This window comes from Rhopalosiphum maidis, chromosome 2 (assembly GCF_003676215.2).
Source record: "Rhopalosiphum maidis isolate BTI-1 chromosome 2, ASM367621v3, whole genome shotgun sequence".
NCBI classification, from domain to species: Eukaryota; Metazoa; Arthropoda; class Insecta; order Hemiptera; family Aphididae; genus Rhopalosiphum; species Rhopalosiphum maidis.
In genome coordinates, this window is record NC_040878.1 from 9,097,052 (window position 1) to 9,241,230 (window position 144,179).

The 144,179-nt window shown below is 26.5% G+C and overlaps 4 protein-coding genes across 8 annotated transcripts; all 4 read right to left on the reverse strand.

Moving 5' to 3' along the window:
• Nucleotides 1-737: 737 nt before the first annotated feature.
• On the reverse strand, nucleotides 738-71,810 carry LOC113551765 (protein phosphatase PP2A 55 kDa regulatory subunit). Of its 5 annotated transcripts, none has more exons than XM_026954230.1 (11): nucleotides 13,223-13,415; nucleotides 4,258-4,323; nucleotides 4,096-4,193; nucleotides 3,225-3,390; nucleotides 3,044-3,156; nucleotides 2,688-2,865; nucleotides 2,436-2,600; nucleotides 2,198-2,367; nucleotides 1,921-2,136; nucleotides 1,662-1,849; nucleotides 738-1,603 (listed from the first exon to the last, which is right to left on the reverse strand). In XM_026954230.1, exons 1-10 carry the CDS (start codon nucleotides 13,413-13,415, stop codon nucleotides 1,697-1,699), a joined length of 1,518 nt encoding a protein of 505 aa, XP_026810031.1. In that variant the 3' UTR covers nucleotides 738-1,603; nucleotides 1,662-1,696. The 5 variants fall into 5 exon arrangements, with proteins under 5 accessions (XP_026810031.1, XP_026810035.1, XP_026810032.1 ...); XM_026954231.1 differs by lacking the exon at nucleotides 738-1,603 and adding an exon at nucleotides 71,315-71,810 and having other exon boundaries at nucleotides 1,697-1,849; nucleotides 13,223-13,443; XM_026954233.1 differs by lacking the exons at nucleotides 738-1,603; nucleotides 13,223-13,415 and adding an exon at nucleotides 5,577-5,840 and having other exon boundaries at nucleotides 1,697-1,849.
• A 29,245-nt stretch (nucleotides 71,811-101,055) lies between these two features.
• On the reverse strand, nucleotides 101,056-104,298 carry LOC113553829 (post-GPI attachment to proteins factor 3). Its single transcript, XM_026957372.1, has 6 exons — nucleotides 103,960-104,298; nucleotides 103,740-103,888; nucleotides 103,524-103,676; nucleotides 102,496-102,757; nucleotides 102,220-102,424; nucleotides 101,056-101,696 (listed from the first exon to the last, which is right to left on the reverse strand). The coding sequence occupies exons 1-6, from the start codon at nucleotides 104,087-104,089 to the stop codon at nucleotides 101,648-101,650; spliced, it is 948 nt and encodes a 315-aa protein (XP_026813173.1). The 5' UTR covers nucleotides 104,090-104,298; the 3' UTR covers nucleotides 101,056-101,647.
• Nucleotides 104,299-104,922: 624 nt separating this feature from the next.
• LOC113553492 (ATP-dependent RNA helicase abstrakt) lies at nucleotides 104,923-107,987 on the reverse strand. The gene is made up of 14 exons (XM_026956848.1): nucleotides 107,845-107,987; nucleotides 107,644-107,754; nucleotides 107,429-107,564; nucleotides 107,220-107,355; nucleotides 106,929-107,138; nucleotides 106,704-106,837; nucleotides 106,481-106,637; nucleotides 106,312-106,392; nucleotides 106,159-106,240; nucleotides 105,942-106,073; nucleotides 105,710-105,878; nucleotides 105,499-105,648; nucleotides 105,245-105,427; nucleotides 104,923-105,181 (listed from the first exon to the last, which is right to left on the reverse strand). The coding sequence occupies exons 1-14, from the start codon at nucleotides 107,869-107,871 to the stop codon at nucleotides 105,045-105,047; spliced, it is 1,845 nt and encodes a 614-aa protein (XP_026812649.1). The 5' UTR covers nucleotides 107,872-107,987; the 3' UTR covers nucleotides 104,923-105,044.
• Nucleotides 107,988-125,843: 17,856 nt separating this feature from the next.
• LOC113553419 (angiomotin-like) lies at nucleotides 125,844-131,488 on the reverse strand. Its single transcript, XM_026956742.1, has 2 exons — nucleotides 131,333-131,488; nucleotides 125,844-127,138 (listed from the first exon to the last, which is right to left on the reverse strand). The coding sequence occupies exons 1-2, from the start codon at nucleotides 131,348-131,350 to the stop codon at nucleotides 125,906-125,908; spliced, it is 1,251 nt and encodes a 416-aa protein (XP_026812543.1). The 5' UTR covers nucleotides 131,351-131,488; the 3' UTR covers nucleotides 125,844-125,905.
• Nucleotides 131,489-144,179: the final 12,691 nt, after the last annotated feature.

Genomic DNA, 144,179 nt, shown 5'->3' on the forward strand with positions numbered 1-144,179 from the left:
AAGTGGCAGGTTACTAGGAGAGAACATGAGTAATTACGATTTACGACTATAGTTATGCGATGGTAATGGTTTTTACACAATCGCTTGTTTAGGTAAATAAAGCCAAACCTGTAATAGGTACTTATCGTTCATTGTTTTATCAATTAAAAATTCAAAACGTAGTTCAGTAAAGTTGTTTTTTCAACATTCAACACATGTGAAGCCTCACCCGCAATCAGGAAATTAAGTCTTTAACTTTGGCCTTGAACAAATTAATAATTACCAATTTGTTTTAGTAAACGCCAATAAGGTCAATTAAAACAGTTTTTAAATTATATACTTATTTTTTTTTTAAATACACTCAATTTTCTATACCACGAGTGCATTATATTGCCTAGTAGACAAGTTTTTATATTTTATTACAGTGAACTATAAAGATGACAAATCTTTTGTAACCATTGTTGATTTTGAAGTAAAATGAAGATCAACAATGAAAATTGAATTTATCTTTATCTTCAGCAGATTGTATTTAAATTATAAATTAAATGTTTTTCATGTAACTGAATTGATGAAAAAACAGTAACTTTACCTTATTAGTTATTAATAAACCACAAAGTTGTTCATTACAATTAAATATTGTTCAAATTTAATATAGATCTCAGGTATGAAGATATTGAATGTGCACACATATTCAAATAATATTAATATCAATAATAATAATAATATATATCAGAATGTGAATAATAAATATAATAATCTAATTCGAGTCAATTAATACTTATTATTATTATTATCAATAAATAGGTACAGAAAATAAAATTCACGGGCGTAAAAATAAATTTAGCATTTGTAAAAATAAAAAGAGAAAACAACAATAGCCGTTATCATCACCCATCAAAAACAGATGCGAGGCTTCTTTTTATCATCTTTTTAAGTTATTGTACACATTTTTTTTTTAATAATTAGTTTACGTGTATTAAATTTAATTTGATTTTCAACAAAATTATATCCGTCCATCAATGGTGCTTGGCGAAGTCCAAACAAGAAACAAAATAATAGAAAATATATTTTCTTTGTTTTTTCATTAGTGTTTGACCTTTACTCTTCACGAGTTTTTGTAACCTTACACATTAACTATTATCATAAAAAACATTGGTATGTACATAAAAATAAATAAATATATAAATGATCGCATAATCTACGCATCACTGGTACAATTTTTTTTTATATATATAATTAAATTGAATGTTTGGGCTCGCCACTAAACATAATTAAATATTTTTTTGTAGAAAAGTTATACAGAAGTAATTTTTACTCTAAAAAAAATTTTATGTTAATTTATAATTAATAAATATATATAAAATGAAGGCAATTCCTCATTAGAGAACTGTAAACTAATAGAAATAAATTTTGGGAAGGGGGAATTAAAAAAAAAAAAGATGTATAAAACGAGCCGAGCAGTATTATCCAAAAAGGGGATTCCGAGGAGACATTATATTTTGTACAATATTGTTGAATAACATAAGATACCAGAATCTTATCCTCTGCTATTGAAGCTCAACACTGTGTATATTTTCTTATACATTTTGTTAATCCGCAATCAGAATCCCATCTTGTTAAGACACTGAAATTAAATAATATAAATAAGTATATGATGTATTTACAATGGTAAATTAATATACTTTAAAGACAATGAAAGCGGTAGTCAGAGCTAAGGCTACAATTTATCTTGGAACAAATACAAGTTATTGGTGGCCGCAACAGCAACAATATTTTCATTCGGATGCCACGCAGTGTGAAGAATTTTCTTATTAAAGTCTAAACAATCGACACTAATCTCGTCTTTTTTACGTTTATTCCCTATACACACCTAATTTAGAAATAAAAATTAAATTAGAACACATTAAGTAGTATTAATTGTTTGATAACAAAGATAAATACTTTTCTAGGTTTCAATACTGTCTTAGGCTTAGCAATTTCTTTAGAAGCTTCTAATGTGACATCTCGTTTAGCTGCTCGATCAAACATTCGGAAGAAATTATTGTAAGCACCAGTCATAATATATTGATCAGTGCCTGACCAGCAGCATTCAAATTTATCAAAAATACAATCATTTTCATACAATGAACATAGTTTAGGTCGCAAGTACTCGTGCACCTAAAAATTATTTTTTATAATAAAATGTTAGAATTCATAAAATAATAAAATGTATACATACGGGATATGTTTCAATTGGTTTAGTTTCCATATGTAAATCCCAAACCTTAATAGTCATATAATCTCTAGACATCATGTAACGACCAGAATTGGAAATTTTCACGTCGGATATACTAGATATGATTTCAGAAAAGAAACTTCTCGTAGTTGGATCATCTTGTTCTTCAAACACTACAAAAATAATAATATTATTGTTTTAAGTTCTTACATATCAATAATCTGTTATTTTGAACACTAACATTTAGCATGCTTATCACACAATGCTGAAGATCGCATATCACATAGACGAATTGTACCCTTGCTGCTACTGTATACAAATAAGTTGCATTCCAGCGGATGAAATTCAGCTGCTGTTATGACTTCGGTGAGCTCTTCCATGTTAGTTGGCTTAATATCAACAATATCTATTAGTATTTTACACTAAGGAAAAATACTTGTACTTCATATTTAAAAATTATAGAATTAAATAGCAAATAAATGTAAAAGGATACTGAAACTTTGATCAGTGATTTCTAAATTCCATAAATTTATTCTTAGGTCATCAGCTGACAGATAGGTTTCTTGATCAGAATTAACACTGATTGAGTTAATATGGTAAGTATGAGCATTGGCGAATACTCTTCTTGGAGAAGCTTCAACCATTAATTCCATTGACTTTAACACTGGTACCTACAAATTATTTTTTTATTTAAAAAAATACATATTTAATATTATACTATTATAATAATTATGATAACAGAAACTGACAAAAAAATTATAGGTAAATGGATACAATTGAAAAGAAACAACCCAATGGTAACACCTCAGTTTAAATAGTTAATTAAATTATAATAATACTAAAACATACCCTCAAGGAAGTAATATTCATTGGATCCCTCATAATACCACTGTCTTCTTTAGTATTATATCCTTCAATTTTCTTATCTTTTTCAGACACTTTCCACAATTTAATGGTTTTGTCTATATTAAAACACCAACACAAATTAATATAAATAAAATAACTATGAATATTGTTTTTATAATATTACCATTAGTAGACAATAGAAAATGAGCTTGATTTTTACGTCTGAGCCACCTAATTTTATTAATTTTTTCTTCTATTTCTAAACTCTTAAGATAATCAAATTCAGGTTCATGACTCTGGAACGTACTATATACAGTATAGTCCCCTCGTCTTGGAATACATGTTTTACTCTGTAATGTTAAATATATGATTAGAATAACTAAATAATAAATAAAATATTACAACCTTGAAAAAAGTCAAACTTTTATTTGTTATTACTAAAAATCATTTTAATTCCTTACCATCAAATACAGGATATTTAAGTGCAACACTTCTTTATTATTATTTATTTTAATTAAGTATGGATTTAGATTTTGTTTACTTTGATTAATTTTGTAATTATACAAAAATAAATATGAAGTAAAATCACTCATGTTTTAACTATTTTTCTAATATTGGTATTTTATGCAACAAATATTACATTTGTAAATTTATACCTAATCAAAGAATAATAAAAAATAATTAATTAGTCTGAACATTTTTTTTTTTTTTTTTTTTAAAATATATTTCAATTTTAAATCCGTTTTCATCTATTTCACATATAAAATTAGATTAATACCTGGTTTCATATTGTACTATAAATTTTAATCAATCATAGTTGTACAGCAGATTTAAATAGAGAATATTTATGGCAGCTTCTTTAGATCCAAATTCTAAAAGGAACTTCTGAAAGTTTATTGCACAAAAGTAATCAAGTTATGATAACAGAATCAATGGAATAAGATAAAAACTTTTTAAACATGGCAAAGGTATTTCAAATTATGGGTGAAAGGTAATAGTTTTAATAAATACTGATTGAATAGATATTTAAACCAAAATTTAATTTATTTACTTACCATAGGATCCCGTTGAAATATTACTACTCGACCGCCTTTGTCACCAGTCGCCAATAATTCTCCATCATGGTTAAACTCCACACAGGAAATTAAATCAGCTGTTCAGAAAAATAATTATGAAAAACTATAATTGAGGAACAATTAAACATTTTATACATTTACCTTCTGTAACATCGTCTTCCAACGTGCCTTTAACTTGTGAGAAACACCATTGAATCTCACCGTTTCCTGCAAAAATAAATTTATAATGATTTAGAGATTGGCAGATTAATAGTAAAATTTTTGTAAAATAATATACAAGCAGCATCTGTTTTAATTATTTACAAATTTAATACAGATGCCAATAAACTTCATCAAAACATTAAAAATAAATATTTGATTATGAAATTGTTATATTTTTAGGTTAAAGAATATGTTACAAACAATGTAAAAGTAGACAGAATGAAAAATGCGTTTCTGATAAAATCAAGTTAAAACATTGTACAATTATTTAAATTGCTTTGTTTTACAATATAGATATTTGTTAAAGTTAAAGATGAATTCACTTCAAACTTCAAGGTATTACATTAGTGATAAGAGTATTCAAACTTCACTACCATTTCAAATTGTATTATTCAAAAAAGGCAAGCTATTGTGAACTTCAACGAAATGAAACATATCATTGACTTATTGCAAAATGCATTCGAATAGAAGGTTATATTATACTGAAGCCAGACTAAACTTAGTGGACGGCGGATATGTCTAACAGATATTTGATGTGTTTAATCCATGTGAATGGTAAATAGGTAGGTAGGTAGTGTTGAATGCTTTCAGATGATCTTGGCCATACATGAAGGTACAGTTTTCTAGGACCTACGTACAGACATGGGAGAAAGTGAGATTGAAGCGCGACCGGTAGAGTTGAGAAACGTTACAGGCACACGGTATCGAAGACAATGGGTCAGCTGACGTCGTGCTAGGTATCGAACACCAAGACGGTAACGCCGGACGACTACATCGCGGTGGCACCGTTGGACGGAGGGACAACGATAGGATATTTTACGGTGCCATCTTACCGTTCTCTGCGTCGTCAGTCATTGTGGTCGGCACCGGAGCAGCGGATAGTCTCATGTGCGCGAGCGAACGTGTGACCTAGAAACGTTGGCGCGCAGAAGTGTCGACGGCGGCGGAAAAACGTGACAAGCACAGAATGCGGGTATCGGCCTTGTCTCGTCCGTCACGTTGGCGAACGACGACACACACGTACGATGCGGCGGTGGTTGCGTAGTCGCAACGGCGATGCGATGACGGCGCGGTCGGGCGAAAAACGCGGCGACGACGACGACGGCGGTGGTGCTTGTATCGCGCTAGGCGGAAAAGCGTGCGATAACGTCGCGGAGGTGCCGCCCGGGGTAGTTGTCGACGGCGACGAAAAGAAGTAAACGGCGTACGCGGCGGTGGCGGCGAGGCGAGAGAGAGGAAACGTTACGAAAACCACTTACCGGCCATTGCGGCGTCGATATCGCTGTTGCAGCGCCTTTTTTTGATTAGATTATCCACCGTAATTACGTTCGATGAACCATTGGAGTGAAAAAAATTTAAAATTTAAAAAAAAAAATCGAGAATAAATAAAAATAATAATAACAATCAAAACAAAACCCGACCACGGAACGCGAACGGTGTCGGTGTCGGTGGCGGCAACGGCGGCGGCGGATAAGAGAGAATCGCGACGGTGGTGGACGGACGGCGGCGGCGGCGGCGGCGGCGGCGGCGTGATGTGATTTTTCGATTGGGAAAAAGTATACGGCGGTGCGTCGTCGACGCGGGGGGGGGGGTGGCGACGATGGAGCGGGGCATGAAGGGCTTAAAGCGCTCGCGCGCGGTGGGGGAAGGTGCTTCTGGCCGAGCGCGCGAATATCGTCTGTTGCAGTGTTGTGGTGAGAGTGAGTGTGACCGTGTACGTGAGCTTGTGTGCGTGCGTGTACGTACGTCTCATGTATAATAATAGTAATAATATGTGTAATAACAATATTTCCGTGCCGATATAATATTGTATTTAGGTACACGGAGGAAATAATAGGTAGGTAAGTGTGTTCCGCCGCGGCCAGAGATAATAGCGCGCGCGATGGATGGCGAGCGCCGTAGATTAGTGTACATGTGCGCGATCTAGCGACGTACTGGCCGTCCGACGGTCGCGCGGGTGGCAGCACCTGAAGCGCGGCCACCCCAGTGCCGGCAACTTGACCGCACGGCCGTCAGTGCGGGTGCGCGCGGTTCGCGTCCCGCGCAAAAACCGTACGCAACGTCGTGGGTTCACAGAGCACAGCAACGATTCGAAGCGTAACAATGCTATTATTAAACCACGCGATTCTGCACCGTCTACTCACGTGGCGGAAATCGTGGTGCGGGGGCGGTGCCTATCGCCGGGTTCGAGCCTCCTTCGAATGGTTATCGACAACCCTTTTCCCGCCGAATCCGTTTCACGTTTAATACGAACAGATGACGATTATACAATATACGATAGATTACATAATAGGTAGGACTACGTTAATTACAAGCACGTATATAAAAAAAATTTAGCAATACAAATTGTGCCGCAACATAATAAAACAACTTTTTCCTCGTTACTAGAAATTATTTCTGGGGGGGTTGTATCCCCAAAATTTCCCCCCCCCCCCCCGTATACGTGCCTGGTTTATTATCGTATCCCCGTAGTCGATGGACTTATAATAGGTACACACTAAATAATAATAATACGATTATTGATGGGGTAACAGTATTATGTGATTCTAGACGATTTTTTTGTTATATTTTGGCCGTCGACCTTTTCGTTTAAAACACTAGGGTATCTCGCATATATTATGTACGAGACTTCTGCTTATTTTAATTGTTTATCGAACGTGTTTTTTCATTATCCACCTACGTTTATAAAAATTAAAACGCATTAAATTTACAAAGTGAACCTCATCGAGAAGCCTTGCCGCCGTCGAAACGCAAATCGTCCATTTAGTTTAACGAACCGACTATAATATTTGGTCGACTATTACTTACAGTATTATCTAATCAATTACGCGTTTATATAACCAATTAACTTATAAATAGGTAATAAATAAATTCTATTATGTTATTAATTCAAATGATTAAATAGAGTGTTTAGAATTAGATACCTATTTACTTCAACCATGATGTATTATATATTACCTAGCTATTTTGGATTAATTGTTGGGAATATATTATATTAGAATACAACGAGAAACCACAGCACAGTAAAAAACTTTCCCTATAGTACCTACACAACTGTTGAATAAACTGTTGTCAAACCTACTTTACATTTGTTACACCAAAAAGTATTTTATATAAATATATATATATATAGGTATACATAGAATATATTTTTCAATAGGAAAAGTCCAAAATATACTTTCCAAACAGTATAAACTATTAAGAAATTACCATTTTACATTTTAATTTATTTAATATTACTTAAGGTTATGTATACGAATGTGAAATATAACCTATTTTTAGAGATTACTTTATTATTAAAATTCTGAAAATCAAAATTATTTGGTTAATTATACTTAAGAAATTCTAATTTTATGAACTGTATTACTGGATTATATAATATTATATTCCATTATACCAATCTTAATAATTTTACTTCTAACGAGAAAACGAACAATAAAAATGCGTGTACCTATAGCTGTAAAATATTAATTGATTTATTTTTTTGAATTCAAAGAGCACGATTTATGTTTTTATGGATTCTGTGAAACTAAAATAGAAATTGAAACAATCAATACTCAAACGTTTTAGGAATTTTTTCTAGTATTTTTTCTTAAACTATGTATAGCAGATTTCACACTTTGTGATTATTGTACGGGGGTTTTTATGTTTTATTTTAACCTACCAATATGAATACGAGTGCTGCATAAAAGTGTCAAACAATATCATTAAGTGTTTACTGATCGTGTTTGTGTTTTTTTAAAGGACAGCCGACAGTGCCAATTATTTAAGTAAAGAATACCTACCGAAAGATGGACATTGAACACGTAAAATGAAACAATGAAAATAGGTTAGGCTTAGGTACCAAAAATGTATATGGTTTAGTGTTTATATACCAAATATTTTTGCTATATCTTATATTTTAGATATGTATTTATGGTATAATGTATAAATAAGTAGGTATATAAAAAGTAAGTATTTATCTTGTTTATTACCAACGTGAATTCTAGATATTATGTACAATTATAATTGGAACTTACCTAAGTTTCTGTAGAAATATATAATAATATTCACTAAGAAAAAAATGATGTTTTAATTAATTTTCTCTCGATATTTAAATTTATTCTATTACAACTTACATTTTTAATAATATTTATTATTTATATGAATTAAGAATAATACACATTTATGTTTAAGTACCTATGCTAGTTTTAAACTTTTAATTTGAATCGTAAAAAAAAATAGTTAAGACGCTTAAATAGTTATAGTTAAACAGCAAAAATATTTGTGATCAAAATTCAAATTTTTTGAATCTCGTTATTGGTTTATACTTAATATTATAGAGCTTTTGAAATGTAACCTTTATAGTCTTTTACAGGTACTATTATGTTTTTCTTTAAGCGTTTAAGCCATCTTTTCTAAAAATATTTTCATGCATATAATATTCTGGGTGTTTATTATTCGATGTAAGTGCGCTGCAGCTATTTTGTTCTAAGAACAGTTTATTTTTCTAAGAAATTTTACTTTGACGCCAGTAAATTATTTTCTTTTTCGTTTTACATATGAATAAGGGCATCATGAAAATATAATACCTAACATATTATACTTGCAAATGTATTTAATTTGTTTACATGTGTAATATATATTATTTACCTATTATAATACTATCTGTTCTTAAACTTTTTGTTATTTTTTAAAATTGTAATTTTGTATGGATGTATTGTTTGTAAAATATCTGTAGGTATATATAACCTCATATAACCAAATAATTCCCCTTCAAATGTGTGACGAACGTCATTTTACCGTTATAGGCATAATTTAATATAATATGTCAGATATACCTTACTAAATGTTCAATAAAATATAAGTACAAATATAAAATTATTATAAATTATTTATATATTTTATTTTTATATTCTAGTTGTTAATGTGAAGAAACAAAAACCTTATTGGAGTGAGAAATTACGAATATGATAATATTATACAGAGATATTGTACCACGATGCATGAATAACAAACTTTAATACTTCAACATTGAACTTTCAATAGACAATATAATATGTAGGTACATCAAGAGTAGAGTAATAGTTAACAGGAAACTTCAAGAAAAACGCCAAGAGGCAAATCTAAAAATTATCGTCGTGGCAAAATAAAGAAGGATTTGTAGGAAATGGCAAATGGGAACAATTGATAATAATATAATACTTTAATTAATATTTATAAATTAGAATATGCTATGGCTTCACGAGTTTATTTTTAACAAGACATAGGATGCATAGGATTTTTCTATGCACTTATATACGCTAAGCGTCTATACTGAATATGTCATTCAAAAAACTACTGCAGTTATACTCGGTCGCCGCGAGTTATACCGTATATGAAAAAACGACGTGGACGGCGGTCTTTTCGATTGAGTTTAAGTTGGTTTCCCGAATACGGAGTCACGGACTGCAGATTTATAGAAGAACCACAATATCTAGGTACACTATAATTCATGGGCTGCAGATGATGCGCTTAGAACGTTTGTAACCGAAACATTTATTAGGATTTTTTTAAGATTCTTAAAAATGTGGTACTAATATATTATTCGGTACGAATTCAAGGCCGTAACTGGAAATTAATTTTGGGAGGGTTTTAAGCTAAAAATTGTGTTCTAATTTTATTATAATATTATATAGGGGTTGAACCCCTCCTCAGACACGGCCTTGGATACGATGTTATTATTGTATTTGATCCTGGGTCTCTCCATGAGAACATTAAAACATTTATAACGTTTTGCTGTTTTTTTATTATATTAAATAGTATATAATATACAAGATAAAAAAAGGTTACCGAAATGAGTGAAATGCCCAATGATGCGGTCTCAATGTGAATCGACTGACTTATTCACCAATTCAAATGACACGGTCACTAAAGTGATCTACTATCGGACCAAATGAGGAATATAAGCTAACTGACACGAGATCATCAGTGAAATCAAGTGAAATTTGGTTTGAATTTAGAAGTATAATATAACTGCGATATAGTGTAATATATTATGTCCAGTGTAGCGATGTATTATTCGGTATTTTATTAGTTTGCGACATGTCGAAGGTTGTTTGCGTTTGATTGTAATTTGTAAGTGTACTTGTATCTGTCGCACAGACACGCGTTTCAAATAACCACTGCAGCACTACGTCATTGATGATTTATCAATAATTAATTACAATATATGTGTGTTTGTGAGTATAAGTAATAAGTATAATACTACCTACTTATAAATAGCTAAAATGTACACACATGACACATAACTATATTCATTAAAATTATATAATATAGGTATTTAGTACATAAAATAATCTAAAAATACAAAATATGATTTAGGGTTATAACTATAACTTTTTTGTAATCAATTAGAAGTTCTCATGACTTGCATATATTATTATATGTTCAAGCCATAAAATGTTATTCGCTGATGGTTCAAAGTATTTTAATAAAAAAAAAAAATATATGTGCTTACTAATTATCGATTATAACAACCAACAACTAATTCAAATATTACGTTATGTTATTTAAAATAGATTGTATTTTTTTTTAGTTAGTGCAAATTAATCCTGCCCAAATTACGAGATTTGGTCACGGGTGAGGTATTTTAATTGATTAACGTATTTTCAGCAATGTTTCTAACGATTTATAGATACTGTATCATATGAAAAAATCTAGCTTGCAAGTTGCAAGTTTGAATTTGAATAATATATTTATTTCGAGAAAGATTGATTATACAGTCCTTATATTGTAAACGTGTATTACTTTGACTGGAACCTAAATTGGGGCTTCGTCAGGGTAAGACCTAAGTAGTTTATTATATAAGATTAATTTCTAGTAAAGAACGCAATAAATTATTAAAAAATTTGTTTTTGTTTATTTTTGGTAAGTACTACGTCCTCCTCCCAGATGCTAGTTCCTTATCTAATGTATTATATAACGATTAACTAAATTAATTTAAGTTAGGTTGAGGTCAAAGAGATGTCATAGTTCTTCATCAAAGTCATATGCATAACCAAAATGAAAATTTAAAAAAAAAAAATGTAATTTAATCTATTCTGTTAAAAAATGCACTTTTATTTATCAAGTATGTATAGGTATTTTAATTATAATGTTCTTGTAATCAATACTTGTAATATAGTAAAAAGGCACTCACTAGTAATAATATTATGTACTTCCTATTATACTTGTATTTAGTATAATTTGTAATTCTTATCTACCGATAATGACATTTTTAATGTCTCATTATTCTGAACTATTTAACATGTTCATTCGTTTATAAAAAAAAACAATTGCATTACATTTAATCTTGCCGTAAACTGGATTAAGACGAGCAATGGTGATGAGAATAACGTTATCGGTAAGTATGAATAAATACATAGGTATATTCAAGCAAGTTATGCCTCTAATATTATGTATACAAAGGTAGGTATCTATGTCCTATATGTATTAAGCAGCGATCATTAACGATGTCAATTGGCTTAATTTAATATTTAAATTGAAATATTGTGTATGTTTTTGAGAGTTTGAGTATTTGTTTTGATAGATAAACATAGATTAGTTATTTTATTATAAAGAATTATTGCTGTATGTTTATTGAAAGAATTGAGTAGTTATGGTTATTGCATACTTATATCCTTTTAGGTATTATTAATGTTTGAAATTTAAAACATGCTTCGAAACGATATGTATTTGACTTTGAATAATTTGTAACAATTTATCAATCAATTATCTATACATGCGTATATCGTTGATAATTTAGCATGTCACAATGTCACATTGTCACGTAATAATAATGTAGGTAATTTAACCCTTTTGAATAATACAGCATTTTATTGGTATAGAATGCATCACTTACCTACTACTTATAATATACGTGCCAAAAGTAAATCACTGTATTTACTTTTTATTTTTTATTGTCTTAAGTAAAACAAAATTCATTAAAAAAATATTGTATAATAAACGTTTACATATATTATTTCATTTAAACTTTATATAGACTATTTTATTTGATAATTTACTTTTTAACAGTATTATAATAGTAATGCGTATCATATTTTATAACCCTTAATACACAAATATTTATTTAAATTATTATTCAAATCATGAATAAAATGTTTTTTTAACCCTACATATGAAAGTATAGTATAAGTATTCAGAACCATTTATTATACCAGTTTTAATGTTAGGATGAACGTGGCTTTATGACGTATACAAAAGCATATTATGTATTATGCGTGCATATAGTATTGAGTGTAATTATTATAATATTTGGGCGTATTACCCATATACAAAATAATAGCCAACCCTAATGGGCATAAATTGTTCTTTTTTATTTTAAAACAGAAAGCTCACGAATATTTTTCTTCGAATATTCCTTTAAAAATGACATTATAGGCTATCGTAACGTGATATCGTTTTTATTGGCAAGTACTAAAATCATTCTTTTTTTTCTGATTTTTTCAAATTATTTCGATAGCTGTGTACGGCGATGAACGCAAATACATTTCTCAACATTTATTTCATATTAAATCTTCTGCGAAACTTGTATGATATTTTTCAAAAATCTGACCCTAGGATACTTATGTAGAAAACTAGAAAATGAGTATTATTCTCAATGTTTTTTTTTATAAAATTCAGATGATTTAAATTAACTCAATACAATTTATTGCTTTTATTATTTGATTAAATATAAATAATTGACAATTGACAGGAATTGATCAACTATGTTTTTATACGTCATGTATTCATTAGTTTATTATGCTCAAAATTATATACTATTTATAGTGGTTATAATAGGTATTATTATTATTATTATTATTATTATTATTTTTTGGTAGATATTATTTATTGAGGGTAGAGCGGATATTATATGAAATAGCCAATAGGTAATTTTTGTCACCAGTATTGTTCTTCTTGTTGACGATGAATCTAGTGAGACTCGACTGGCGGATCATGGCCGTGGACTTGATGACAAATTTGTGGGCGTGTGACGTGTGCGACGCCCCTTGGTCGGTGGCTCGGGATACACGAGTCTTTCCTCCCGGCGGCGGATCCGTTGGCCGCCATAAACCTACAACTTCAGTGTGACGCATCTTGTGTTCGTCACGTGGTCTCAGCAACCTGTAAACATGTGCACGGTTATAAATTATAATAATAGTTGCATAATGTGGTACGAGCTAAAAATAAAGATATATAGGTATATTTATAACGCTGTATGAATTGTGGTTACCTCGAACTTTCGTAAACCTATTTTGTAGAGAAGGTACCAATTATAAGAAATATCAGATAGGTGGTATGTTTTAAACAAATAAATTTTGATTAATACCTATATACTAAGGCATTGACGATACTGACAACCACGTGTCTATGTCCTTAATATGAATGGCGAAGAAAAAAATTCTCGCACGGAAATTTACTAAAAGATTATATTTATTATTAGCTAAGGAGCTGAACGCAGTGAAAAAAATAATAAATAACTGTGGTACCTAACCTAATTGACCTGTCTATTTTTTTTTTATTCGCATAAGTCGCAGGCAGTTTATTTCAATTAGTCTGGCCGAACAGCTGGGGAAAATAAATATAGTCGACAATGCGCGGTGTACGATTTGTATTTGTAAACAAATAATCGTTGCCTTCCTAATACTCTTACATAATAAATTATACATTTTAAATATGTACAAGATGCCAGAGTACAATAGCGCTTAATATTTTTTAACAATAAATAACTATATTACTCTACTATTTTAGTAGGTAGTATATTGTTAAAAAATTAATAATAGTTATTATATTACAATTATTTGTTATTATTAAGATATTGATTATCATTAAAATTGTTAGTGTGTCTATTTTGATTTTATCCATCAGAACTAATATGTATTTATTAAATGGTAAATACGACATATATAGACGGAGACTTTGTTTATAACATTTGGAATTTGATGGGTACGTTAAATAAATATGACTGACCTATAATAAACTTTGATTGTATTTGAAAAGACATTTTTTTTTTCTTTTCTCTATTTTCCTTTATGAATTGTAGAGGGAGTTGGCTGTAGAAACACCAGTTTATTTGTTGTAAAAGCTATTAGTCCCTTTATTTATTTAAATAAACGCCCTAGTATCTGTTTACATGCATTATTATTTAACACTTGTATTAACAGATGTTTTAAAAGTTAAAAAAAATATATAGTACAAAATATATTATTTATTTTACCATCGTCACAATATTTATTTGTTTAGCTATAGCTTATCAACATAAATGAAGAATGACACATAATTTATCACGTTGAAGTATAATATCTAACAATAAAATACTGTAAATCATGATTTAGGTATGCAACATAATTATTATACTTGATACTACAAATTGCGATAAATACCCTAGAATTGGACATACATGAGGTCGACTTGAAATGCATTCCAGCTGACTAGGTATTATGAACTGTACTTATACAAGCTACGTAGAGGAAGGTTCTATGTGTTATTATTTAAAGGTGTGTTTACGAGTGTGACCTACATGTCCAATGTGACAAATGTAATGACAAAATATAGAACTATTAGATCGTAAATAAGATGTGATAAAACATGCTTTCTACGAATAGGGTTAGGCAAGGTCACCAATAGGTGTCAAGGGAAATTAATCAATGCTTTCTCTATTGGTTTACTCCTTGGAACGCTACTGCTTCTCTTAATTATTTATTAATTTGAAGTAAATATTTGATTAATTAAAAAAATAAGTGCGTTTAGTATTAAAATACAAGTACTTGAGAAATTACAATTTTATTGATCTCAAATTCAATTTATCGACAATTAAATTAATTGTATTGATATTCCATTTTCATTTATTTTCTTAATGAGATAGATGCATTGTCCGAGTACTTAGTAATTCTTTAAGGTTTATCGTATTTCTAAACGATATTCGACATTCACACTTGAACACATAAATGTTTTCTAAATTGCCTACCGTTTACGCCTAAATTTACGAAGTTTTATTCAATAGTCAATAATTATTGATATCAATCATTGAGTATATTCATAAGTATGCGTAGTCTCGGACCAGGCGTAATCTTACAGTAAACATTTTTATATAACTTTAATATAATAATATGATAATTAATATTAAATTCGTAGTTCATATTTCATCCCCATTAAAATCAATAATAAATAAATAATGAAGAGTACTTATAACACAATAACTATATATTGTATTCTTTATTTCCAATTAAATGATTAGTCTGACATTAAACAGGTATCCCATATTGGGATAAGCACTTAATTACAAATTGATCCCGAATTAATTTGTAGCGGTAAGAGCGCATCCTGATGTCCTTATTCGCTTGCCTATGAGTATTGAGTATGTATGTAGTATGTATATAATATAATATATATTATAATATTTATAAATAATATTAATGCGTTAACGAGTAAATAAGGTTCATAAATTCATAATAACTATAAAATAGATTTATTCTTCGAGTAACGCCAATTAGTCGTATATTTAGATATAATGTATAAAATGTCTAACATTTTATATAATATGTGTTTATATTGAAATAAAATTATGCTAAGTACATTTTTTTAATGCAACTTTACTCAAATCATCTTCTATAATTATCGTACAGAATATTTTAATTGTTTGTATATAAGTACCTATATTAAAAAGAATGACCAATGATGTAATGATTCGAATCAATCACTTATAAACGTTATGAGAAATTAATAGATTATAATATACGCCTATACACAGGCATCTACTAATTTATAAGTATAATAAAATATATTAACTAAGATTCATTTTTAGTCATCTTTATAGACTATACTACTATAGTACTATACAACAAGATCTATAATACTACAATTGGTCCTTGTGTGAACTTGTTCAGTGACACTCGTTATATTCTTAAAAAACAGACAATTGATACATACAATTGTATATAGGTAAGTGTAGGTTACCTTTTGTGTAAAATTAAAAATGAATATAAATGGTTATTTTAAAATAATTAACACACTATAAATTATAATTGTATTATCCAGTGGTTCTTAATCTTTTTAGGACCATGATCCAAGTTTTCTCCTAAAAATCTATCGCGACCCACACGGTTTCACTTTTACACCATCGAAAAGTAGTCCTAAAAATCAAAATTTGTTTATTACTTTTATTACTTTATTCTAAAAAGTTTATAGGTTCATAGGTTGTGTTTGTTGAATATAATTTAAAAAATGTATTTTTAATAATAAGGCGTATGTGGTATGCTTAGTGTGTTCTTCTTCCCTGTTATGCTAGATTACAGCAAATTATAGTTTATATAGTTCGTATTTATACAGTATAAAACAACATAAATATCTTTGAATCTATAAAATTAAAAAAAAATTCTCACTTTGCAACCCACGGTTTGAGAAACGCTGGACTATTATAGTCCAATGATAAATGCAATTATTATTATTAGGTATACAATTTTTTGCTATATATATTATTTCATTTTTAAGTTTTTATTGATCATTTTCTATCAGCTAGAATATATATTAAGTAATACCATTGCGGTTTCTTAACTCATATAGTAATATAGTTGGTTATGTTTGTTAGATTCTGGTATATGTATATAATTGCATAAACGGACGTTTGTAAGCTGTTGTAACCGTTGTAGATTCATTGACCTCAACAAAACTCGAATAGCCAATTTGAGAATATCATTCTATATATTATTTTTAAAGCCATACAATTTTAAAACCATTTCAAACTAATAAAAAGTTAGGATGCAAAATTGTACACGATTAATGCGAATTGTGTGTTTCGATTCATATACTATGTCGTCAACTTCTATCTCCAAATGTGTTACATTTAGATTAAAAAAAGACATTTTAAAATTTAAAATACACTAAGTGTAGTACACATTTACCACATGATATATATTATAATGATAGCATAGTATTACTGTTAAACTTTTTCTTATACATTTTACCATGAAAATAATATAATATAATATTCTTATTTAAAACAAGGGAAAATATTTTGGACTTATTAAATAAATTATGTTTTTCAACATAATATAGCATAATAATTTTTCATTATGCAAATGAAATATATATGTATTCTGTATACTGTCTACCGCAGTTACATATATTTTATTTATCGTTTGTTGTATTTTTAAATACCTATTATTTATATTTTATGAACCTATAAAAATTAAATATTTAGAATGCTTTTGAGCTGTGTTAATAGGGTTAAAATTTGAACTCAATATTATGTTTTACTATAGTTAAATAAATATGAACAACTATGTGAGCGGACTAATGTTTTTGTTATTGGTATAAAATAAATGTATTTTTTTTTATTTTAATATAGTAAAATGTATATACAATAAAAAGTTAATAACAATATCGTGTTATTTCAAGAAAAAATGAAAAATACTATAGTAAAATACGACATTATGATTTATTCCTTATCATTGTTAATACAAGTATATAATAGTTACCTATTACTTGCATAACATGCATTCGATTCTATTATTTTTTTGTAATCCAATAATGTATAGAATATCCAAATCTACATTGTAGGAAATTGTTATGGCTTTAATTTTGCAATGTATCTTTATAATGTAAAACTCAAAGTATTTTACTGTCAGTTCAGATACAGTTCTAGTCAAAATTAATAAGTATATAAATATAAAATGTATCAAAAATAATGAAAATCACTTTATTGATTGCCAATTGTTATTTTATATCCAATATAAAGCTATAAAATAATGTATATAATATGAAGTATAATGTATATATTATGCATAATGTAATTATAGTATTATACTATATATTATATTTCTGTCTTATTATCATAATAACTGATTTAGTTGTTTTATTAAAAAAATATAGCTTCCATACAGTTTTATTAGATTTAAATAGATTTCAAATTTTCGACCACGGTTATTTTCTAAACGATTAATACACTTATGCTGGGTATAGTAACATGAAGTTTATTTTATAGCTGTTATAAATGAATACTAAAAATGTTATCAAAATTTTATAAAAAGAACATGTATACTTATTTATCTTAATGGTTATTCGTTCAGTCTTCGCTATTTTATCGAAAATGATTATGGAATTGAAAACAATAAAGTTTCTAGTACAATTCAAGTTGTTTGATGCATTCGCTAAGAGGAGGTAGTGTATAATGTATTGCGATTAATATTTTGTCGAAATTGCTGTTTCATAATAATAAGAAATCAAAACGATATTTTAAAACTTTGATACTGCCATGGAGTAATTGGATGAGGTATTCAGGTACCTATATTATACTCAATAGGGGTGAACGGTATCCAATCTACTTTGCTTGTAGTGAATCATAAATAATACATAATACGTGTATTGTGTAATTGGTTTTATGAATTTTATGTTTAAATTTGATGAAACCTAATGTTATTAAAATGATTTATTGCGTATACTTTATATTTATATATAATTAATATAGGTAATTAATACACTTATTAATTTAAATTAATATTAATATTTATTCTTTAAAATATCATATAATACTAGCAAGTTAGTTATTCACTAATATGTTCATTTCATAGTATGCAAATTGCAAGTATTCATCATCATAATATATACGAATATATACCTATTATTTTATGTAGGTAGCACATTTTTATGGTAAAATAAAAGTATTTTGTCTTACATTAATTTTGTAGATTATAAATTATATGGGTAATTATTGATTCGGATTTAAGTTACCGACCTTCAAATTGTTAATTTTGGAATTAAAATAATTTAATTGTATACAACATTAAGTGGATAATTATTACAGATACAATTTTATAACATTTCCATGATCGAATGATGTGACTTAATTGGTATAGTAGCTTAAACTAAGTTATACAGAGAGTCATAATGACGTTAGATTATGCAATACATAATAAATGGAAAATTATTCAGACACAAATTAAAAAATGTAGGTGATATTAGCTGAACAATAGAGTAAAGTATTATCATCGTAAAATATTAGCTGGCTTCAAATGCTTTATTGAGATTAAAAAAATTAAGGAAACCAATTTGTTTACCCCCATCCATCAGTCAATTTGTATCTATAATATGAAGTTAAAAAAGCAAGTTCTTAAATATTAATGCTCTTTCAATAGTAAATTATGATTCAAAAACCATAAAAATAAATTTGTTTCTATATTTTGCTTAGACAGCTGAATGGATCCTATTATAATTTGTAACAGTTCATGAATATAAACATTTTTTAGTTGATACATTAATGATTTTGCTTTGATACAATATTCAGTATACTCATTGCAAAAAAATATGTTCTTGAAAGACACTCGTCATTTAAAAAAGTGGCTTAGCACAGATATGCCGTATAAGAGAAACGTGAAATAACGTTTATATATAAATATAAGGATATTTTGCGTTTTGCTATTCATTTATATAAATTTATATAGGTAGATTATCGATAAACTTGTTAATATTATCTCCATAAATAAAGTGTCAACTTCGATAAAAAAAATTCTAACGCGCCCATTATGGCTTGTTATGCAATAATAACAAACAAATACAGTTCAACAAAATTGTTATAAAGATAAATTATAATGATAATGAATAATATTTATTTCACAAAAACATAAACAATATTATTAATTATTTGAATGGTGTTAAGTTTTATATGGCATATAGGGAATTTGGACACAGTTTATGTTTATGAAAACAAAATAAATATGCTGCCAAAACCTGTCAATTATTACATGGAATGACTGAAGTGTATCATAAATTAGGTGCATTTATGCAATAATTTACCGATACCATATTTTAGATAATCAGCGGAGATTTTACAACGAAGTTTTTTTTGTGTTTGTCATCAGTCATCACCCTTTAAAACAGTAAAAATGTTTTAATTTTCAACTTCAATATATTTTCTATAGCAATTATTAATTAGGAAAATTCGGATTTTTTTACGCAAAATCAATTTTATCAAAAATTGATTTTATTTTTGTTTTGATTAAAAATGAATAGTCGCACATACTTGAAATGTTTAATAAATATTTATAATAGCATTTTATACACATTGTATAGTTTAAAAATATTTTATTTCTCTTTGAGCTTTTGAAATATTATTTTAGTTTCTCTTTTCCTAAAATTTCGATAACTTTAAGATTAGGTGGTATTGCCGAGTGCTTATTATCATAAATGCAAATATTTTTTGGTATGTTATAATATTATGTGTCATTAAAATTAATTTATAATTATTATACAATGTTTTATTTCAATGAATAGATTGTAAATAAATTATTTTTAAATAATTATAAAACAATGTTGGTACAAATTTTTTCCCTCTATCAAAAAAATTGAAAATGTAATCCAAGGCTCTACATTATTTAACCATGTCATTTATACTGTAATTAAAAAAAAAAAAAAAAATTGAGTGTCATTACACAAATATTTTGTAAGAACGTATCAAGTTTAAATTTCAACGTAGTCGGATATTTACGTGTAAAATTACCATCTCTCATCACATGATTTTAGTTTTTTAAATATGTAATTCAATAATTGAATTAAACATTTAAGTAATATTTATTTGCGTGAAATAAATATTATTTTATGACATAATTTTTACTATACAATATATATTTAAATACATAGCCATATTATAGCCCATATAGGCAAATAATTACCTAAGGGTTTATTCAATTTGAAACAATATGATAAATTATAATTTATGCGAATCAATATTATTTTAATAAACTACAGATATAGTATAATTACTGTAAATTATCTGTATTTTTTTGGTCTTACAAGTTACAAGATTTACCTTATTGTGTTTAACATAATATAATATGTGTAATTAGATATTTACTATTAATGTACAAATATTTTCCTACCTAGAAAGGTTAATTAAACAACGATATACGTGTTCAAATTTCCCTTTATTTAATAATTATTTACAGATGGCTGATGTTTGAATACTTAATGGGATTATTAATTTGATTATTTATATACATATGTCATACTATGGAAATAATAATTACTCAATTATTATCAATTTATATTTATAAAAATAAATCGCATTAATGGGTCGATACTTAATAATAATAAATTAATGTATTGTCATGTTGTACCTACCTATTGTCAATAAAATTGATAGTTATTATGTAATCGAATTAATATTGTTGCATGAATAAACATTTATTTTTAGTATAATCTAAATACTATTATGTATCTATTATCATGATGTTTACTTCCATTGAATATTTTGTTTAAGGTATTGACAAACAGTTAATTAGGGTCACAGACTTATAGAATATATATTAAAATTTGTACATTATTTGGTTTAATAAGTAATTCTTAAACACATTCATATTAAAAAAGTTATAAAAATAGTAAACAAACTATATTATTATTATTTTGCATATGAGTGACTACAGATTTAATTAATATTTTGTAGTTAGAATTGAATATTTACAATAGTTGTAAAAAACATAATAGTTTAATATTATTTAAAATATTGAAATATAAATAAAAGTAGGGAAGTAATAAAAAAAAAATGTATTTTTTTGAATGTAAATAATATAATCTTTGGAACGACTAACACGGTATTTACTTAAACATTCAGTAATAATTGTTTTGAGTTGAATTTAAGCAGCCTTATTTTATATATTTTTTAAAATATTTATTTTCAACGTTCAACATTTTCTTCAAAAGCAACACTAAATCATTAATTTATTTAATTATGTACAACAGCACATCATCGACAAGTGATCTAGGTACCGGAATGGCGGATTAGTGGTCATTGCTTTTTTAACCGTTGTTGTTAATATCAATTAAAATGTCAATTTCATACATTGTATATATAAGCTATCTATTGGAAATGTGCAAAATAAATATTTCAAATAATGTATTTTTGTATGTTATTAGTGATAAGTAATAACAAGGCGTAGAGACATCGGTATAAGAAAAAAAAAGGAGTACCTACGGTAAACAAAAATTTTAATGGTCCACGATATAAGTTTTTTTTTATGTAGTAGGTAGTAAATTTCTAACTTGTTCAGATAAGTATTACCTTGTTGAAAACGAAAAAAGTATCAATTTTTTAAATTATAAAATAAAAATTAAATGTTTGAGATAATGTTGATAATTTTAAAAGTGCACGTTATTGTGGTTCAATTTTAATCGCAATTATCCTTACCTATATGAAATATGAACTATGACTGAATTTGAAAGTTTAATATATGAATATATATTACATAATTTATGCATTATTTAACTATATTTCATTACTTATAGTAATATTTTGTATTGCTAAAAAAATATGTAAGTAGGTTTTTAAATTTTAGAATAATAAGAATAACTTACATTTTAATCCAATTGGTTGAAGAATTAATACGTTCAATATAAAGTCGTGTATATATAACTTCTAAATGAAAGGATAGGGATCGGTAGAAAAAAAACTAACTGATGTACCAGAAATAGACTGCATATTAAGATATTTATGTAATATCATAAAAAAGTGAATTAAAATGCTCTAAAAACAAGAAAAGTGCATTAAAAATAAATAGTATAAATGCACTAATAAGCAATAACGTTTTTTTTTTGTTCATAATATAAAAAAATATACAAAAAAAAAATAACTCGTACAAATTTGAATTCAGATATATGCATAAATATTTTCAAAAAAAATCATCGGATTAACAATTTTTAGAAAAAACAAGTGAGTAATGCACTTATGCATTATACCCCTTCAGATTATATGAAAAAATATAAAAATTCTGTTTAAACAATTTATCAAATACTATAAATAAATGTATACAAGTAACTACAAAGAGCATAAAATATCTAGTTAAATAATTTGATACTATATTTTTTTTATATTCATAAAAATGAAGCAATGAATCATCGTATTTTAAAATTTATTCTGGCCTAAGTTAACATTTTAAAAGAAATAATTTATTATTTATTATTTTGAAAAAATTTTTGGAAAACGGAGGCATTTTTTATATAATTAAAATAAATTGTGGCTAATTTTTCATGTATAAATAGAAAAATAAAAATAAGTAGGTACAACTGTTACAATTTATACATATTAATCGGGAAATGTAAATGTACACACACACACACACACACACATATACTTAAATTTATTAAACAACAGTCATTATTTTCCAAATGTATTAACGTTTTGCAATTTTTATTGTTAATTAATTTCTAATCGAAAAAAGCAACATTTAAAAACATAATTTATTTTTTAATATTTTTATCTTTATCAGTTTTTAAGTTATTTTACTTTTTTGAATTAGAACATACATTTTTAATTTCATATTCTTAAGTAGATTATTTTTTGGATTATTTCGATAAATAAAAATCGAAATTCGGACGAGTAGTTTATGAGTTATCATTTTATAAGTATTTAAATTCTATGATAAGCGGAGTAGTAGAATACAAATTTGAAATGTATCCCCGTACCTTACCATCTCATTTACCTAAATTAAAAAAAATTATAACTTATTAACTACCCGAATTTCAATTTTTATGTATCGAAAACCTCAAAAAGTATTTTGTTTCAAATTATGAAATTAAAAACATATGTTGTCATTCAAAAAATTAAAAACTTTAAAAGTTATAACTATAAAAAATATTAAAATTATTATTTTATGTCGACTAAAAATTATGTTAGAAAGTATTTTCAAAAAGATTAATGAACTTTGAAATAATGAGTTATTCGATAAAAGAATTGCCCTATTTATAAATAGATATAACCAATTAAACAAGTCACTAAAAGTGACTTGAAATACTTTTATACCTATTAGTTTATGTATAAATGGTTGTTGATCGATTTGAATCGTGACTTCCCACGTTGCCGATACCCAATTTGCCGAATCCCAATTCACCGACACCCCAGTTCGCCGACTATTTATTTACATGTTCCCAATTTGTCGATTTATTAAAAAATAAAAGTAAATACAAATTTGTCGTGCATAAAATAAATGGTTATCAATGCATTGTCAGTAAATATATTATATCATTTGAATAAATAGCATTCTGTTGATAATGACTTATCAAAAGTGTCAATAGTTTCTTGCATAGACAAAAATGCAAGAGGATATCATTATCATTATAATTTTTCCATTTTTAAATTAATTGAATGCTGCAAATTAAGATAAAATAAGTATTTTCCATAAAATAGTAATATATTGTTATAAATGCTATTGTTATTTTATTTTGTTCAAGGATAAATTTAAAGAATAATGACGAAGTAAAAACTTTGATTTTTTCGAGAATAGTATTATTTTATAGTTTGGATTGATTGATATATTTTACATTGTTGATTTGTGATCAATAATACAAAATATAAACAGTAAAACTTTCATGTAACAAAGTTTCGTCGGAAAAATAAAATTTATAGTATAGAGAAATTCGTTAAATAGAATTAAATAAATTTGGTTCCAATTTGGTTTAGTTCTCAAATATATTTTTTTAAATAGTAATTATAATACATGATAAATCTTAATTATGAACTATATATATAGAACTTACTAATTACCCTATATATTTCAGTCCGAATTATATTTTAAAACCAAAATAATAATTGTACTCATTTTGATGTGATATATGACAAATCATTTTTTTAAACGAGATTTTTATTTTTGGCACTAACATTTGGTATCTTAATATAATTGACAAAGAAATTAGTTCAGTCATTTTCACGTCAAAACTAAGGTCGTTTCATTGAAAAATAGTAAATATTATTTTAAAATATTTAATTTGGTACAATTACAAGTTACACTTTACACTTATAAAATATATTAGCTGTATTAAATGTTTTGGGTAATTTCACATTCATATGAATTGGTATTGAGCTTTAAATTTGAATGGGCATTTTTAAGAAAATTATTATTAATATTTATTATTTTAAATTAATTTTTTACTTAAATTTGTATTTCTAATCTATTACATATTTTTGAACAATAAATAGATTTTCGGTTTTTGTATCGTTAGGTATTGGTGGATTGAAGAATTATTCTTGAACGAAGTTGAATATTATGGATTTAAAATTTAAATATTGATTAACATTGAATAATAATGTATATATTAAAATCATTATTTTAGCTTCAAAATATAATTATATTACTTATTCATCTTATAAATAATTTATAGTTGAACGAGACTCAGTATTTATTTAAAAAGTCTTTATTTTGTCTAATGTAAATATTTTCTAATTAAAATACTTTTTCAAGAACATAAAGTAAAATTCCAGACCAGGTAAATATTTAAATTTAAATAATAGAACAAAATTCACTTTTTAAGCTAACAAGACGAACATGGTAGTCAATTAAATAATTGTGAAAATAAATAAATTATATAATTAAAATTTATTTTATGTTTTAAAAATGGCTTACAGTATATTATACATATGATTCTACACGTGGTTAACTCTAAAATTGGCGAATCTCCGTAAAAACCATAGAATGAAAAAACAACAGTTAGACGGCCAGTAATTAATCACAACACTTAATAATATTTTGTTTGTTATAAAACAGTATACTATTATTCAGTGACGCATATTGCTAAAATAACATAATGTACAGATCTTCGTGTTATTGCATTATATATGGTATATCCATATATTAAGACGTTGTGTTAAATATAAAAAATAAAACGTAATAGCTCCATTTACATGCATAATGTGCATACGTATAATATAATACTATACCAATATAATATATTTATATTTTTATTACCTACACTCGTAAAATACTTGTTATTATTATTATTGTTGTTATTACTCGGATCGAGTAACGATTAAAATAAAATAAAGTACCTACCTAAATATTTATCCCATAGACTTATAATGTTACATTACACGTCTATGATTTATCCGACTCATTATGTTTTATGTTGTGTTTACGAGACAACACGAATTATGAACTGCGGTCTTCGTGTGAAGTCGCGATTTTTGCGTCTCATCACAATAATATATAAGTACGTACGTAGGTATATTCCGTGTAAGCGTATCATGGATCACAGACAAAATAAAAAAAAAATAATCATAATATATACGTACGTATAATATATTTACCCTGTTTTTATTACGCGTTGTCGTATTTTCAACGCAATAAGAAGCGCCAATGATACTCATTTCGTATAAGTGTTATTACAAGACGCTATATATTATATTACCTGTATTTCGTGTAGCTATATGCATAATATTATACAGTATACGTTTTTAATGCTCAACGCGTTCGGACTTCCGTTCGCCGGCCGTAAAAATTTTATTTATTATTATATCATTTCGATTATTCTGACATGTCACCACGAAGGCTCAACGGAGTATACATTTTATTACAATGATATTACATATTATATTATATTGTTAGGATTTTCGAGGTCTGCCGAGGATTCTACATAATAATAAATGTATATAGACGACTACAGCAGCTACTGTGAATTGTTTATAGATACACGAAGCACTAAGGTTAGTTATTGCTCAGCAGTAATGGTCACCAATCTATCGTCTATACAGTATACATAAATGTATAGGGTGATTCATTTAAACGTCTACATTAGTTATTTTAAAAAGTTATAACTTTTTTGCAAATATTTTATTGTTTCATTTTTTTTTTTGAGTTTTTACTTTTTGAATGGTAACATACACTCTTAATTTTAAATTCTAAGCCGACTATTTGTCTATTTACAAAATTGGATTTCAAACGAGTAGTTATTTAGTAATAAGTAATAACTAATGAGTATTTAAAGTCTTGATGGGTGGAGTTAATCGCGGTGTAGAGGTAGGTACCCCGCAAAATTATGCTCCACTCATCTACATATTATATAAAAACTATAAATGAAATTAAAAATAAATGGCATCATTCAAAAAACACAAAACTTAGATAATCATAAAAAAACTGTAAAAAATATAATTTTTTATATAGAAATTGATAAATGTTGTTTTAAAATTATATTAAATTACCTATTTAAAAAAAAATATTTACAGGTACTTTTTGAAATAATAAGTGTAGAGCATTAAATTGATTATTCTGTATATTTGTACGCCACGCAATGTCATTCAAGAAATTGGAAACTGAAGAAAAAACTACATATACATATTTTATGATTAAATCATTACCCATAAAAAGAAACTGAATATAAAAACTATTAAAAACTCTAAAATACCCGTAAATGTCAAACACCGTTAAATAAATCTAAAAAAAAATATTTTACCACCTGAAGTCAATTTATATAACACTGACATTGTATAAAATATATAATATGTTATTTAACGTTGACATAATTTCGACTTATGTTATTTATACTTATCGTTATTTCAAGCATATTATTTTTTTTTAACTCGTGTTAAATGCTTATATTTTATATTTTGGTGACCTACACGTAATCGGAATTTCTTTTAAGTCCTAAAACAGTTAATTCGGTAAAGTTCTAAGTAGATATAGAACAACTTACGCCATATATATGGATGATTTAATTAGTGAGTATATTTTGTTCTTGACATTTTAAAATAGAGACCGGTATAATAAATTAATAATGTACTACATAGAATAGATAAGTGCGATGTTTTATGCGATTTTCCATTATGAAAACAATTTTAAATGTGCTATTTATGCGTCGTTGAACTACCACTTTGAACAGAAACTTGGGAATTTTTGAAAAGTTTAGCCTATTTGAAATACTTTAATAATTGTATACAAAGTTAAAATATGCAAAAGAGCTATATAATTATTGATTACATTATGTTCTTAAAAACTATTATTATTGTTTATATGATATTTAAATAACTTTATTAAAAGAAAAGCGAGCCGTCTAGACGTTGTCAGAATAAAAATTGTATAAATACACAAGAATATAAGATAAATGTATTTTATACATATTACCTATCTGCATTATACATAATACAATTAGTTTAAGTTAGTATTAATTATATTTTGAAATAAATAAGTAAGTTGGTAATAATACAAAATAAATATATTATACACTTGATTAAATGTATAATATAATGGATATTTTTGTTGATTATTAAGTCATTAAGTCATAAAATATAAAATGTATGTGCTTATAATATTTTGAATTTTAAATTCTATATATTTATACTTAACATTATAATGGATAGCTTCCATACTCATGTTTTCAAGTCATTATTATCATGTTAACCCATTTGTTTATTGTATTTTTTTTATGTACAGATTATAAATTCTATTTTTATAAAATATATAAATAAAAAAAACCACTATATTTTTTATTTATACATAACTCATATTAGTACAGTAACAGTATTGTAAACAAATACACAATATATCGATATTGTTATTTAATAGCTATTTCAAGTGATAATTTTATTGTGATTTAAATAAATTGTTCTCTTGTATCATATTTTTTATTATCTACATTTGATTAAATTCGATCTTAGTTGTTAAAGATTTCACTATTTTATCGAAGTAATTTTTCCCGTTTGAAACATTCTTGTCGAATCAATTCAGTAAATCATATAAAGTATGTACGTTTTATTTGAAATTCTAAACCTTGGAAAACACAACCGTCCTTCAGATGAACTCGAGCGATCATAAATTCCATTATATTTTTAAAAAAACAATTGTAAATTCCATCATAGTTATAACGAAATAATTTTGGAAATGAGTGGAAATGTGTAAATTTATCTTTATAAGAGAGCGTTGTAATGATTTTTGGCGTAAGGAATACTCGTATATGGTTTCCACCCACTTCTGCTATTTAATTATGAAAAAAAAACTATAGATTTTTTACCACGCCCATATTATCATAGAATTATACAATTTTTTAACAATTTATACGTTAAGTCGTTAACTAATGAAATAATTAAAGTTGCATGTTAAATATATATTCCTACGGGGAAGGCATTAATTAACATTAATTATATTATTTACTTGGGAATTGTTATTTGCAGATAGGATAGATACTCTCACTACCACTCATCCCTTAAAATAAAATTAGTGCGGATCTTCTACAGCTATACATTGGTGGTGCCGGTGGTTATTCTTAGACAGTGAGTATAAGGACAATGAAGTTCAGTGTTAGGTCGTCAAATAGAAAGGGGAAAATGCCGAGATTGTCCACTGGAAACACATATCTGGACAAGTACGTACACGAATAATATTGTATAAATGACATTGATCCGTTGCTGCCGCTTGTACCTGTCTACTCCATAGATAGAACGCTTGAGCAAGAATAGTTTTCTATAGGATTAAGTTTAACACGCGTATAAAATATAGTGTTAGTCCAGATTTTTTTTCACAAGTTAATCATTCTAAGCGCACGTTCAAATTATTCTCACGAGTATTAACATGAATGAAAATTTAGCTTCTTGTCCATACATAGACATCCGCGGTATTATATTAATATGATCATCTGTGTAGTTTTGTATTCGTATATTATAGTAGTCGTTCTGATTTTTTAACTCAATATATTGCGTTAAATGTTATATATTCTTTATTTCTTTAGCTGCTGGCTAAAATGCGTGAGTTCATTGTGTATCATGATGATTCGATAAATCGTCAATAAATTGCAACATATGTAGTACCCTTAATAGTTAATGTTACTTAGAAAATCATTTGATATGATTTTAGAAAAATAATTCAAACCAATTAAAATATGTATACAAATTCATAAAATCTAAAATCGGAAACAAACACATAATTTCATAGTTCCGGTTTACTCTTATATTTAAATATATGTATTTATTTAAACTACGCTGTAATAAATGTTGAATTGGGTAGCTTGGATTTGTGTATATTTAAAACTGAAATCATCTTCATACATATTTTATTTTTGTGTACCTACAACATATTATTTTGCTAAATTCAAAAATTTGTTTAGTTTATATAAAAAAGTAATATTATTAATAATTATTAATTGATAATATAATTTTAGTTTTACAAATATGTGATATTTATATTTTAAATAGGAACTAAATATTTTCTTCCCAAAGTTGAAATTACTTTCGAACTATTTTGAATCATCAACAATATGTTAGGATATGTCATTTTTCAATTAACTACATTGAACTTTATTATGCTAAGTTAACTGACAGCATTGCAACTTATTTAAAACTTTATAAACAATAGCAAACACAGTACAATGATTATAATAAAATTAATATTAAATTAAAATTTCAGGCATGATTTTATTGAAAAGTTATTTTAAAATGGTACGTTAAGTTCAAAACAAGTTAATTCTATAGTTTAGAAACGACAAAATTATTAGGTTCAATTGACTAAGTTACAGCTTCCATTAATGTATTACGATGGCCATAGAAAGATGTTTTTATTTATTGAATAAATAAAAATTTTAATTTAAACAATAAAATTGTATTTATGTGGAGTGAAGTTAGATACACAATTAATGTATTAATAATATTTTGCTTAAAATATTACAACTTTATACACGCAAATGTTACAAACTAAACATATAAAAAAAAAACCATAAAATAAAAATTATAAAGCCACTTTACAAGGACGATGACTATAATAATTAGTGTACCTAGAACTAATCATGACGTGTTTAATGAACGAGGAAAATTGTATGATATTATTGTTCGACTTGTATGGTTATTGATACTTAAATTTTAAAAGTAGCATAGGGTTTATGGTACTCATTTCATTTAAAATAATCTTTTTGTTTAAAATTTACTTAAATTAATATGACAAAAAGTAAAGACGTAATCGCACGACAGGCAATAATTGATAGCCTAATTAGTATATAGTGTATACCTACGCAATAAGAAAATATGCGTCGAAAAACTCTTTGTAAAAAGTTAGAAACAATAAAGATATCATGTAATAGAGGTTCTAACTATAAGCAGATTTAACAAAAGAAGTAAAATAACGTTTTAGTTGAAAAAATTAAAAGTTTTTAGCAATATGTTCTAAGAAAGTTTTGTACATAATAATATATTAAGCGTCAGAATAGTTCTTATATTTTTTGAACCTTTAACTATTAATATAATTTTGTAAAATAAATTTATTATTTAAAATTATAAATTGTATTCTTTGAGTTATTGAGTTATTAATAAGAGAGTGTAATAAATTTTGTGTATGGTATTACGCATATTATCTATATGTGATATTAGAACTCATATTTGAAGAATTAGAAATTCATAAAAATGATGTAATAGTATACAGTTTTAAAAACTCTTTCTTTTATTATTTTTATTGATGTTTTATATGTTTTTATTGAGATATGTATGTATAGTACTAATAATTATTAAGAACATTAATCTTGGAGAATATGAATGAAAATATTTTAAACTTTAAATTTAGTTTTTTTTTTTTTGTATACAATAAACAGGGGAATATTAAAAACATGCAATATTTTAAAATTAATTTTATTTCCTGAAAACTTATTTAAAAAGGTTTTAAAGTTGAATTATATTTGGTCAAATAAATTCATATTTTTTTTGACAGGGAAGTATTACAATATTTATGAGAGTCTAAAACAATGCGTATTTTAAATATAAATATCAATAATATATCCATCAGTAAAAAAAGAGACAGCTTTAGTTGTTTTAGCGCTTATAGTAGGCAATAGGTTGTAAAAAGCGACATTTATGAGGAAACAGTTGACGGAAACCAACCGACAGGATTATAATCATTTAAAATAACGAGTTTGACCTAATTAAAAAAAAACCCTGCATTATTTTTTTTATCAAACATTTATAGACGAGAAAAATAAATACTTTTTTAAGCATAAAAACAACTTTACACCGGATGTGATCACAAATAATACGATATTTATGGGGAGAACACAGATGAAATCCTGCTAATAAGAATGAATGTAAGCTAAAATAATAATTTAATTATATTAATGGATCTATTTCGTCTTCTATGATTAGTTATATAAATAAAAATATATATATTAATAATATTAATATTAATATTTTTATATATTTAATATATTAGTTATATATATTATATAGATTGTAAAATATATATATTTTATAACTAATACCATGTAATATGTAACTTATAATATTAAAAATCATAAAAAAAAAGATGAATCGCAAAATGTTTTACTAATAATAAATATTACATAAATAAAAAGTGTTTACGTTTTATTTCTGTGGTTCATTTTGATCTGATAGTAGGTATAATCATTTTTAATTTTAAAACGTTATCATTTATGTTGATTACATGTCTTAATTAAAATAAACGTAACAGATGATTTAAGATTCTAAAATTGTTTATTTCGAGTAAAACACGCCAGATGTTGCTTATGAGCTAAATCTGATACGGGGCAACCGTTTTTCTAGGTCACCGTTGCCCGTTTTGGATATATATAAAAAGTGTAAACACAATAATAAAAAGAAATATCGTACACACGATCACTGCGTAATAATAACTAATAAGTATGGTCAAAACGTTGGCGGTTGATTGGTTACATTTAAATTAGACGTCATTAAAATGATTTGGATCTATATCAATGAAAACAGTTGTTTTGTAAACTAAAAGCGTATTTTTTCTGGTTTAAATGGAGAAAAATATTTTATATTTTCATATTAATCTATTCATTTGAAATATTCGCATTTTGTTATACAATAATACGTCATACTGCGCAGAGCGCACAGTTATTTGCTTTTTAATGAACTAGCACACTATCGGAGCCATCAGATCTCGAAACACGAATAATTTCTAAAATGAATTAATATTTTGCAAGTCGTAACGAAATTAATTTATAATTAAAGACTTTAGATAAAATGTTTAAGAATACAGGCATACAGTAACCGCATAATATATTGATGTTAAAAACTATGTTAATTATCACGTTAACAATATTATCTAGTTCGAGCTTAAGGAATGTTTAGGAAGGTTAACTATATACTTTGAAACATAATTTCTCTATAATTCACGTTTATATTCAATAAACATCATTGGGATAAGTAAAGAAACATTACCTAATTTATTATACACGTCCTTGCAGATTATTATTCTTAAAATAAATTATTTAGTGGTACTTAGTTTAGAGTAATGCGCGTTACGAGTTTAAAATCGTATATACTTGGTTTGCCTTAATTTATTATGCACCTATGTTAATCGCTGATCTCTAATATGTTTTTAATAATTATGTGGCATCAAAGAGCATCAACAAATTTTCAAGAGAAGCCACCGAGTGAATAAAGGCTTTGTATTTAAAAATTTAAATCGACTTATATTTGTATTCTTATTATTTTTATTAAGATTTTATTTATACAATTTATGAATACATATTATTGTATTATTGTTGTAATGTTTTAATACGAATAATAATAATAATAATAATAATAAATATATTTTGTTTTTTTTTTTTTTGCTAGAAAATGTATACATGATCTGTATTCATATACACATACATGATTTAAGAGTACGAATACTAGGACGTAGTATCAAGAGAGCAAGGATTGCTCACTGTAATAAATTATTTTAAAGATCATAATATACCTATTAACTGGAACATTTAACTATCAATTCGTAGAAATGTATGCATTGTGTCCGTTTTATTTCTAAAAACATAAATATTTTATTAAAAACTAGTATTGTTTTACTCAAAGTAGTTTTATTAATGTTTTCAAAAAATACTTGGAAATTTTAAAAATTAATTACATCGTTACTTATAATTACTTTTATTATATTATCATTCGTGCACTATCTGTCTTTAAATTTCAAACAATAGAGACGCTACACGAAACTTATTAAGATTTTTCATAATAAGAAAAAGTGTTAACAGAAAATATATTCGCGCGAGAAATAAAATACATTTTTAACCTCCTTTGTAGAATCATCTATATAACATACTAAATAACTGCAATAGTTATCTTCTTTAGTCTTAAGAACATCGATAGGTACTGTATTTAGTAAAAGCTGCACTACATTTTTCCATATTGCTTATTTAATACTTATAAAGTTAAATGCAAACATGTGATTATTATTATATGCAATACTAACATGTGCAACTTAAGATTATTATTTTTTATAAATTTCAAAACAAGATTTAAAAAAATTTTAAAATCAAGATCTACATGATATTTTGGGAAAGTGTATACAGAAAGTCATTATCAATTCATTATTAAAGAAATAAAAAAAAATTGACAAATTACTGTATTCGTTATTAAATATTAATATTGTATATTATTAAAAAAAATTGTCCAAAATACTTTGATGCGATAAATAATAAAATGTAATAAATGTATATTATATAATAGCTCAGTTTCTACGTGACAGATTAATTGTGGTATCTAAATTAGTGTTACCGTCTCTGTGAATTACATTTTGTCAGCGGTACATTATTTATAATTTTATAAACATGTACCAAACATTCATCTCTAGAATTTATTTCTTTTAGACACGATTTTTTTTTGTCCTACGTATAAACAATATATTTTTCAAGAGAAAAAAGATTGTATGAAGGAATATTTGAGAACTTTTGGGATAAATCATAAATATTATGAAAAATTAACAAGATTCATAACGGAATCAATTAAATATAAATATTTGTATTCCTCTGAAAATTTAGTTTTTTTTGCATGTATACTCCATTGTTCACCTATGGAGTAATTCGTCCAATTATCCTCTAAGGTGTAAAAATTATATATGTATAATGTATATTATTATACGCAAATCGGAAAAACCAATAAATTATTGTCCATCGAGGTTCTTAAGCGTCGGAAAAGATAAGTTGTGAGTAGACCTGAACTATAGTAGACATCAATTGAAAATGTTAGTATAGCTACATATAAAGAATTCTTATAATCAGTATTCTGTCACTCGTGTTTTACTGGTTAGTGACCTTCTAAATCGATTGATAAAATTGTGAAAAATACAAATAATAATAATAACAATAACGATAGTTTAGAGCATTATTAGGTAATATTATATAAAAATCTATAAAAAAAAAAAAAATAATCAAATATTGTTTAGGATAGATACTCAATAGAATGCATTCAACCTAACATGAAATGATGCTTAAAAATATACACCCTGTTTTTAGGTACTTTTGTATACAATTTATAAGTACATATTTTAGATTTACATAAAATGTAATAAGTGTTGTTAATTTAAATAAATTATTTTCATTTCCAAGTCCTATTGTAAAAAATAGCAAAAACCTTGATTTACAATAATTTATATTTATAACTATTTGTACTAAAACTCCTCTACCAGAAATTAAATCACAAAACTGTCAAATTGTAGGTATAATATTAACTCATATTAATATGTGGATAGCTATTTTCGAAAATGTAAAATACCTACACACTGGTGTTATTGATTTAAACAACAAGCCTGTCTTTCGTCAGCTCAAGCGAGCACAAATGAGAGGGGCCTTTATGTTTTCATCTAATAAACAAAAACGAAGGTTTGTTTGTTTGTTCGTTCTCTATAGAGTCGAGAACTATTGGACCGTTTTAAATAAAAGTTTACTATAGGGTAATTCACACATGAATTTTGTTTCGACTCATGAAAATCGAATATTTTCTTATTTATATAATATTTAGGGTCACTAATGGTTACAGGTAATAGAATAGTTATTATGATTGAATATCATTTTCTGTATTGTATTATATCGAGTCATTCACTCACTCTATCGTTGCACTACGTATTACTGTGAGATTTCGCTGTCTCGCAAGTCATGACTATTTCGCGTTTCGAATACACAACATTACGTACTACGTCGTTTATTTGTATTTAGATTTTAAACTGTGTGTTTAATTATCTATTTTCTATTAATATATTAATAAGAATACAAATGAACAGTAAGAGTTGAAGCAGATCGATTAAAAGTTATTTGATCACGACCTAATGTTAAAAACTGTACTTATTTTATAATGTTGAATATCACAAAGCTTAAATGGCTAAGTCAGGAAACTTAAAAAAAACCACTATTTAGATGGAGGATAGTATTGCTAATTAATACGTTGATTATTATATTTTACTATCCATATGTAATAGGGATAAATATAGGTATTCCTAGTAATTCGAGGTATTAATAATATTGTGAAAATATAATAAATAAGAGTCGTTGAAAATAATTAAAAAATATAATTTCGTCGTTTCTATCAGTTTAATACATTTTTTAACATTGATAATTTATTATGAAAGTGAATATATCTAGACGATCTGCAGTCAAACAGTAGTCGTGATTACGTACGTGAAAAAAACAATTTTTTGGCTTAATGTCTGTTCGTCCTTATAAAGCGGTCCAAAAATAAATACATCACACACACACACACACACACACACACACACACACACATATATATAATATAATATATCAACGAAAAGTGTTGACCAAATATATATTGTTCATCTCAGCTACGATCGTGGTTATGAACGACGTGGTGTGAGGCCCGCTAGACGGACGTGACCCAATTTCCCAAACAAACAACAGTGGTAGTCGACCGCCGACTAGTTACATCTCTCCTCTTTCGATCAGCGCCGCGGTATATGCCGCGTATACTATATATACTGTATCTAATAAAGTTGCGACAATCTGTGATGCAAAACGCTGTTTATATAATAGCGATATGTAAACAGTAGTGATAATAATGCAAAAGATACACAATATATATATATAATATATATGTACATGTATTATATAAATATATTGGTATGTCTATATAACATAGGTACGCGTATTATAATAAGCATGTTTTCTCTGTAGTATATTGAGACGGTATTACTATATATACACGCCATATAATTCGTACCGAAATATACACACTATTATTAATCGTATTTATTATTATATCTATAGCTTTATTATATATGTATATATTATCTTCGCGTTATAGTGAGAAAAGAACTGGGAAAATCGAGGGCTGTAAAAAGTACACGACGACGCGTTTCGCCCAACCGATGCGCACGTTAATTTTTAACTTTCCATGCATTTTTTTTTTGATTGTTTTTTTTTATTCTAAAGTTTTGATTAAAGCGACAAAAAAAAAATAACTTCTCACTTGATATTTTTTTCGTCAATTCTTTTATAATTTGTATACGGGTTAAAATTTTAAACCATCGTCTTAACTCGTTTATAATTAAACATTTAACATTGTTTAACACAATAGTGCAATACACATGATTGAATTAAGCTATTATACGTATGCTGTGCTATTATAATTAACTTAATTCGTAAAGGTATAAGTGTAGAATGTATTTAAAGTATAGATATCTACTTGTACACTTGATTGAAGTATTATTGGTTTTGAACGTTTGAAGTATTTACCTGAAAAAAAAAATCAGAATTAATCTCTGTGCGATACTTTAAAGATTATGTAAGTATAAATTGTTGAAATGAAAATCAAAAGATCTCGAATTACTGATCAATTGTTCACAAAAATAAATAACTAAACGTTCTAAAATGATTTAGACCGACACGAAATATATTGGTTTTACGATGATAAATAGTATACATATTTTTTATTTGTGTTATATCATTTTCTGTAAACACTATTTAGTTATAAAGAGTGCTTAAAAAGTTTCACGTAGCTGCTTTTAATATTTATTTTTATTAATATTAAAGTTATCTCTACTCGTTTGTCGAATGCGATTGTTTATAGTACTTTAAATTAATTATCTAGTATTATAATTTACAACATACCACTATGCTTTGTTGAGGTAAGTGAAATAAAATGAGTGAATCACACCCGATCTCCGTATCCTGTCCTGCCCCTTTTTTTCAACCACACAAGATCCAAACTCAAAAACGGAAGTGCCAAGTTATATGGGATTATATTAGGTGTATACATGATATATATTTATATATATAATATGTATACGTATACATACGTCATTTTTTTTTTATATAACAATATTAACAACTGTATTCATATTATTAACCCAGGCAATATTTTTAAATTCAATTTATTTTTAAACCAAAAAGGCTATAGTTCATTAAACATTTATAACTAATTTGTTTTAATGTAAGGACTATATCGCTTAGTGTATAAAATATAAATAATAAAGTGTATATCAGATAATTTAGTAACTACTCCACAGTCTATTATGTAAAGTGTTATTGATTGTGTATATTATTATTACTCTTCTTATTATATTAAAATGATTTTCTATATAGATTACTGATAGGATATGTTTAAAACTAAGTGTTTTTATTCAATATCGAATAAAATCGAATAAATTATGGTAGATACTTATTATTCCGAGTTTTAAAATTATTGTTCTGCTTGTATATTTTTTGTCGGATATAAATCTAAAATATTGTTAAAAAAATAAACGACAGATTGTTTTCATTCAAACATTAGTAAGTATATTTATTTTAACAATTATCTCAAAATTATAAAAAAAAAATTTGACTATATTTATACTTGAATTTTAAAATATAGAATGGTTTTGCAAGTGTATAATTTATTCAGCTATTTCGTATTCTTCTAAATAATATATTATATATTTTTGTTCGTAAAATGTTACATTTTGATTGGTAACTGATGTAAAAATATATATTAGAAACCATTGGGTTATAAGAGGAAAAAATATTCATGAAAACAGCACGTGACTGTAATGGTCAAACTACTGATAGGTACTTAAAGATACAAACTCTTCGAAAAGCTACCTAAAAGCTAAAATACTTTTTTACGGCATATTTATTTAGCTATTATAATATGATATTGTGAATTTTTTGAAAAATCTAAGAGTAAAAAATATGCATTACAAATCTACTACATTATAGTTTAATCAAATGATATAAACATTGAACATATATTTATGATTTATGAATTTTTCATTTTTTAGGACTAAATGCAGTATAGTTGTTTAGATTTTAATATTTAAACACATACAAATATGTATGAATAAATGTGGAATATAACATAAATTATATAAACTTAGGACCTAGATACTGAATTTTATTATTTTTATTAAAAATTGTATTATTGCATTATATATAAAACTAACCAATTAATTAATTAATTTTATAAAAATAACATCATTATAAGTTTCAAAAAAATAACACTTATACCTAATTTATATGGTGTTTGTTATCAAATCCAAATAGAGATATTTTTTAATTTGTAATAAATTATATCTTTTCTATAACATCTGTTTTAGACGAATTTAATAGTGAAATAATATGTATATTTTCTTTTAAAATGACAACGGTTCCTTTAATAATTAATCTTTCATTTAATTGGCCCATCGTGTATCATTGAAATTTTTCTATTAAATATAATGCATATACCTAAATGTATGGTTTTTCCTTTTAATTCTTAGTCTTTCGATAACATACTTGTATTAATATCATTATTAAAATGAATTTTTGTCCAGTCTAATATAGATATTCATAATGCTTAATTTATTGAATGATAAATAACTTTTATGTAAATAATAAAGGACTATACGGACTTGAAAAAAATGCATTAAGATATATTATTCATACGTGTGTTACCTATATAATTAAGTGAATAATTTGAATTTATAATTTACTTAGGTATATAACACTATAATTGTAAATTTATATATCATTAAATAATTTGAACATTTATTATAAATAGTATAAAAGCTACATACATTTATATTAGTAAAATGTACTGATGTTTTCAAAGATGTTCTAATACAAGTATGTGTTTGGTGTATTTGATATTTGTAAAGTAGAATAATATTCTCAAGCGTTCACTATAATGCCGTAAACCCTACGGCGTACTCCTTTTAAAATGATTTAGTCTGCAAATGTCATAACATGCTAAAAAATTTTAAAATTACAAGCTACCTTATTGGTCTACATAACTGTTTGATGTGTGGATTATATTGGTATCTAATTAGTTCATAATTTCAAATTTAAATCGGAATATATCTTATAAACACATTTTCCACTATTTAATGAACATGATATAAATAATTAAATCAATATTATGTGCTAAATGTTCTAATTTTAATTTAAAAGTAAAACTGTATGTGTTTTGTTATCATACAAGTAATTGGATCTTTCTATTTGTTGGTTTAATGAATATATAATATAATAAAATATATTTTAAACAATAAAACGGTACAGAATTCATAGGTTTATCTTCACCTATTTTTTATTAATTAGTCTATTTGAGAGTATTGAAATAATTTGATTAATGATAACTATTTTAAAACAATTGGTATTAAATTAAACTATTGAAAATTTATCAAGTATACAAGCTTATTTTTTAAATTAATTTTTAATACATACATAATTGTGCACGCCACTTTTATAATTTTAGGACACTATTGAAGAATTAAGATGAAATTTATTATATTTTATATTTTTATTAATATCCCAAAAATGATAGAAACTTTTTTATAATCATATTTTTTTAAACTAAGTGCGTGCAGTACAAAGAATACAAATAATCAGGCCCCGCTGACTATTAAATTACAACAATATAGTTGAATCGAATATATATGACAGGAATACAGTAAAGTAGTTTGCAAATACAAAATTCTAATATAAAAACATCAAAAGATTATAGTTTTTTTATATAAGATTGTATAAAAGGTATGATCGACATATTTTGTGTAGGACCAATAGTAATAAATTAAGTTAAGTGATATTATTTATCAAACATAAAATTAGAAATTTCCATTTGAAAAAAATAATTACAGTCTATAAAACGAGTTTTAAATACATAAATGTACTAACAATTTACGTATCTTAATATATCATGTTATAAGTTATTACTATACTTTTTTTGTAGTAATTGAAATATATATTTTTTTAATTGGTAAGTATAAATTATAATTGAATATATTGTTAAAATAGATGGATATATTTAAGAAAACTTTTTATTTTAGTACCTACGAATAAAACACTTCGTAGTAGAGAGTTTGTAATAAATAAATTTATTTATTGTTGTTTTATTAGTAAAATGATGAATATTGTTGTTAAATTTTTTTCTCTGTAGTGATTTACTGTTATTTTTAATTTCGTTAATTTAATATCCTTGACCAACTAAGAAATACATAATGGTAACGTTTTGTGTTTACTTTATCATACTTTATACACACTAGACAACATGGCTTCAAAAATATTTAAAATATCAAAATGTTTATAAATACTCAAGTAGTGAGTATTCAGATTTTATTTATCAATACATACATTAAATATTAGAGGTGTATTTTTATTTTAGTTTAAAATTTATCTATTTAAGTTTGATCTAATTAAAAAATGTGTAACTAGTTAAATGTATTTTTTATTTATTCAATGAATTAATAGAGAGGAAAAGAATTGGATTAGAAAATTATTTATTCAAATTTTTTATAATGCTAGATATAATACATATGCTTATGTTTTAGTGGAAAATTAAATTTATCAAATTAAAAAAAATAAAAATGTATGAAAATATTTGATAAAATTATGAAAGTACTCGTAAATTAAATTTGAATGTTAAAAATACAAGTAAATTGTTATTATACTTATGTTAGTTACGACATTTTTACGAATTATATATATATAATACTTAAAACAAAATAACAGTAAGATTTAATTATTATTTTTTATATAAAATAAACATTTAACTGATACAGTTGTTCCGGTTTTCGTTATAATTATATTAATATATTAAATACTTGCATTTTACTATTCATAAATCATATATTTCAATAAAAATATTTGTTTGAAATATATTAACATTTTTATGTGTAGTACATAATTTATATTACATCACTGGCGCCGAGTTTAATTTAAAATATATGGTGACAAGTTGATGAATAAAACACCTATTTGTAAAGGCACCATCTATGACGTTTTTCCTCTACTATCCATATTAAACTACCTATAAATATCTTATAATTTAGAGATAAATGACCAAACTTAACTTAAAGGAATCTGACGTTCACCATGACATGTATAAACGACAATATAAAAGACGACACTCGACGGGGTACAATATTACCGTTTGATTATAAGATCGACACCACAGCATTACGCTGAACATTATTATTTACATTTAAATTAAACTGTATTGTACATTAATAAGTTTTACATAAATTATTCATTATTTTGAAGTTATCAAAATTATCCCTTGAGATATGATCTTTAAAAAATATAGTTCTATAGGTAAAATTAAATTTGAATTTCTTTGGCAAGCGCAAATACATATATTCTGTGTTTATTCATTTTTATAAAATATATATTACATATAATAATATTAATAAATGTAACTATATATTTTACTTTTATTAAATTTCAGTAAATAATTATGTTCTTGATTTTATCGTTATTGTATTTTTTTTAAAACCAATAATCAAATTTTTCTTAATTTATTAAGTACTTATTTACCTAAAATATTATGTTTTAAGGTTCTCGCATCATTCTTAATATTCATATAAATGCATTTTGACATGTGATAGCTGTAATTTCGATTGATGAAAGTGTCTTTACATAAAGTTATTGGTTTTGTAATTTTGATAAAGTATTTAAATTGTTTTCATTAGCAATTTTAAACGGCTTTATACTGTTTTTAATTGATGTTGTGACAAATATGATTTTGTATAAGATTTAATTTATTGAAAAACAATAGAATATCTTATAAGAATTAGTGAATAATATGTGTAATTTATTATTTTTCCAAGGTTTGCTGAATACACTTTTTACCACGAAAAAGCTGTTTTTAAATTGTACAGCAAAATGAATACAATTATGCACAGCAAATTATTCAATTATATTTTGCACGCACTATGTTAATTAATCAAATAATAATTGAAATCATCTATCATATACATTTATTCGTTATCGTTATATGGATGAAAGTTATGATAAAGATAATAATTTATTATAGATAGAATACGTAATGTTTTTTTCAGTTGAAAAATTGGTAATTTTGATTGATTTATTTCGATTAAATGATGTAATATGTCCCATTTTATAGAACTATAATGCGATATGGGAATCGCGAACGGTGGTGGACATTATTTTTCTTTAATTACAATCATCTATAGTCCGCGATATGCATGACAAGACTTTCAATTGGATGTCTAACAAATGAGGGATTTGGACGTTCGGTATACGGATATTATCAGTTTTGCTTTTATTACGTATTTAGGTGTAGTTTTTAATCTTAAACAAAACACATAAGCGAATAAGCTTTTTTTTCTTCAAATATCCTACAAGTAGTAAGCAAATACATAGAAAAAAGGTAAGCGGTGGCATGGTTGAGCATTATTAAGGATTATCAAGGATTTGGTATGCGTGGGTACATTAAGCTTCTTTCAACTACACACCATAAGGCAGAATTCTTAATAACAGTTTTTTCGAAATATTGTTTTTTTACTTTTATATTTCAAAGGTATTATAAAACGTCTTGTTGTGTCATATGTAAAAAACTAATAGCCGCACTAGTCGACGGTTATTTATTTTTACCACATTGATCGTGAAAGTATCGTTTGAGTAAACATAGGTATGTAATATAACTTATAAACTACATACATAATCTCTCGGTATAAAATATTGAATAAAAATGGATTATTAGTTTTACTATATCTTTAAGGGTTAATAATAATATTTTATCTCTGTTTTATAACCATTAAATTGTCAAACTCCAAACACATATTTTTTTTCATTATCAGTTTCCGATTTTTAATACTAAGAATCATTATATTTTTATATTTCTATTATTAAAAAATTTAAAAAAATTTTATTTACTAACAACATATTTGAGGACAAAATATAAGTCAATAACATATTATATTAAAACTTGAAAGTAAAATTTATATATAATAGTGTAAATAAAATGATTAAACATAGTTATCTAACAAACCATAATTTAATGCATTTTATCTTTGAGAAAATATTTAACGATTTAATTCCATTAAGATAAAAGATTAGAACATTGTGATTGAAATATAGAACCATACATTATTTTAATTCCGTGTGTATAATGCTATAAAAGTTTTTATGAACAAAATAAAGTTATTTTAGTATAAATAATCAGTTTTGTTGATTGTGTGATTGTATGTATTCATTTATTTTTATAAAAGCATAAATACAAATTAATTCTTAAATTTTTAACACCTAAGCATTAAATATAAAATAAAATTATTGTAAATTTATAGTTAATCAATAATCACTTTTGAAGTACTTATTAAACTGTTATAAAAAATATAAAATGTAAGTACCTATACTTATTGTTTTTTTATTTAATAAATAATTTTTTTTAAATGTTGATACGTTTGTTTTTACTATTAAAAATGTCAATTTATACTTTAATTAATAACATTAAGAAAAAAAATATGATATAATTATAGGTAATAATATTATTTTGACAGAAAACTGTAAAGGTTGGGTTCTTGAACTCGTCTCGCTTATCTTCAATCAAATTAGGCTATTTTGTAGTGTTATAAACACTGAACTAAATACATAATGTATTTTATTCAGTGGTTATGAATGTTATGATTATCAGGAATTTTATGACAACGATTATAATTGATTACTTAAATGTTAATAGAAAGCTTAAAAAAAATTAATATTTAAATAATTGTCGAAAAATAGAAAATACGTTAAGATTTTTAAAATTGAATGGAATAATAATACAATTTAATGCTAAAATTTAAAATCTTATAAAAAAAGTAAAAAAGTAATTAAATTTATTTTAACGTAGTTAGAAAATAATCGGATGGATTTGTCATAAATTATTTTTTAAATTAAAAATTAAAAATATCAAATGATAAAAAAGAGGGAAATAGGTTACTGTTCTATTGTACAATGGGAGTAAATTTAGTAGGTCACCGTAATGGAAATATTAAATTTGAATTCATTGATAAATAATTGCATACGAAAAATATTTTGAGTATAGGTCTGTTAGCCTATAACAGTACAACCTATTATTATATAAATATATAGCTATTAATTATTTATTTTTCTATTATTATTTATTATTTTATGGTATTAATTATAAACAATAGCATACAATTAATCTAAATGCTTTGAAACTATTATTGTGTATATAAAATATAGTAATATACGTAAAAGTAATCCTTGAACTGAACTTTCAAATGTTTTTAGACACCTATAAAAATTGAACATTTTATTGTAAGTTATTTAATTAATTACCTATATAGATATATATTTCAAATGTGTATCATACCGGTAAGAGGAAAACCAATAAATAACTATATAATAAGACATATAAAATAATAAATTGTATCTAAAAACATATTATTTGAAGGTATGAATGTCTGATAAAAGTAAATAGTGAAAAACACTTTTATCGCCAATTTAGAGTATGTATTTATTTTTGTCAATAATTCCGACTCAATCATTACTCAATATAATTTAAAAAAATAGCATGTTCGAGTATTGAATTTGAAATTAACCATATCAATAGTAAATAAGATAGATAAAATGATACAAAAACAAGTTAAAGGAATAACACACACAAAAAAAAAAAATTCTAGAAAAAATATAATTAAATAATACCTATTATTTTATTGTCGTGAAGAGTAATGTGCGAATAGATGAATTATTAAGATACTGATATTTTTATTTGTATAGCAATTTTTTTCGATTGTAAATTTGTAAATATTAAAATCATTTATGTATTTACTAGTATAGGTAAATACTTCATAAGTATAGAGTTTTATTTTTTATGTTTAATGAAATATGTAGGTAGGTACCTTGTTGTGGGTAGGTACCACATAAAGTGTTTTTAATTTTTTTTAAATCAATGTCACTATCATGTATATTGTATGTGTGTAAAAATAAAACCAGTGAAATGTAATCAACGATCGTGTATTTTGATATATATAATTTTAAATTATTAATGTAAAAAACAAACTAATACAATTTATTTAATATTATATTATTTATGAATTTAATAAATTTTTAAAATTTCTAATCGGCACGATTATGTATATTATTAGAGTAGTAACGCATTTAATTTATTCGTCATGTGATGTGTAGTGGCTAAAATAGAGTTCAAACACCTGCTAATTAAAAAATTCCATCTCGTGGATCTTAAAATTTAATAGAAAGTCGTTACAGAGGTCTTACCGAAATCGTTTATTAAATGATTTATGATTGTATTGAGTTAGACATGAGAAAACTCAAACCTAGTGCAAGTTTCCATAGCCATTTGGATTTTTTTTTGTAGACTGTGGTCAGAGTGAAGCGAATAATAAATGGTCATATGGTTCCATCCTTTGTGGTCTGTGGATACCGTGATTGATTGGACCGAGTGAATAATAATACATATAACAATATAACATTGAAATAGTTTTCTCTCAAAATGTGTGATTTTGAATTTGTCTCACATGAGCGAAAATTTACAAATAAATAAAACCAAAATATATTAATTAAATGTCAAAACTATTTAAACAAAAAAGTAATGTGTATACACTATACTACATAACCTAAATCATATTTTAGTCGTATTCAAATTATATCTTTCAGGTATATGAAGCATTATTTGAAATCATTATGAAATACTAACAGTTTTTGTTTTGGTCATTACTCGTTTAACCTATTTTTGGAATAATATCTTCAAAATATTATTTATACGGACACAGTTTTTTTTGTTATAAAATTATTTTATGTTTTTAATGTATTTTTAAATGCACTGTACTTCTAAGATAATGTTCATTTTCCAAGAACATTGTTTCAAGTGGAAAACGATTTAAATTAGTAAAACAGTTATGTTCAAAGATGATGAAATGAACTAGAAAATTAAATATTTTGATTCATTATTTTGATCATTATTTTCTTAAAGTAAAATAAAAATGTTTTATACTTTAAATACAAAAATATAATAAATTAATATTGTTATTTATATTTTATAGAAATCTGTTATAGATCAAACTTGAGTATTATTTAATTTAAAGTTTATGATATTTTAATATAAACAATTATTCAAATTTATTAAATGTCGAGTATGACTAAAAATATAATGATTATAATATCTAAACATGAATTTCTATCTATTATTGAACTCATATAGTGATTATAACATAGTATACTTATACAATACCCATATTCAGTGCATAGCCATATGTATGATAAATTATAAAATTATATTTATGTTGATTCATATAAATATTTAAATAAATAGGAAAGGCTATAAATCATTAATACAACTTTCATAAAAATAAAACCGATTTTGTTCAAAATATTTATATTTATGTGTCCGTAATTTACGTATACTGTGTGTTTTAGTATAATTTTGTTGAGTATTGATTTGAATAGTGAAATATAAAGAGTATATTCACAGAGAATATATCGTAATATTTTTACGTGTTACAATTTATTTCGTATATTGCTCGTTGAATCAGGTGTACAACACACTAAAGTTTTATTAGTAGGTAACTAAGTAAAAAAAAATTTAGGTGGATGGTTACATAAATTATGCAAAGTATATTTCATAAAGTTTCAGTCAAACTTCTAAGATATGATATAATATATTAATATGTTCAAAAATTGGACAGTGATTTATTTCGTTTTAATAAAAAAAAGATTGTATGTAGGTATATATAAACTTATATTTCAAACTTTTATTTTTACATTCTATACATAATTATTAAATTACCAATTATAAAATAGAGTATATAATATTATATATAGCTACTATACCGAAGTACTCTTGTCTCTTATCAAAAGTAAATACTTCACTCATCAACCACTTGAGAAGTCAAGATTCCCGCTACCCTTTCTGGGGCTTCGTTCCTACGACCTAAGGATCATTTCTTCTTCATTTGCACTATGAAATATATTATTGTAGATTAAAATATTTATAAATACAATTATTTGGCAGATAAAGTATACAAAACTTTTAAATAATAGAGTGGTGTACAGTCAATATTACCTACCTATGTATAAATATAAAAAAATAAATGTTTAAATGCTTGTAAACAATGATACTGGTTTTAAGCACATTTTTTTTTTGATTTCAGCATTAGCAGTTCATGGGTTATGAGGAACCTTTTACTTAATTTTTAAGCTTTTTGACAAACAATAACAAAATTAAAATTTTATCAAAGGTTTGTATTTTTTCCCTAATTATTTAAAAATGTACTGAGATTTTTCAACTTTTATCTCTCAAATGTCCATTGAAGTTGATGATTAGAGTATTTTTATCTACTAATGAATGTCTTCAGTAATTAGTTACTAAAATAAAAAAATAAAAATCAATTCATTGTAAATTCAATACATACTTTACTCCGCTTAAAAGCTAAAATAATTATAATAAGTTACGTTATTATTAATAGCTTAAACTTTGTTACGTTTGTAAATTACTCATTATTAATTCAATATTTTTTTTTCATGCTCTTACAACATTAATTATATTAAAATTTATCATGGTTTGTACCTTTGTTCCAAGTATCGTATACCGTATACTATTAGAAATTATATTGATATACAATTGATTATATTTTTTGTTTTCTCAACATCGATCAGTATTAAAGTTAAATATTTATTAGTTATATAGAGTGACACTGTTAATACAATATACTGTATGAATGTGTTCATATATTTATAACTTTTTATTTACAATATTAAACTAAATTTCGTGTATTTAAAATCTATACGATATAGAATAATAATAAATCATTATGTCAATGACGTTGAAATAATATCGCCAATCGTATTTTTTATTGTATTCCTATTATGTTGTTGATTAAATATGAGAAATAAAAACGTTAAATAACCGTTACAACATACAGACAATATGTAGTGTATAAGTAGTTTAAAACCAAATATATACATAATAATAATACACTTGATGTACAATGTTGTTACATAAGTCATCACCGGTGGTGTACAAAGTTTACCGATTTATGGTATATTCGTACGAAACCTTCGCCCGGAAGGTTTACTCAAAGCAAGATCGCGGCATAAACGTACGAGACACTTTATTATACAGATATTATACTTGCATTATTGTAGCAGTAACGTTAATTTTTGTCGTGATAAAACATAAAAAAAAAAGTTGTTGATTTATTCCGATTATCTGTACTGCAAACCCATAATATATTATGTACTAGATATAAACAGTATATATATACGTATATAGTCGTGCACAGATCTATTCAAGGTAGCGGAGGCATTGGACTTAACAATTATACAGATATACGTTTACGCCCTTAATGGTTATAGGAATATGGCTAACTTTCCTTAAAAAAAAAAAAAAAAAAATACGATTAATATTTATAGAGTAAAATAAGACGTGTAATGTCGCTATCCGCGAAAAGTTGTCACACTTAATTTTGAAAGTCTACAAATGACCTTTGTCTAATTAACTACTACTACGTATAAAAAACAATAAATAATAGAAAATCAAAATTGACACATGTCTGACATTTCCCTATACAGTACGTATTACTCATTACTCATTAGGTTTTCGTTAGCGAATCACCGTTTGCCATTGATTTTCACATTTAAATAATACACGTTTTTGATCGAGTTGCGGCCTACGTTTAGGCAGGTAAACAAACAAACTAAAAAGAACCTTCACACTCGTCCGAAAATATGAGTACCTATAATGAAGTTATTTCATATTCTATGCGTGTGCACACGTCTGAAATGTTTGTTGTTATTATTGCCGTCGAATAAAAAATGTGCGGTGTATATTATAATGTATATACTCGTACACTATATATATATAGTTATACATTTAAGTACAAGACCGAAAATTCGCGTCTACCAACATTTTTGGGGCGTTTAGCGGTATGTGAATGTATATACGATGGTATTTGGGGAAATAACGGGAAAACGATAGTACGTATATTATATCGTCGGATCGCAACTTATGCCTCACCCCTCCTGCAGCAGCTGTCCCGGCAGCGCGCGCGCCCCAACGAACTTGCACAACAACAATCGTGTTACGTATGCCTACTTAACGTTTTATGCATAAGCATAACGCTGCAGGTATGACGGGTACCCGCTGTTTAATACACTGTCGCGTTCCTACGGCACACAATAATATTATTCCACGCCGCCGTTATATTACCTACGTCGTAATAATAATGCTTTCGGTGTCACAGCGCTTACGTAAAATGTGTTTATACATTTCGTTTTGCACGCGAACCCAGCAGCTTATCGCGGTACTATTGGGCACGCAGATAATCCATAATTATTTACACGTTGCCCGGGCACAGGTTCGTCGCCGCTCGCAAACAATAATCATTAATCGTTCAGTCGGGCTACGCGCGAGTGTGTGTGCGTGTGTGTGTGTGTGATCGGAGGACTGGAAAAACTATTTGTTTTCTTGTCGGTCGACGACTGCGGTATAGAAAAGAGCCGTCGTCGTCGTCCCAGTGATTAGCGATATCGAATTAAATTATGTATCGACTCGGGACATTATAATTGAATTTTATAAAAAAAAATGTATGTAGTTGAAAATCAATAATAATATTGCCATACTTAAAAATTCCAGAGAACAGAATTTTCGAAATAAATAGATTATTGTGTCGAATAACAGGATAGGGAATTGAGCATTCCGGGTGAATCACCCTGTATATGTAGAGGTTCCATATACCAATGCCACGCCATCCCTACCATCAACAGACCACGGGTGCCGGATGTAATAACATGGTCCTGCGAGAATTCGCTACTGCTTCGGCTGAATAGGGGAAGCGGTATATATACAGCCCGGTATTATAAGAACTCGTTTCCGGACCGTACTACAACTTATTTATACATAGTACATACATATTAAACATCATAATATATACATTGTTTTTAAACGAATATACAATATTGTTATTGTTATAAGTAAACAATATATATATATATATATATATATACATAAACAGGGTGATACACTAAGCATGCTCACCCCTTTTTTTTCTGTTCAAAATTTAATTTTTAGAATTTATAAGTATAACTAAGGAGCAAATTTTAAAATTATTGAGATTTTTTTGAACTATTTTGGAAGTGTTCTGTAGCAATATACACTTCCGTTTTTCGATTTAGAATTCCTTTTTCTTTTGAAAACTATTGAGTGGATATTTTTTTGAATGAGTAATATTTGATTTATTTAATTTTGTGTAATAATAAGGACAATGAGTCCATGATAATGGGTTTGGAGCATACGAGAGATATTATGATAATTTGAAAAATATTAATATTTTTTATTGATCTATCAATATTTACCTAATTATATTTTATAATAGATTCAATATTGCAATATATCTATTATATTTTTTTTCTTATACCATTTTTAAAAACTTTTATTCTTTACATAAATAATTTGATTGAAAATCTAGACGTTCTTCGTTTTAAATTAGGTACATCGACATAAAAAAAAAAAAACAAAGATAATGTACAAGAAATAATCAAAAGAATTTGAAAATATAGTTTTTAAATATGGTTAAAAATTCAAAAAAAAAAAATACACAAATTAGAATATAAATAAATTTATTATTAAATGAACAAATTTGGCGAATCGTCCTGTATACACGGCCCTCCCCTTCAGTACATAGCAGCAGAGTAGTTTTATCACTCCGCTCTCGATGTGTGCGCGCACCTGCCCGTAACGGAGAGTATTTGAAGGGTTTTTTTTTATACCCAATAACGACCGAGTAAAAGTACTGAGCAGTAAAGTCTATAGATACGCTCCGAAATAAATATCTCGCCAAATTATTCCGGCGCGCTTTCGGTTTTAGTGGCATGCGGAGGCATTGCCGAAATCCCACGAACACTCAAATTGTTTATGCCATAATCCTACAGTTTTATGCATCGCAAAAGATTGTTTTTACAAATAAACACACGGCACAATCGGCTGGTCTACTGTCGTTTTCGTCATCACTATGCAGCGTGGCGTAACCACTGAAGTTAAAGCTTAAACACTTATAGGTTTTTTTTTTCAATTAATTAACTGACTAATTGTTTTACGTCCATTCTTGCATATTGATTAATAGCTGCGAGTTACAAAAAATAGATTATATATAATAAAAAATATTTGAGCTATTCAAAAAGCGAATTTATTAAAACTCTTAATACGCATGAGTGCATGACGTATAGTCCTGATAATTATAATAATATAGTAAAAACTACTTTTTAACAATACATAGTTAAAGAACTTTCTATTATTTTAAAATAAATATATTTTTGTGATATCATATTTACTAGATTTTTTTTACCATCAACAAGGAATTGAACTTTTAGTTATTCAATTAATAAAAAATTACGACATCCCTCAAAAAGTTTGATATAAGTATAATAATATTGATCATTAATAATATGGTATTAAATATAACTGCAAGACTTTTTTACATTTACTAAACAGTAAACATATACTTTTGAGTAATTTAACGAGGTATCTAAATAGATTTAAACATTATCAATTAAATTTTTAATCTGTAAAATTTATTACTTGGTACTAAAAATAAATTTTAGACTTTTAAACTTTGTAATAAGTATCGCAAAAAATTATAATAGAAGATTTAATCAAGTACTCTGAGCCGGAAATTGACATTATTGACTATATCGTTAATTGAATTCTATTTTTTCTATTAGTTTTATACTTTATGCTCAGAATATAATTAAAAGTGTTAAAGGCGATCATATTTTTTAAAATATGAACGAAAAAAATTATTGAGTGTATTAAGATATGTACTAAACCAGTGGTTCCCAATTGGTGGTCCGCGTATTGATGTTAGGGGGTCCGTGGTACTGAAGTGATATTTTTATTTTATTTTAGTGGAACTATTAAACACGTAGTGGTTTGAAATTTCAGGTATTATAAATAGATATATAGATAGATAAACTCGATTATCGCGAAAAAGGTCGAAATTTAATGATATAATCAAATAAAATTGAAAAGTAATTCACCACAAATACGGGGACCCCGTCCAATTTAAGTTTTAGCTAGGGGTCCGTGGCTCAATGCTAATTGGGAACCACTGTACTAAACTATTATTACAAATGTATTTTTTAATATTTCTACTAGAAGAATTACATTTGATTAATTTTTAACTTAACGAAACATTTATGCTCTCATTTATGTAATCAAATAAATTGTATTTGACCTAAATACTGAATACTATTTCCAAGCCATTAATCGTTCAAATAATTTTATCCATCATAAATTTAGTGTTTAATGTTGATTATATTTTTCTTAAACAATTCGTTTTGTTTGTCAGTAAATATTAAAATAGGTTTGTAAATTAGTAAATTATTAACTAAGTTTATGTACAAATCGTATTGGGTTATACTTTGATAATTTATTATTATTTTACATGGATATAACAATAATATTATATTTATACCATCGTCATTCGTCATCTTAACATTTATAAATGTATACTTGAATTTATGTATAATGTATATGTATTGCGTATTTATGTGACCCAATTTAATTAGGTAAAATTATCATTTAATTTTAATTTATTAATATTATACTTTAAATAAATATCAACAACTTTTACAGAAATAAAAAAAAAAATGTAAATGTGTGCATTGCAAAAATGAAGATTGAATTTTTTTAATAAATTTTACAATAGCATATATTATATACTAAGTGCATATTACCATGTTATAAATTTATAATATCAATATCCATATTGATATTACATTAATTTTGTTCGTATCAAAGGTTATAAAATATGTAAAAAAGGTGCATTTTTTTAAAGCTCATCTAGGTTAAGTTTATACTTGGCATACTTAAAATAATGTTGTAGGTATTATATAATACGTTTACGGTTTAACACAAATACATGTATATATAATGTGTATACTATACTTGCGCTATATTAGTACTCTGTCAAATAGCCTAATCAATTCTAACTGTTAGGTTAATTTATAGAAAGCTTTAAAATGTGTACTCTGTAATAAAGAAACAGTGTAATGTAAGAACTAATTAGTGACGATTTACTTTGTTTGAATTTTCTTTTTAAACGCAAATAAAGTTAAGTACCTACTATTTTTCTTGTTTTTAATATCAACAACAAATCATAAAATGGACCATACAGACAAATTTTAAACGAAATTTTTGAATTTCTGATCACATTTAAAAGAGTTCATCGATCTATTTTCCATCATAGTGGTTCGTCCGATGACATATTGTTTGATTGACTCGTTTCACGTCCCAAAATCGATTATTATTTTATTAAGAAAATGGATGTTTCTCCGATACGGCCTAGACGAACTATTGAATATGACTTTGCCCCTTTGTTGACGCATCCCTAGTGACGCACATACAACGTGTGTAAAAGGATATCAATCACGAGAAGAGACATTTGGGCGTATGTTACGCCATTTTACATTGCAGGACTTGCGTAACACGCATTAATTAATAGGTTTTTATACTACAGATGTCGGGATAATAATTATTATTACTACATTACTACTACTACTACTAGTGTTACTACTATTACTACTAATACTACTAATAGTATTATTATTATTATTATTATTTTTACTATTATTAGGTAGTACAACACTTAGTGCTTAGTAGTAGTAGTTGATAATATTATTTATTAATGTTATATGGTTACCACAATAATGATGTATTGAATGTATTCAATATTATTACTCTGGAGCTAGGCTATTCATAAATTTATCATACTTGACCTTTAACCCGATTATTATGCCAAATAATAAGTTTTATAATAGATAATATGTGTTTTGATGATATAAATTTATGAATACAGGAATTGTGTGAATTATATTATTTTATCATACGACTCATAATGATTATTATAGTTATAATTTACTACTTATAAGTTATAACAAAGCAATTATAAAGTAATGTGTAATTCATTAAACAGTTTCTCGTCTACACTGTTAATTTACATAATATATACACTTAAAATCTCATAAAATAATGTCTTAATGATATTTTGTCGTTAGGTAGGATTTTGTTATTTTACAAAATATCATGTCCGTTTATACGAAATGATTCACTACATTTTCATTATTATTTGCACTATAATATTGATACATTTTATTTTTTGTTGTCATTATACACCAGCATAATGTAAATGAAGCCGTGTCATAAATCATTAAATTATCAAACATGATTTACTAAAAAAGATTTATTATGTATTTTACAGATTGCAGCATGAAAAATAAGAATTTCAAGTTGACGGTATTATAATAATACTATGTTTCAATACGAAAAAATATTTTCTACATATTAAAATAAGATTATTTTTGTGACGTTATTTGCGTTGTTAAACCACCAATTACAAAGAATAGAAAAAGTTCTAAAAGTTATGAGAATAAGTTCTATAAAATATATAAATTAAAAAAAATTAATTAAGAAGTGAGAATAAAATTAAAGTCTAAAGCTACTAATACTTGTGTCAGTAAAATCTGTTAAATCATTTTAGAGAATATTAAATGATTTTCACAATACAAATTATTCTTATTCTATAAGATTTTAATTGTACTCAACTAACCTTTTTTGTACTCAAAAAATATTGTTTTAAACTAAAGTGACAAATAATATAATTTATTTTAACGGTTGTTATGTATAAAATACTTTTAATGTGTTTGGATAAAAAATTAAAAAATATTTCAGTATTTTGAAAAGGTATATAAAGAATTAATAATTCTTGTGTTTACTCTAAATAATAAAATTATTCAGCCAATGGGTAATTTTAATGTAATAGATAAAAAAATAAAATCAATAGGTAGATAAAAAGTGTTTGCTTTTAAGAAAATTATGTTATTATTATTATAAACTTATAACATAATATTATGCTTTCTCCGAAACAATCGATTTGAAATTAAAAGAAAACCAACATAAATGTCTTTTGTGTTAAATTTTTAATGGTCTATTCAATTCTTTATGCAACGACCTCGGGATAAAAATCAAACGATCGGGAGTCACATTTCATTCAACAGGCAGTACAAACATTATCTTAATTATTTTTAAACAAGGTTTTTATTACTGTTCGTTTATTCTTTTTTTTAGAAATGAAAGTCTATATGTAACTTGGAACTGTACACATAAATGCCAACAGTTACCTTCTAAAAAACCACTTGTTTCGGCAATAACTCGATAATATTTCAGAGTCACGATGTACAGTGGCAAGCACAGCTAGTGTACTACTATTACACATAATATAGTCGATCCTTGAACCCACATCGTTTCAAACATGCGAACTATAAAATCCAACCAAAAAAAGCAAGCAAGGACAATTACGCTTTACGGCTAACAGTCTAGGTCAAGTGTACTATTTTAATGTTTAACGCGTTGAAATTATAAGTTTATTCACGTTATTTAATTCGTAATTACAAAACTATTTTTTTTAGTACAGGAAGAACGACAAAAAGTATATTTATTTACAGTAAGATATTTTTTATAAATACTAATAAAATTTAAGATATTGAAAAGCTAGGTTTATATTCGATTACAAAACAATGCAATAATACAACTCAAATAGTAAATTTTGAATAAACGTACATGTTATTTGAATATTTAAAATATTTAGTACATAAAAAACTTCAGTGAGAAAATATCACTTAAAAATATTTTTACAGTTTAAAATTTACAATATGAAGAACTGCAAAACATTTACTTTAAAGTTGATTAAAATCGCATTTAGTTTAGATAATTACTTTTGGATGTTTAAAGTTCACTTAAAAAAAATTACTAGAAGATTGTCTTAAATTGTAATTAAACTGTGTATTTATATATATTTTCTTGTAAAAAAACGTCGATGCAAAGAACATAAATAAAAATATTTAACGTATCGTTCATAGGCATAATCATATTATATTAATATTTAAAGTTAAGTTAGTAAAACTTAAAATCTGTACCAACTCGACGTACCGTGGCCACGCATTATAATTATCACTTTTTAGTTACTATAACAAGTCTAGACAAATTGTTTAATTTATTCATGTGTTTTGTTAATGTGAAAATTCATAAGGATTTCATAAAAATGTACAAAAAAATTTGCATTTTTACGGATAATTTTTTGACAAAAAAAAAAAATGAATAAAAATAAATTAATGCTCGTGTTCGTGACGTGCAAATAAAAATAAAAAATGTAAATGGCATATTTCTGAACAATATTCTACTGGACTATGGGTTCGTGGAATCAAAATAGTAGCTACCACCTACGCTGAAAAAACCGTGTAGAATTAATACACAGTATTTATATACATTATATACTCTCAACTGTTAAACATAAAACCTAATGAAATAAGTGTAGTAGGTAGGTACCTAAAGTTTATGTAATAATGACAATAAAAGAAAATTCAACTGTTAGAAAATAATGGCCATGACGATTTATGATTTATATCGATTTTTGAACCAATGAAAAAGTAACTATATGGTTTGCAATTATTTTGAATTTGACATTTTGAACGAAAGTCCAAGGATTTGCTTGTTTAAGTCGTATATATCATATGTTGCTAGACACGATTTAATATGCACGATATTACTATAGATTAATAGTATTTTATATATTACACTTTAGGTTATTATTACTTATTTAAATTCTTTAATATTAACATCGATTTTAACTAAATACAGTTGTATGTAAGTTGTAATTTATATAACTTGTTTAAATGCACGGTTTCAGATTTAAATCTTTTGAAATATTTAAAAATATTTTTTTTACATTCATTTTATATTTTTGGTTGTTTATACGACGTTTTTGTTGTACATATTATCCACTCATGTACAAAGACTTGATAATTATATACGCTGTAGGTCAGTTTGTTACAAATAAATCATAATGATAGTGGAATCGTTAATTTTCAATCAAATTCATAGAATAATAATTAACGCTCTACAATTAATTTGTATACATCATATAACATAAGCACTTCATATTTCATAGTATAAGTATTATACAATATACATTATGCACAATACATTGGTAGTCAAAACTTGATGAAACTTAGTACGCTTGAATAATACTTTGTTTGCCGCAAAATGATTAATAATGACATAATATATTAGTTATCAAATTATAAGTACATATAATTTGGAATTTCTAAATAATAATAATAATAATAATAATATATAATATTTATGGAAAAAAAATATTGTTTTTTATTTTAATATGAAACTGAAAGATATATAATATATATTATATACTATATAGTATTGATTATAATTGAATTTGAGATAATATACTATTAACGGTTTCTCATGTATAAATATGTGTTTTTTTTAAATTAAATTAAATTTAAGTTTTAGCAGAAATTTGTCAACTTGTTATTCATTTAATTTTTACTTTAAAACTAAATGTAAGATGACGATTACTTTTTTTAATTTAACGATGTATTACTTTTTAATTTCAAATCAAGTTGGAAAAGTGCTAATTAATAAATTTAAAAAAAATAGTTTATTACATTGTTCCAAAATATATCAGAGTTAAAATTAAATGAAATATATTTACTTTATTTTTTTTTTTTGACAATAAAGGTAATAAATATTTTTTTACTAAAATAATGTAAAATATTACTAAAATTTTGTATGTGTCTTTTTTAGATTTGATTATAAAATTAATGAAAATTATTATTTTTCTCTCATTGTACTTATAACTTTTAAGTTATTGCTAATGTTGCACAATCTTGTCAATAATTTCAAATACTTACAAAAATATTGAGTTATAGTGATATACGATATACCATCGAGTATTTTCGTTATAAATTATTTTGTACAATTTATTTTTACAATAAAATGTATAAATTATTATCAAAAATAGTACCTAGGTAATATTATTAAAATCTGCAAATGATAATCATGATAAAAATCAAGAAAATTAAATTGAAACCACTGGGGCCAGACCTCCGAAAAAAACACATGACGATTAAACTTACACGAGATAAATATTTTAACCGAGACTTCCGCTCTATTCAAGGACTAATTTTAAAAACGGGATAGTTGCCAAAATCAACTTTCAATTCACAGACAGATTGTGGAGAATATGGGTTAGCAGATACGCGCAGGCTTATGATAATAATATAATACATATTATACACCTTCAGTAATTTCAAGGACTGTAATTTTTAGTTTTAATCATTCATTATTGTAATTATACTTAAAAAAAATCCTGTCTCAACTGTTTCCATATTACACAGGTTTCATTGTATTATCTATAATTTAAATACAAATTATTAAGTTATAACAGGCGAGATCACAATTCTAAAACGGTATAATATAATGTTCAATATTATAATAAATTTTCAATAGACTTAAATTTAAAAAAAAAAACGAATCGAGAGTCCACATTTTCAGAATGGAAAGAGCGTAAAACAAAAAAAAAAAGTAGAAGAGAGGATGGCAAACAATGAGAATAAGTATAGTTATAGTATATTATAGCATAATTTATAATTATTGTATAAACAATACCGTTAATAATTAATAATCCGATGAAAAAAATTACTTTTTTTAATTTTATATTTACCTTTTCAAGCGATTGATTGTTAAAATATCAGTGTTAATTATAAAAATATAAATATATTATATAATATAGAAGCTTCAACACCTTCAAACAAATATTTGTAATTTTACAATTTATTAATTTAAATTAATTTTTATTCTTTATACTTTAATTTAATTAAATGTCAATAAAACATTTATCGGTGTGTACAAAGTATACAGATATTATTTTATACATATATACCAATACCACCACGAGTAATTGATTATTTAATAAATACCGATTTAATACGATTGATCATTGTTTCGTGGTCAATCGTAGATAATTATAATGTTAAATACATTCATTGGTATTTGATTCGTTTCATATATACTCAAGAACATTTAGGTACTTAAAAACAAATTTACACTCATAATGATGCAAATTACACGTTAGGTAAGTTAATTACCTTAATGTGCAATCGTTACTAATAATAATACATAGGTAGTAAGGTAACATATTTTGTTAGAGTATTAATCATTTTAAGTTATAACTATATATTTAAAAATAATTACAATAAAAAAATATATATGTATTTAATTAATTGAGTAATTGGAGTGAAGATAATTTGCATTAATCTCTTTCATTACATGTTTGTGCAGGTGGTATTAAATATTATTACTTATTAGTAAGCCATTTAATTATTTTTTGAATTTAAATAATAAAATGGAAAATAAATCATGTCATACACATTTTATTTTGAACGTTTAATCAAAATATTTACAATTATAAATTATATAATGATAAAGATTTTAATCTTTCTATCTAAGTTAGTATATTATATTTTTATATATTTATATGGTTTAAATTGTATAATAATATGTATTATATTAGCGATGACAGAAATAACGACATTAGTGTCTTACAAAAAGATACATCATGACAAGGAAAACCATGATTTATGAGAATAATGCTATATAAAAAAAAATATTATTAGATCCCATGGTCAATACATACAAACCATAAGACTATTTAATCCTTTCAATGACACAATTTTGTAAATAGGATTGGAGTTTTTCAAGAAAAAAATGTTGATTTGTGGATGGACAATGATTTTAGGAGTTGAGTATTATTGAAAGTGAATCTCGTTGGTACAGCAAAAGTTCAAGGAAAATTCAAAATCCCATAAAAAAAAAAAAAAAATGACATTGGAAATCCCGCATTGGATAGATATTGGTATATATATATATATATATATCTATATATATATATGTAATAATATATAATACGGGTTGAGCTGTGTACTTGCTCCAACACAACAAAGGCCGTCTAACTGTGTAAGTAAATATAATTTCACACGGAGTACCTACCGAATAAAGTACATTTTTTTATACATTGTTTGAATATGGATACAAATGAGGAAATGATTTTAGTGAATGCATTGTCTTATTATACCTTTTTTGTTTTCCATCATATAGGTGTATAAACAACAGGTATAAAGTATTTATTGAAGCGCATATTATAATTTACAAGTATACGTGTGTTTGAAATTAGTTAATATAATATGTTAACTCGATTAGATTTGTATATTGTCAATGAAACTTAAGTTAAATTATTTTATGTTTAAATAGATTCGTAAGATTTATTATATAATTATGATTTGTGAGTAATATCATAGATAATTCTTATAAAAAAAAAAAAAAGTTTTATCACATATTCACATCTTTTTAAAGTTAATAATCTTCAAATGGTAGTATTGTGAAATAAATGTAACTAATTATAATGTATGTCCTTAATTTATGTTTTAATATTTTTTTATGATATTAGATTAAATTAAATTTCATATTAGTATTAAAAATTTAATGATGCAAATTATTACGGTTTGTATAATAACTTGTTGTTTTTCATTTATGTGTTTCTTTATAAAGTTACAATAACAATTAATTAGTTTGATGCTTTGAAAATTGTTTTTGGCTTACTACCTACATTTTATTAACGTTCGTTTACTACTTTCATTCTTAATAATATTGTGTAAACTGAAATCCTATGTCTTTTTTTGCGATATAAAATTCAAAAAGATTAATAATCTACAAAAATATATTATAATTATCTAAATTGTTTATAATAGTTTTGGCACGATTTTTGGTTATGCGTACATTTACAAGAATAGTAAGCACCAATGACGTCTGTTGAATCGAAGCTGAGGATGCAGCCAGCAGGTGTATTTCAAAGTATTTATAACATACATCATAACGAATAACATTTTCTAGTGTATTAGTTATTAAATTTTAATACCTACCTTTATAATAAAACAAAAAAAAAAATTGGTATTTTAATTTAAGTTTTAATTTGATGTTTAACAATTCGATTCAACATTTATGTATATTATTATTTTAAGATCTTTATTGTTTCATTTATCGGTTTAAATTGGTCAAACCTAATAGTGCAGAGTAAATTTTTAATTGAATAGCAGAATTATAAACTTTGATATTTTAATTTAATTAAAGTAAGGTATCTAAAATGTAATAATATATTTTAGTTATAAATAGCTAAAAACAAAAATATATCATCATCGTGGTTTGCTAAAATGTTATAAATATTTAATTTTTACTAGAAACAATTTATCACTAGATAGTCAAAAGCATGATTGGAAGTCATTAGTTTATGAACGATGTTCAATATGTTTTATTAATACTTCAATGTTTTTAATACGCTTTTCAATATTTTTATAATTGTTATATAGGTAGACAACAAAGATAAATACAATTTGGTTCAGATTATATTCCAGTACAATACAGTAAAAATTTGAAATGAAATATAATACATTATATACATTATATGTATGCTACAATCTGTTATGTCTAATTATTCAAGTTCATAACTTTAAATTAAATATAATTGTAAAAAAACTATCAGTGTACAGTCTATTTACACCAACTTTTTTAGAATTAATACATGTATTTCTATTTTTTTTATGTTGATTCTTCGGTTAAATTATTTGTTCTAGTTGAGGTTTTTAAGATTGATTTTAGTTTATAACATATAATTCAAACTCTATTTAGCGTTAAATAATATCTAAGCAGTAAGCATCCATATCGTTATTTGTGTTAACAGGTACTTAAATATTTTTAATTATGATTGTCTACTTTAATGAATTTATTAAAAATAGTTTGCAGAAACAAAAATTATACACAATAACAAAAAAAAAAGAAGGAATATTACATAATAAAATTGGTTTTGAATATTATATAAAGAGCTTTAAATCATTCATGACTTGCTATTATGTTGTTGACGGGTCGAACGAAGGAGCTTTCATATATATATAATTATGTTAAAGGCAATTATAAAACATTGATCATCCAGGGATGTCTTTTTATATAATTTGGTTTTATAGAAAGTAAACTTATTACTTTTTTAGTTTTAGAGCTACTACTGACTAAACAAAGTTCAAACATAATAATATAATACATTTTGCTGAATTAAAATACATCTATCGATTAAAATGGTTTATTTTGTATCACGATATAGTAAACTATTTAGGTATACGTTTAAATAATAATTATATATAAACCAAAAGTATACCTATTAGGTATACAAATAATTAATGCATTATATTTATAGTTAAATTGATTACTATGAAAAAGTTTGAGATGAATTTTTATTTTGAAATTCCATAAATGTATTATAATATCTACTTATAATAACTAACTTACATTGGTACTTACATATAAAGACAGTAAAAATTGTATTTTAATCATCCTAATTATTAACTACAGTTATGGTGGCTATTCAATATCACGTGTCAAAGTACTCTATTTTATTATATTTCCGTCCAGTTTTTATAACACGTATTTCTAAATAATACAAGTACCTATAATGGTCAAGTAGGAAGTTATTGTATCAAAAATCTAGACCTAATTGGAATGTAAAAAAAAAACGTGAATGTCACATGGATATCAATTCAATATCATTCAAACACTGTTACTGTGTACGTACATTGTTTTTTGTTGTTTTTTTTTAACTTTGGTAAATTATAGACGTGTGGTGTCAGAGTAATTGGGATGAAAATTAATAAATTTTTATTAGTGAAAAAAAAATCAACAAAAAGATACAATTTTTCGGGAAATGTCGGCGTGTAAAATACTTATTTAATTAATTTTGTACAAATTATGTTATCATATATTAACTTGTATAAATATATGGGTTACTTAATTTCATACAATAAGTATTATAAATGTTTATATTGATACAAATAGCATTTCAATATATTATTATTTTTATGTCTACTCCTAGTGTAGGATGAAAAATTTAAACAATTATTATACGTTTAATAAAATTATGGAAAAATTATTTCCTATCCCAAACCTTGACAGAAATTCAAAATAATTAACTAAAATATATTTATATTTTTGAAGAATCCTCTAAACATTTGTGATTTAATACAACAAGAAGTAAGAATATTCGATTTATAGAAGTATGAGGATGATGCAAACACTCTGTTTAAAAAATATTTCTCTAAATCGACATCAACGTACCTATGTGTCGGTGCTTCACAGAAATATCGACAATAAAACATTTTTTTAAATGTTATACTGAACACATTAATATAGCAATGTGCAAACATAGGAAGGTATCTACATAATTCATTTGTCGGTACTAAAATAAATGAATAAACTTACTATAAAATAAATAGCAAGCTAATGATTTCATATTTATTTATATTTTTTTGAGTTAAACATATATATATACGTATATCCACAGTTAATCGAGTCACAGGTACTTTTATTTTTGCAATTGAAAATGCCAAATGCCAAACTGCTGCTTAATAAATTTACTTCCTTTTTTTTTTTGAATAACTGTTATTTTGTTATTAGATAACTAAAATTAATCTCAAGTTTTTGAATATTTTAAAATTTGTCTTAATTTTTTAATTCTCTTTTTGGCCATAATATTTAAATGAAGCCATAGAACATTAATTTGTTTGTTCCATTACATTATACTGAACCGTTAGATGGTAAGTATTGTAATTTAATTGATAAATTCGATTGTTATTCGTTACACTACTGTACAATGATAAGCATAAACGTGTATTGCAATATCTTATATTTTCAGAAACAACAAAATATGTTTTGACATGAAAAAAATATCAACGATAATATCTCCTTGGTATAATATGTTATTCGGATATTTAATCAAAATTATTTTCGTAAGAGTTTATGCATTATAACATTTCAATATATGTGTTTACTTTTGATTGTTCTTGAAAAATATTAATCTTTATGTTGATATATAATATGAATAATACATCATACACAAGTGTTACGCAGAATTATAGGTATTAAATAAACATAACATTGTTTTCAAATTTCAAACCAGACTTAAGGTGAAGAAGTCGATGGCAAGGTTTCGTTTTTAGAAATCCATTTTTTTTTTTTTTTTATCAATTATTATAATTCAAGTATTAAAAATGTTTAAAAATTAAAAATATATATTGAGTGATAGTTATTAGTTTACTTTTTGTGTTACTATCTAGTTCTAGTATAGTAATAAACTAATAATAGATATTTAACAACATTTTTCATCTATTCATAGTTTTTAAGTTTAGAGGGCCCGTGTCACGCCTTGTCAATCTAAAATCTTCGTGAAATATTACATATGGAATTTTGATGCTAACACTTCCAAGTAAGCTTCTCGTATTTTATGAGTATTTTATCAAAAAATCTTATTGTATTTTAAGGGATCTGCTTTCAATATAATATAAATAATTAACAAATTTATAACTTTTTCGGTAGTAAGTTGACATAAATTATCAAAAACCCAAGCGAAAATTTAATATGGATGTACCAGAGACTAAGTGAAACTAAAAAGTTTAAACACAATTGTTCTCAAAATTATTTTACATACAATTAAACAATAGGTAGAGTAAAATTAAATAAATCAAAACTTGAATTTGGAATGATGTTCAAAGTTAACCGTTTCATGCAACATTAATAGCTAAGCATAGATTTGATATAATATAGGAGAATAATAAATTCAATTAGTAAATTGTTTGTATAAATAATCTAAGTGTTTATCATGGTTTGACGTTCGGAAGGTTTGTATGCAGGTCTAGTAATAAAATAATAAAAAGTCAAATTTAAAGAGAAAATAAATATTATTATATCACATTTGACAATCAATTAGACTTTTTATTTTATTTAAACAGGGATATTGTATCAATAAGATTATCATAGCATTTTATAAAAATTATAATAATTTCATAATCATGAATATGATGAATCGAGTTCAATTGAAACTATATATAAAAACATATTTATCAATAAAAAACATTTAAGTTATTGGTAAACACTTATAAAAACATAGTATTATGACATTATATAATTCATACTATATTTATATTATTACACAAATAGTTTTATTGGACATAATATGAATAATATATCACCAAAGTAATGAAATACGTTTTATAATTTATTATTTAATATTTTTTTTAAAATTTAATTTGCAATTTTAAGTTTTATTAAAAGTTAGACAATGTGAATTTCATCACATAAAAAAGTAAAAATATTCACAAAAATATATCTCGATTATTGTGTATTGTTCAAACCCCTTGTGCTTAACTGCGCACTAAAACGTGAACAAAAAATTAAGATGTGCATTTTTTTTCAAAGTCATCAAAAATCCACCGCGCTGTTATCATAGGGTACTACTCGTAAATATTTATTCACCTTTGAGAAAAACAAATGCGTTATTATTATTATGTTTTTTTTTAAAAAAAAGTTTTCATTTTGTTTGTTTGCCAAAGTATAGAACTTCTGCACAAATTGACGGAATAACAACAATAGTATTAAAAGAGCCTCGTGACAGATACCTATAACGACTCATGTGACGGATATGAAAACAAAAGATCTCGAGTAAAACTATACATTCGTCACGTTTGCTCGGGAGATATCAAGTTTTCAAAATTCGCATGTCTCCGTTTCGCGAAATACCTGCAACGTATCCGATCTTCGTGGCGTGTGCGTGTGCTTACGAAATGTCCTCTCGGAGTACAAACAAAAGGGACAAAATAGACGCCAAACATACTCGGCAGTCGGCACGCACGTCGTAAAAACTTGTGCCGAGTGTCATTGTGTATCCGCTCTCGTCGTACATGTTATATATTATTATTATTATTATTATTTTTGTTATAATGAATAAATTAGCAGCATAAAACGCATCCTGCAATGACACCACGCCGTCTGGGCTGGTCGCGGTAAGCATTTCGTCTCCGGTTTATCGCGGTGTACATAATGCATTATTTTGTATATCATATCATCGTGTTCAATTATATTTTAATCACAGTACACCTATATATATATATATATATACACGTCACTACCAGACATAATAATAATTATGTATAATATCATCACGATAACGATATTATTAAAGTACGTAATATACAAATAATTAATAAACGACGAACTATGTAACAAAATCTGGTTCGTACATTTTGGACGACATATTTTTGACAGTAATGTGCTCATAAATCTTAAACTATTTTTTTATTGCATTAGACTTCAATATTAATAAAATGTTGTAGTGATATTAAAAAAAAAAACATGACACGTACGTATACCATTCAATTATCAATTAATTTAATCAAATCACTTGTGAACAATAAACAAAATAATTAGTTTTAATGTTTTAATTAAATTCTAAGTTAATTATCGGGCAATGCAGATATGACTGTTGTCATTAATTATTATCGTGTATAACGTAATAAAAGGAAGATAAAGAAATTAGATAGAAAGAAAATTATTCACATACGTTTGACAATAAAACTTTCCAAAATTCAAAAGATGTATTGAATATGCCTTCATATGAACACACACACACGTGGTTGGAAATGAATCCATTAACAAAATATACTTAATTTGTTATTGTACTAGTATAACATATTATAGTATAGATTATAATTTTTATAAATAAAGGTAATTAAAAAAAAAATATATATACAAATTTTTTTAATTCATATAGGTACTCGTAGATTCCATAATAGTATAATAAATACATAATAATAGCCAACAGGTTTTATTATAATGATAAAAATATAGACTTAATTACTTATATAAATCAAAAAAATTGTGCATTTTATAGACAATGGCACTTAATAGTATTTAGTATACTTTTTTTTTGGTGTACTTATTGGAAAGAAAGATGATTTTTGTTTCACTGAAAAAATGTTTTAGAGGTAAAACCTTTTTTTACTCCGCAGTCCACATAGATTACACTCAAATTATGCTTCTATCTAATGGAAAAATTCTACATTATTTTCGATGTTTTAACTCTTATTTATTTTTAGTTTCTTTTAACATTATTGTTATAATATAGGTAAACAAAATAACCCATTTATTTTATTTAACTGGGTAAATATTTATAATTGGTTTATTCATCTCTAAACCAAAATGTAAGCATTATTTAATTATTTTTAGTTGCTTCTATCCTAAATGTTTACAATTTTCTAGTGTAAAAACGTATATCATTGTTTACGTTGAGTATACGTAATTATTTGATGTACAGATTATAATATTTAAGAATCATTTTATTCATTCGGCAGAATACATATTATATCTCATGTAAAATTATTATGCTAACATTTGAGAAATATATCATATGAGTTGGAAGATAGTTTTAAATTTTCTGTTTTTGAATCATCGTGAGTATTTGACGCCATTGTTCTCAAAAACGACTTGTTGAAAGTAACATAAGAATCTTAAGAGGACAACACAATGATCCATAACAATTAAAGATTTTATAGTTTATACAAATTTCCATATTCCTCTATTTTACATATTACATATGTCTACTTTTGAAGAGGACGCAAAGTAAATACACTCATTCTCCACAAAATAAATAATCAAACTGTTGTTTTAGGTAGAAATAGTATATGAGTAAATACAGGCAAGCAGGTAAATATTATAAATTTAGTTAATTCAAAATAAATACGTATTGTATGGACGATGTGATTTATTATTTATTTTTTTTAATTTTGATAAATTTTTTATTTTGATGAAATATTTAATGGAGTAGATCTAAACGAAAAATCTACATCATCAAAAAACTTTACCAATGATTTACGGGGATAAAAATCTTATACTCTTTGTTAAATTACTGCTCAGTACTGCAATTAAAATTTACTACATTAATAATCTACTTCTAACGTACGTCTACCTAGGATGGACTGCACTGCTGCAGCATCTTAAACAAAAATTACAAATTATACACTTATCAAAATAAATTTCTGAAAATAGTGCTAAAATTATCATGATTCATGCATAATAAATAGTTTAAAAATGACACTGGATTATCCCACTTATTATTTGGATAACAAATCAAGTGCCATTTTAAAAACTTCCACGATACGCTTAATAAAATCAAAAGAGCTCTTCTTTTCTAAAATCATTGAATAAGACTCTAATCTTGACTAAAACTACGCATTTACAACTAATTAGACAAATTATAAATAAGAAATGTATTTCTTTAATCATTCAATAAAATGTAATATAAAACGTATATTTTAAATTATATAACTATAACGTCATTTACTTTGTAATACTAGTGTAAAACTGTAACACCGTAATTGTAACATTGTGAAAACATTTATTCCTGGTTGAATAAACAACCACTAAACGTTAAATGAATCAATAGTGAACTAATGGGCTCTTAAATATGATTTAGTGGCCAATGATTGGTCCATAATATTTTAGTGGACCATCAAATTAATCAATTTTTGATGCCACTTTGCCGTGGCACAAGTAATAATAGTAGATAATAAAAAAAATACTATTTAAATGCATGCAGATATTAAACATAGGTAAATATATGTGATTATATACAACAAGTTAATGCTTACAACATTATAACTACTTACAACGTTTTTCTTTTTAAGCTAGAAGAGTTGTTTATATCCTCACTGGTTTTTACCTATTGTCTTATTTTTTATGATCATAAATACTTATAACTAGTAAATAATTCGTTAATATTTAAAGATTATAAGAATGCTTTTTCAAAATATTATTTTCGTAATTCTTTATACACAAAATATATGAACAGACAAATATTTTAAACATAAGAAAAAAAAATAGAATTTCAACTATTGATAAAAAGTTTGATGTATTTACTATAGATTTTAATCATATTATTTAAAAATTTGAAGTAATTAGTAAAATGGACTAAAAATACTTGACCATTTACATAACTTGACAAAAAACGTTTAAATAACAGTTAATTTATAAAAATAAATTTATTTTAAATCACATTGTTTGTAGTACCTAATATAATAAAAATTACGTTTGATCAATTTAAACCAGTTTTTGATTCTAAAAAAAATAAGCTATTTCTATCCTATTCTGTGTTTATTTCTCTAAAATATTATACATTATTTTTTGCACAGTTTATGAAACTAAATAAATAGTGAAATAAAGTCAAATATTTCAAAAAGTTTAAAACTACGTTTTATTTATTTTAGATTTCGAGCAGTGAAGTATTGATTGTACAATGGTGTATTTTTTATTCATGTCGTATTAGGTATACCAAATATGGTATAAAAAAATAAATTTACAACCCATAACGTATTTATGCAATGAGTAAATTAAATATCTATCTATTTATTATTCTAAGTTATAACGGATGGTTGATTAGAGAAATCATTATTTACTAAGGTTATTTTTTTTAATCAAATATTAATTATTTATTTTTTAATTTGTTTGCTGAATTTAATTTAAAAATAATTTATGTTCTTATGTTTATATTCTAGTCATAAAAATAAATTTTTATTTTTATTTGTATTAATAAGAATTTACATTTTTTTTGTTTAAGGTTTTATGAAATTTATGTTATGTTTCAACTGATAACAAAATGATTAAAAGTAACATTTTATACTTTAACTAATAAGTACTTTTAAGTATTCATTAAAAGGTAGATTAATTAATGATTTAAGTATTAGTAGTAAATCAAAATATTATTTAAAATGGATATATTATTTATTTTACAAAAAATTATTTTTTATTGTTTTCTAAAAATAGTTTTTCTTGTTACAATTAAAAATAAATTGAAAGTTTATGAATTTTCATAAAGTGAGCATACTAGTGTAAACAATTAAGCAATTTAGTTATTAAAATAATTTTAAATTCCATTTTCTTTCACTATATTTGCACTGTCATAATTAAGTCAACAAAACTATAACTAACGGAGATTTAAAATTTTGGACAAAAACCTTATTAATTGTTTATTAATTTATCAAAACAACTAGGCAGATGGAAAAAAATGTATATTTATATTAACCGATATCCTAAGAATATTTATTTTTTTTTTAGAATTTTAATTTCATAAATGTATGTAGGTATATAATGGTAATACATATTATATTTATGGAATTGTGTTTGGAGAGGATATTTACAGGAATAATATATAAACTCAAACCTTTTACTTCATTGTTCTAGAATGGGTATATATCAATACCCCGTACGGTAATAAATACGACAGAGCATAAATTGTATAATCGCCAGTATAGTATGTACGGTGTAAATCATATGACATATAGAAATGCGGTGGAAATAACGACTAAAAAATAATTTTATTTTAAAATCAATTTTTATATTGTGCAGGTTGATGGTCTTGCGATAAATTTAACTTGTCGGCGATCAAACCGAAGAAATTCGAGCTTTATTGGTATGCTACATCGAGTTTATATTATTTTCACGTGGTAGTCGACTTACCTTAAAATAGACGATCCTTGCGGAGATTGGACGCATTTTCAAACGTCAAATGTATCGTGGGGCTGCGGAACTCACGAGAGCGCACTAAATCGAAATTTCAACCACAGCGAATGAAAATAAAAATTTTAAATTAAATTTCGAACTCAACAATCGATTTACCTAAGTGAAAACGGCCGACTCGTTTGTATACGACAAGCGAGTGCGGTGTGCGGTGCTCGCGAGTAGGTCGACCGTTGGAGTGTGCAATAATTCCAATAGTGTCCGATCGATGTCGGTTGGAAACCGAATTATTTAATTAGGCACGTAAATCGATACGGGAGATCTGGGCAGCGGACGAGTTGACGGCGGCGGAGCGCGAGAAAAATTTAAAAAAATTGTTTAACGAATCGACGTAAACGGAAAACGCGAATTGGGTTTCGAATTTTTCGCCGGGCGCGATCGTACGGCCAGCATACTCGCACACGAGTGAGTGAGGGGACTCGAGAGATGATATTCGCGAAACGTCGCGACGGTGAGCTGGCGCAACGTATAATGGCTCGAATGTGTGTGTGTGTGTTTGTGTGTGCGCGCGCGCAAGCCCGTCGGTTTGTGTGTGTGTATCCACGCGGTCGGTCCGGGGGGAGTCCCCTCCGGCCCGTAGAGCGCGCACGCGGTGGCCGCCGCCGCCCGTGAGCTGTGTGTGTGTGTGTGTGTGTGTGTGTGTGTGTGTGTGTGTGTGTGTGTGCGGTATGTGTGTCGCGGCACAAACAAGTGGAAAAACAATAACAACAAAATGATAATAATGATAATCATATTATGACGACGACGACGGTTATTTTATATCGAAACGATCACGACGACGGCCTGTGGGTCATCATTGCGATCGCGTATATAATATGTAAATATATATATATATATATGCGGAGAATAGACGATGGGCACATCTGCGGGGTGTTTGCGGGTAGGGTAGTTTCGTTCGTCGAAGTGTTCGGATTCGGTCAGTGGCACGATAGGGGACTTAAATGTTCATATTTATTATAATTCGTATAATTGTATGTATACCTATACGGGTTACCGCGACTTGCGAGTGTATGCGGCGACTATATAGTGTTTATAACGAATTACGACAAGTCGCCAAACGAATATACGTGTATACGTATAATACGCGCCATAATAATAATATATAGTAAATACCCATAATAACGTGAACTTTGATGTCGGTATGACTCATGACATACATTGTATATATAATCGCCGGGATGTGCTGACCTGTATCTGTTATATGTAATACGTATATTATGGCAAACTTAACGATTATCAACGGTAGACAGACTATATGTTCACCGCATTACAATATATATATATATGTATATATTATATATTAATTATAAAATTCAATTATATTTTTTCTCTTTAAAAGTTTAAACCGTCCTGTGCTTTCGTATAATAATAATTTTTTAAATCACTTTAAATTTTTCTTCTGTACTTCGAGCTTTGTCTTGAATCTCCAAAGCTTTCGTGTGTTTGTTCTCGTGTAGAACGACATGGTTTAGTATTGTAGTTGTACACGGAATTTTCGACAGATAGGGTGCAGGCAGGATTGACTGTGCATTTTAGTTTCGTGGTATTGCGGAGATGCTTTTATTTTCTTCTGTATAAAAGTAAATGTATAAAACCTCTATGACAGTATGACGCGCTTTATAAAGTGTATTTATTTTTTTTTTGAATTTTCTCAGCGTGGGTAAGACTACTAAAAAATTGCGACCGAGCTTTAAACAATCGTTTAAGGAACGCCACAACTATGGAATTCATATACGATAACACGCAGCACACTTCCTGCGCTACAAATGTGCGATCGAAACAAATATCTGACGTCCGGTAATACGCCCCGTGTGTATCGTGTCCTGGTTTTACGTGTTAGTTTTTGTATTCCACTGCATTCACTACTGCCACCTAATACACGTTTCCAACCCGGTATCCAGTAACGCAGTATCCGGTTAAAAAATACAATACAAAATGAAGGGATTTAATATTATATTATTATAATATAATAATAAATAATATATTATATAAAGCTACATTATAGATGTATTGTATGCAAACTTGCTTGAGCGACTGGTCCCGGTCGTATAATTAATGTGACGATGACGGAACTTTGTGACAAAAGGGAATTACAGACACCCCTTTCTGTTTCACCGTCTCTTTCTTCTCGCTCTCTCTCTTTCTCTCTACATAATATAGAATGCACGCAGGTAAGGTAAATACTATCATTTACACCGCATAGAGACGTTCAAACGAGCTTTTGAACATTTGTATACCTACTATGGCATTATGAAAATACCTATAATTGTTTAATATAATATATAGGCACTATGGTGTATACATGAACGTTCTACGCATATCGATTGAATTCTCAATAAACTATGTCAATTTTTTACTCCAAAACGATTGAATAATAAATATGTTAAAATAATTATATTGATTTCTTTTGTCGGGTTAGAGACAATTTTCAAGATATTGCCATTTATATACTCTTACACCTCGATAATTAATTAGTAATATTGTAATGAAATTGATTATAAATTCTATTAGTATTTATAATCAATGGTAATACGAATAATTGTTATTAACCCTCGAGGCCTCGAATAAAAGGTAAAATAACGTATTGAAGTAAAAATAAAAAATAAATTTTATATGTTACACACTGTCTGTTTTTAAAATATAGTAGTAATATTTTACGGATCAGTTTTTTTCTACAATACAATATTAGTCTAGTTATTATGTAAGTAGACATTGGTACCCATTTTTTGACCTTGAATAGTTAAGGTAATTAGTTATTATAGTTATCATAACAAGCTTTATACTTTCTATAGTTACAAATTTACAATAATAATTACCTCAGTCTGTTTATCATATAATATTATAATGCAATAAATCAACAGAAACATGATAATTAATATTTTATATACAAGATTATAATATAATACAACCGATGATTCTCCACTACAACAATGTTAATGATCTGGAAATTCTTGTTTGCTTGATGAAAAAATACGCCACTCAAAAATACAAATATCAAACCATTTCTACCAATAAGAAATACGATTAAGTGTAATTATTGTGAATGTGAATTATTAAATTAAATGGAATTTTGACTGGGTATGGAAATGTTATTCAATTGTTGGCTCATAATAATTTTAGTCGTAATATTATAATTTATGATTTAGGTTTAGGTATTACTGGATAATTGACAACTAGAAACTTAATAAAAACTTATGTCTAATAATTGTGTAGATATAGTGTAGGTACTTACACGATGTGACATTACCATGAGGTTTTCATCATGCACAACTCACAAGTCGTGACTATTGCGTTTTTAAATACGTGAAAATAATTAATGTTATACGTTTTTGACTTTTTTATCGTAATTAGTAATAATTTTATGATTCAGGATTCAAAGAAGAGAGATAAATCCGTTTTGTGTACGATTCAATATTATCATACTAATTACAACGGATCTGCGAGGTTGAATGCATTAAGCATATACAATAATAATTATCAAGTTTATTTTATATACGCTGTATTTAAAAATAACTGGAAAAGTTAAAAATAAAATATAGGTTATAAACTTATCTTATAATAATCTGCTATTTAAAATCTGACGACATATCAAATGATAGAAATGTAATTTTAATTTACAAATTAAAAAATACATAATTTAGTTTTCTACTGAACCAATTGTTTTATTTATTATGATTTGTCAGTTATTAAATACTATATAGTACTATAAATATTTCTGTTATTCTAATAATTTCATTTAGTTATCGTGCAGAAATGTAATATCTGTTAACATGAAGTTTGCGATATTATAATTTATAAGATTTATATATTTCTTCTATTTCGTTTAATACGTAGTTACATTTTAAAATATTGAATTTAATTACTTGATAGAACGGACAAATTAAAAAAATATATTTTAACTATTTTTGATTATATTTGAATTAGTTATGACGATTGTCTCAAATTTAAAGTTATTTCGTGAATCGTAGATGTATATTTATATTTTTTTACAGCTGAATAATAAACATTTAAAAAATATTCTATTTTTTAAATGTTTTTATATCTTTTTTTACGACTTCAAACAAACAAATATAAATATAATACATATCAACGTTCTGTAGTATTACGAATAAATTTAATATTAAAGTGGTCGTTATTTAATTTATTTAATTTTTATTTATATATTAAAAGTTCATTTGTGTAAAAAGAAATACATTTTATAAATAGAAAAGTTTTGTAGAGTACAAATTATACAATTTTCATATACCTAGTTGAAAGTATAAAAATGTTTGTTGTGTAACATAAGTACATATAGTTTTCACATTTTTAGATTAAGATAACCCCCTAACCTGTGATTTTTATATTAAAATAAAAGATTATCTCAATAAACGCTTATGAGCATTTTCAAAATACTTTATATTGATAATATATCTTCATAAAATGTCTTAAACAAATTTTATTTTAGTTTATGAAATAATATAATACAAAAATGTTAAAACACAGCTATTCGTACATCGTACATTAAATAATGCTCTTCCATAGGTTTTAGATTACACTCTTTATTATGTTCAAAAACCAAATCAAATAAGTGAAAATGTTCTATAAACGTTTTTATAATACGTAGACTTAAGCCTTATCTGCTAATCCGAAACCTTTTCATTTTAGTAACCTTAGCAAACTCTGGCATAGACGCTTCAGTCAATGCTCTCGTCTCATCTAATCAGTTTAATATATATCTCCGGGATCCAACATATACTTATATATAATTTAAAAATAATAATTATCAGTACAAAAATGTTGTTAATAAGCTATTTTTATAAAAATAAAAATTCATGTTAACTATTATAATAAATACAATATAAATAGTAAAATTATGTATTATTGAAATAAAAATTAGTAAACAAGGTAACTTGCTCTGTTGTATAAGTGTATCAATAAAAGTCTATAAATATTGCAGAAAAAAATCATGTTTCTACACTATCATTTTTTAATTACAGCAAACAAAATATCTTTTTTGCTGTCAAATATTAGTTTAAAGTGGACAATTTTACTTTTAAAGTTTTAACCAAGCAAAAACTATCTTGGAAGTTAAATATATATATATATTGGCAAGTCGTAAGTAGTCCCCTTTATTTGTTCTGTAAAGTAGGTGTCGAGTGGGTCATCACTGTAATGGATGTGTTAAATTTGAATTCAATGATATATTATTGTATACGAAAAATGATTCTAAACGAAGACTGTCTGTCAGCCTGCCTATATCATTAAGTATACATTTCATATTATGTTTTTTGATATTATTTTTAAAGTAGTTCGTTTTATTATTAGTATTAAGGTAGGTTAGTTAATTTTTTGTTAAAAATATTAAATTATTAATATTTAACTATTATAACAGTATATTATATTTATACTATATTATTATATTGTTGTTATTAATTATTGAGTCAATACCACTCTATCGTAAAATAATGTGAATATTTGTATGGTATAAATAGGTAAAATCTTGAAATTAATTCACATATTTTAAAAATGTTAGCATAAAGTAAAATTTATTATATACATAAAGGTTTCCCCGTTGTGTCTCCGACTAATGTATTTACGTTATAAAAAAATAATGAACATCACTATTCGTCGTTCAAATATGTAATGTAATTTAAATTTGAAACTCAAACGTGTATTAAAAAAAAATTAATTTAAATAATCTTTTAGATTTTTTAGTTCCAGAATGAATCACTTATAAGGAATTTATACTTGTATTCAATTTTAAAATATAAACTATATCCTTTAAAAATTGAAAATGTTATACATTTTTTACTACAAAATTCTTATAGCTTTTTAAATGTTTTTGATTTTGACGAATTTTGTAAAATTTAAATTTAAAAATATGTATAAAAAAAAATTATGTTTATGTATTTTTAATATTTTTTTATAGAGATAAGAAAAAATTATATGGGATCTTATATTAATTTTTCAGGAATTTTAACTCAGTGAATAATTTTTCATTAACATTTATAGAAAAAAAAATTGAAAATTGCTCATGCCTAAAAAGTCAAAATATTTAAAAAAATAACATCGTGTATAAAAAATGATAATATAAACATGTAATGAAAATTTCAAATACCTATTTAAAGTTTTTTATTTTTGTATTACAAAAAAATTAATAAAATGGACTGAGGAGAAATAGTCCTTTTACAGGTAAATATGCAAAATTGTATACATTTTAATTTCAAACGCTTAAAAAATATTTTTTGGATTTATGTTTAACTTTTTTTTTTAGTTGTTAATAATAAAAACTTACGAGAAATCGATAATTTCAATTGTCTATAAATAGCTCAAAATAAAGAAATTGTTGTCAAAAACTGGTTTAGCGTAAAAACAATGTTCTTAAATATTTCACTCTTTGCTGGCACACTAAACAGTGTTTTAACACTGGTAGAACAAATTAAATGTCACAATACTAATGGTGTTTAATATACAATTACAAGTACCATTAGTTAAAGAAAAATACATAATTAGTTTCTACAAAAGGTACTCATTATTCGAGTGCACAATAATTTATCAAACATAATTAATTATTTCTCTCAAATAATAATTATATCATTGAATTGATGGATAGTAATTTTGTAATCAAAAACACACAATGCTAATATTGTGTACAATATAAATAAAAATATATTATGCAAAAGAAAACAAAGTGAAGGAGTTCTATAACTTCTTATTACCCAGTTTATGAATCTGCTTTAAATACTAGTGCTAGGGTTTCGATGCAGTTCCATCTTTTTTGTTAGTATGTTTGACACGATGGTTTTCAAGATATAAATTTAGTTCAAGTACAGACTATTTTAACCATAAGTTTTTTTTGTAGAATTTTTTTTGCATATTTCGAGATTTTAACTTCTAAAGCATTTTTAAATGTTTTTGGAGTATTATTTATTTTTAAACCATTTTTAACCTATTTCTATAAATATGACAAAGAATATAATGTTTTCAATATCACAAATAATAAAAATTAATTAAAACAGCATATGTAATTAAAATAAAGTTAAGTATATGTTTTTTTTAAATTATTATATTCTTATTTTTTGTGTATTTTTGAAAATCAAAAAAATTAATTAAAACTATAAAATACTGTTAGGCTAATAGGGATCATGGATACATTTTTAAGATTAAAATTCAAGTCATAATAATGAAGAATGTATTTTTTCTTATTAAATAATTTTTCATTTTAATTAATAAGAATTTGTTTAGTCATTTTTGGACAAATAAAATACAATAGCAAGTGAGCAATTTACTTTTAATATTATTATTTATTTCGTAATTATGATCATTGTTTATAGAAGGACAAAACTCAGAAAAAATATTGGAGTTGTAGTTTATAGGGAAAATAAAAACGCGGTAGCAATATAATGCATGGAACGTTCGGAAGAACCGGTACTCCACGAAGGACCTAACCAATATCATCCGGTTCCGGTAATATGAGCGATTACCGCAATATGAGCTTGGCGCACTTATATACTAAGATATATATGTGTATAATATATTATGTATTATGCCTAACAACTATTGCATAAAAACACTACTTATGATGTACTAACCTATATGATATTATGGTGGAAACACTTTAGACCATATCACACAGCAGAAGCTTTTATTTATAGCCGAATGATAACAACGAAATATGTTAACTGTTTGTAAAAATAACAAAAATAACTCAAATTTAATTACTTATTTGTTCGAAATTTGATTTATACCAATTTATGTATCGAACAACTCTGAAAAGCTCTGTCTAGAAATATGAAATTAAAAATGTATGTTGTCATTCAAAAAAACTTATTATAAGTTAAATTTTTTAAATATTGTTTTGTTATAACACCAAATTATATAAAACAACCGTATTTTAATATCGTATGTAATCATGAAGATTGTATACATTTAAATCGAGCACCTTATAAACACGTCATATTTTAATGAAAAATAATAATTATCGTTAGTAATATTATTTGTATATTGTCTTAGTATTTACTTAAAATGTATACACCTAAACATATAGGCCATATACGTAGGTATAATATGATATATGAATAGAACGTATATATATATATAATATGTGACAGTATGCGATAGTAATATAGGTGTCTAATAAATTGTATGATCTTATTTTTTAGGAAATTTTTTCCATCAATCTCTATATGACTATATTATACGCATCCATACTATACATATATATACTTTATACGTATAATGAATCGTAGTTTCTATGTGTATACATATAGTGTGCAGTAATCCATATTAATACCTTTGTATTTCATTTTGTTGGCTGAATGCGGTTTCGTACGACGTGATCACACCGAGGTGATTAAACGCCGTACATTCCCTAGAAAGTTGTTCGTGGCATGACTGATTAGATAGTTTTAGCATTTTAGATCCTGGGCGGAACAAAGAATCTATATTGATTTTTCTTGAAAGCATTTTTTGGGCGCTGAAATACAACGCTCAAAATGATTCTGGGAAGATATTTTAAAGAAAAAAATAAAAATTGAAAACAGGAACGAACAAATTTAGCTGCTATACTTCAAAAATAAATATACAATATACAACTGAAGCATTTAGAAGTTCATAAATTCTAGACAATTGATTTAAAAAAAATATATATATATTTTTTTTTACTAACTGTTTTAAAGGTAAATTTAATAATATATGGGAACAATAGTTGTGTAAATAATACATATTTATTTAAATTTATTTGGTCATTTCTAGATGAAAATCCTTTTTTAAATATATCTTTATTGTTCGGTATAAAAATATAAATCACTCACAATATGTTGCCTTTTAAACACGGTACACTGCAGCAAAGACCATTCTTACAATTCAATAGTTGGTTTTAGAATGTGCGATGTACGTAAAATATAATATTGAGTACATTGTTATACAATAATATACGTTATAATTTATAATACCATAATAATGATTATAATAGTAAACTTACTCTAAAAACACTCTTTCAGGAAAACAAAAATAAAACCTTTTTTTGATATTTAAATTTGTTTTTAATTGTATTTGACTACTGCGGTAGCATAACATTTTAATGTTCAACTATAAAATTACTTAAAAAGTTAAAATGTTACTCTCGTCAAAAGTTAATTATTTAATACCCTAACCAACAATGTAACTATACTTTTTCATGTATATTAAAAATGTTGACAATTTTTGTTTGCCAATCACGTTTTTTATGTTTTATACACAAGAGGCGATAGATCTTAATGATACCTAAAATCTCTAAACTTACGTGTTATACATAAAAAGTACATTTTACGATACCGCAAATATGTACTAAAAAAAATACCTTTAAAAGTTTTAATATTTATATGTTTAAAAACTTAAATATATTGTATTTATTTTATTCCTCAGCTGTGAAAATCAACTTTTTATGAATGTTTATAACTTATACTTCTTAGATGGGTACTGAATTGTTATTTATCATTATTCATTAGATTTAAAAAAAGTCATTCCATTTTCATAAGACCCATTTCTAATTTGTGCTGCTCTACTATATAATATAATAATACATACATTATAACACTCACTATAATTCTTATCAGATTACATAGATGATTTAAACACACATATACTCTGCACATATATATTCTAATAAACATTATGATATATTACACTAAATATTGTAAAGTTAACTGATGTGAAGAATGGTTGGAAATATTTTAATTAACTCAACATTTGAAAATGTATTCCTTACCTTCAGCTAATATTAATGAATAGTGATTCATTAAAGTATGTTTATCTTATGTAGTATTGAATAATTATCACAGATAAGTTTGTACAATTCAAATTAAAACCTAATATATTAAAAATATAAAAAGTTAATTTAAAGTTAATTATAAACAAAGTGCAATTTATTTATTAACTATACTGATTGTATCACTATAAAAAAAAGTTTTATAAAACATTGCATGTAAATATTAGAATGTTAAATTATAAGTTTAATTATTTCGATTGAAGTTGGAATCTACATACTATGGAAAAATATTATTAAACAGAAATATTTATGCATCACCAGTTTTTAACAAAATTGATTTTTATGTAATTCATAAAGGAATACTCGTTAGGACATAATATTTTCACCAAATATTTGTAATAGCATCTGATATGCGTGATAAATATTAAGTAATACACAAGTATTAGCTATTTTTACAAATAATTGTTTAAAACATTTTTCTTATTTCTTGAATCTTCTATTAAGAGGTAAATATTGATACCTAGTATTTTTTATCTACAACCATTTTTCAAGTCTCTTGCTTATACATTGCGTATACATTTAAATACATAAAAATTTGCTTACGATAAGAGTAATGAAATTAATTTAAGCACTTGTACAATTAATATATGATTAATTATATTGATTAATTACGATCATCATAACTATAACTACAATTACTGTTACCATTATGTATTATGATTAACCTTGTCATCTTATAATAAAATTCTGTACCGGACTTTGTCCGTAAATAAATAAATAAATATAATGTAGATAAAAAAAATTATCGAACATCAATTGCAGAGTGAAATATGGAGAGTATGTATAATAAATGGGACAGAAGACTTGTAGAATTTGCATATTTATTTTATATACCTAACTACATAAATAATAGAGTAATGGTAATTATTTATTTTTTTAACAGTGCTGTGACTCAATGATTGCTTTATTTTGTGTCGATTGACAAAAAAAATACTATTTCAAGAAAGACGATCTGTCAACCTATAGTTCATGATATATTTAGGTATATTATTTTACTATTAGCTGACCTTATCGTAGTAGCCTTTGGGACTCAAAATTAACCAAGTCATAGGCAGAAGAGTTAGGAATGCACAAGACCTAATAATTGGCAATTAAATGTTAGACTGTAACTGACTTTAAATATTTGGGAACTAATATAAACAATACGAATAATATACATAATGAGATAAAGCTAAGAATTTTAGCCACTAATAAAAGTTATTTTGCACTGGGAAAATTAAAATTACTATCTAATATCTATAAAATAAAAATCAACAGTTTACTCAAGCTATCTATGACAAGTTCTGTCATATGAATTCGAAACAACGTGGCCAGTTACGAAGGGCGACTGAAGAGAAGTTTATGACATTCGAAAGAAAAATGCTGAGACGTGTCTATGTGGCCCTATCATAGGAAATGGAAAATATAGAATAAAAACCAATAGATAAGTTTACCAAATGTACCCACAGCCCAATATAAAGTTATTTATAAGAGGCAAATGTTTGGATTTGGCGGGTCATACATGGAGATCCATTGGTATAATAAAATATGTAATGACAGGCAATATCAACAGGAAAAGACCTAGGAAATGACCTAGACAGTGGTGGATAAACTTAGTCAAATCATACTTCGAAAAATGTGCACCAGGATCAAAATTAGAAGAATGCGTAGACTGTAGACAGAGATAAATGACATCAAATAGTAAAAGCAACGAAGACCCTAAACGGGATATAGACGATGAAAAAACTGATCTATATACGATAGTTTAAAATAATTATTAAGGAAAATATTTAATTTGAAAATGTTTCTGTGTTTATACAATATAATAATATACGTTAAATTTTCAAGTATTAGTATTAATAGTATTAATATTTTTTAAATTATACAAAAATAAATAAAATCGTTATTATTCCTAATTATTATTTATTTAAATATTTCAACAGTTATTTTTTGTGAAAAAAACAAAGAAAATGGCAAAATAATGAAGAATGAAGTTGCTAATCTAACGAGGAAAATTAAATTGGCTTCGAATATTAAGGAAATTTAGATCATTAGTTCTAAATTGTAAATTGAATTGGTTCTCAAAAGAGCACTATTAAATTTTCAAATAAATTAGACATAAAAAAAAAAATAGATTTAACTATATAATATTATATTGTTTAAGCTGATGTCGAAATTAATATAATAAATCTACACTAGAAAGGGATTTGAAACAAGTTGCAATTTTTAATAAATTTAATTCAGAATACATTTTAAGTTTCAAATGTTTCTATACATGCAAATATTAACCAACATAATAATTATAAACTGCAAAGAATAATTTAATTTATTATTGTTATTAATATTATTTGTTTTATTATTATTAATTTTTACTGTTCATCCCTTTACTTTGATTGATTTATAATATTATTATTAAACTAATAGTGATCTGGTGATCCGTGATGAGTTCAGATTTTTCTTTAGATTTATACTATAATAAGATACATACGTATATTGTATGTATATAACATAGAAATAATATTTCTAATATCAATTAGAGTTAATAAATTTTAACCATTACAATAATATGTGCTAAAAATTAATTGTTTTACTAGATAAATAGGCAACACATGTATTTATTATTTATCGAGAACTAATTGTTCCACTAGTTAATATGAGTTTAGGAGCTGATTTAATGATACATGTTAAGGGTAAAATATCAACTACTTACTTAAATTTGAGAACTAATTAAATTATTCTAAATCAAACATTGATACCAAGTATTAACTATTTTAGAGTAGGTATAAAGGTAAGTAATCCGGCCACTGTTTAAAATCGTTTGTAATGAAATGCTTTCAACGTTTTACCAAGTTTCATTTTATTTTATTCAATAAATAATTAATACTGTTTTTGAAGTGCTTAATAACGTATAAATAATTATTTATTCTGGGAATATGTAAAAGTTCAAACATTTGGATTATAAGGAATTAGGTATTGAATAAATATTGTGAAAATGTACATGACCTATTACTTATTTATATGACTATGATAATTAGCATTTACGTTTTGATTACAAAATCCCCAGTGGTTCAATGTCACCAGTCGTCAATAATTTCAATAATTAGTAACTATATTATCAAATGTATATACGCTACGGAAACTATTAACGGTGATAATTAATAGGCTAGTATTATGTTTGAAAAGTGCAAAAAAAAAATAATAATCAAATAATAGAAATAAAAGCACATATTTTATTACAATGAAAAATGTATAATATTGAACGATTATATATTTAAATAACTGAATTGATATAGGTATCTATATTTTTGACTCATATTAAATGATTACTCATAGTTTTTTAAACGTGCTAAAACTTAAAAATAAGGAGATTGAAAATTAAAGTAAAATAATGGACTATCAAAAAATATCAAATAAATAAAGTCATGTCTTTAGAACTATAGATAACTTTCATATTATATAGGTTTAATAGAAAATTGCTGTCATAATAATAATTTTAATTTTAAATAGTAATAATACCTTCTTTATAAAATCTTAAAATATGTATAATAATAAGAAATATTATTATTTATTAGACTCATTATAACAGTTAAGATGAATTATGCGCAGGATGTTGGTATATAATAATAATATGTATATTATATTATATATATATCATATTATCATACATCACAAGGCTGTGTAATAGCACTTAGGATATTTATGGGCATCATAGTATTAGTAATAAGTAATAACTATAATAAACGATTATATATACTTTTTCCGCGTACTAGCCTTGGAAGGAGGCGAGAGAGTATTGTTTTGTCAACCTGGAATTGCACAAATATCTTTAGTTTAACTATATTATACGAGCACATCTGTCACAGGGTAAGTTACATTCCATAGTGGATCTGTGAAAAGGTCGTTTTTATAATATAATCCTTGATCAATATTTTAAGAATTTAATTTAATATCTACTATTGCGCATGTATTTAATACAATACTAATTCCAAAGGAGATTGCCCTCTTGGAAAAATAAAGTTGATCTCAGATGTTGAATTTAAACCTTACACATACATTTTTAAAATTGTCCACTTAAAAAATAAGAAAGTATTTAATAAATATTTAAAATTGTAATAATTATAAAAAAAATATATAGATCAGAGAAACTACTGAAAATTCCAATCATCGATTAAAATAATAGACCTATTTGAAATTTGTAAAGCACATAATATACTCATATACCTATTGTACCTAAAAGACATATGTGCAAAAACGTATTTAAAAATGGATAATTCTCATTTGAAAACATAATTTGCTACTATTGATATTTTGATATATTTTTCACTGTACAAAAAAAAATTAGGTAAAGTATATATTTTTAAAATCATGATTGGAAAAAAAATTTATCAACGAAGTTGCTATGGTAACTATTGATTGCTAAAGACGTTACGAATAAAAATTTATTCAGAATTTTGGATCCAATTTTTTTTTTTTGCTATGGTAATGTAATTACATTATGAATCGGTTGCTAGAAACAACCTAGATACCATAACAAGATATTTGGTTACCATGCATGATAACTGTAATGCAGAATAAGCCACGTGAAATTGATCAGAAAAAAATAATACACAATGCCCAAGAATAAATAATATATTATATATAGAAAAAAAATCAGGAATTTAAGTAAAAAATGTTTATATTTGCGGTGTCAATAGTTCATCAATGGCTTCGTAAATTATTATTTTCTGCGTCTATTGAGTCATCGATGTATTAAGATACATATTATATGTCAACATTTTATTTTAATATACGTTAAGTTGTACTCAATAAATCTATGTATCTTGTCAAATTACTGAAAATCCTAACGTATTTCCTAGAATAGTATTTATCTATCACTGAGGTATACAATGTATCATGAACAGACAACGTCTTATATAATTACAGCCATACGTAACAGCTATATGTTATAAATTTATAATAGTTCCTGTCTATAATGATAGACCTTGCTTTTAACCACCGGATATTGAAACCAACAGATTATCTTATGAAACTTTATACATTTATATTATATAATACGATAAATTAATATTTATAGTATTACTACCGAGGCACGCATGATTTAAGATACAGATCGAGAACAAATTACAGGTAACTATTTAAACTTTTCTACATATCGTTGAACGAACTAATAAGAAGTCCTAGTTTGCGTAAAAAACGACGATATGGTTTCGCCAACAATTTGGAAACACCGAAACCAAATTACTGTTTCGTATGTCTCGACATCAATATATTATTAATTATTATGTTAGATACTAAAATATCTGAATACAATTTACATTATACATGTACGCTTTTTACCACCATGAACCGTATACGTATTAATTATAGAATACTGTAGTTTTATTGATTTTACAAAACCATGGGCGTCTTTAAAATTTATTTTGAATACTGCGCATGTGGTAAGTAAGTATTCTAAAAAAAACGAGTTCAGTATCCATCTTAAATGTTTAGAAATTACTATATTATTATAAATAATAGATTTAAATTCTTATGTAAATATTATAATTTAGTATTCATATTTAAAATTTGTCGAAAAATAACTTTTGTTTTTATAGGATATTATATAGTTAGGATGGTTGATTTTGTTTCTACAAAACACTCATTTTGAATTCATTACAATCCATTTTAAATAGATTAAAATAAATTTTTTTATTTATTTAATTTAAGAGGAAGTTATGCCCGTATGTCTCATAATATTAAACATTCAACGTTGAAAAGAATCTGTTTTGCACTGTTATTTTTAATTTTATTATAGTAAATTGGGTTGTTATAAAATTTAAAGGTAGGAATATCTAAGTCACCAGAAAAGATTGTTTTTCTTAATATTTTAATTTTGAACCAAGTTATGAGCATTTTAAAATTTACAAAAAAGATACGATTTCAAAATGCACACAACTTCCTTCAAAAATCTAGACAAAAAATTCTCTGCGGTTCTCTAAATAATAGTATTGCATTTAAATTGTATAATAAGTCAATTCACTTTAATATTTTAAATAACAGATTAAAACGGTTTCTTCTGAACGTTAAATTGTACATGTTATGTGTTAGTAAAATGGAGACAACAAACGTGGGTACAACGTCGTCTTAATGAATATATATAGATATATGTATAATTTATATGCATGATACATACATGTTGTAATGTTATAAACAGATATTATTAAATCGATAATATATCGTTTGAGAGAGTAATTCATTTTATTATTTCGACAATTAATGTTTGTTCATCGTTATCAAGACTTAATTAATATTAAAACCACAAAGTAAAACATAAAATTATGTGTAGGTACTAACTGCTATTATGTGTATTCAATCGGCAACTATATCGTGTTCTTAGAACATCTCGCGGTGTTTTAAATTTTAACATAAACGCTAAATTATAATAGCTCAGTGATTATTTGATTAAAATTCAATATATGTGTAAAGCTAATTAAAATATTGTAATAATACTGTTCATGCAGAAGTTAATAACTAGAAATCAATTCATTAATAAATAAATTAGGTTCTAGCTGTCTTGTAAAGCTTGGAAAATTGAACAATAGCGCAGAGGGAGCATGATAATACCTTCACAAAATTGTATTTTCCTATAATAATTTTGATTTAATAATTTAAATAATTCGATGTTTCCAGTACGATTAATAATAAGCGATACTAATAAGTAATAATCTACAGCACTATATAATACGAAATACGGGTGTCATTATTTTTTTGAAAAGATTCAATTAGATCTATATATATAGGATAATATATTCTGTATACAAACAGTATTATACAATAAATGTACTATAAGTGTATTATGCATACATCAAACATGATTATACAATAATTTGATCCCTATAAAAATAATATTGAACAGGTTCAAATAACTTACTAATGATGTATAATATGAATCTACTTAGATGAATTCATCTTTAGTTGAAATTCGTTTATTATAAAATTACAACACTCGTATGATATATATTATACTAGCTGAAAACCCCATTTTTGCTTAGGAAAAAATAAACTAACATAAAATATGAAACCATGTATCTCGGTTTTAGTTCACAGGTAAAACGACATCAGTGTACCTCAGTTTGTAAACTAATTCGACCGATATGGGCAATCCTCCCGTGGCGGATTATGGAATAGCACTTGCAATATTATCAAATATGGTTCATACTACTTCCTAAACTTTTTTGATATCTGTAAGTACAATCTTTGTAATTTTCGTCCAAATCGGTCGAGTATTTTTTGATTTTATAAGCGTAAGCGTAAAAGCATTGCCTTTTTTGTACGTTCGAATAACAAACAATAAGTTAAATACAATTTACTCTTACTTAAAAAAAAAAAAAATCCCATAGCAACGCATGATGGGCCGACTAGTCGACACAAATTTATTTTTAAATTCTATTTCTGTAACCAATGGTAACCTTATGTATAAAGAAAAATAAATTCAATTTTCGTAAGCCAAAATGAAATCCATGTGTAAGGCACCATATAACAATCTATAGTGGTGAAAAAGAGAAGCTTAAAACACCCTCGGAGTCTCAATAAAACTATAGACATGTCTTTTATTGAAATCGATCGAGTAGTTTCTGAGATTATGCTATTATTAAAAATGAATTTCACATTAAATTCAATAATGCACATCATAGTTGTTCATATTTATATATTTAAACGTATGTACCAAAAACTGTTTAATTATTATGTTTTAACGTAAAAAATTAGTTATCGCTGAAAATATACAAACGTGATTAATCTAATATTCTCCAGCATCTTCTTCATCTAATTATATTAGATACAAATAAAGAAATAGCAAAAAAAATAAATAAATTTCAAAATAAACCTTAATATAATAACGCATGGGATGTATATTATAGAACATAAACAATTCGACTAGTCGTGTGGTTGTATTATTATTATTTTAAACATTATATGAATATATTATTATAGGTTTATATGGAGAAGAAATCAAGGAATTGAAAACAATTTTTGATAATAAATCCTATAGCCGTATGGAAATAATATCAAAGTAATTCATATTTAGCATAATGTTGCTAAAACATATTAAATACATAATATTAAGTTCAATCAAAATTAATTAATTAGTCTAAAATAATAACAACTTGTTGAAAATCAAATTAAGTGAAAACTTGTTTACAATTCAGATAGACCATAGTATGTACTACATAACTATTTACTCATATCCTGAAAGTCTCATTCAAATTAATAATATTCTGCTTATTTATTTCCATCGGATTTTCGTAGCGTTTATAAAAAAATACTAAGTCCATAAACTACGTTTAAACTATGTATTAACTATATAGCTGTTTCTATTTGATTTGTGTCTAGTTAATAAATTGAATGCATGTTTTACTTAATCGTCTATTAAAAAAATGTATATTAAAATAGATTAATATTAACAATAGGTATTTATATAATAATATTTCGACTTCTATTTTCTGTGCATAATATCGAGTCATGGTCTACGCCCCACGGAGTACTATTTGTAAATATATAATATACATTCAAACCATGTCATAATTATTTCAATAACTTGATAAATACAATAAAATAATTACCTACTTATTATTAAACAAATATTATTTGCATATTATTTTAAATTGTGCAATAGTATGATAAGATTCAAAATGTTTAACAATATATTTTTTACATTATTTGTAAATTGCTGTTAACAAACACTATTGATAAACAAAGAACAAATAAATTTAGTCGTACGCTCTAATCTCAATAAATTAAATAGGAGTTGATGTGTTTAGGTGTTTAATCGGAAAAACATTGTTATCAAGTTTCATTTTTATGTAGAAATCTGTACTTACATAATAAATTCAATAGGCTCTCTTATATAAGTATTATTATACTTGTTAAGTTGTAAATTATAGATATTATTACTTATAATAATTTGTATACAGCGTTATGACATCATAACTGTTATTAGTAGGTATTATTATAATAATTTGTGGGTATTATGACAAGCCAGATAATTAATACGATAGGGTTAATTGCTTACATATGATTTCGTTGACCAAATTACAAAGTAGTGTTCTCTAATTTATAGTTTCGCACTTGGCTGGTTTCGATCATTGGGACCTAAATATATATCATAATAATCATATTATACGAGTGTTTTTCAAAATTTCTTATAATATTTTGCTTTGTTGCTTCGTGTACATTATATTGTGTGTATGCGATATATATTATATACATAATACATATTGTACTAAAAGGGTCCATAGAAGGTTGTTAATTGAAAAGAAAAAAACGTTTATACTTGTAGTCAGGAAAATAAACACTTTTTATTCACTCTTTGAGGTGTGTCCTTGACCCGGATCGTACATAAGATGATGGAATAAAAAAAAAACTTTTAATTTAACATTTCCCCCTCCCCCAAGGTCGAGGCTTTCATTTCCTGCTATAATTTCGGGGATCGATGACGCAAATGTCCAAATGCAAATTACTTGTTTTCACATTTAAAAATACAGTTTTTTTTTGTCAGTCTTTTTTCTCTTTTATTTATTATACCATAGTACGTACGGTACGGATGTCTGTAACATGCAACAGTGATATCAGAATTATTATGCGATGTGTTCTTTTCTTTTTGTTGATGATAATCATTTACTGCAGTTCCTTCTTTGATACGGTACGGTTCACTCGGTATACAGGTTAAATAAATTGTATTGCTCTAAATGAAACGTCATTAATCATTTCAGGTTATCAGTCTGGATATTTAATTTTTTTCCGCTTATTGTCGTATAGACCTTCCTACGACGTGTCTCTGCTGTTCTGACGAAGCCAATGGACCGGTTTAATTAGGTTTTCGACTTTTTAGCTGATTTCATTTTTTTCTCTCTCTCTTCTTCAACGCCGATTCTTTATTCCCCTATTTTGTAAATAAAAAAATACTCTATGTACCCATATATTTTTTCAAACATACATAAAAATGTTTTTCTATTTAAAACCTTGAAAACGATATTAAACTACTAATCTATCTAGTCATATCGCGGTGTTTGATCAGATAATATTTAAAATCTAATATTATACTTTAGTATATTATCCAATATTGTGAATACTTTAATACTACGGGTTCAACATTTTATTTTATTTTATCTATAATATGCGTATATTGTACATTATATTTTATGCACATTAGAGATACCGATTTACGTCTGTAATAATAGACTTAATAGTCTTTAATAGTTACATTAATCATAATCGTTGGAACCCATGTTTAAGGTATGTTTGTGTATTTCTGCGGACCTGCGGTAATATTTTAAATTAAGACGCATTTTAAACATAAACTATATAATATAGGATTGCACAAACATTAATTTCATATGGTGTGTATTGTGTATGAACAAATTGTTGTGTATGAATGTATAAGTATTAGTTTAATTTCTTTATATGTAAATTTATATAATTTATAATATTAATGAATGTATATAATAATAATTATAATATAAAAATAAATGTACACCTAATATTAAATGCCTAATAACTAATAGGTATGCACTTAAATTATTGAATTCGTTTTTATTAAATTTAAATCATAATTTGAAGCAATTTTTTGATTTTGAAATATTAAAATTATTTATTTTAAATATATCTAAATATTAGTTCCTAATCACAAAATATATTAGCCATTAGTAGATGCTTCGAATTGTAAGTAATAGGTTACATAGGGCATAGTTACAAGATATAATATCATATTTTACTTGTAACAATCTAAATTAATGTATTATTTATTAAATATTATGTCAATGTGGACATACGAATATAATAGTATTAACTGAACTATAAAATCCTAATAATATAACATAATATAAAAACAATGTAGGTTTTGTTACTTTAGATACATACAAAGCGTGTACCTAATAGCTTCAAATAATATTCGGTTAAACCATTAAATAACTAATATTCTCGCTCGTTAAGATTTTATTCGCTATTCAGGGGTTCAGTTTTTAAAAAGTTCGTAGTTTATTCTCAAATTCTGTTTTTTCGAGGTTTTCACTATATTTAAGTGTCCGTTAGTTGTGGTTTAAACTGTATTAGTAGTTTAACTAAATACGCATACTTTGTTGGGGTTTAGTAATGTAAGTATTATTAGTGTGCAAGACAATTAATTCAGGTAAACGCGTTACGATATTTTATAAAGGGATTAAAATATGCTATATTATTTATATCTTATTAATTTATGAATCTATATTATATATAGTTTGGTCTGAACCTATGGTATATAATATTATAATTAAATAATAAATAGGTTGAAGTTGATTAGAAAATATAAACTATACAGTATATATCTATGTGTATAAGTAATGTACACAATTTAAATTAGGGTTTTTAAATATATTAAGTAACAAATAGTCACACATATCACATAGTTTCTAAATTCCTCTATCTTTACTCAACAGTTTGGTATTTGCTTTACTAAACAAACATAGTTGCTTAGACATGTAGATATATATATAAATTATAATCTAACTTTTAGTTCTATTTTACATTCTATATAAAGGTTAAAAAGTAAATTAGTTTATTTCAAGAAATCAATTAACGCAACGTCCATGCTACGAGTAATTTATAATGATATACGTACACATATATGTAACGTATATAAATCTCATTTAAGTTTTTAAATAAATAATTTTATTTTTAGATGTATTATAAATAATAGACCATTGCTTAATTGTAAAAACAAAAATAACTTATACATACTTTTAAAATTTTTAATGGTTTACATTGGTACTCCTTTATTGTATAGTTGTATTATTTATTGTACATATATCATATTATTATAATATTATACACAAACCAATTAATACATATAATATAAGATTTAAACACAATACTGGTAACATAATTAGAAAAAGTCATTTTAATGAATTTTACTATGGAAAATTGTCTTAAAGACTATAAAACTAAAAAAGCCATAATGTCATCCAAACAAATAACTTATTTACTTAATAGATCATTACAATAACAGTGATTTTCAATCAAAATATTAATAACAATATTTAAATTTTATGATAAATAAATATTATTTGTACAACTTATAAAATTTAAATATGAAAGTTAAAGTTGTACACACAATTTCGGTAATAAAATAATCAAACAAAACTGTATAGAAAGAAAATGCATATTAAATTTCCCGATGGGCTTGTTCGTCCGTGAAATTATTATTTCACGTGTACTGTATTTCATGTACTCGTGAACCCGGTATTAAATAGTATCTAATATTAAATTTAATTACCTTTCTAATACTCAACAATTCAAAATTATTGTATATCCCGTACGTATGTGAATCACAGATAGTTGCTCGCCGATACGAAAACGGTAAAAGTTGAGAATCAACTGACAGACGATAAATATAACTGATACACATAGTTGATTGGGGAGTGCTTGGGGAGCTAAGCTTCCCCCAAAATTATTGAACATTTTTTTAAAGTATTAAACAGGTACCTATTTTGCAACAATATTATCAAATATAGGTAATATAGACACCCTAAAATGCAATCAAATTTCCGCCTATGATGATACGTTAGGCAATTAAGATATACCAAGTTTATAAGAGATGACGGAGGTGCAATAAATAATATAAAACGGAAAAAACTGTAAATTCAAAGTAGGAAATTTTTTGTGCATTGATACGATTATATGAGTATACAATTAAACATAATAGAAAAAGATAGTAAAAACACCGATATCATGTAAATCGTCATAAGTGATTTCCGATATTATTATTTTTAATGGCTTTATATTATTTGTGTAATACTAAATAATAATATTTGTATAATTATAAATAATAATTAATATAATGTATTTAAGGTTGATTTTTCAATCATTATTATGTAATTAATAATTAAATAATTTTACATAAATAATAATCATCTATTTCTGAGAGACAATTCGTATATAATCATTAACTACCTGATAATAAAGACACAACTATAATGTAATATAATATATTAATTAACTAACCAATTCCCTGGGGTATTTTTTCCATCGGGTATTTTATCTATGGGGTGTTTTTTTACGGGTATTTTTTTCAGTAGATATTTTTCCGTGGATATTTTTTCCTCGGGTTTTTTTTTACCGACAACCAGGTCGTAGGGACCTACCAAAATATTTATGTGCACCTATAGGTAACATTTTGAGGGGCGAAGAAGGCAAAATAAAAAAATCTGAAATTTAAACTGAATAAAGGTGTAATGTTATTTCAACATATAAATATAAAATATATGCTTTACCTAATAATATAATCCGAAAACAGTTGACGTATATTTTATAAATACAGAAGTGCATCGCGTAAACCCCCTGTAATTAGTAATATGTAACTCACTTGACATTTATGCGCTGTGATCAAAAACTTGTGTATTCATGCCTGTATTATTACTTGATTTTATTAATAACATTCACCTGCAGCTTACTCATCATCATTCAACACAATAACGTCATAGTTTGCAAACACCATTTTCCAATTATTGTTTAACCTATTATTCATCATTTAATATGCCTTTTATTGCTAATATTTATATACCTACAATTTTTTTTTATATTTTTATATATAATATAGTTTTTAATACCTATAAAATAAAAATTTTATTTTATTTTAAGGCTCTGAATTGTTTCATATTTAAAAAAAAAAGAAAACCTTTAATTTTGTTTGTTTGGTAAACTTTATAATAGACAAACAATATTTATTTGATACTCTATGTACTAGTGTTATAGAATATAGATAAACTTAAAAGTCACGATAAATTAAATATTTGAACTACCGCTGTTGGAATATGATAATTATCGTGTCTGCACTTACTTTTGCTACCTACATAAATATAGTTCGGTCCTATAGTCATTGAATAACCCATCCATGTGTTACTGTAATATACCTAGTTGTTAGTCCGTAGTCGAAACTCCTATTAACCAACATTGTACGTCTGAGTTTGTCTGCATTTTCATCTACTTAAAAGTTTTGTACGAGATTTGTGTGTATACTATATTATATAGTGTATCTACCTATAATACTACCTAATACATTATTCTGATCAGTTATCTAGTATAATATTAGAGTTCTTCTGCCTATTTCATTTAACATTCCATTGATTAAATAAAGAATGTAGAAATTAAGTTGAACGTAATGAGACATTAAGGAATAAAAAAAAGATTTTTTTTAAAATTTTAAAAATTACTAATAAATACGGCTAAATTGGCGAATGAAAACAGTAATTTGTTTTTAAATCCACACGGAATAATAAATCATAGAATATATTTTCAAAACAAATTGGTACACAATTTAAGATGAATGTTGCATCTTGCATATGTCAACATAATTATAACTATCCAAAAACAGAGAAAGTGTACTTTTGAAGTATCGTCTCTGATTTTTCGCAGTAATATTAAAGTTTTATCGAGTTACCAAACTTAATTTATTTATAAATAAGTTTAGTAGTTACTATTCAAATAATGATAATATTATTTTGTTGACGGTATTTTCTTATAGGTTTTTTACGTTTATTATAATATATGTAATTTATAATTTATAGGTACTATTTTTAAATAATTATTAATTTTCAGTGTCAATTATTTTCAAGTAAAATGTAAATATAGGTTATAGGTATACGTATACTCGTACAACGATTGTCGGCCATTCCTTCAATAATTTGAATTCAAAAATCCAATTTGATAAATATTATAATAGTGGTAAAGTTCATGCGACTTTGTGACAATAATCGCGATGGGCATATTAAAAAATAGTATATAAATAGTATAATATCATTTTCATAAAAAGAAAATATTTAAATATTATTCGTGATGTAAGTTTCCGTTAAAGACGAGGAATAGTCATCCCCGGGGTAATTCTAAATTCAATTTCTATTTTCTCCAGTGGATTACGAGTTGTTGTTGACATATTTAAATTTTACCTATATAATATGCATATATAAAAACTGCATAAACATATCATAATCATGCCACTCAAATTCAAATTCAAAAAAAAAAAATAATATAATCTGGTATAAATACGTTGACGTTAATATTTCCACAATCCGATGAGAATTTAATTGCATGAAATAATAATATATACACCCGCTATGTGGTATAATAAATGACATTGTGACAACCTCTCTAAACAAAACACACCTAATCTAAATTTTAAAACTATTACAATCCCCATATGAATCCATTTACGTATTTCTAAATATCATTCGAACAGGGACCAAATAACCTATTTATCATAGTCGTAGGTACCTTCGATGTCATAAAATATAGTCATATAGCAGGTAAAGTAAAGTAATATGGGTATGTTTGAAATAACTACTATAATTTATTGTGTGTACCTATACAATTTCAATTTTTGTGTGAATATGTATATTATATTATTATGTATGTACACTACGTGTCTGCGTAGCCGTCGTAGCCTATAATAACTATTATTATTGTTTATTGTTTAAAGTTTAAGGATATTTATTTATGTAAGTACAAAACTGTAATATCCGTAGGGTGGATTAACCTAATCTATCACTATATTTAATTATGATATATGACATAAAATATTTGTACTATATATTTTTTATAATATAATACATACAATACATTATTATATTGTGCAGAGAATTTGTTTTAATATATAAAGTATTTAATTGCGATTAATATTAATATCAACTGCGCGTGCATACAATATTAATGTATATACATATTATATTGTTTTTGTTTTAAAATATTTCGTTGATGATGATTATAATTTATAAGTATCCATCTTATTTAACTAATAAAAATAAATATTTAAACGATTGAAAAATCTAAGCGATTGTTATACGCATACTAAGTATGTACTAATAACACAAATAGCATTGTAGAATTTTTATAACATAAATAATCACGCATTTAATTATTTTTTAATTACTCAAATTACTTTTTCTAACTAATTGTATACGAGATTAATAAACGATGATAGGTAACGCATTTTATTACCACAAACGTTTATAATTTATTTGTAAAAATTGTCCAAGTTGAATAAATACTAGACTCAAATAAAATTATGTTCTATGTGTAAATACTAATAGGTAACTAAAAAAAATATTTGTTAAAAACTAGGTATATAGTTAAAGTTTAATATTAGGGTATTATATTTTATAATCTATTTCTCGATTTAAACTTATTTTCATTATTTTGTCAATGTATGCACAGTGCAAGTGATATCAGAAAGTTATCAATTTGTATTCGTCAAAATACACATAATTGTGAATAATTATTGTTTTTAATATTGTTTGGCTGTTTCCCACAGCGTTTTATCGTTTTTATTTATGTATATAATAAATTATGTTATTACGATTTTTAGAGACAATATTTGTAAATATTTTATTATCCTAATTATAATTATAATTTAGTTTTATCCTCGTTTTTAGGAGATCTTGGCTAGAAATACTTTGTATTTTTTGGGGGGAGGGGGGTCCCAGATAGTAAGAGTTGTAAGACTGTTACTGGGTTGATATTAAAATATAGCAATGCACCTGTTGATCCAAAGATAACAGGCGGTTGCCAATTAAACGAGATGACTCGACAGCGCGCTCGTGTAATGAGCAACCGAAACATGTTGGACGACCGCTCACTAAATTTGCACGTGACAAGGGACAAGCACAAGCCATATACGCATTTTGATGATAAAACGTTTTTGTTATTGTCATAGACTCATAACTAACTTACTTTTATTTATTTATTGATAGATAATTAAATGATTGATAAATCCTAAATTTCTAATAGCTTTAATAGTTTACTTAGCAGTTTATACCACCATTGCTCACAATGGCACCATTATCTATATAACAATTGTTGGTTGCTGTTGTCATATTTTTATTATTTTATCATTATTTATAATATTATTCATCATAATATGACTAAAAGACGTTACAATTTTACACTGTATACAGATCATCGCGATACGGCCGATACGAGCATTATACTTAAAGGTACCTAATGGGTACGATTGGTACGAATGGTACAATCCATAATCTTACTAAAACAAATTGTGTAGTATTTTAAAATATAGCAGAATCCCGATGATCCGATACGTCCAGTTATCCGGATATATTAAGATTAACCTATACGTAGTACCAATGGGCATCGTTCATAACCGCACATTTTCAAAAAAAGGTCGTCGTTCAAAACCGCACACTTAATCCCGCATATTTTCCCCAAATCAAACCGTTCACTACCGCACACATTGAAATATATTAATAACATTAGGTATATCGTTTAGTATCACACACCAGTTAATCATAATTGAACAAGATCAAAAAATCATAAAAATTAAACTTTCGAAATATTGTACAGAAAAATCAGATCTATTCCAATATATATAAAAAAATAAATACGATAATAAAAATTTTAATTTAGTTTTTAATCGCATTTAATTCCCTTGGCGTTTGTCGAGATTATGGAATATGGGCTATGGCCACTTGTCCAGACGAAAAACAATTTTATGATTTTGCTGTTTAATTTTTAACTGTGAATCAAATGTGTGTGATTTTGAACTATCGACCTTTCAAATTTCCATTTTTTTACAATAGAATAAATGTGTGCGGTTATGACGACCGCCGGTACCAGTATGTATCTGTACATAAAGTTACTACCGTAAACGATAAAACGTTAGATAAAACTATGTAATAACAGATTAAATCCGAATAAACCTATTAGATATTTTATTTTTGTTCAGTTAACGTCGAAGTACAATGAGGTTATTATTTTTTTAATTTTTCAACAAGTAAAAATGCGATTTTATGTGAACCCTTATTAATCCGTGGTTTTTGGTAATCCGGCAGTAGCGTACTAGCGTGGTCTGATATCTGTCGGATTACCGAGATTCCAACTGCACTAATATTTTTCTCCGCATTGTGTTACACACTTTTTGTGCTTATCGACTAATAAAATAAATGACGGTACGCCTGAGCGAAATATGTCGTAAAGACGGTTCCCGTGGGTTTTTGTCGTTTTATGAACTTCTTCGGGCCACTCACGTAGTCGTGAGGGTGAAGCATCGATTTTCAGGGCCGACAATTCGTTTCGCTTGCCGACCACAACTCCAACCTCCAACACTGCCCATTCTCCTGTGCTCTCGACGCTCTTGGTATCTACTGAATTTCGTATTATTTTTTTACCGTCTAGAATTCGCGACAGTGATTGCCTATCTATAGCGCCGTGCGATCGTGATTTGATGCTTCTCCCTTATATTTTAATCGATGTCGCGACTACCGTTTTAAAAAAAAACTATTGAAAAAATTCTTTAAAATCGTAAGGAAAAACTGTAACTGTATACTTGAAAGCGTTATTTTTTCTGTGTTCTATATTTCTATGATATTTATTAACTGTACGCTTGTATATATATATATATATAATCATTGTAATCTGCGGGGCTTTGCAGGTTAATTGGTTGTTTTTATTTTATGCGCTCAGTCCTGCCTGAGCAAACGGTAGAAAATAACACGACTAAACACGTAGGCATACTAGCTAGGATTGAAAATTGGAGAATCGCTATTATACTGGTCAAGTCGGATGGCGGATCCATAGCGATGATCTGCACGGCATCAGTGGAGGGCAATTTATTTTAACGCACAACACACGATTAATATTGATCTTGCACGTTTTGCGCTTATTGTGAAACATTGACATTTAGATATTGTGCAATACTGCAATATAATATTATACTATGTATGTTTAATTTACGTCGGACAGATGGTGCCACTGGTGTGTTGCTGTTTTCGTATTTTACCTGCCTCAACATAATCAAAGGTATTATATTGTATAAAATAAATCTTTCTGCACACCTTCAGGATTCTCCACATGCATTTTAAATATATTAAATCTCACATTCCTCCGTGTGTGCAATATGCTTAAACAGGGGTACAACATTTTCTCTTCACATAATATTAATGTACAGATAATAAAGATCTTCTTTTTTTTTAATAATGATGAAGTTAGGATATAGGTAGATATAATGGCATAGACACATAGTTCATATTTATGTTAACATATTTAATGAATTAGTTTGATTGCCTGAAGAGTAAAGGCATAATGTTTATCTTATAATTTTGCTTTAAATCCATTGTGGCCAGTGGCCAAACCACTAATTTTGAAGAAGCAATTGTCCCAAAATATTCCTTCATCATACTGTATTTGCTAATTATTGCGATAAATAAAGTGCTATACTGCTATAAGCAATCCTTAAAAAGTTATAAACTCACCTAATCATTAGTAAACCATAGTTTTATTACCTGACACTGTATATGAAATCTAGACTCCTAATGACTCCATAAATTAAAATGAATTAACTTGGAGTATTAATTATCATTGTCTGTAACAATATTTTGGAAAAATCTTCAAACATACCACCTCAGTGGTAAATAAATGTATATTTTATAAGTCTGTTTCAAATTAAAATATTTATTATGACCATAATAAATATACATTTTCTTAAAAGAAATAAAAAATTATAAATGTAATCACTAAATGTTGGTATTTTAATATTTACAGCATAGGTAGAGAACACATAAATCTTTGTACATACACATTTAATACCAATAATTAAAAAAAAATAATATAGGTATTAAAAACATCGGTGAATGCAACAGATTTTTTTAAAAATGAAAATGAAATTAAAAATAAAACATAATTTTCTATAATAAAAAATATTTATATTTTTCATAAATAGTACATTTTCATATTTAGGTATTAATAAAAATCTAAATAGACTAATAAAGTAGACATTGAACTTAGGTATAGTATAAATAAATTGGTTGGAAGTCAATAATTCTTTAATATAAAATATGTAACAGATAAATAATATCAAAATAAAAACAATAACTAACCTATGCATACTATTATCAATAAAAATAAGCAAAAGAAAATAACCATATGGCAATGAAATGCACAAGAAAACTTAAATATGTAATTATATAACAGATTTGTTAACATTTTATCACAATAACGGAGTAACTTTTGTGAGATTCATAAAAATATACTAATAGCTAGTAAATACTAAATAATATTGGATACAGGTAGTAGTTATTTCTTGGTAAGTTGTAGTATTGTGGAGACTCAATAAACATAAGAGTAAAATATTTGATCGATAGTTACTTAGTCTTATGTCATATTTGTATATAACACATCTAATATATTATGGTTAACTTATATATAAAAATCCAGTTTGATGGGTTAACATATTGTGGTAAAATTTGTATACAAAAATAACATAAATAAATTAAATGAGGAAATAGTTATATAATTGTAATTATTACAACTGTAATAACACTAATTATTATATTATAACTCATTTAAATATCACGGTGAGCTATAATCAGGAAGTAAAAATATATTATTTAAACCTAAAAATGTCAGTTAAAGATTAGTAGGCCAGGAAAACTAAATTCATTATTAAAGTCTTATTCATCTTGTATCTGAGGTATCCCCAGTGCAAGAAACTGTCATTTCAGTAACATTCGACGCTGATGTTTACAGTCTTCAATGGCAAATCTGAAAATTATGTTCAGATATTGAGAATTAAAAAAAAAATGTATTCTTTATTAAAGAAATTAATTACACAAATGTATTAAGTCTAGATTATAGAAAAATACTATCTAAATAATTGATACTTAAACTTAATAATTTAAAAATCAATAAATTATATTCTATAACAATATCAGATTTAAATATAAATCAACTAATTAGTTATGTTATATTTAATGATTATAATATTCCTTATGGTTTGATTTGTCTAAATTTTTCAGATTTTTTTACTTGGTAATTAAAATCAAAATAATTAGTTTTATAATTTTTAATTAATTATTACATAGCTATAATAATTAACTACTAAAAAAAGGATTTAAAAAAAGTGTAATACATAAAATTCTGGCGGACGAGTTACTTATATATTAACTTAAAGCTTATAATTTTGGTGATAAGTAAATTTTATTTTAGTAAAAGTATATAAAAATACTTTGACGAGACAATACTATTAATTAAGAAACAAAGCTCATATTTGTAGGTATTGCCTTACTTGTACATGAAATACGCGTTCGGGGCTGTTGCTAAATGCCAGAGTGAATGTGCATCAAATGTCCACAGAAGTGGTGGAAAATCTGCTAGCTCTAGTAGTGAAGCTAAAGTCATGCCAAGTACATAAAATATCAAATATTTACCATGGCCCATTCTACGACGATTCAACACTGCCCATATTAGCATTGCTGTGCCTGTTACAGCGCCTACATTTTTTTATGTTAATAAATGTTTAATAAATGTGTACACAATATTGCAAATTATTTTTATTTCTTACCAACTAGAAGATTTGTTGTCATATTGTACTTGTAATCATATTCTGTAGTAAGTAGATATAACGAATGATAGATAAATGCAAGAGAACAAATGACCATAAATGTATTCTTCACAATTTGATTACTGTACAATAGAATTCGATGACCAATCGTATAAAATGCAAATAAAACCATAGCATAAGCACTAATGTAGTCCATTAGTTCAGTAAACATAGTGTCTCGACCATGGAACACAGCTGACCAAAACCAACAATTGGCTGATACCTAAAAAAATATACATAAATTAAATAAAAAACATAGCAAAACTTCAACTTATATTTAGAATTTGTGAATTGTAATATTTAATACATAATTAAAATGAAAATTATAAATATGGGTCAATAAAAGAATCGATAGTTTTAAGGAGTACAATACATATTTATTAGTCCAATACTGTAATCTTTAACTTTTAATTTTTAAATATTATTTGAGGAAGTTCAATCATTACAATTGTAGACTGTAAATTTAATTTTTTTTAAATATCATAATTTATAACTAGGTACTTAAATGATCTAGACTTTTTAAATATTATTATGAATAGGGTACAGTTAAAATATAAATGTATAAACTAAAATTAAAATCAATAGATATAGATATAAATATTAGATATTGAACAAAAATGTTTGAATTGGCCTTAACATTTTAATGGAACTAGTCGTTTACCACTCATATCTAAAAACTTATGTCTAGTTGTTATGTATTTATTAAATTAAATAATATTGTAAACATATTCTAGTAGTTATTAATTAACATTTAATAATGTAGTAAAAAAAACATTATTTGAATTAATGCTTATTTTAATATATATTATTATACATCAATAACTGAAATAAATTACTCACTTAAAAAGTATTAATGTATTTATAAAATTATCATAAAATTTTAAATTTTAATATACCTACCTACATATAGATTTAAATAGAATGACATTTTTTATATTTTTATAACCATATAGATGTTATTAATATTTCATAAATAAAATTTAATTTACCAATGTGTACAGAGACCATATATTACATGATGGTAAAGTGAAGCGAATTTGCTCTTTGAAACGGTTGAACATTATCAAATTCGTAAATAAATTTAATAATGAAAATGCTACAGATGCAGGTTCTTGTAAACCAAGCAATCTTTTAAATGGCCACTAAAAAAAAAAGGTTAATATTTCAAATACATATTGTAAATTTTAATAAATTCTATATATAACCTTTCCATGAAACTGTGGAACTGGCCAATCACGTTCCACCAAACCTTCAACCATCGGCCACATGCAGTCATATTTGCAGTTTTCAGAACATTTCCACTTAAAAACTTCTAAAACCACAAGACAACAGCTTCTCTTGTATCTCACTCCATCTAAATATCCAGAAACAGATCAGTTATGATATTAATCAATTCTAATGTTTAATTGAAATTAAATGCTTTACCCTTGTCGCATCGTTTCTGTGAACATTCTACAACACAATTTCTGTAAGACGGGAAGCTATCTCCCAGAGAGCAATTTCCAAACACATGGGTCAACGCCAAAATGGTAAACACAAATAAATATTGTGTCATTTTTAAATGTTATAACGCTGTTGGTTGACGAGCATTACTGGTTATGTTTCATGACTGGAGAATGTTTGATAAAACAAACCATTAATTAAATATAAATACAAATCGTATACTTAGTTCTAGTATGTCTGGTAGAATTAGTAAGACTAAATATTGACTAAATTTAGTTTGTATGTGTTCGATGGCTAAAAATCTAAAATAAGTAATAGTAATTAATAATATTATTATTTTATGTTTACTATCACATTTGTCATTTATCACAATAGTTTACATCTGTTATCAACAACTACATTTACAAAATTAATGATAAGTGATAACAATGTCTATATTTACTCCAGTCCAGATGATAGTTAAAACACTGGATTATGGAATGAGGAAATATTGAATATAGACAATATAGTGATTCTTATTTCATGTTTTCATATGTGAAATGTTTCATGAGCCATGACACAAATTCACGTAATATTATTATACTTTGGAAATATTTCATAAATATTATTATTAGGTCATTTTTGCTATTTTTGGGAGGATAATAATTATTAAAAACTAGATAGTAGGTATCTGAGAAAATAATGATCACTTCGGTCTTTAATGTATCACAGCTCATATGATTATCATAGGTCTCATATTATGGCATCTATACAATGAATTATATACATTTATATTAAAATATCATTAATGACTACAATATGCCGTTTTATGTAACTGTGAATGTAAAAAATTTAGTTTACAATGATATAAGAATATGAGTATGTAACTTACTCAAAATAAAGATAACATTTTATAAATTAAACTCAATTATTTCATGATAAATTATAGTTATTTATTATTTATTTACATTACATTTAAGAATAATCATAGGTACATAAAAAAATGTTGTAACAATTAATAAGTCTAGTCAAAATTAACCGATTTGTAATATTATCAATATAATACATATGTTTGTATAATAGTAAAATTAATAATCTGCTGCACTAGTTGCTAAATAATCTCTTCGTCCAATATTAGATGCTTGTTTAGTTTGTATTGCTTCTAGTTTAGGACAATCTGTAATTCTGTGGCCCAAACCACCACAATAACTGCAGCCTCTTTCATCTAAAGTAAAAAAATAACTTTTAAACATTTCAAAAAGGAACAAATAAAATAGTAAATTTGAACCTCCAAGTTGCAAGTATTTCTCATTTTCTGATTCCAATTCAGACAAAAATAATGGAACTTTTTGACGAGCTTCTATTAACAAATGCTTTAAATCTAACAGTACAGATTCATCATTTGCTTTATTGATAAATGTTGTAGCTATACCAGTTTTACCCGAACGACCAGTTCTACCAATTCTATGTACTAAATTTAAAAATAAAAACATTGTCATTGAACATAAAAATAAACATATTACTCCGTTTCTAATTACAAACCATAATTTTCTACATCATCAGGCATATCATAGTTGATTACATGCTGTATTTCTTCAAAATCTAAACCCTTGGAAGCTACATCAGTAGCAACAAGCACATCTTTTTGGCCTTTTCTAAACGCATCGACAGACTTTGAACGTTCCTCTTGATCTAAATACATAGGTGTCCAGTCATATAGCATTATATAATGGAAATATAAAACTAATTGTACCTTTTCCTCCATGTATAGCTACAGCTTCAACTCCTTTAAGCAATAAATATTCATGTATTGCATCAACATCTTGTTTCTTTTCAGCAAAAATTAAAACTGGTGGGGTTGTTTTTTTCAAACATTCTAGCAAATAAACCACTTTTGCTTCTTGTTTAACATACTCTACTTCCTAATAAATATGTATATTTACTAGATAAAATATAATAAATCATAAATAAAAATAGAAATTTACTTGAATGACATTCATAGATGCGGCACCAGCTCTACCGACATTGATGGTGATTGGTTTAACTAGGGCTGATCGGGCAAAATTTTGAATTTTTTTTGGCATAGTGGCTGAAAATAACAATGTTTGTCTCTGACCCTAAAATATAAATGAATAATAAAGAATTATTAGTTATTATAATTAAAGTGTTTGAGATGATATTTATAAATAATTGAAGATATACTTGAAAAAATGAAAATATTGTTCTCACATCTTCTTCAAAACCCATATCAATCATTCTATCAGCTTCATCCATACAAAGATAGCTAGTAAATAATATTAATGTTTATTACATTTTAATACTTTAAAAATGTAAGATTTAAATGTATTAACGTACCGACAGACTTCCAAATTTATCATTTTCTTATCTAACATATCCATTAGTCGACCAGGAGTTGCTACCATTATGTGTACACCTCTAAGTAATATAAATAAAAGTAAAAAATATTATATAAATATATAATCAATTTATTTAGAAATAAAAATGATAATAAATTTAAAACTACCTTTTAATAACATCAAGTGATTCAAATACGGGTATACCTCCTATAGCTAAACATGATCTAAGTCTCGGGTAATTGGCTCGCTCCAGATATGTCATATAGTGATTAATAATATCGAATGTTTGTTTTGCCAGTTCTCTAGATGGACAAATGATTAAACCTATAAAATACAAAATAGATCAAATATTAATCATTAATATATTTACAAAATATTAAATTTTAATACCATACGGTCCTTCATTAGGCTTGAATGGTAATTTTATTTCTTGTTCTAGACAAAACATTAAAAGTGGTAGTACAAAAACCAATGTCTTACCACTACCTGTAAATGCTATACCAATCATATCTCTTCCAGATAATCTAAAATAACATATAAATATTTTGTAAAAATAAATATTAATTTAAATTAATAATAACCTTATTAGATCAATTTGTTTTATAAAATACATACACAGTGGGAATTCCTTGGACTTGAATTGGTGTTGGTTTTTTAATACCTTTTTGAGAAAGTCCAGCCATAATACCTTTGTTTAATTTCATTTCTCTAAATGATTTGAGCGGAGGAGGAATTTCATCACCTTCAACTAGTATGCGTAACTTAAGACGTATATTTTCATGACGTTCTTCTGGCATGGCTAAAATATATCGAGGAGCTGTCCAACTGAAATGAACAAATAACATTTTAGCAAACTTTTGAAATAAATTTAATTTTAATGTTGTTTTAACTAATGTTTATTGTAACCTTGTTTTAATTGGATCATCATATTGGATACCTTTAGCCAATTCTGCCACACCCATTAAGGCTTTTTTCTCCGCAACGCTTTCCAAAATTTTTTCTTCTTCTTTTAACTGTTTTTCCATTTCACTTTCTTTTTTTGCTATATTTTATGTAACATAATATTTGAATGTTTTATATTTATATAAAATTTAATAAAAATAAAATAATCTTACCTTCAGCAAGTTTCTTAAGTTCTGTGTGTTGATCTAAAAGACTAATGTTTGATTTTCTACCCCATACTTGTCCTTCAGTTTCATCATCATCAAATTCATCACTCGATGATTTAACTTTTCCAGATTCTTCTTTAAGCTAAAAAACATTTTAAATACTATTTATTTAATTTATTGATTAAACTTTAAAAAAAATTACAGTATCAAATTAATATTACCTTTGAAAGTCTACCTAATCTGAGTAGCTCTTGTTTTTTTCGTTCTCTGACGGGCACATATGGTACATATTCATCATCAGAATTGGAGTCTACATCATCCCGTCGATACCGCTGAAGCAAATAATACAAAGTAAATATTGGAAATTTGAAAAACAATCGAAATAATATTTCAAAAACCTTGATGTTGTTAGTCAATATTACCTTATGCGGCACTTTAAATTCAGACATATTAGTTAAGATGTTTAATTATTAAATGTGCAGACAAAAAAAAAAAAGCCAAACAATAACTTTGTTTTATTTTTATGTTTGCATTTTAAAAATTCAAAATTGAACATGTAAACGACTTGAATCGTATAAACAACCTTCCATATTACTATCACTAAAGATTTACTGTTCTCATATATTTTATCACGCATAAGCATAGATAATAGTGATTGATAACTTCTGATAAGCGCTATCGTCACAGAAAATCCACATTATGTGATACCACCGGAAAACGGAATGAACAACTTACGGTGTACATATAGTGGCCTATATACAACGCCATTGATAATTTTTTAAAACCAAATTCATTAAAAAAAATAATTTAATAATAGAACAGTACCTACTAAAAAAATGGATAGGATATAATAATATAACCTACGCTAGTACGAAAGAAGGAAAAGTCCCACTGACAGTCTGTAATGAGTAAACCAATGGGGTTTGGTCGTCATCAGGCACATACCACGGTGGCACGGTGGGGGAGGGGGGTGTTTTGGGTGTTCAAACACCCCCTAAAATATTTTGGTTTTTGTATGGTTATTTAATTTATTTATTCAATTTTAATGTTAATTTTATTATATCAATGTTTGTATTAAAAAAAGTATTGTAAGTATACCTATAATTTTTCATACATTTTTTTTGTATATTCATTAAAAAAAGTTCTACCTACTTTTCATTAACTGATTTTCAAAAACACCACCAAAACTTTTTTCTGCTTAAGTTCCTGATTTTATACAACTATATGATAGTTTAATATAGGTAGTAGTAATAGACACTAAATAATTATATTCATTAGACCGGTATAATAACAATTCATCATAATTTTTTTTTATCTTGTTCTATGAAACTTGTTGTATTAGTAGGACCTCCAACTTTTAACACTGTTTGAAGGATAACCTGATATGCGTGATTGGTGACGCATCAGTTATTGTACACTCACAGGCCATCACTTCAGGCACACAGCCAGAATATTTCTACTAGGGGAGCCAATAATTTTTGGCCCTTTTATTATTTTCCATATTTTTTTCCAATGAAATATACTTGTAGAGGACTTTTTCCTCACAATAATCATTAGCTAACCTACCGCCTAGTTGGTATGCCTTACAAAGAATCAAATTAATTTAAAATATTTACCTTTGGTCGGTAGTTGATGTCAAGCTATACGTAGTTGTGGAGAAAGTGGAGTATCCCACTCTAACTTAACCTAGGTAAGGCGCGTGGGACCGGGATAGTCGTGGGGCGGGACTTTGATTGCAGGTGTCTGGACGATAATAGACAATCGAATAGTCCATCGGCTTATCGGTTACCATCAAACACGTTGTACGTACTATATGGTAATTAATTTTAAATTAATTATTCTATATTATTGTTTTGGTATGAGCGTATGTCTACCTAGTTATACATTACAACATTTTATATTTTTTGGCATATATGTTGTTGGTTGAGAACAATAATATCATCATAAATTGTGTAAAATAATAATATATTATTTACATTAACGTTTAATTGAATTAAAAAATCAGATAAAGGTACTGTGTACATTAAAATCTATAGTCTACCCAGAACTGCATACAACATTTTCGAGCAGCATCAGAAACATCCGTGAAATTAATTATTTACTATAATAATAATTAATTTAATCATATATCACAAGCCAACTTGTAGAGTGTGTAGGTACTCCGAGAATACAACTGACGTTCTCGTGATTATTTGGTGATTACATGTGTATGGTATTTATATATGAATACTATATAAATTATAGGCCTATATGTTTATAATTTATATGTTTATATACGAAAATATTGATTTAATATATTTGTATGCGCTGTGCAGTAACAAAGCATTATGTAATATGTGATATGCGACTACAGCGTGTCCCGAAAGTATCGTACCACCTTTAGAACGACCCGCGTGCGATATATCTGTCTTAAAAACCTATAACAGCAAATTTTACGTTAACAACAATCCATCGGTTTATTCCGCAATTTTTAACTTAAAAGAGTGAATTGGTCTTGTATAAAATATAAAGGTAAGATAATTATCTAGAGCTCCTGGTATCTTTTTTCTTATTTTAATTACAAAGCATGTTATGGTGGTATTTTTATATCAATAAAAACCACTGAGACACCTAAGATAACAATCTTAACTTTGAGTTTTATGACTGGTCGATTCATTCTACCTAGTTTTAAAAATAACAGAGTAAAATGGATCGGCCTGGTCGTAAAATTTGGTATATCGTACGTTTGTAAGACGGAGACGCCACATGACGTGGTGTCTCTTTTAAGCGTCTCCGAGAAATCACCGCACGTCAGTCAGTATAGAATGTATAGATCCGGTCTTATCAACAGTAGATTACTATTCATGAGAAAATATTCTGTTTATACATTTCTCTAGTAGATCGCCGTTGAAAAAAATCATATTCAGTTATCAATGTAATCAGAGCGATACAGACTTTTGGGACGTGCCGTATGACGGGTGTTCAAATACACGGTGTTTACTAGTTGCGGTCAACCAACTAAAAGGTTACTTACTAATTGCGGTCACTGTTTGTGCTTTTATAACTCAATAGTGGGATAAAAGTACAAAAATAAATTACAATTTCTTAAATATATTGTATTTTTATATTTCAAAAACAACAGTAATCGACTTCAGTTTAAGTTTAGTATTATAAATTTATAATTATCATATCGTCTTTTATGAAATAAACTACTGTGACGGTTAATAATCATTTAAGATTACTATACAGTATATTATATAGTATAAACTTACATAACATGGTATTTAATAGCTCTAAAGTCAACTCCAATATAAAAGTATAGAACTTATTGTACATACAAAAAACAAAAACAATCTCCAGATTGGACTACTTAAAAACCGTGGGCTTTAAATTTCAAATTATGTTTTTTAGGTATACTCATTATAATCATTCGATCACCCATATAACCCTACCGCACTTACATCCGAACAATTAAATGGTGCCACGATCGCACATATCGCGCAGGAATTTGTATATAAATACGAACGATTAATGGATTTGAATTGTAATGTCAGTCCATCAGCCATAAACGCACATACAATTTATAATCACAACAATATCATTGGTTTTATGTACTATGTGTTAATATTTATGTGTCGCGTTAATAAAATGTATCACCAAGAAATCAACTCCGAGTGACTTATTGTCGCACAGCGCCGATCTACCGCGGAACACGCTGCACATATCGAAATAATTTTATAAAACCGTACTTTAATACACACAACCGAAAAACAATATGCTTTTCTGTCGCACGCCGTCGTCTCTGTGTTCGCTTTTACGGTACTGTTCACTGTTGAATGTCTTATACTTTGATCCCACCCAATCGCGGGAAACTCTCATTCAATTCGATAAATGTTATGATTGTATAGCATCGGATTGCCACAAAACAGAAAAACATAAATGCTTTCTCGTATTAAACAATTACACGTATTGTTACTATTGTGAACATAATTCTATACGCGGTGACCAGCAGTTCTACACTAAGTCTGATTCAGTATTGGGAAGGAACTCGTTCCAAAAGGAACGGATTCCTGGAATGAAGCTTGGAACTGCTTTCTTTAAAAATAAGGGAAAAAGGGAATAAACGAATTCTTTATATTGAGGAACGTGAACAAAAATCACAGTTCCTCTTGAAATTTTAAAAAATAAATTTTTTATTTAATTTAGTTTTTAAAAATCAGATAAAATAAAGACAAATTAAATCTATATTATTAATTATTATACATTTTCATTTTTTTATATATTAATTCAGTAGTTTAGTATTCAGTTCCTGTTTAGATTCATTTTTTAAAATTCTAATTCATTTATCATTTTTATCATTCATTTATTGACATCAAAAATAAAAAGGTAATATTCTAAAACCGCTAGATTGGGTAAGTTAAAAAAAAATGGAACAATAAATGGAACGAGTTCATATATTAGGAACTGAACTAGGAACGGAACGAGATACATTTAAAAAGAAACTTTCCCAACACTGGTCTGATTGCGAGACGAAGTGTGAGGACAAGACAAAGTGCAAGTGTGACGGTTTGTGTTACGCGTGCGCGATGAAAAGCCACCCGATTCGTCGGAACGTGGCGAAGTGGACTACATGTTTGACGATTCTTGCAAGAAGGTTCCGTTCAAACCTCAGCCATAAGGTTTGGTAAAAAAATAATTACATTTTTATACATATTTATACATTTAATCATCACAACGATGACTTTAATATCAAGGTTTTATGCCACACAATATTTTTGCATAAGATATATTAGCCGCTTCAATGACTTTTTGCCAACCGTTCACCGAAACTTTGTTTATTATTATTATTAAATTTTATTGTATAATTTATCTACATTATCATTGTTATATAGGTATTTATTTAGTTAAGTAAGTCGATAAATTATTCTAAAATTATATCATGTAATCGGTGCACATATGCCATTTTATGTATTATTGCATGAATAATAATCTATTACTCTATCTCATAAATATTTTGTGCCTTAGCGCGTTTTTTGTTGGTAGTGTTATCAAGTTGCAAGCTACTTTAGACCTAATCCACATAATATAGAAAATAAGTTTCCCCAAATATAATAAGTGGAACTTTCGATATTTATATTATATCTTTTTTAAGTCATAAAAATTATGTAACAACTTTTTCACGCGTGTAAACTGCCGGCAGCGACCTATGTTGAACGACGATGCAACCGTTATTGGTATGTAAAATTGGCGGGGGACGCGCGAGTTTGGACGCATTTTGGTAGTCGCACAGATGCGTTCTTTGGTGGGCCAGAGTATAGTGTAGAATGTAGATATAACTAAGCCGACGGATTGGCTCATCATATCTTAGACCAGTGTTGAGCTCAAGACTTGTTTATAATATTATTATAATAATTATCTCGGGGAGGCAGAATAAAAAGGTTAGTATCTACTATTATAATAAAATAATATTTCATCATTTATAATTATATTGTGAAAAACTCATGGACATGGTTTGCTTTATTCTACTTTTAAAATAATTTATAAATTAATTAATGTACGAAGGGCACCCACGTACATAGCGCCTATGTATTATACATTTCCTATCATTTTTAACGGTGCAAGACCATAATAAAATGGCTTTTATTAAAGCCAATAATATTATTGAATAAAACCAGACGTTATGGCGAATGAAAACAACATCGTTTAAACCACACGTTCTACAGAAACGTGCTCAGATAACGCTTCTATATTATGCATACGATATTGTATCGACCGCGAAGTAGCAACGGACATCGGCAGCAATCGCTGAACACTTGAGTGGACATTCTCCTACTGTACGGCTGATACCCGTATAGTGGCCAGGGGAGACCATAAAACAGCCCTTTTCAAGGCCTCCAAATCTTAGTCCCCCCGAGCGCACCTGCCTATGTCCCGCAACTCCTGTCGGCCCTGTATTCAAATTTATTTTAGCGGGCTTGATACAGCGGGACGTGCCCCACCCCTGATTGTACGAAACAAATACATTCCCCAATTTACAGCGAAGATCCCGCCCGCCAGATCGAAGACATCGAATCGCCGGGCGTACGATACTAAGCTCTCCACTACGTAATTGTATATAATTCGTATTTTAAATAAAAATAAAGAACTAATTGATTACTGATGAGTCTGAGGATTAAGTTATTACGAGGCAGTGACTCGCCGTTCGTGAGCATTTTAGTATCACATTTGATACTTGAATGTCAAATAAAATATTGCATCTCCGTGGTATAATATGAGGCTGATGCATTCTACTGATAATTATAAATGAAATATTAATTATTTGTAATACATGTTTATTTAGGTTTTTTATTTGAAAATCAAATATATTAATATATTCATGTATATATATAACAGTTTTGTTTAAAACAATGTTTACAATTTTGTTTCTTTATTGTACAGCTAAGTATATGATAGCAGGTATTTAATATTCTTATATTGATTTATGACATAATTTATGATTTTTTAACCCATTATAAATTATTTTTTTATTCATATTATTACCTATGTTAAATAAAAACAAAACTATTTATTAAGAATAAAATATTATTTTAATTTATTATATTATTTTATATATCATAATTTATTATTATTAAATTTATTTTACGCTTTGTTTATGTGTAAACAATTACTTACGTGTTTAAATTTAAATAAATACAGATAACAATAAACATACATGATGTGTGTATTTATGTAATGAATTATTACACATTTTAATTAATATAATTCACAATAAAATTATAAATACATTTCCGATTTTGTTCTATTTCAGAAAAAGAATAAAACAAAATAAATAAATTTCCGCATATAGCCAGGAAAAAAAACTATGTATACGAGTACATATTTTAACTTTTAATTAATTTTTTTTTTTACTTTCTGTACTCATGTATTAAATAAATAATAATGAATATAGATATAAAAATTGTTAAGCATATTTGTGTTATAAATGCATATTTTATGATTTTTTTGATAATATCAATTTAATTTCTCATTTAACAATATTATCTTATTTACTAAAAACAATTACTTTTAAAAATTTATCTACTGATGTTAAACTCGTGGATGAATAATAATTTGTTTCAGTAAGTAAGAATAAAAATGTTTTAATTCATTCAAAGTAAATATTATAGTATAGAAAGTAATGAAATATTTTGATCAATATATACTTACAATTTAATACACTTAACAAACACTATTAAATTTTAAAAAAATGTGGCAGATTTCTCGAAATAAATCATAATTGTTTCTGGATTTAGTTCAGGTTTTATTGATTTCAATACTTCGAATAGATGACAATACGTATATTCCATTTTATTAGGTAATAATGCAAACACTAATGGGAAAACATTACTGTACTGTAAACCGTGTATGGTGTATCTGTAAAATAATATAGTAATTTAAACATTTATTATATAATATATTATAGTTTCATTACGTTATTTTCAGTTATCTTTTTTTTACTTAGGGGAGTGCAATCGATCATGTTTTAAGGAAAGTAACATAAATAAATTGACACGACTGTATTAAGGTATTAAAGTGACTTCGTCGAATTATACTGTACAAAGATCGTAGTCGTAAATATTACCAAAACCGTTAAAACCTAAAACGATGACATAAATCGGCACTCAAATTAGTTATTGCTTAATTAACTATTTGATTGTATTTAATATTTCTAAGTTTATATTCAAGGATAATTCAAATAGTATACATAATCAAATGTTTAACTAAAGCGGTTCTATAATTATCTCCAAATCTTCAATAAGAATAATTAATAATAATATTTGAAATTAAATTTTACCATAGATATACTTAAAAGTATATAACTCATAGTTCATAATATTCATACCACCATATCATATAGACCACTGTTTTCGCGGGTTTATTTAAATAAAACAATTATGTTTGAATTATCCTTGAAAATAGACTTAAAAATATTTACTAAATTAATAAGTAGTCAATATTCATAAATCTCTGAGATTTCTCTTAGACGATATTTGCTTATAGAAATACTTGAATATATTTGACTTTTACTTTATACATATTGAACCATTTTCAAAATTGTAAATATGTACAAAATGCTTTATAATCATAGCCTGCAGTGGACGGCAGAAACAGTGAAAATGATTTATTTTATGTGTAGTTTAATTAATATGACATTACATATTAGAAGCTTTTTTGCCTTTCCAGTAAGAAGTTTGACCTCGGATTACCTAATACAAACTAATTTATAAAATTTAACTATTATAATAATTTATATTATAATATGTCAGGGCCACTTTTGTTGAGGGAGCTATATTATAAAAAATATGTTGGAGTGATTTTCGACCCAAAGCTAAAGAAAACTGTATACCTAATTTTCCCTTTCACACACTTCACTGTCCTAAAAAATCCAATAAGAAGATGTATTCAAAATTAATATTAATTTTATAGTTTTTTATAACTCGTTTATCAAAATGCATTTTCGATGTATAATAGTAAATAATTTTACTAAATTAAAATATTATGTAAATATATATGTAAGTATAACATAATTCTCTTTTTTTAGCTTTTAATTATATTTAGTTAACATTAATTATTATAGTTAGTAATGTACTATTTTAATATTTTTGAAAATATTATACACGATGATTAACTAAGCATCATTAGCCTATTTTTTCTGATTTTTAGATTTTTTAAATATACTAATTAATATCTATTATTTTGCTCTACATAAAGAGACTACCCTATGGCGATATAAAATAATTGTTTTTAAAACGAAAACCCCTTTTTTTACTGTAAATTATATAATGAATAGTATTATTGAAAGCTTTGATGTTCTAAATTTAAAATACTAACGAATAGATAGTTTATCAGTTTATAATAGGAATAATAGCCATTTAAATGTCAGCTAAGAACATAATTTGTGTGTTATATTGAATCTAGTATTTATTAGACGATTTTTATTGTTTACAAATTACAAATGATGATTGGTTCATATTAATTTTTAAAACCACCGTATATTTCAAATCTATTACCATAGGACATAGACCAATATTATCCTTAGTACACAAAGTTCAGTAACTCGAACTTAATTGTTTAAATTTTGATTTTGATACACCGATATTTTTATAAAAATTATTCATTAAAAAAATATTAGTAGAATAATTCTAGGTTTCTCATCATTTAAAAACAGAAGTTTTTACTCCACAGGACACTCATTAGGTAGTTCATAAAATGTCAAGATATTGAAAATGTAGTTTTAAAGTATACTAACAATATCCAAAACTCTGGTTATAAAAAGTGGTTGTCTAAAGTGTTATAAAAATAATTCAATAGGTATATCATAAATTATAAATTTAGGGATCTTAAACTTTATATTTATATGCTTATTGAATGCTGCTAAATTAATTACTTACTATATATAATTTATCTACTTTTATTTATTTTTTTTAAATATAGTATGGATTGTACCTAGCCAGAACACGAATTTTGAAAATTATTGGGTTAAAATGTATTTTACGCGTTGATTAGAGTTTGTCAATACAATATTGATATGACAATTTTACATTATTTAAATGTAGTCAGTGATTTATATGTATACCTATAACCATCGTATAATTTTCGTTTTCTTTTAAGAATCATTTAGGCTTCATAAAAAGGAATTATTAAAAATTCTTTATTGGACTAAACATGCTCGAATACTTGCGAAGTAATTGTTGAATAGGTACATTTTTTTTTCGTGTATTCATTTTTATTTGAAGATCTAAAAAATAATACCTATTTGATCCTATGAAAATATGAAATTGATTAAATCGAAAAAAATGTATTGCCTTTATAAAAAGTCGTTGCGAAAAAAAGATTTGATGGAAACTCAAAAAATACCTGAAGGATATTTATACGAAGATATATAACAAAACGGGATAATCCTTTTCAATTCAATCACAATATTTGAGCATCAACCAAGGAATTACAGAGGCGTTGTAAAGTTAAAGTTTTCAGAAGGGTGTCAGGTTTATAAAATTATGTAAAAACAAGAAAATATTGCAGGCTTGGTGCCCACTAGTTAAACTGTCATGCCGTAACTTTGTCCCTGAAGTTAATATATTTAAGTACAATTTATGACAGTTTTGTCGGCTACGGACAATTTAATTATTATTTTGCAATATTTTAAGTGATTTCTAATATTGCCAATAGTTCGAACTGTCCAAAGTGTTGGCGGTAGCAGAAATATTATGCATAATTTTATAATAATAATAAGTAATATTATTTTTAAGATTACGCACTAGCTTCCCTTGAAAATAAGTTATCGATTACATTATCAGATCAATTTTCAAGGTTAGACAAAATAAGTTAATCGTAATTGATTCAAGCATAACAAACTTATATTATTAAAGTATTCACTAATAGTGAGGTTGTGAATTGAAATTTATATAGTAGGTACATATTTCAGACATATTTTTTTTCAAATATTAGTTGGATATTTCGTATGTTATCAGTTATCAATTTTGTCACCTATCAGAATTGATATAAAATATCATTACAAGTTACAACCATTGGCGTCCCCAATTTTAATTTTGCCCCTCCCACCCTTAGAAAAATGTCTGGGGTCGTCCATGATCACAACCAGTTTTAGCATCTAAGATTTAAACAAGTTAATATGCTGTAGTATTGTGCTCTTCCGTAATATAGTATTGCAATAGTACAACTACCACTTCATTAAAGTATCAAAAAATGTAGAACAAACAATTTGAATTCGTATAATATATATGAATTATATAATCATACTAAATTAATATAATTGCAGCGAGTTGTATGTTGTCATGTTGTGATATATTATGTTATTTCTTATTTTTCTCATTGTTTTGGAATTCTCGATTCCATTTAAAACAATATAATCATTTATAATTCGTAATAAATTTTTAAAATAAATTTTATGAATGATATTATACAATATATGCAACAAATATATTATAGAGGTTATTGATGTTTTAATTTATTTTTATTATGCAGGTATCTCTGCTGAAACTACTGAAAAAGCGCATGCGATTCAGAAAACTTCCAGAGCGGTTTCCTGTGGCATTTGACCCGTATAAAAAGACGACGAGTTTGTAGGTACACAATTGAGAGACGGTTTTTTAAATAAATATTTTTTTTCTATTCCACATCACTGCCGTAACCCTTTTCGTTCTACTATTCTATTTACATATTACACCTATGTCAAGTCTACAAAGATTTATTCCATACATATGTATTATTATTGCGTATATACATATTATTGTATGTTTTCATAAATTTCCGGTATACCTATACTTGTTATGCCGCACATAAAAAATATTTGATAAGATATTTTATAAGCTGTATTTTGAATAGTATGTACTACTATGATTTATTTGCCGCCAATTTTTAGACTGATCGAGCAAAATTCAATGTGCCGATTTTAGCATTAGTTTAGGTCGGGTTTTTTTTTCATTTTTCGGATCAGTATGATTACATATTTTTTAAACCAATAATACGCGTAAACACGAAAAAACAAAAATGAATATAAAAAAAAACCCGGCATCGATCGATAAAGGGTAGTGAATAAATTTGAAAAAAAAATTACACAGACATTGCGTTTTTACACTCCAAACACGATTATTTTTTCGCGAAAACCCGCCAACGTGGCATAGGGTTACAGGACACAATAAAAAAAAAAAAAAAATCGCGTGGTCGGGAGTGCGCGATAAGTACATTTTAACTAATTCAGTACCAGTATGTCGAGACTACGAAAGTTTATATACATGTATATAATATTATACTCATTCAAAAAAACCTCAGAGTGGATTCACGTACAAAGTAACGAATTTGGGAGTTAGCAGTCTATATTTATTATAAATATATACGTTTAATGTGGGTATACACACACACACATACATTCATTTACTACATGTAGGCAGTACGTATTTATGTATTTAGAGTTATACAGAGTTCCGATCGAAAAATTCGTCATAAAACATGGTCTAAATAGTGCCATAATAATAAATAACAATGCACTGTAATAAAATAAAGATAATATGATGTACGGCGATAATAAACGATTTACCATAAGCCCTTTACACGTGCGTGTGTATACTGATTTATATTATTATTATTATTATTATTGTACTGCAATGGTGTTATTACATATATGTACATATTTATATACTGCAGACGATAAAATATATTTTACGTATATAAAATAATATACACATATACGTATATGTAATATGACGTTTGTGTGTGTGCGTGCGTGAAACAGCTATTGAATTCGAATGGATGGCATTTACTTTTTAGTTCGTTCGCGCCAACGTAATAATATTATTGCCACCATACAGCTTTCCCGTATTTATTAAAACGACCGCGACACACGCATAATATGTGCACAGGCTACAATATTCACCAAGCATGTTCACAAATTTATTGTTCATATAATGGTTTTGGTCATTTTTCAGTGGTATACTTAAAAAAAAAAAAAAACGACAGTTCTAGAAACCCAATATATTTTATACTATTTAAAGAATGTCATTTTTTGGTGACATACAATTAGTTACTATCAAATGAAAACCAAATGTAAAAGCAGATAAATAAGAATAAGTTGTTAAGCAGATGATTTATTTTTTTTTTTTTGGAAATGCTGATACTTTAAATCGAAATTCAAACGAGTATAGTGTTCGTATTATTAGACTCAATGTATTGAGTATAAATATCCTCATTAATGGTTTAATATCAAATATAAAATTGATGTTTAAATTAGTTAATAGTTATTGCTATTGTAGTTATGATACTCAGTCATTTCTAACAAATGATTAAATATTATAGATTATATTAATACACAAATATATTATTTTGTAAATATAATTTTAAATTCATTAAAGTTCCCAATATTTTTAAATCTAGTATCAAAGACTATTAGTCCTAGCACATAAAGATTAATAATTCTGAAACTAGAGAACAATTTCTTGTTCAAATTTCTATAGAGAGGTTATTCAAAAATTATCTGTTTAAAAATTTGTAAAAAAAGTCAAGTTAGATTTTTACAAAAAAATAAAATAAAAATAAGGTTGTGCCGAACATTATTTATTTTCTTAAATGGTATACTATGGTATGGAAACCTTTTAAAAATATGTTCTTTGTATACTTAAAAATTAGAAAAATCAGAGTTTGAATAGTTATTATTAAAGAAAAAATGCGAGCCAGTATCATTTTATTATATAATATTATGCTTTGATTGGAAATATTATTTAATGTATAGTGTTTTAGTACGTTTTTATTAGGATATTTTTTTTAAACATATATATATATATAATTCTAATTCATCAAATTATAATATAATAAGCGAATTCAGAATTTGGAAAATATTATCGTTGCATTTCAATCTTTGTCATATTATATTTTATATACGACAATACAATTGTCAAATGTACTATGTAGTTTTTAAAATTTGTTTTTCATAAGCAAATCCATTTTCTAATGGAAAATAAGACATTTTAAGATTTTCTTATTTATTTTCGGCGATATTAATATTATAATTATACAGTGAGTTTTTGATTAATTTTCTTACAATATATAATAATAATAATAATAATAAAAAGGAATAAATCTACGTATATGATTGAATATGGCTAATGATGAAATAATTGGAAATAATTTCCCATTAGAGTTGTTGTTGTTTGATGATAATATGATAATTTAAATGATAGCTAAGTATTCATAAATTCAAATAAATTCGATAAATGCGAAAGAAAATCATAATTAATATAAATAATGTATTTCTCACTCTTCGAAGAAACAGATATTTAGTGCATTAAAATATTAAATTTAACCATAATTTATTCAATATATGTATATAGGTATATATAGTTGTATAGTTATATAGTAAGCAGGTATATACTTTATTAGAATAATTATTCAAAGCAAATTTAATGGCTTCGGGCAATCATAAATAATACGTTTTATCCATAGGAACAATTTAATCTTGAACCAATTATTATATCATACAACTTGATATTCTCCGTATTAATAAATTATTTTTTTTATATGTCTAGTTAATTTACTCGAATACAATAATATTTCTTTGTTAATAATCTGTTAGATGTTACGTTTATTCTGGCAAAAAATTTGCTAACATCAAAAAACATTAACCACAAATAGGTGTAGGTGAATATTATGTAGTTATATAAAATCAAATGCAGATCATATTTGAATTAAACATCATTGAAACAACGAGATCAGTTTATATACCTAGCGGAACAGGTTTTTTTTCCTCGTCGGTTTTTGTTGTTTAAAATTACACATAACAAAGTATATAATATTATTATATATTATTATATTTTCTTAGCAAAGAATATTAATATTTTAGATACAAGTGAAAATTGGTTAAATTACGCAGGAAAAAAATCGAGTACACAAAGACGATATAATAAACTTTTTTATGACATGTAATTGCTAATTGAATTATACACTACTGATATACTATACCTGTATACATTATTTTTACATGTGTTACAAGCAATGATGAATTATATTTTGTAATACGATGACGTAAGGTTATTCTTTAAGGAAATTAAATTGTTTAGTCAGGTGCAGAGCACCAAAAATATCGCATATTTTGCGATATTTAAGCTTGAGTCATAATAGTACATCAGAAATTAAAATCGGTTTTGATTATGTATGATTCAATGTAATGAATTCACTGATGATACAGTAGAACTATAACGTAAAGTAAAATAGATGTAACTTTTTGAAAATCACAAGTTTTTGGTTTTTGCTAACGTACGACAATTATTTTCCATAAAAATCTAAAAATGGAATAAACTTTGTTCCTGACACTTCCCAATCACATTTTTAACGATATATTCTGTTAGTGCTTAGGTCGTTAATTTTTTATGCCTGAGTAGATATATCAAATAAGTTAGAAATATATACATCATAGGTAAGTATGATACATATAAAAATTATATATCAGTTAGTTGCCAGTATTTTGATTTAATTTAATACATTTCAGTAAATTTCTATGATCTGGTTTGGGTTTAAAAATTAAAATTGTTGACATTTAATAATAATTTAAACATTATGACATGCAATATCGCATTCTTCTTCTTAGTATTATTTTTTTTTTTTTAATTATTTGGTGTTTCAATTAATTATTGTCGTATTTATTGACTTTTGATCATTGTAGAGTACCCAAGCAGAATTCTCAAAGATCTTTTTCATCAACGATAATTTAATGGAATCAAGTCTAAAATTCAGTTATTTTATAAAATACTATAGAATATATAAAAATTAAGATCATTTACGACTTAGTTAATCATACTCATTGTTATTGCTACTATTTTGGTATCTATCGTTACTTTAATTTATTAATATTTATATTAAAATGTTCAACTAGTGAAAAAATAAGTATTTAGACATGGTACTTAAAAATGAGACCATTCCGCCGAATTGAATTTAAAATAGATTTTTAAAATTATTTGCAATGTAAAAATCTTATCTTGCAGTATAGACTCTTATTAAGGTTTTGGCTTTAGAAGATATAGAAGGACGACTTTATGCTTATAACTTATAAGTACGACCACTATAAGCTATTTGTGCTCCACTGCAGTTAAATAATTAAATACATCAGCAAAGTTAAAACCAATTTGCAATCTTTAATGGTAGATATTATACAAGCCATGTTAATTATTGAGAAATGCATTGATGTTATTTTTACCAAATACACAAGAAACAGACTAACTCATTTTTCTGAAATACCTAAATAATTATTTTTATCTTTTTAACGAACGACTAAATGTTTAGTAATGTCACTAAACTGTCACAATAGTATGCATAAAGTCTGAGAGGATATCTTGCAATAATTTAAAGTTTAAAACTTAAAATTAGAAATCCAAAAACTAGTAATTTATAATTAACTAAGTTTATTTTATATTATTAGATAGCAAATATTGTAAGTTTCGTTATAAAATCGTGATTAAAAATATTTTATTGTGTACTAATTACATATTATGGTTATAGCACAGATAATAGTTTATGTTTGTAGTTTGTATAATATAGTTAAATAATATTATGGTCGTGCGTAGGTATGAGGTGTTATTTTCTAGGTTTTCGGTGCAAGATGTATTGTAGTTGGATTTTGTCAATATTTAAATTAGAAGGACTTAGGATTACTAAGAGTTTGACTTACGGAAATAACATTTATAATTACATAAATATATAATATACGAGTATTATTAAAACAGGTAGGATACATGGGAACGAAACAATTATAAAAGCTAACCCCTCACCTAGATAATCCTTTTCTGTGTCTTTGTTAACTAATACGTGCAGTGTCCCGCTTATAAGTTAACCAAATTGAAGTTTTCATATTTTGCCCTAATGTTATAGATATATGTATAACAATATGTTATAACCTCGTCGTTACTCCTAAGTACTTATAATAGGTATCGAAATTAATGGTACGCACTACGTTATAGTGAGACTACTAACTCAGGAGTATATTCTAATTTGATTTTACTAAATATTAATATTATATTAAGGTTAAATTAATTAGCATAGTGATTAAGCGTTTTATAAATTCATGTCTAATGGTAATTTTTAAAAATTGTTCAGAAAGTGTCCCTTTTTTGGACAGGTAAAATTATGGCCACACTACGTATTATTATTATTATTATTCATTTATACGTGACCCGAACGAATTTTAAATTCCATCCACCCCTAGCAACATACAGCATATGAGTATTATAGTTTGATGAATGCGTCCGCGCCATTACTATACATCGATTTGTCATTATAGTCAATAATTGTTTGGTACACGAGCTGATTTATATATCTAACCTAACCTGTAATAGTATAAATGTGCCATTATTAAATATTGTATTATCTGCTGATGTGAAATTTGTGATATTTTTTTTTGACATTTTATAATACCTACATTTTAGCAGTACCTATATGGTGTTATACCATAACGTACCTCATAATACCATTCATATTAACTTGTAGTATTATTATAAATTTATAATGGATGTATTCAGTGTGTTATTGAAATGGGATTTTAAAAAAATAATGTAATTATAATTTCGGGAATTTTAATAAATTATCTAATATTTTAATACGTTTATTATTATAGTATATTGATATTATAGTATACCATCTATAAATGCTCATTAGAACCCAACGTAATAATACATCAATTATCTAGGTCGTAAATAGTAATCCATCATTTATATTTTATTTTATTACATTTTCTGTATTATTTAATCTTTCCGTTTTCAACGGTCAAGCTTAGTACTAAAATTTATTTTTATTATTCAAATCACAAATATGCAATTTAATTTTACAATTATTAGCGTCTAAGTTGAATATTCATTAATTTGCATGACAATGTGAAAATATAAGATGTAACCCGGTGGTTGACCTTTTTATTTATTAAATTTAATCAATTGTAAGTAGATACATTTTCGAACTTGTCAAGCAGAAAAAGTATGTTTTATTAAATAGATATTAGGATATTTTTTAAACAATTGTTATACACGTCATGTATTTACTTATAGTATGTTATTTCAGTTCTTCTAATGAACAACAATTAATAATATATTGAAATACCACCATAGAACTAATATCACAAATGCATTGTCCATTGATAAATTGGACCACCATTTGACTACATTTTAAAATGGTGTATATGTATAAAATAACTATAAAACAAGGATTGTGCTCGATTTAATTATAAGAATTCAAGAGAAAAATTTCAAGAGAGTATTTGAATAGGTATTTTGAAGAAAGGACGGCAAGGGGTTGTTTAGGTATTGAGGTACAGTATAATATATTTTAAATACACGTGTATACAGTTACAAAATCGTGAATTTATTATTAACAGAGTTTTCATTTACCAAAAATACAATAATAATATTGATGTGTTCACGTGAAGACAGAGTACAGTATAAAAAAAAAAAAAAAACTTAAAAGCTAACAAAATAAAAAAATGTGTTTTTTTTTTTACTAATATTCAGCCCTTTTCCTTCACCTCGTCGTCGGGCGAGGGGAAGTGGAGTGGCGGGCGTGACGGTGCCGAGAAACGAAATTCCTTTGCGCGAATCAAAGTCCACCGGTTTCGTTTGACGTCGGGCGGCAAACGGATCCGACGATCCTCGGTAACGTCGCGCTACCACTCCGGACCGGTGACCATTTTAGAGGGGAGCCTGTACAAAACTCGACGAAGAGTCATAAACACGCGTTTATTAATAGTAATATGATATCGTGTTGGTTTACGCACGTCATACGCAATGGTGACTCGGCGCCATATATGATATGGTATCGTACACAAACACGATATCACAAAAGTTTACATCCAGTACCTAGAAACAACGTAGCAGCGTGATGGGGTTAATGGGGTTGGGGGTGGATCGGTGTTTTTGGGGGGGGGGGCAGGGGAGGGTGGTGAGTAGAGCTTATACTTTGGCGGCCGGCGGCTGGCGTTTACAGAGCGTTGGCTGCTGGCAGGTTGGTGCCGGCGACGCGGAAACCGTTGACCGGGTCGGAGACGTAGTTGTAGTGTTGGACCTGTCCGTTGGCGTCCACGTACGAGTAACCCCCGCGGGTCACGCCGTCGACGGTCTTGACCTCAGCCTTGGACGACGAACCGCTGTTGTAGCCGTACGAGTACTGACCGAACTCGTCTTGCGAGTGGTACTGGCTGTGCACCGGCGAGTACGACGAGGCGGCGAACGGGGAGGCGGCGTATGCGTAAGACGGGGCTGGTGCGGCGGCGTACGCGTAGGACGCTACCGGGCCGTAAGCGTAGGAAGCATGTGCCGGGACGGCGGCGTACGACGGGTAAGCGGCGTAAGCGGTCGGGTGGTAACTGTACGATGTGACGGCGGCGGGTGCGGCGGCCAAGACTGGGGCAGGTGCGAAATGGTTGGCGAGGTCGGCGGCGGAAGCGGCGGATTCGGCTTTCTTAGCTTCGTCGAAAGCGATCTGGTGAGCCACCTTGGCGGCAGCTACTTCCGGGGTGTCTTGTACCGGTTGCGGGAGTTCGGCCTGGAAGACTGGGGCGGCGGGTGCGGCGGGTGCGGCGGGTGCGGCGGGTGCGGCGGGTGCGGCGGCGGAATCTTGGACGACAGCGTCGGACGACGATTCTTCTTCGGCTGGCGAAGCGTCTGCGGCTTTCTTAGCTTCGTCGTAAGCGATCTGGTGAGCAACCTTGGCGGCAGCTACTTCCGGCGTGTCTTGTACCTGTTGTGGGATTTCGGACTGGTAGACCGGTGCGGCGACTGCGGCCGGGGTTTCGAAATGGATCGGGACGGATTTGACGGCAACGATGGAGTCCTCGACTGGGACGGCTGGGACGGCCGGGACGGCCGGGACCTCGACCACTGGGACGGCTGGGGCCACGGGCAAGTTGGTGCCGGACACGCGGTAACCGTTCTCGTCGGACACGTACTTGTATTGCTGGAGAACTCCGTTCGGATCGACGTACGAGTACGCGCCTTCGGTCAGACCGTTGGCGTGTTTGGTTTCGGACTTGCTGGAGTATCCATCGTTGTAGCCGTAAGCGTAATGTCCGAATTCGTTTTGCGTGTGGTATTGGCTCTTGATCGGGCTGACCACGGCGGCGGGGGCCGCGTAGTAACCGCTGTAGTATTGTGGACCGCTGAAGTATAGCGACGGACTGGCCGAGCACGCGGCTACGAACCCAATTACAACAACCTGCGAACAGTCATTTATGTACAACCGTATTCCGTTTAACACAATATTGTAACGATAAAATATTATTATTGAATATTAATATTATAATATTATGATGACCACTGCGACGCGTGTTTCGCGATAATCCATGTAATGATTCGCGACTAACGATGATACATTAGGTTAGGGCGGTTGGGTTTAGTGGAGTTAGGCTTATTGCTCAGACTTATATCGACTTACTATCCTAAATAAAATATTAACAATCACTGAGAAAAAAATATTATGATGGACATACATTTTTATTTTTATAATAAATTATATACAGTTTATCGAGAAATCAATAATTTAAAAAAAACTGAAAGGAGAATAGTATACCTTTCCCGCTACAAGCATACCCTTAGTTTGGTTAGGTACTTAACAGTCGTAGTTATATATTATACTATACAAGTACACAATAATACGTGTATAGGAAATTCGGACTACAATCATGCGTTGAAAACTCGATCGATTTTCTCAATTATAATATGTTGACTGCAATATAAATAATATAATAAACTGCAGCGGATAGCAGTCAGACAAAACGGTATTATATTAAATATTTTATTATAATTACTCGTATGTGTGCGCGCGACGTGCGAAATGCGTGTAGTAATAGTGGCCTAGATATACAATACGCGCACAATCGAACATCATCGGAACTCATTCGTCAGCGACGATTCGGACGTGCTAATTTAAGGGGACTCCCATTGTGGACGCTTATATTATATTATTATTATATATTGTCGAGGGCTTAAATTATATTATTATTTAACGGCAACACAACAACCGGAGGATTGTACGCGCGGTGCCGGTTGATATCGCGACGACAAACGACGGGAGTGGCTGTCGTCGGACGTGCGATTCGCGATTTTCCAAAGGTCTATTATATTCCGCGACCGACCGGACTGTGCTGTACACAATAAATACGTAATAATAATAATAATAATAATAATATGTGTACCGGTATGTCTTTGTGTTGTGTATATTGAAAAACAAATTTTTTTATTTAGAGTTCAACACACGCTCGCACACCGAATTCGCCGCTCGATATATATATATATATATATATTATACGAGGCACTCGATTTTCTCGATAGAATAAACTGCCGGGCGATATACGCATATAACGTACACACGTCGAAAAACGTCCGACAATTTTATTCTCGTCCATATTCATTTATAAGTATTTTTTTTATTCATTTCATCGTGCTGGCTCAATAGACTGCGCGTGCGTGTGTTGTGTACGTGACGACTATTATTATAATATAAAATTGTTTTAGAATAACACTGTCTGCCGTCTATAAGCGCCTAACAAAAATTCTGAATGATGTATTTTTTCCCGAGCTTTTGCGTAGTCCATCGTCGCATTCTCGTGTATTACAATATATTAGATTTTACGTGAGATTTCACAGCGGGTGTGTTTATTATGATGTTTATAATATCGTTCGGTCGCCACTTTCCAATATACCTACGGTTCTTCGGGGTGACCTGCGGCTGCGGTAGATCCGGACTCGCGACCTAATGCCCGTGGCTTTTAGGTCGAAACAATCGCGCTGAGGGTATGAGTATATTATTGTTATTTATTTTATTCCCTTATAATATATATTATATTATTGTTTGACCGACATTCGATCACTGTGGTGGTACCTACTACTTATATAGCACTGGAAAAAATGCTATCGGACACCTGATACGATTTTTGCCATCACACGGTACATTATAAATAATAATAATATTATTATTATTATTATAGCGAAATCGCGAACGTTCGTTAAAGTCTCCGAGGCTATATTACATTATTATGATTATTATTGTTGCAGTCGGTCGTTTTTCAATACGCATCCAAATGATAGTATATGTTTTAATTAATCACACACATTCGCGCATACCCATTTTGATGTTTAATAGGACTTTCAGTTCATTCGCATTATTACACACACACAAATAGTTTCTTCCGTCGCCACAGGCACACCGTGACAAATAGATCAATCGTCATTGTCGCATTCGTCGCGGCTGCGTCTCGTCTGCGATTCAATGGACCCGTCGTGTATATAGACGGTTTTATAATGTGTATATACGATTCGTGGTCGGGTCATACGATTCCACTACGGTGGCCCTTATTCTCTTGGTTCAACAAGTTATTATTATTGTCATTTTTTTTCGATTTCGTATAATACATATAATTCAAGAAAAAGATACGGACTGACAGAGAAAACTGCAACAATAATATTATATTATAGCATAGCATATAATACGGCCGTACGGGCGTAGGTAGTGCCAACACCGTCGTATAAACGTTTTGTCATCGTCGTCGTCGAATAGTTTTCCAAGTGGATTCGACACGAAAAACCAATCCGATTCGGCATATTCGAGACGATTTAATATCAGATGAACGATAATATTGTTTCATACCTATATCTACCTATATAATATTATACACGAAAACGTTTTGTCGCGGTAGAGAAGCGCACAGTAGGATGACAGTTGGTTCACGGGTTTGGGGCGCATGATCTCTGAGAACGATCTAATTGAATTAAATTTATCTCGCGCATACAGTCTCATCGATAACAATCACGTTATTCATTATATTATTATGATACCGACGTCTCTGTGACTATGGTTTTGGATATATTTCCGAACCAATTACACACGTGTATAGATGTACGATTAGGCTGTGGATAATCGTATGTATGGGTGACTGATGATAAGACGATTCGTCACGCCACGGAACGTTCGTCCGTTTGACTGTAGACCTCCCAAAAAGACTCGCGCGTCAACATGTTAATAGGTTTATATTATTATTATATTACACACTTGCTTAGGTCATTATGTATTGGGATGAATGATAATCGCAAACGGCCATTATGCCGTTCACTTTTTAATCAATGACTGTTAAAAAGAACCGACACTTTTTATTGTTGAAAAACGAAACGCAGAATAATTTAAAAAATTGAAATTGAGATAAGTATAGAAATATTAATATGCGATACTCGTTTACTTGAGTAAAAATAATAGTAAAGAACTTATGAAAAAAAATAATTAATTAATTAAACTTATAAACGGTTTAAGTACAAAATAAACCTATACCCACGATTAATTTAAAGTGCAGTTTATCGTAGTTAGGTTCATATATTAAGATATATTTTTTATTACAAAATTACATTTTCTTAATATCTACCCTATTAAAAATATTTTAAATATATTTTAGGCATAAACAATAAAGTATACATATAAACGTATATTAATTTATTGCGAATGTATTTATAAAAAAAAAATACGACATCCTAATAATAAAAATTAGAAAAAAAGTGATAGAATTTTAATTTTAAGAATATTAAATTAAAAAGTTATTAATTCGTTTAATAAATTTTAATTTTAATGCACGGATTTTTAAAATGTTTTTATAGACACTATGATTAAACAAAATATATAAAAATATATTATTGACTTAAGTGTACCTATTTATTGAAATCATAATTCAATTGAAAAAAATTAGATAATATTACAAAAAAAATTTATTGAGAGTGTTTTTTTTTTTAATAATAATACCTAAAAGATGGAAAATTATAAATATTGAACGGGTGATGATTATAAGAAAAATAAAAAAAATGATCATCTATCATAATATTATACTTATTTTATTTACAAGAATATTATGATTTTCATAATATCATTTATCAAATGTTACTTTGTGTAAAATAATGTTGAAAATTGTGCAAATCTAGGTGTTTAGAACGACAGAGAGTAAGTTTATTTTAATAATGAAATCTCTGAATACGGTATGCTTAAAGGTATATACGTATTGTTATAAAATTGTAAATACTATAGGACTATGCGGTGTACGACGATAAGCGAACTCAATATATAATGTGGAATCGCATCTCAGAGCGTTCAGGTTGAGTCGTTTAAAGGCCCCTCGCACACTCAAATCCGTCGGGTGTGTATTATGATATCTAGAGCTTGATTTACTATACAATTAGTATTAAAATTGAACAATAACGTCTAGCCTTTTAAAAATGAAAAACACCCGATGGGTCTGTTAGCCTAACCGAAAATTAAAAATCAAAAAAAGAAAAAAAAAATGACGTGTTTAGAAGCCGGGTCGTTCGTAGTACGAGTGTACGATGTTATACGTTATAAAAATATATTATATTATAATGTAAAGGCATCACTCACCAGTGATAGAGACATCATGACTTTGGATAGGTTTTGGCGGTGACTGTGATGTTGTACTAGGCGAACGGATCGAACTCGGTCTGTTCCAGCTGCTACGGTTTGGTACGGTGCTTCGGGACGAATGGTGAAGAGAACCAGACGTCGGGCAGTTTATATACCGCGCGGGACCGTGTAGTCGGCGCGCGGCCAATGTCATTGCCGTTGCGGCGGCGGCGGCGGCGGGTGGCATCGGAGCGATTATTTCGTTCCTTTCGCCCGAGGCGGCGGCGGCGGCGGCCGTATAATCGCGCGATCGCGCCGTCCCATCTACGCGCGTACGTCGTCCTCCTCGGCAGCCGTCCCGCAACACCGCAGCGATCGCTCGTCTTCCTTCTTACGGCCCGTCGTCAAGGACGTCCGCCGGACAGCGCCTACGCCCTGCCGCAGTCACGTAACCCGATACGCCGCTGCTATGCGTATACGTCGTCCCGCGGCTTTCCGCGAGACCGTTTTTCGATCAATCGCGTCTGAGCGATCGCGACAGTGCAATCGTCGCGGTGACCGCGGAGGAACATCACGTGCGGTTATACTCTGTACTACAACACGCGTATTTTTCCCCGCACGTAACAATAAAATATGATATTATTTTATTAAAAATCATTTTTTTCACCGTCACCATATTATTATTATATTGCATACGATATTGGCAGTGTCACGCGTTTCGTCTACAAATATTATTCCACAGTACCACATGTGTACTCTGTTCGCGTCTACTAATCACTTGTTAGGTATTATTGTTGTTGTTATTATTATCTTCTTTTTTTTTTTTTTTGAAAACGATTTTTGAAAATTTAAACTCCGTACGTACTTGGACGGCTACGCGTCGTTGTTTTCGAAAAATACTACGTTTTTAACGTCATGTACATTCGTGTTCGACTCGAGGTGGCCGTTCCGTAGGCAGATTTTAAAGTTGAAATATTAGCTGGTAATTCACGCGTCAATTTAGTATCATAATAACCGTAGGCTTACCGCGGATATTTAATGGACGAACGGTGGATTTTCTTATCATTGAAATAAAAAAAAACGTGATTATTATACTCGAAAAAGATAAATTATGTTTTTTTTAAATAATTTAAATTATAATAAAAAGTACAGCAAATACGGTTATGAATAAGCGAAAATAAAATATATGCTAACAATCGAACTATATACTGTATACATACTATACGATTTTTATTAGTTTCAACTTAAAAAAAATATATAATATGAAAAATAAAAAATAATGAATAAAAATTTTAAATCCTCCTCTAGTAAAAAATAAAATCTACAAATCCTATTTCAAATATTTCAATAACACGGAAAATTAAAAATAAGGTACATAATACTTTAAATCCTACCTACCTACTCAGACAAATAAATGTAATTATTTTCAATAATAATAATTAGAAAAAATAAAAATAAACGCGATGGACCAGGAACTTCTAAATGTATGTTTAACACATTTTTGTACGCGAAGACTTGAATATATAGTATTATATTATGATAATAATTATTTGTTTCTCTTGATCGATATTTTAATATTACACCAGGTATAATGTATTATTATATAGGAGAGCCCGAAATAAAGCGTATTCCGAGTATATAACATTATCCATACAAGGCTGGGCCATGGACGATTCTCGATTTAGTTATTCGACTGTAGACTTGTTTTTCAACGATCTTATTGGATAGTGAAGATAATTTATGTCAATTTGATTTTAATTATATTTTATTTCACCGTGTTTATAATATATTATTCCATTTTTTCAAATTAACTGTTGGTACGAAAAAAAACTTTTACCGGTAAAATAATAATATAAAAATAATTACACGTTTTAAGCGTACATAACATAATTATCTCATAATACATATTATACATTTTTTAGTCTTGAACTTTATATTATATAGAAGCAAATTTTTATTGTTTTTTTTTTTTTTTTTAGTTTTGTAAATTAATTTTAAGGTCTTTTGTTTATTTTATCACCATTGGGCCATATGTCTCGTGAAAAATATATGGTACATGGTAAAAAAAAACAATAACGTAACTTAAAAAGTTCATTTTTAGTGCTTATTAGCTGATATGATCCAATGTGAGTAATTGAATGCACAAAACTGTAATGTAAAATATGTTTCATATATATATTTTTTAAATTGATCTTGTAAATGTATTTTATAATTAAAACAAGAATTTAATTTAAATTCAATAATTTAACACTCTTTTTGATTACAATTCGTATGTAAATAACATATTAATTGTTTGTATGGGTTAAATTAATATAAATTATTAACTGTATAATTTTAGATGCCGTTAACAATTTGGTAGTTACAATTTAATTACTGATATTGACTTTATACAACCAAAAATTATTAATAATAATATCACTAAATACTTATTTTTTTATTTGATAGTTCTAAAAATATTGGATGGACGACACATTCAAGTGTAGATATTAGAAAAATCCATATGTATGTATAATACGTGATTATTAAAGAAATATAATTTTATTTTTTTTTTTAACACAAATACATATATTATAAATTATTCTGAAACAATAAACATTTTATTATAAAAGTATTATAACGGTCGTTCTAAATTAATTGAAATATTGTTGATAACGATAAGTCAGAATTAAAAAAGGTTTGTATGAATTATTATGGTTATCAAATAATCGAACAGAGTGATTGTTTTTGACAATGAAAGGATATTAATTGGTTTTGTAAATATATTTTTTACATATTTTTTAGCAAGTATTTTCATAAAAGTTAGATTTAAATCAGAATTATGCACAATTTTATAAGCCCAAAATATTTACCATCTGCCTTCGTCATAAATTATAAATGTCATATGTAATTAACCGAATTATTGCTTACAGAGGATAATAAATACAGAGTATATATGATGTAATATACGCAATATATTTGGTTATTAATTATATACAGCTTTATAACTTACTTGGTGTACATTTTACAAGGTTAAAACTTCTGATAATATTTATTATTTATTTTTGTGCCGTTCGGCGATAAACTATATAGATTTTAAATATTTAACATCGGATTGGTAAATTTGGTTATCTGAGTCAACCATTAAAATGTTAATTATAGTGATTTTGGTTAAAATTTATTTTTGATGATATACATACTCGTATTTTTTTTTTTTTACTGTATAATAAAAGCAATAATAATTTTCATTTAAACGAATTATGTTGTTGCATTCAAGTTAGTTTAAAAATGTAATTTAATTGTATACGTTATGAAAAAAAATTATGTTTTCATGGATATCATAATAATATTACATTTACTGAAATGAATTCCCAATATTGCAAGGTGCCGTAAGGAGTTTACGCTTGCACTATCTCAAGATGTGACGAAAATGTCCACCTTATCACAATAATAATATATTAATATATATTATTTAGTATATAAAAAAATAAAATAAAATAACATAACAGTTGAATTATTACTACGAATTATATCTTAACGACAAATTAATACAATTAAGACATCTAATATTACATAGATAGTTAGATTAGTTTATCATTTATTAAATATACATGAGAAAATAACACTTAGAAAAAATAATATGAAGACGTTTAAATAATTATTATAATGAGACATTTTTGTCAAAAGTGTGTTTTAGTGTCAGAAAATTCTATCAATTATTAAAGTCTAAGTTTTTATTTTTACAAAAAAATGTATTTAAAATTGATCGTGAGTGATAACACATTTTTACTATTTGTATTTGTTTTTAAACAACAAATTGTGACAGTAACAAATTAATAATTATTATAAACGATAATACCCAATAATATTGTGTATGAATATTATTGTTATAGTATGATTTAATTTCTTGGGATTACTTGGCCATTAAATATAGACATTTTATATTATTGAAGACCGTATAATTTTTTTTTGTAATTCAATTTATCATACATTATTGTCATCCATGAGTGGACGATATATGGACAAGTATTATAAAGTGTTTGCGTTATAACTTATAATCAAAAGGGTTGTAAAATAATCGAGTGCTATTTTTATGGGGTTTATATTTCAAAAGAAAAATACTATTGATTAATAAATGGTTTAATTAAAGAAAAAAAAATCCATTTTAATTTTAAATGCAACTATAATGTGTTTCCGCGTTGGGGGATTTTAATTTTACAAATTTATTGTTTGTTTTAATGCAATAATGTTATTTTCCTTGGTTATTTTTAGATTATGACCGGAGTAAAGTCAGTGCTGAACTTAAGGATTTCGAGACCTCAATGCAGCTACTAAAGAAGGGACCTTTTAAAAAAATATTAATAAAAACTGCTTTTAATTTAATTTTAAAAATGTATAAAATGCGGTTCCAATAGACATTATCACTGTATACATTCATAAAAATATTAAAAAATATAAAGTGTAACAAAATATTAATTTCCAAGGTACTACATAATACCTCATACTAATAACATTTTTATAAGTCTATTTATATCTTAGCATTATAAAAAAAAAATAATAATAATATTCTATGTACGAAATATTTATCCATGTTGATTCATTTTGTGTGACATTTTTTTTTTTTTTGGTACTTGGCCGGAGGTTGGGTCCCGAGAAGGTAAGGGCCACAAGCCAGCTACCTAGTTTCCTAGGTGGAAGTTCGGCATTGAGTAGAGTTAAATAGCTGAAGTATAGATGAATATCTTACATGTATAGTTTCACAATAATTAGTTTTTTTTTATCCGATAAACATTAAAAATGTTTTAATCTTCAAGTTTAAGGGTGGTTTTTGATGCATAGTAAATTGGATAAAAAGATGTTGGTATTATTTTACAGCAAATATTAAAAATTTACGGTATTTTTCAAAATAACTGTGAAAAACTTTGCGAAAATTTTATTACAATAAAAAAATGGATTACTATAGAGACTTGGAGTTTTTACCAAATATTTGTATAAACATTTTCTAGACATGATAATAGTTATGGATTTTGTCGTACTGTTTATAGGCAGTTGAAGTTAACTAAATTTTTAGTTTTGTTTAATTTATGATAAAATGTTTGTTTGTGAGTAAAAAACTAAGAAAATTTAATGTAAGCATTTATAAATTATTCATACCCAATTAAAAGTTATCGAATATATATATATATATATATATATATATACATATTATGTGTATAGTATGCATCATTGCACGCAGTTAATATTTTAACAAAATAGATATTTAAACGAAAAATAAAAATTTTAGTGGCTTTTATAATTCATAGATATTTATACTACTATCTGTTGGTATTATGAACTTATGAGTTTATTACAACGCTAGTAATATTATACTATGAAACAATATTGTAATTTATTGTTATTATTTTATCTTATTACTTATCAACTATAAATATTTAAATTATACTTAGTAATAAGACTGACAAACTATCTTTTTTCAAAAAATTCTAAAAAGCACTGATTTTTTTTATTGAATTTAAATTTAATACATTCGTAATGGACTTACTTAATGACAAGGCATATGTGGATATTTACAATACAGCATACAGCGATTTACCCGGGTTTTTACTTTTAAATTTGATAAAAATTATTATTATTTTAAATATTCATATTAAATAAAAATACGAGTAGTATACGTAGTACATTTATTATTTCTAAGTCCAAAGTAATTATTAGTTATAGCCTTTATGCAAAGTATGCTTAATTCAATGAATTAATAATAGATTCTATACCTACGTCTTATTATTTTTTGTTATGACGATGTACTATTTATATTATATAGTTAGTACAATATTATCTATTCTACTTGTAGGACTAATATTAAATATTTGTACTTTTATTTATTCTTCTTAATTAAAAAAATATATAAACATATACTAACATTTTAGAGATTTGGTGTTGAATCGCCTGAATTTAAGATGCTTTTAAGCTTAAAAAAAACATTGAAAATTAAAGTGTAACATTCTTTTAAATTAATTTATAAACTGCTGTTTTCTTCAACGTAAATTACAAATATTTTTTTGGAACTCAAATAATCAACAAAACTTTAAAAAGATAAAAAAAGACTGTTGCTTTATATCTTATATATTTTTTTTAATGTACATTTTAAATGATTAAAAGAACGAGAAAAAAAAGAAAGACAAAATACGCGCATGACTTTTTATATTATTACTAAAATTTAGTTTTAACACTTATGCAAAGTTAATGACCACAAGAGAAACTTTAAGCTTTAGCCTGTAGCAATTTTTCTACAAAATCTGTTACTTTATGTAAAAGATTGATGGAAATTTATACCGTTATAAGTATTATTAGATGGTTACCTACGTTAAATACAGATACAATGAAATTAAAAACATTTTGATTTATTAGGTTCTCTTCATTATGTATTATGATTTTACAAAAACATTTTATATATTTGATTATATTATAGTCCAAGTTAAAGAAACATGAATTCATTAGAGAACGTATTTGACGCCAGTACGCCACACTCGCGTTATATGTTATCTCCGTTTTACAAGTGCTGATATAATATATCAATTTTTTTTTTTAGTAGTAAAAAGTTAGTGCAATTTATAGCAAAGAAAACATATAATATGATAATATGTTAATATAAATAAAATAAATATAAAAACAACATAATTATTAACATATTTTTTTTTACACAATTAATATATTAAGCAGTTTATGCATGGTTAGTGTGAATTGATAAATGATCAAATTTAAAGGTAAGAACATTGTGTTTCTACATCGTTTTGCATGATATTTTAATTCTAAGCGAGTCGTGCAAATTCTCAATTTGCTACATTTTTCATACACTTAAATCACTTTTAAATGAATATCGTATAAATATAAAGTTTATATCTATAAATTTGATAATATGTACATTCACTTTAATATTAAAATTAACGAAGCTAAACTGCTGAGCATACATTTGTAATATTATGTACTCGTAATACGTAGACAACAATGAAAAAATGAGCATATGGTGTTCTCTTAAGTGTGTTTATATAATATAGGGATAAAAAGGATTGATATTTATAGTTGAATGAAAGTTTAAAAGCGTAAAGCGATAGTTATTTTATAGAAAAAGAAGTACAGTTAACAAAAAGAAATAAACTGTTGTGACAAGCTGAAGTTCAGTTAGGTGTACAATTGCACAAAGGGGACTGAGTTAAGGCCGAATTTATACAAATATTTGATTAATGCGTAATTCGACCGTTTAGAATAGGTGTCTCGCGTTTAAATTATGCTGTTTCGGGTTATTTTAAGTTACTTTTATGTACAAAATAAATACTATAACACTTTTGTTTTGTATATTATACTTATAATATGGATGATGAGTTGGTCAATAATATTCGTATTTGAAACTTTTATATATTGTGAACTATGACCTCTCGCCATCTGTGCTAGAGTAGCTAATATAGTTCTAAAAATATAAATCATAAAATAACACTGATTTTTATGACTTCGACGTGTACCTATTAATACTAGTGTTTGTGATAAATAAATAAATAAATTGAAATCGAACAATAATGGTTATTTGAATGTTATATTATGGTCATTGAAATTCGCGTGTCGTAAATATCACCAAACCAACGTGAGCAAAAGGCAAAAGCGACATTATGATTAATATCTGTCACGCCAACAAGACTGGATCCCCTTGTTCCAGAAGATTCCGTCTTACCATTAATATTGTCGCGTTGCGCGGAGGGCTTAAGTAGTTTTCTAAAGGGCTCAATGTTTCAATAAGCTCTCGGAATTCCATCAACCTTTCCGAAATTGTTTCGATCGTGTCCATTGTTTGGTGGAAAAAAGCAAACATTATTTCCTATCCGAATTGGTTCGTCTTAATCAAAATATTAATAGTAGTAAGAGTTTACGATGGCACTTAAGAATAATACTCAACTAATTTTTTCTATGTACAAAATATTAGATATATTATCTAATTTGTTATTTTATAGTTTTACAAACTGCTTTAGTTTAAATATTTACATTAAAATTAAATTAAAAATATATCTATAAATTGTATAGAATAATTACTCTCGATTGATAACAGTTAAACTATACATATTTTTAACTAGTTGTAGAAGAGGAGATCTACAATTTTTAATTGTATATTAAAAAATATTGGGTTATCATTCAGGATTAATAATATATTTTATGTTTGAAATATTTTTCACATACATTCAGAGCAAAATAAAAATCTGAAAAAATAAATACATGGAAATATAAAGAATATGAAAATACTTATAAACATATTTATAGTTTAATATAATTCGTTTGGACTATTTTAAAATATAATTTAATTCATTAAATAACTTGAAATTGTGGTAAAACTATTATTTATTATTACAAGAATGATTTAGGTGAAATTTCAAATGAAATAGTTCAGCGTTATTAAATATAATAGTATTGTAGACACAAATAGAGGTGATACATTACTACATCAGTTATAATAATATATGTGATTCGATGCACAAGTGTTGATGTACTATATCAGACTGCGTGTTTCGTTGTTATTTTTATTTATTAGCAAATAAAATTATCAATTTAATCGTCGTGCTTGTTATCGGTAATGTAAACTACACCGACTAGTTCTCACGCCGCAGAAATTAAATTTCATCCCATCTACTTCTAATGTTTACACTATACAATATAATTGAACGACCACGTGGAATTTATACAATTTCTAGCTAAATTAAAAATTATATAGTTTATCGTATTTATTTGGTTAATGAAACTTATTGAATCTAGATATTTTATGAAATAACAAAATTTTATACTCTAACACTAATATGTATATATATATGTAAATTCCATATATTTTAAAACCATAAAAATATTATTATAACATAATAATATAAAAACTTTAAGCATTTGCAATGAAATACTAAAATTATTATTTAAAAAAAATAAAATACGATTTATTACTTGTAATAAAATATTTAAAAAAAAAACATCGAAGGCTAACCTTCAGACATTTTTAATAAGTACTTTACCAGACGACATAGTTATTCACAGTTGATCTCGTTATGACCGTAGTATTTTTCTACGATAAAGAAAACAAGTACCTAAATAGAGTACATAGCGTACTATGCATATACTAATGTGTATAATTTTTTCACTGACTTTTGAGCTCTTTAAAACTCCAGAATTTATTAAATTCTAACATAACCTAACCTGACCTTATCAATAACATAAATAGTTATTTTTGTTATAAACCTAAAAATTTACATAAAATTTATTGTAATATTTTTACAACTTGTAAAATACATAATTCATTCAAACATCGTTAAAGAAAGTACAGTGTAACAATATCACATTATTTTTCTATTTTCATACCTTCATTCTTATAAAACTTGTTAAGATTCTTGAAATTTATTTAATTATAATTCGAATGAATTTTAATAAGACAATTGGAATACATCCGAAAATACGTATTAAAAAACTTGTACAATTATTATGATATTTATCATTTAAAATTATTTGTATGACGTGAATTGCGTTTTAATTTTTTTTTTTTTTAAATACCCCGGGGCTTTATTATTTAATCGACCTAAAGATATAAATACGTTTAAGAAATGTACATATTTTATATACTTGGTATAAATACAAAATACAATACGCGTTGATGAAGGTGAACTTCCTTCGCCCTAAATCTTAATCCTTAAATTAAGTTGTATAGTTTCAGACGCTCAAGACATCTGATGTCCTTAGAGTTGTCTAGTAATTGAAAGGCCAATGGATTGACATAGCGATCTAGTCTCATCTCGTATCTGAGAGAAAACTTTTGGATTTGGTCTGCTTTTGTAGACAGTATCAAATTATCATTGTGAATTGTGTATTTTCTGTCAAACCGGTAGGCTGTATTGATGGTCCGAAGAACGATGTTTTGACAGCATTATATTACAATGATGTTAGACTTACTGAGATAACTCCACGGTTGAATGTCATTACTTATTAGCCTAGATCAACTAGACAACTACATACAGTAGACATTTGTTTTCGTTGGTTAATTTGGAATAGGAGTATAACCGGTACAGTTTTCGCATATTTTCTTCAATTTACATTTTTTTAGCAGTGTTTATAGTTTAGTTAAGGTATATGTTTTAAACGGGCAGAATAAAATAGTCATACGATACATACAATATATTATTTTAAATTCAAAATAACTAAGAATTGGCAATAATTAGTATTATTAGTTGTATGCTGCGTAATGATATTGATAAATTCGTTTTGTTTTGTTCTTTTTAATAAAAGTAAAGAAAAAAGCTTATGGTTTACGTCAAATGAATATTATATCTATTGTAGCTTAGCTTTTCTTTGATAATATTAATTATAATAATAATAAAAGATATTTTAATTTTTTAAAAGAATTAATGGTTTTCATCAACAATAGTAAATATGTTTATTTTTGAATTTTAATACTAATTATAATAAAGTTATAATACATAAGTTCACAACTTATAATATACAAGAAAAAATAATTTTTTATTACCTATACAATTTTATATATGGCGAGTTTTAACCATTACCTTCCATGAATATGTGTCTGTTAATATAGTAAACTCGATTCTATAGAGCATGATTTTACTATTTCAATTGAACAATACTTTATGTTTGTTATGAAATATAGAAATACAAAATACAAAATAAAGCCAATATTCAATAGGTTTTATTAAAAATAATAAAAATGGATAGCATGGATAGAATAATCAACACCACAATAGAAAACGTCTATCGAAGATATTATATTTTATACAATTGCACGATAGCTCAGTTTGGTTTTAGTATTCGAACTTTTGAAATAATGATTTTTAGGGTATTTACATTTTTAAAAAGAATACACGTTTTATTTACTATACCGATACTTATCGAAAGTGGGACAGTAAAAAAAAATATTATGTATATAAAATGTAAATTATTTTGAATTTTTATCGAAAATATTTGGGTTGTTTAAACCAATGAAAATAATGATTAATGTCAAAATGCTTTATTATAATTAAATTAAAAAAACAACAAATAATTCGATGTATTAATTATTTAAACTAACATAATATTAGTTTTTTAAAAAGTATAAAATATTTGAACATTAACTATTAGTTGAGCAGTGTTTATTTATGTCAATATTTTATAACACGAAGATATTATAATCGAACATTTTAGAATTCATTCATTATACAATATTACAATATAATAGGTATAATAATGTAGAAAATTTAATTTATTTGTTATTAACCGCTACAATAATTTAAAAAAAGAAAAACAACGATAACTGAAAATATAGATTATTGTATAACTTTATTATTATTGAAAATTATAAAGTTTATTCAAGTTTATTTTTAGAATAAGAATATTTTTCTTATATTTTAATTTTTATTAAATCAAACACATTTAGATAGCTGATTTGAAAATAGGTTAAGTACCGTAATTTAGATTTAATATTTATGTTTAGTTTTCACTGATCATTGTTTTGCTGGAAAAAGTTACTCGAGATATGTGATGTCAATGTATATAATTATGTTTACTATGAATGGCATACACTATTTTATTGTTTAAAAATTGTATTGTTTTCCATCGGTTATAGTACTGATTAAATTAAAGAGTTCTCGCTTAAGCGTATAGATATTTTCTAAAAACGAACAACAAAAATAACTTATAATTCATCTCTGTTCTAAATTTGATTATGCTTATTTTAAAATGTAGATTAATGATTTCGAAATGTGTATACAACCAGATAATATTACAGTTTAGGGTAATACATAGTTTACTAATAAATATATAAATATCATCAGGTTTTTATTATTTTTTAATAATATATATTACTATTTATTATAGTATGGATTTATATATATTAAGAACAAGGTTATAGAGATGGCCGATGATTGATGATTGATCTGTATTATAGGTGCCTATGTTATTATGAACTGAGAATTATTTAAAAATGTCGTTAGTAAATGACTAATTATTGCTTGTTTTGTTGCACATGGAATTTTACATACACCTACTAATTGTATATACCAATGATAAATTATTAATTTTATACATTGAAAACCTTGACAGTGCTATTACATTAATTTCAAACATTATAAATAGTATTATGTACAAATACTTAAATATATCTTAGTAGTTGTTACAATTGTAATAACAATAATATCTCTAATTAATACGGATGCGTATAAGTTATAGAAACGAAGTTGAGTATTTCATTTCCGTGTAAATATCGAAGATAAACCTTAAAATATTTTTAAAGTGATCGATAAATATTCAAGACACTTGTTGATAAAATGAGCATTATTGGTACTATAAATGTTTGTTAATATTAAGTTTTACTGGCATAATTAAATTCAATAGTTTTTGGCTACTTAATGAACAATAATTCAATAAAACGTGAGTCAGTAGGTTTAATATTCATTTTTAAAATAAATTATTTTATGGAACTTGGTGTACGAAGATGTTTAATAATATGGTGCCCGTTTCATATTAGGTTATAGGATACTTATTCGATATGAGGATAACATAAAATAAATATTGAGTAGACGTAGACAGAGAGATTGATATAGTTTATAAGTAGTTAAATGGTTAAACATACTGATATTTTATATGTAACAGCAAGGATAAGTGCATAAATATATAACATAAACTGCAGTGTATTATGCTACCATAATAGTTAAGTATTATAAGAAATAAACGTAAATATTCTGTATCAAAATTGTGTATAGTCAGTATTTCCGTATTATTTTGTTTTTGTCTATCTATAAAATATAACAATCAAGATTTAATGGATACTTATTTACTGATTTATCAGTATTTTAATTTTTTTATAGCACGAGTACAGATTAGGTATACATAT

Coding starts and splice junctions, on each gene's coding strand:
- LOC113553829 (XM_026957372.1), bottom strand. CDS start 104,089: ATGACACAATATTTATTTGTGTTTACCATTTTGGCGTTGACCCATGTG. Junction 103,889..103,959: donor ACAGAAACGATGCGACAAGG/GTAAAGCATTTA, acceptor CTGGATATTTAG/ATGGAGTGAGATACAAGAGA. Junction 103,677..103,739: donor TTCCACAGTTTCATGGAAAG/GTTATATATAGA, acceptor TTTTTTTTTTAG/TGGCCATTTAAAAGATTGCT.
- LOC113551765 (XM_026954230.1), bottom strand. CDS start 13,415: ATGCGTCACACTGAAGTTGTAGGTTTATGGCGGCCAACGGATCCGCCG. Junction 2,137..2,197: donor AACCAATTGAAACATATCCC/GTATGTATACAT, acceptor AATAATTTTTAG/GTGCACGAGTACTTGCGACC. Junction 1,850..1,920: donor CAGTATTGAAACCTAGAAAA/GTATTTATCTTT, acceptor TTTCTAAATTAG/GTGTGTATAGGGAATAAACG.
- LOC113553492 (XM_026956848.1), bottom strand. CDS start 107,871: ATGTCTGAATTTAAAGTGCCGCATAAG. Junction 107,565..107,643: donor GATTAGGTAGACTTTCAAAG/GTAATATTAATT, acceptor AATGTTTTTTAG/CTTAAAGAAGAATCTGGAAA. Junction 105,649..105,709: donor AGCTATACATGGAGGAAAAG/GTACAATTAGTT, acceptor CTATGTATTTAG/ATCAAGAGGAACGTTCAAAG.